Genomic DNA, 121,896 nt, shown 5'->3' on the forward strand with positions numbered 1-121,896 from the left:
ATATTACAGCGTTTTCCCCCACGTGAGCGCCTGCGCGGGAGACTCGTCCGTGAAGACATCTGCACGTGGGTGGCGCGCCCTGTTTTTACCTGCTTAGCAGATAGGGCTATTTAAAACATTTAATTATCTTCAAATGTGTGAGCACCCTTCAGAAAATGAGCTCACGCTGTCTCGGGAAAAAATGTCTTTACCTGCTCGGCGGACCTCTGGAAGGTGAGCAGCGATGTAGGTGGGCGCCCCCTCGTGGTACAAGCGTGAGCTGCATCAGACAAGGCTCGCGAGTTAGTTGAGTTGAGCTGATCAGAAATTAGAACGGTTTAACTCATTTTCTAGGGGAGATGGGTTGAGGATGGCTATGGCAGTGAGTGAATGATTTGTTTGAATCACTCACTGTAAATATAAGCATTTGTTAATCGATCACATTTACACAAGACTAACTACATACACAGGGCCAGCACTAGGCTACTGCAGCCTATGCGGCCGCAGAGACCCTGCACTTTCATAGGCCCCGCGCTAATTCTAAATGTAAATAATTAAATTAAACAATTATAAGAAAATCTACTGGAATTCCAAATATTTAAACAAAAATCCTTCAGAAATTATTAAAATCTAATATCTATGTAGAAAACAGAATGTCGACTTCGTTACTAGCAAGACTCGTAAAGTTAATTTGATCGTGATTTTGTACTTCGTAAAGAAAGAATCAAATTCAAAGAAGAATTTATTTTCTAATACAAAACTTTAATTTTCATTTATTATCCTTATCCCTAACCAGACTGGGTCCCTCTCAATCCGTTTCACACAGGGCCCCGCAATAGTTGGGGCCGGCCCTGTACATACATGCACATCAAGTAACAGAGCTTATATATTGGAATATGTTTCAGGGAATATGTTTCAGAGACTATGTTTCAGGGAACATGTTTCAGGGAACATGTTTCAGGGAATATGTTTCAGGACATATGTTTCAGGGGATATTTTTACAGGATATGCCAAAGGGGATACTTTTCAAGAACTATATTTCAGGGGATATACTTCTGGGCACTGATTCAGGGGACCTGTTTCTGGGATATAATTCAGGGAATCATTTTCTGGAAATCATTTTCAGGAATATGTTTCAGGTGATATACCTTTTTAAGCGATATGTTTCATGTGATTTACTTTAAAGAATATGTATCAGAGGCAGGCGTAAGGGGTGGCAAGGGGGGGGACCCTGCTATAGGAGATTCCCTTGTCACTGTCAGCTTCGGACTTGCTACTCAATATTTCGGAAGCCTTTCCTGAAATCAATATGAAACCAATTTCCATAAATGGTCTTGACATTATCGAAATACCGTATTGCCAGTACCCACGTAAGGTAATATGTTTTGTATCAATAATAAGACCTACATCATTAGAGGCTGACGAGCCTATTAACGTGATATAACAAGATTACAAAGACAGTTTGTGTGGAAACACAAACTCAAAATAGGCCCCCGAAATGGTCCACCCAGGCAGGTAAAAAAGCAGGTATCAATATTTTCAGAAAGAACATCAGAATTAAATTCTATCAAAGATAAATGACAGAAGAATGGAGAAAGAAGGTTGACAGAGCTGGTGTGGTGCCCCAGCGGTCCTGCAGACCAAAGGATAGGTGAAAGTGAATGTGAAGTTAAATGTGAACCTGGCCTAACGGATGTTTTATAATGAATATTAAATTGATCTCATTGTTTTGTAAGTGTCAATCTCTTATTCAAATACTAAAAAAAAAAAAAAAAACATTTCCGTAAAAAAAAAGTTTTTAAAAATTCCTTTAGTTGAGTATTCCATTCTGATAGTCAGATGCTGCAGTTTACGCAATAAAATGGAAAACTACTTATTAATTGCTGTTTTAAATTATGTCCAACATATATGTATACTAAATAGATTTTTTCGCTTAAAAAAAGTAAACATTATTTTTGGGTAAATTTGTAGTTAGTAGGACAGAATGTAAAAAAAAATATTTTTTTTTTTACAGAAAATCTAAAACCATTTGCATAATTGTGTTTAAAATATGACGAGTGTCTGCCTTACCTACTAAGGAGCCTCCCGTGTTTGTTATTATTAATAGTGAATAGTTGTAAAAGTGGTGTATTTATATGAAAAAACTGCTTGCATAAGTGATTTAAAAAATTAGAATTTTCACTTTTAGAAAAGAAAAAGTAGCCGTTGCATCAGAACTTTGAATGGACTAACATATTATGATGTCGGATTTTTAATATCTTTTCTAGTTTACGAAATCTAAAAGGGACGGACGGACAGACTTTTCACACAAAACTAATAGCGTCTTTTTTCCTTTTCGGGGGGCCGCTAAAAAAGGACCCCTTTCAGATCTTGCAATATAATAGCCTGTCTCTATGACCGTCGGTTAACGAGTACGGCATGTGGCCAGCACAACGATCAACTCTTTTCCTTTCTTTGCCCAACTAATGTTGGCAACCCATAAAGAAGTGTTTTAACTAAAGGGCGCCATGAAAAACCCGAAATAAAAAAAATCCTATTCTTCACCGAGATTTGAACCCTGAGACCTCTCGGTTCGGAAGCCAAACACGTTACCACTCAACCACCAAATCCCCTGTTAGCGAGATGTGCTAAGGTGCATATAGTTTACGCTTACGGCTTCCAGCCCGGGCATGATACTTTCCCAGGTCCCCCCGTACTGCTAAGGCTGCCTCTGGTTTCAGATGATTTACTTTAGACGATCTGTTTCAGGTGCTATACTTTAGAGCAGGGGTGGGCAAATTATGGCCCGCGGACCACATGCGGCCCGCTGAAGTGTTTTATGCGGCCCGCGAATACCTATAGAAATCATGTGTACCCACAGTATATACATATAAAAATGCTAATCTATTAAAAATAATTCTAAATTTCCCTACAAATTAACGAAATTCTCTCATTATATAAAGTCAAAGACACAATCTCAGGCCAGTATTTCTTCAATGCTCTGAAGAACTATGTTGAATGTTGGGTATGATTGGAACAAGATGGCAAGTGTAACAACTGATGGAGCTCAATCTTTGACTGAGAAAAACTTTTTTTTTTTAAAGAATATCCCAACCATAAACTTTAAACAGAAAAGTTTGCACAAAGCTGCATGAATTCTCATCATATTATACTGAGGAAACAGAGTTAATAAAAACATCAGACTTACGGTCATAACCAAAGGCAGTATAGAAAAGTACTTGTAGATATATAAACTAAATATTCCGATGCATCCGCTGGCTTAGCATGGGCAAGGTAATGAGAAGAATATAAATTCTCAAAGTAGAAATGTCCATATTCTTAGAAGGATATTGACTGTGACTTTGAAACTAATATTTCTAATGAAGAGTGGAAGATATTTTATGTTTTTCATGGTAGCCATTGCAATGGGCTGCTTGCTTATGTAATACATGTTAAATTTTCAAACAAGGCTTTCTAATTTCTCCAGGCCAGCAGGGGAAAATAGGTTTTGTCATTTTCCTTTGTTGAAAGGTGAAAATATTTCTAGTGAAATGGTTAATATTACCAGATTTATTTGGATTCCTTAATTATGAAATTTATGAAGGCAAATTTTAAGACGTCAAGAACCAGTTTTCAATACCATCAGCTCACCATTTAGCTGATTCAGGTCCAGAGAACATAACGCCATGCAAATTGTAACCTGTAACAAAAGTTCAAGTCAGTACTTCCACGGTAGCTTAATGGGTGCCAGAAGTTGTATTTCCACACTCCAAAAAAACTTTGCAGCTAAGTTTTAACATTATTTTGGTACACATACATATGTGAACAAGTATTTTTCTTGTGGAAAATAAACAAGTGTAATCACAGGTCGATGGTGAATGACTATAATTTGACAGCAGTCACAGTATAACAACTAGAAAGCTAGCTCCACAATTCAGGAACATTACGCACGAGTGTAAATAGTTAAATTCCTCACATTAAGTACAACTATACATTTGTGGTGAAATGTAATATGAAAAGACAATAGCGAATTAAAAAAAAAAATTGTTAAATTGGTTTCAGAAATTGCTAACTCTAGTAATTCCTCAATTTGGAATGTGAAAAAAAGGAAAAGTGAATGTATGATACAGTATAAATATGAATTAAAAGACATTATACAGTTAACTAGCGTATTTTTCTAAGTTGTAAGTACACACACACACACACACACATATCTTTATATAAAATCTTTATTATCCGTAAGGAAATATACATATATGCGGCCCCCCATTCCCTAAATTTTGTTAATGCGGCTCTCGATACAAAAAGGTTGCCCACCCCTGCTTTACACAATCTAAGTTTAGATCAAATCATTAAAAAGCCAACTAGATTAAACAACACATTAGATCTCTTCTTAACCAACAGACCTGGATTAGTAGTTGATTATGAAATTATCCCTGGTCTATCAGACCATGAGATCATAAAAATACACAGTCAGATAAAAGCAGTAGCCAATACAAAACCCAAAAGAAAAATCTTACTCTGGAATAAATGTAACCTAACACAACTACACCAAGCTGCACTAAACTTTCAACAAACATTCTTATTAGAAAAAGACATTATTAACCAACCAGTCGATGACCTCTGGAATTTCATTAAAAACCATCTTAAAAGCATTATAGAAAATCATATACCAACTAAATACATATCAAACAAAATAGATAAATGCTGGTTTAATAATAGACTAAAGAAGCTTTGTAAACAGAAGGTAAACCTATATAAAAAATTTAAAGAAACTAATGCAGAAAGAGTTTACAAAAAGTATATAAAAATTAAACACTTAACCCAAAAAGTAAGCAGACAGCTGCAGGGTGAATACATAAACAATGTAATATCTAAAGATAACAACAAAAACCTATGGTCATACATTAAGTCTAAGAAAATGGAAACAACAGGCATAGCGCCATTAAAAGATGAACATAACATAATACATAATGATAATGAAACTAAAGCAAACATCCTAAACAAATACTTTGCATCAGCATTCTCAGCCCCAGGAGACAAAGACATATTACTGAATTTGAACCAAGTAAACAACATAGAAGATATAGTAGTACAAGAAAATGGAATTCAAAAACTATTAGCCAACACCAAACCAAATAAAGCTTCTGGACCTGATGGTATTCCAGCTAGATTACTCAAAGAACTAAGCAATGAGCTAGCCCCAGTGTTCAAAATACTCTTTCAGGCTTCACTTAACCAGGGCAGAGTACCAAAGGACTGGAAAGAAGCTAATGTCACCCCCCTATTTAAAAAAGGAGAAAAATCTGACCCAGGAAACTACAGACCAGTATCACTTACCAGCATCACATGTAAAATCCTAGAACACATAATATGTAGCAACATCATAAACCACTTAGACAAACATAATGTCCTCACAACATACCAACATGGCTTTAGGAAATATAGATCATGTGAAACACAACTAATAGGACTAATTGATGATTTTTCAAAAGGTTTAGATAATAGTGAACAAATAGATGCTATCTTACTAGATTTTTCTAAGGCTTTTGACAAAGTACACCACCATAGTTTGCTTAAAAAATTAAAATATTTCGGCATTAATGGTTCACTGCATCAGTGGATTAAAGATTTTCTGATAGGGAGAGAACAAACTGTAATAATAAATGGCTCTAAATCAACACCGATAACAGTAAACTCAGGTATACCTCAAGGAACAGTCTTGGGTCCACTACTATTTTTAATTTACATAAATGATTTACCAAATTGCATTACTTCAGGAACAAAAGTCAGATTATTTGCAGACGATTGCATAATACATAGAACAATAAAAACAACACAGGACACAGATATTTTACAAAGAGAATTAGATGAATTACAGAAATGGGAATCAAATTGGAGCATGTCTTTCCACCCAGAAAAATGTCAGTTGTTAAGAGTAACAAAAAAACTAAAACAAATTAATTCCACTTATCTTATTCATGGCAAACCAGTAACACAGACTAAAAACGCAAAATACCTAGGTGTTATAATAAATGAAAAACTGTCATGGAACCCGCATATTGATGAAACTACAAAAAAATCAAACAAAGCATTAGGATTTATTAAAAGAAATTTCTATAAATCAAATAAGAACATAAAACTAAAATGTTATTTAACCTTTGTTAGGCCAATAATAGAATATGCATCCTCCATTTGAGACCCCTCAACTCAAGAAAACATTAAAAAACTGGAACAGACACAAAATAGAGCAGTGAGATTCATAACAAACGAATATTCACATTTAACTATAGTAACACCTTTAGTAAAATCACTAAATTTAGAAAGCCTTCAGGACAGAAGGCTCAAAAGTAAAGTAGCAATCATACATAAAACACTGAACCATAATCTTCAAATACAAAAACAAAATTTAATAAAATACTCTGAAAGATAAAGGCACATTCCTCGTCCCATATGCTAGGACAAATTTGTACAAACACTCCTTCTTCAATAGTGCTATTAGAGCATGGAATGGGTTACCTGATCTAGCCAGGAAAACCAGTGACTTGGCTGAATTTAAGTCATTGGTTAACATGCATGACTAAATGCATGACGCGTAGGACGTAATCATCTTCTTTTTTGAAGTAACGTCTGTATCATATAAGATAAGATAAGATTTAGAGGATATGTTTCAGGTGCTATACTTTAGAGGATATGTTCAGGTTATTTACTTTAAAGCATATGTTTCAGGTGATTTACTTTCGACGATATGTTTCAGGTGATTTACTTTAGACGATCTGTTTCAGGTGCTATACTTTAGAGGATAAGTTCAGGTTATTTACTTTAAAGCATATGTTTCAGGTGATTTACTTTCGACGATATGTTTCAGGTGATTTACTTTCGACGATATGTTTCAGGGGATTTACTTTACACGATATGTTTCAGGTGATTTACTGTAGACGATATGTTTCAAGTGCTTTACTTTAGACGAAATGTTTCAGATGATTTACTTTGGACGATATGTTTAAGGTGACTTAGGGGATATGTTTCAGGTGATTTAGGGGATATGTTTCAGGGGATTTACTTTAGAGGATATGTTTCGGGGATTTACTTTAAAGGATATGTTTCAGGTGATTTACTTTAAAGGATATGTTTCATGTGATTTAGGGGATATGTTTCAGGTGATTTACTTTAAAGGATATGTTTCATGTGATTTAGGGGATATGTTTCAGGTGATTTAGGGGATATGTTTCAGGTGATTTACTTTAAAGGATATGTTTCATGTGATTTAGGGGATATGTTTCAGGTGATTTAGGGGATATGTTTCAGGTGATTTAGGGGATATGTTTCAGGTGATTTAGGGGATATGTTTCAGGTGATTTAGGGGATATGTTTCAGGTGATTTAGGGGATATGTTTCAGGTGATATGTTTCATCAAGATATTAGGTAGAAGCAGACGTATAGAGAGAAACATGTTTACAGACAAGATACTAGCAGAACGTACACAAGCGATGTCATACGGCCATACAAAGACATTGAGAACTTACATATAGGCGCACTTAAGACACAGGTAGACATACAAACATACGCAGATCTATCTTTACTGAAATCGATACATACAGGATACCATATTAAATGGCGCCCTAGTTTCCAGTTATCCTCACGGTACATGTAATCCAATCAGGAACATGAGGTTTTAGTAACTGAAATAAGTCCTTGGATGTTGATCGTCCACGAGTAAAAGTACAGTATTATAGTTTCAGAGGTCAAGTGAATTCCAAGATCGATAATCAAACTCTATGTACAAACTCAGGCTATAGATAATCAGACTCTCTGTAGGAACTCAGGCTATAGAGCAAGTCATGAGCTCCTGTTGGACGTGTAGAACTAGATTGAAGACTATCGATACTTCGCCGTGTCCACTTCCTTAAACTTCTTCTCGCTCGACGCCCAGTATTTACAGAAAGGAAGTTGATACATTTAGACTTTGTCATTCTTATCATGGTAACTGTCTCATCAACTAGCAAGTCATATGATACTAATACATATGTTTTAAACAAAAATAATAATAGGCCTACATATGTTTTTAAGCGAAGTGTTGTGTGTTTTAAAAAAATAAGATACTGAATATTTGTTTTAGAATAAAGATACAGATATTTTCCTTTTGTAAATTAACCGGTCTACAAGAAATAAAAATGTCTGGACATTAGAAGACCAAAATATTTTTTGGTTTTGGATCTTCGGGCAGTTTGAGCTCGTCTACCTGATTTCAAAAGACCGCAGCCTTGCGATGCTAATACTTCAGTAGTCAACCTCAAGAAGAAATAAGCACTGAAGTCCCCTAGGCTTTGAGAATATCAGTATTTTCTTTGACAGCAACTGAGTTGGTACAAAGCATATTGGAAAACATTCATTTAAAATACACCAGATAGGATGGGAGAGGTAATAGGACGCATTGGCAACCCAGATTCATTTACCTAAGACATTACCTATAAAATTACCGCCTGCTAGTGTGGTATGATCTTTGGACTGTCGATCGATGGTCTCTATGGTCCCGTGTTTGAACCCTATTAGCAGCCATTCTCCATCGTCCAGCGGGAGGTGTGGGCTAGGCTATAAGGAACATATGTACATCATTTTACAAACAAGGCCCAAGAATTTGCCGTTGTCTGGGCGCATTTCTTGTCTCTTAAGAAAGAATGGGCTGTAAAGAGGAATATTGTTCTGTTGTTCCATACTGTACAAGTGTTATCGTGTCGAGACGAAAGATTAGTTGTTGTTTTATTTTCTTAATTTAATATTCAAGATAAGTATTCTTAAAAGCATCTAATTAACAAAATTTTTCAACTGATTTGGACGCAAATAAGTAAACAAATAAGCGCAATTTTGGTAAGGTCATTCAAGTTGCCCAGTGAGTCATACCATTTCAAATAGGCTGTTTATTGAGTGATGTCTTTGCTTACTCCAGTCACAAAGGCATTCCTGGAGGTTTACGGTTGCCTCAGTATTCCCAAGCCTCTAAATCGCTCCAGAAAAAAGAATTCCCGACATTTTAAACCAATACACCATCGGAATGCCCAGGCGTGTGAAGATGCTATAAACTGTTAAAACCACCTACACTTGAATGGAGCCACTGACACCTCCACAATTGGGAACGCACAGCTCATGTGACTTGTTAAGTTGGGACCTCTCGTGTTTGGGGGCTACTCTCTCTTTCTTTATGGCACTCAATTCACTCTAGTCCCCCCACCACCATTCTCTCTCTCTTCCTCTTTCTCTCTCAATCTTTCTCACTCCTTTAGTGTTTTTTGTTTGTTTGTTTAACTCATTAGTATAAAGTTTTAAAACTGCACAAGTGTTTCAAGTGAATATTTTGTATTTTCAAAATTCAATGTTAGACATTCAGCGTTTCTCTAAACCTAAACCCTCACACCTAGGAGATGGAGGGGACTGACGTTCTAAAAAAACGAGGGAGAGGGATTCGTTCTTATTTTTTATTTTTCAAGTACTAAAATATAGTGTTAAGAGGCGCGGTGGCTGGGCGATAAAGCACTCGGCTTCCGAACCGGGGGTCCCGGGTTCGAATCCTGGTGAAGACTGGGATTTTGGGATCTTTGGGCGCCTCTGTGTCCAGCCAGCTCTAATGGGTACCTGACATTAGCTGGGGAAAAGTAAAGGCGGTTGGTCGTTGTGCTGGCCACATGACACCCTCGATAACCGTAGGCCATCAGAAACAGATGACCCACAAGGTCTGAAAGGGTAACTTTACTTTTTGATATATATATATAGTGTTATTGCATTGTATTCCATAAATAGGAATTAATTTAGTAAAAACGACACTTTTACCTATGTTTAATTAATTAAATTAGGTGAAGTCTATTCATGTCTTACAAAGATATTTCATTGAGTTTTTGAGTGTGGCTTCCGCAATAACGTTGACTTTACAATCCTTTTGACTCCCAGTGGAGCATAGGACCCGCCACAGTACTTCACAATCGACTCTCTTCTGAGCACATCCCCTCGGGTCCATGTCCTGCCCTCCTAGCCTTTTGGTTTGCTGAACCCAGTGTTTCTCAAAATGTGTTCCGCGGAACCCTAGTGTTCCGTGAGGCCTGAATAGGTGTTCCTCGAACTGCTGGAATAATTTAAACCACCACGTGAATTAATCTCACAAAAAAAAATAATCAAAGTGTTTCGCTAAATACCCAGAATTTACGAAGTGTTGCGTTAAGGAAAAGGTTTGGGAAACACTGGCTTGATCATTTCAAAAAACATCTTCAGGAGTAGACATTGAAGTCAAAACGGTCAAAATTTGTTTCGAAAAACCAACAAACAAAAGGGCCGCTATAAGACGTCTTGATGAAAACTGACGGCATCAAGTCAATTCTAAACGTACACCATGTACTGCCTCGAATGTCTGTGTATCCGGCCCGTTTCATCCTTTCTGAATTCAACTGACTAGAGTAGGAGACGTCCGGAAAATTTCTGAAACTCCAAAGGCAGAAAAACGAAACTATGGGCGCCGGAAAGCAGTTTACTGGCTACGGGGGTCCGCGAATGTGTTGTATTTTTTTATTTTATTTTATTTAGGGAGGCGTCACTCTAAATCAGATGTTCTCAAACTTTTTGACCCGGGGACCACATTTAGTCAAAACAAAATTAATTAATTAGTACTAAATGATTAACTAATTGGTTATTTTTTTGGATTAACCATTGTATTGCTATCGACTATAAATAATTATGCAAAATTTCAACTTGATTCGAGAATGGGAAGTGGGAGAAAAAAAACAACAACGCATCAACATATAATAAGGGGACTAAATTCATATATACATCTGCAGCTTTCATTAAGTAGCATTTATTCTCCTTATTTTGAAATCAAACAAAATAATTATTCAGTAACAATTAATTAACTAATTGTTTTTGTGTTTTTTTTAATCATGTCTTGAATAATGAATAGCTGTGAAACGTTTTAAATTGTTCCGAGAATGGGATATGGGAGAACAAACGTTCAAAAGTTTTACAATACAGACAGACAGATAGACAGACAGATAGACAGACAGATAGACAGACAGATAGACACACAGATAGACACACAGATAGAGTGAGTTGATATAAGCTTTGTAAAAAATAAGCGAGTAAAAAGTTTGATGGATAGATCAATGGAATAAAAAAAATGTGTTTGACGTTGACCAAAGAACTTTTATTATAAGACATACTAGGAGGCGTTTTTTTTTTGTTGAGGGGAAGTGGTCATTAAAAACAATTGAGACAAAAGTCACGAACAGGATTCGAACTGTACACTGACACACCAAAAAAAAAATCTAGCTATTTATAGATGTTTATTCCATTTCTGAAAATCCCCTATTCAGAGATAAGTAACAATGATACATTTTGATAGTTCTGTAAAAAAAAAAAATTTGTAAAACTACACATCACACTAAGACAGATACAAATGAAACAGCAGGCTACTGTATCCCAAACTGTCAAATGACCATAAAATTGATTAGAATGAGACAAATGCACACCGCCATGTTTGTTAAAAAAAAAAAACACGCCACAACAAGAACGTAAAATGACAGGCGAGAATCTACGAGATGTACACACCCACGTCACATGACACCAGTGCCCAGATTACGAATGGGTTGCCCCAGACCCCTGATTCTAGCGTAACATGAGGGAACCATTAGGGACCGGAACTGAAGCGGGCCTTTGTCGTATCATGTTGCCCAGGCAATGGGTAGAGGTTTGACAGCCAGGAGCCGTGATTTACTGTTCCCCCACCCTTCCACTGTTGTTGTTTTTTTGTTTCCTCTTCCTCCCCAATACCCTGGCTGTCTCCTCACTCCTCCCATCTCTCACTCCCAAATCACGTCTTCAAACCCAACCCAACCCACCCCCGTCCTAGAAAGTCATGGCGCGAAACTTTTTTGACAACCCCGAACGTAAACTCTAAAAGTGCCACTACTAACCAGCGGAACTTGGAAATATCTGAGCGAGATTAAGGCGAGAACATTAAACAAACACAACTTTCAACTTTAGACCAAACATTTCATAGGAGTCACCTCCCCCCCCTTTCCACCACCCCAGATCCCTGGCATCTTACGTGTTTGTGCTATTTTTTGTCTTAGTTACTCTGGCAAATTTGTACTTATGTCACAATCTTAATGTCAACATACTAATGAATTGCTATAAGCTGTAGTTGTAATTATAGTTAAACGAAGTAAGCTCTCCCAAAGTAGTACGCTCTCTTACTATGGGGCAGATGATGTAAAGCTCTTATGGCCTATGGTTAACGAGGACGTCATGCGGCCAGCACAACGACCAATCGCTTGTAAAGTATGTTTCCCTTTCAGACCTTGAGATCTATGGGGCAGATGATGTTAATGTCATCTGTTTCTATGGCCAACTGTTAACAAGCAGGGTGTCGTGTGTCCAACTCAACGACCCACCACCTTTACTTTCCTCAACTAAAGTCAGGTACCTATATGTGCTGGCTGGACTCAGGGGTCCTGAAATTCTAAGTTTCAGTCTTCACCGAGATTCGAACCCAGGACCCCCGGTTCGTAAGCCAGGCGCTTAACCACTCAGCCATCGAGCCCCCCCCCCCCCCCCGCTTGTACTCTCTACTAATGTGGAGTGCTCTGACGCTTTATAGAAATCAAGAAAAATCCAAGTTAGAAACCCAAGCGCGTTACCCTCAGACCACCTCGACGTATGTTATTAATCAAAGATAGGGCTTAATTCATAATTAGAGCAGGACTTTTGTGCTATTTCTGGTAGTCTTCTTTTACATGTTTACCGATTCTCCACTACAAAGGAAAGTTCGTCAGAAAACTAAATAGCGAAAAAAAAAACAAAAAAAAACACTCTGCTTTCTCAGACTGAATGCGTTGTTTATGGTTTTCTTAGACTGAATGCGTTGTTTATGGTTTTCTTAGACTGAACGCGTTGTTTATGGTTTTCTTAGACTGAACGCGTTGTTTATGGCCATCAGATTCTGCTCATAGTGTTGATGGCTATTTATTTACTGGTGGAATGATGCGACATTATCAAGTCAAGGTATTTCTTCTTTTGCATCATCGTACCGTCAAGCCCCCCCCCCTCCTTATTTTTTCCCCTATTTTTTTGTTTCGCCCCTCCCTACCCAGGGGATAGTGTTTATAGATACTCTGACTTACAGGAATCTCTAAAGCGCTCAAACACACACAAATGCAGGGACGCACACACATACACTCACACACACAACCACACAAAACCACAAACACACAGGCCAACAAAAATCTGTGAAAAGACGAACAGAATTTTTTCAACAGAAAAGGAAAAAAAAAGGGCGGAGGGGGGGGGGGCTGAGGGAGAAGGAGGAATGTGACGAGAGGGGATGAGTGGGAGGGGGGGGAGGAGAGAGGCCGGGTGGGAGGGTCGACCCGTGTTAAGACATGATTTATGGCCGAGGAAATGGTGAAAACGGTCAAAACTCAACCAGGAAGAAATGGCAGACAGTGACGGGATAGAAGGGAGGGGGGGGGGAGGTAGATGAAATGGAGAGAGAGAGAAAAAAAAATCACGACATTGTAGAGCATGAAATAGAAGACTAGAGAATTACAAATGAATGCATCTTGCAGACGTGGTAATGTTTCCTCAAGAGGCTCACCTTCGACCTACCCCCCCCCCTCCTCCAAGTCTCTATTTAAACAACAAACTTTCCTGCGTTGGACGTGGGACTATTGGAATCTAGGAAGTATATTTAAACACACACAAAAAAAAATTCCTGGGTTGGGCTTCTGGCTATTTTGATGAACCCAAAACTTTTCATTTATTTATTAATTACTTTTTAAAAGTCTGATTTCATTTCAAAAGAATAAATAAAATTCAACTCCGCAATCAACTCACATAAAAATTAAATACCATCAATAAGTAAACAAATCAAGAAAGAAAACTCTACATCTTGTCGGGTCCTGAAGAAAAAATAATATAGTAGATTAGACTACTAGGTGGACTCTTGTGACACAATGATAAATAAAAGTAAACTACACAGCAACATCGACAATAGCTGGAGAATTGAAATGTAAAAAAAAAAATAATCCTTTAAAAAAAAAAGCCTATCTAAGGGAAAGAACTCCTCACTTACAGCTATATTCTCTATCATATAGAAGCTATTGCCCTTATTCAATATCAAACAAAATAATTAATTACTAATAATTAGTTGACTAATATTTTTTTTGTTCATTGATTCATGATTTGTTAGGTACAATAAATAATTGTTTAAATTTTCAACTTGATCTGAGATTGGATGTAGGAAAATTAACGAGTACAAACTTTGTACCAGTGACAGAGTCGATGTAATCTCTGTAATAAAATCAACATGTGAAAGAAACTCAAACGTTATTAAAAATGTTCCATTTTTTTAAAACTATATTCAATTTGATAAGAAAAGAATTAAAGAATCGATTGCCATGCAAAACCAAGGGGGAAAAAATCAAATAAAGCAAGTGTGTTGACCTTAAAGACAAAAAAATTAGCTAAAAATATTATGGAGATCAACTGTAGGTAAACAAAATAAATATTACTAGTCGACCGGCGGCGTAGCATACGCCAATATTTTGCAGAGCCAACCTTAGGCCACTGCAACCTATGCGACCGTAGTAAGCCCAGCACTTTGATAGGACCCGCGCTAATTCTAGGTGTATAAATTATTAAATTAAACCATTTTATAACTTATAACAGATTTCGATTTAACAGGAGGTCCTGGAAATCTCCTGAAACTGCAAAATATACTAAAAAGTCCTGGAAATATCCGGAAATTATTACAATCTTTTGAAAACTCATACCAATCTCCTGAAATATACAGACGAAAATTGTCTTTTTTTTTTCACTCTTAAATTACCTAGGATAACTCCGTCCATCCGAGTTGCAAAAATAAAAGAGTGATCTTTCCATTGTGTCCAAACTCTTGAGCGTACTTTGTTGCTTCGATAGTTACTACAGAGTAGATTACTCCCCCCCCCCCTCCTTTTTTTAACTTGAGGTTGAAATTAAAACAAAGAGTGATATTACAACGGTCCTGCCCCGCTATTTTGTGACTACCTGTTCCCCCCCCCCCTCCCCTTTTGTTTTCTCGTGGACTATCCGCAGAGTGATCTTTCCTTTACTCCTTAGTACTCGTTTAAACTGTTGAGGGAAAAAGAATTATAGACATCACTATTGAAGATTTTCATAATACTATAAATAGCTGGCCTTTTCTGTGTATCCAATTGAAAAGTATACATATATTTATAACCTATTTTGTTGCATAGAATATATGTATATAGTCTTTGATTTTCAACTTAGTTGCCACAGCATAATGGCAAACTATACTGATTGTATGTCTAGGGCTGGAAAAGGGACAAGCTAAGGAAACCGACAACTATGAACAATTCTGAACAAAGTTCCTTATATTTGTTGTTGTGATAATATAAAATTAGTTGATTTATTAATGCAATGTATCTTTTGGAAAGTGAATAAAAAAAAAAAGAGAATAACTGAGTACTGACAACACACCATCAATAAAAATTTCTGTGTGTGTATGTGTCCCAGAAATGTTGGACTTTACTAGTAAATAAAGACATTGACCTTCAAAACTTCGAAGATCATGCATTTCGTGTGAGATGTAAGCCCATGTGGGATGTATGCGGACCTTAACGTGTCTAGAGCTTGAAAATAGGACCAGCAAATAAACGCAATAACTATGAACAATTTCTGAACAAAGTTGTTACATTTGTTTTTGTTGTTTTTGCAATGTAATCTTTTGGAAAATGAAATTTAAAAAATATTCATTAAAAAACAAAACTAAATACAATTGTTACTTAGAAATAAGAAAAGGAAAAGAAGTTAAAAGAATAAAAAAGTTACCAATATGTAACCATTAAACTAGAAAGAAGTGAATGTACATATCGCAATACATTTTACATACTACAATCATAATAACTATATCAGACTCCCGTAAACTTTGATGGTAAACATCGAGGTTTCAAAAGGAAAAAAATTGTTATTAGATGAATTGAAATGTATCTATCTTATGTTAGTTACTAAAGTTATTGGCCTTTGAATATTACCTTGCTTTTTCAACTAGGACTATTTTTAAGGTATTAATTATATTACCTCATAGTTTTAAAAAAAATTGTTTTTCTTATCTAAAAAAAATAACAAAAATTATAATATTAACTAGAAAGGAATACTTAAACTATTAATTACATTAGATATTCATCTCACGGGCTCAAAGTTTATCAACAGACAACTAAGTCCGGAGACTAATCTTCACAAGACAGATCAAGTTTTGTTTGTTTTCATTAATCTTAAATTTTCTACCTACTATTTATGTAGATTCACTATTTTAATTACTAATTAAGTATGGATTAATCATATTTCAAAGTTTAATTTTAATTCTTTATAATATTTGTGAAATGTGAGAACTTATAATAATAAAATAACGCCCACAAAAGAGGCTGAGGGCCCAAAAAGAGGCATATTAAGTCCAAAAAAGAGGCAAAGAAAAGAGGCCTAAGGCCCAAGGATTCCTATGATGACAAAGCTAAAATTGCATTACTATTATGTAAAGTAATGAAGTAGAGGTTAATCATGTTTCAAATTTCCTCTTTAATTCTTTATGATTTTATATTTGTGAAGTGTGAGGACTTACAAATAAAAATTAAATAAAAATAAAAAAATATTAAAAAATAAATAAAAATTTTTAAAAAGCCCACAAAGAGGCTGGAGGGCCCAAAAAAAGAGGCATATAAAGCCCCCCAAAAAAGAGGCAAAGAAAAGAGGCCTAAGGCCCAAGGATTCCAATGATGACAAAGCTAAAAATGAATAACGCAAATTCTGAGGTTTCCTATAAAACAAAAAAAAAAATAACACACTATACTTTCACTCTGCCTGAAGCATTAGACCACGATTAGACTTTCACATTTTGAAAGTGGCTCAACTTTAAAACTGATTTAAGAACAAACATGTGGATGTAAATGTGTATTTTAGAAATATAGGCTAGTGCATTACATACAAATATTGCACTGGATTTTAGCTCTACTCTTTGATCTAGTTGGCAACACTGAATGTAGCGTCCTTGACATTGTTTCGTTGATTGCGGAAAAAAATAAACTCAAATAGATAAAGCGGCAATATTTTAAGAATGTTTTATGTACCTGTTAAACAGGTATCTATGTATCTATGTATCTATGTATCTATCTAGCTATCCGTCTGTCTGTCTGTCTGTCTGTCTATCTATCTATCTATCTATCTATCTATCTATCTATCTATCTATCTATCTATCTATCTATCTATCTATCTATCTATCTATCTATCTATCTATCTATCTATCTGTCTGTATGTATGTCTTTCTATCTATCTATCTATCTATCTATCTATCTATCTATCTATCTATCTATCTATCTATCTATCCATAAAAAAAACTTCCCTCACCCCCCTACGGGTGCCATCTTCTCACCACACACACACACACACACACCACCACCACCACCACCTCAAAGGTCATAAGAGGAGATAGCATGAAGGTCACGAGTTAAAAACTTAATTTTTGTCTCTTATTTATTTTATTAAATTTTTAATTTCCTCCACCTCTCTTAAATGTAGGAGAAATGGGAGGTGGGCAGACGTCGCGCGTGAGCACCTCAGCACGTGTTTTCCCATCATTCCGAATGCACTTGCAGCGACCTGGAACACTACAAACACTGTCGGGGAATCTGTGGGCGGGATGGACACAATCTCATTAGCTCAGATACCTCCGCCATAATATTTGTTTCAGGAAGGAGGGGGGGGGGGAGAGGGGGAGTTAAAGTAATACTAGTCTTACAATTGAAATATTCAAGCTGTTTCTGCTCCTAGAAGTGAAACAAATCAACGGGCGTGTCACTCGTGATAAAATCACTGAGGCTTGTCTGAGCTGGGTGAACGGTGGTTTCCTCCCCTTGAGTCAATGCCTTTAAATAAATAAGTAAATCTGGAAGTACTTCTTCCATCCGCTGCATCCACGGACACTGTTCAGCGCAATGAAATGTCGTTACAGCAATCGTGGCTCTAGAGGAGCACATTGGATCAGACCAATAAAGATTGCTGTCAAGTCTCTTAACGACTTCTGGTGTCATGTGATCAAAAGAGAAGATAGTAGCATTGATCTCGGCGAGGCAAATTATTCGCTTGCTTGACTTTCGCGTAGTACTGACACTGCTTGGAGTAACATTCACTGGAGTCTATTCTAAATGTCAATGGGGTTGAACAATCGTCATTGGTACGAAGCGCACAAGTTATCGGATTAAAACAATGACCCGACCGAGCTCTGACCTATATGGTTAGAGCAAATAATAATTAAAATACAAGAACATTTAAAAAGATAAACGCAAAATTAATAAATAAATACACAAAAAATAAGCGAAACTTTTGATGCTCTGTCTTTAAAGCTCCCACTTTTTAATTTGCTTCAATTATTTCTGTGTTTTTATCATGTGGCCTTTAGTTGACTAAAATTCAACGAACCAAAACGTTCCTGTTATTTGGTTTCCAAGTCTTGACATACGAATTAGGAAAAAGTATATTGATCATTACTGGATAAATAATACAAGCTTTATCGATTACAATTTTAAAAAGTGGTTCAATGAAAAACATTTAAATCTATTTAACAAGAAAATAAAAAAATTCAAAAACAAAATCAATCCCTATTTTAAGAAAACGAAATCATTTCTCATTGTTCTTGTAACTTCTGCAAGGAGTCTTTCCAGCGAGCATTGCATAATCAGGCTCTTCTTCAGCTCAAGGAGATGTGGACTGGAACTTTAAGCCTACATGTATTACTTCACTTCACCTTGACATAACCCTTAGTCTTTTGGACCGTAGGGGCATCACACAAGATTTGTCAGCCGTCTTTCTCCATTCCACTCTGTCTTTTTATTCTTGCCAAGAACCTCTTTCAATGGCAGGCCTGTCCAATCTTTTATGTTGTCTTCCCATCGCTTTCTCTGACTACCTCTTCTTCTTTTTCCTGGTACTGTTCCCTGAAGGAAGATCTTTGCGAGCCTCGAAGACCTTGTAATATTGCCATAGAGTTTGAGTTTGCGTTTTTTTTTTCAACATTAGTGAACAGATCATCAGGACCTACTAACTCCTTGTGTTTTAGTGAGTAGGTCATCAGGACCTACTACCTCCATATGTTTATATACGTCTATTTCTTGGTTCAAGTCTTAACTGTATACAAAGCAATATTTGAGTGGATTGCAGTAATTAGCGCTGTTAAAGAAAAGACCTAAATACAATTTTGTTTTCAAATGACTGTATTTTTAAAAATTATAATGTAATGGTCAAACCAGAGTTTACACTGTGTGACCAATAAACGTCTCCCCCCCCCCCCCCAAAAAAAAAAAAGAACTTCAAGGACAATTGTTAGATTTGTTTTGCAAATATCGGTCCACCCAGTATCCAGCTTTTACCTCTACAGAGAATGTGCAAGCTATTGGTGGGAATGTTAATATATCAATAAGAGATGAAAAACATGCCTTTGTGGTCTCTTGGTGAAAGTCAATAAATAAAGGGAAACAATCCAACAATCATTGGTGTCGGGACATATTTTATTTTTACTTTGTTTTTAGTTTGCTTACATCAACTCACTCTGTCTGTCTGTCTGGTGTACCCATTCTCGGATCATGTTGAAACTTCGCATAATTATTCATTGGCATAGACAAGACTTGAAGCAATAATTTTAAAAAGTAACTAATTAGTCTACTAATTACTGGTACTTAATTATTTTGATTCATAACAACAAGGTAAACTAGTCCTCCAGTATTCACAAATATGTCTAACTTTGTTGGGTTTAGTCCCCTTAAATAATTGTTAACCCTATTGTTCCCTCATGGATTCTCCCATCAAGTTAAGTTGATACTTTAACAATTATTTGTTGTACCAAACAAAATATGAATCAATAAAGTAAAGTAGTTATAAGATGTAAAGTTGTTTTTTTCAAACCTAATCTATATAACATATACTATGCATGATAAATAAAGGCCTATAGTTCTCTGATTAATAATCCATTCTATATTAATTCCGCTAAATGGTATTTTATTATTTATAAACTTTGAAAACTAAATATTATTACTTTTCTGAGACAGAAGAGCGATCTTCAAGATTTCCCTAACAGTTTAAACAAGAGTTACGTACATAAAGATATTATTTAAAATGTGTCTGTTTCCGGTTTAGATATGATGTATAAACCATATATAGATCTAGGTCTGTGACACTAAGTTTGCTATATTAATATGCTTTTCTGAAAGTTCTCAATGTAGTCACCTATGTAGTGTTGATTTTAATACTCATTATAAAACAAACATATTTCTATTCTACACCTGGTTTTCCAGCTCTAAACATACCGCGAACATGTCATTTTCAGTCCCCTTTCAGACATTTCCCAGACATTCAAAAATAAAAATGGACATTTTTAACGGCCACCGAAAGGGGAAAAGACGCGATTAGTTTTGTGTGCAATGACTGTCCGTCCGTCCGTCCGTCCCGTTTAGATCTCGTAAACTAGAAAAGATATTGAAAATCCTACATCATGATATTTTAGACCATTCAAAGTTCTGATGCAACGGCTACTTTTCTCTTCTCTGAAAGTGAAAAATTTGATTTTTAAAATCAACTATGCAAGCAGTTTTTTCATAAAAACACACCTTTTTACAACTAGTCACTATTTATAGTAGCAAACATTGTAGGCTGTTTTGTATGGGACACAACCATTTAACATATTTTTAACACATTTAAGCAAAAGGTTTTAGAATTTTTATTGCTAAGTTATGTAAGTTTAGCCATACAAACTACTACATTTACATAGAACATGGTTACTACTTTTTTCAATTTAATATGCATATAAATGGAACATAATTAAAACAACAATTAGTAAGTAGTTTTTCATATTATCGCTTGAACTGCAGTGTAATTCCATCTTCAATATATACCTAAATGAGGATTTTTAAATTAATTTTTTTTCTTACAAAATGTTTTTTTTAATGAGGCTTTGAATAAGAGCTTGACCAAAAACAATTAGATCAATAAGATAATCATTATAAGACATCAGTTAGGCCAGTTTCACATCTAACTTCACCTTCACTTTCACCTATCCCTTGGTCTGCTGGACCGTTGGGGCACCACACAAGATCTGTCAACCTTCTTTCTACATTCTTCTCTGTCATTTGTCTTTGATAAAATTTCGTTCTGATATTCTTTCTGAATATATTGAAACCTGTCTTTTTACCTGCCAGGGTGGATCACTTCGGGGGCCGATTTTGAGTTTGTGTTTCCACACAAACTGTCTTTGTAACCTTGTAAGAAATTCAACTTATGCTTTTTAACTGAGCTGGAGGCGCATAGACTGATGTATATGACTGATGCAAAAAAAAAAAAAAGTCTCAGATTTTTTAAAATTTCGTTCCACTTTTTTTCCGGTCATTAATTTTCATTTCACACTAGTTATTAAAAAACATTGATAAGGCTTGAAATGAAGACTACCCCCCCCCCTCACAGTTATGGTGTTTTTTCTCTTTCGTTTAGTTATGCCATCAAAATGTGGACAATACTAAGCGGCAATAGGCGGGGGAGAAAGAAAAGCGCCATCTGTCGCTTTGTAGGAATCAGACGTCTAATTATATCCCTTGACATTTCCCGAATCCTTTAAAAAATCATTCTCTAAGTAACAGCTTATCAGTATCTAGATTCTACCTAGTGACAAACACACTAATTGAATGTTTTTAAAAAAAAAAAATTCCAAAAAAAAAAAAAAAAAAAAAGAATCCCCCCCCCCTCCTAACCCGAACCATTCCACTTTCCTTTTTTTCTCCTCGTTAAAAGAAAAACACTTTCACGTCTGCCATTTTGTGTCCATCTACACCGGTGCTGACTAGTTTTTTGTTGTTATTTTTTTTTTTTTTTGACGTTTGGAAATCACTCGCCAATGGAATCACGTTTTCACAACACGAGCCTGACACGAGAAGACGTCTGCAAATTGAGCAGAACGGAGCGAGAAGAGTGCCTCGCAATTACAGAGGCCTTGGGAAACCAAAAATTAGTTCCAAAGAGAAATTTACATCAGCACGCGCACACGCAAACCCGAAAAAGAATTTGCGCGCGCATTATTGCGCGTCCACTCGTCACGCATTCTCACGCCAAAAAAAAAAAAAAAATTGGTATGGTCCGAAGTAACACCATAGCTAAGCTGTATCGTAAGTCAACTTGAGTGACGGCGGCTAAAGTGATTCTGGAATCGACGTCCAACGCAGCTGTACTATTGGTTTGTTAGTTCAGGCCTTTGATTGTGGGTGGGATAGCATTAGAATAGGCCTAGTCTTAGCAAAACTATGTTTGTTTTTGTCAAAATAATAACAATAATGATCGTGACAAATGACCTCGTAAACACATTCCAGAAGATTCTCAATACATTTCAAGGTACGCTACTGCTGCAGACCTGCAAGATCACCAGAATATGGACACTGTTTAGGGGACTACACTGATTTGTTTTCCCAATAACAAATCTCGACTGACAGTGCCAGAGAACAACTACAGTGAACTACTCATTCTTTTCTATAATAATAATAATAGTAATAATAATAATAATAATAATAATAAAGACGAGCGAAAGTTAAAGCAGACGTAGGAATTAGCAGACGTGAACTAACAAGGTTAAGGTGAAAGGTTAGGGTGTTTAATAATTGATTTACTAAAAAAAAGCTACATTTAATTTCATTGTCACTGTCAGATCTCGAATTTTACAAATATATTGTAAGGATGATATTCTGTGTCCAGTGATCTAGATCAGTGGCTCTTCCACAATGAAACGTTTACAGAGAAATAAAATCCGTTGATCTCCAGAGGCTAGAGAGAAATGAAGTGTTTGAAGTAGATCAGAAAAGGTCAGACAAAGTTAAGCTGTTGATTTATAAATCTCATCTTAAACTCATGCCCCCCCCCCCCCGGTAGCCGGTTGTTTACCATCTACTTGTTACAAACAACCCTTGTACAAATAGTATTTTTTTTTTTAACTTCTATGCGAAGCAGCCAGCGGCTGGTTAAGCACTTTGTCAGCAAACCTAAAAATATGTGACGAAGGGGACCTCCTCCAACCTAGTGATGCCCCACCTTAATTCCACTTGCGGGCCATCTTATTTTCCATTACTAGTGTCGCGGGCCACATCAAGAAAAGGTACAAAAATGAAATAAAATTTACTCAAAACTTTTTATTAGAAGCCCATGGGGATCCACTACTTACATTAATTAATTGGATATTTTAAGTTTTTTTTTGTTTTTTTTTTACGCGTCGGAAAATGTCTTCATCTCTTCATTTCAAATGTGATCAACATTGCAGCCAGCATTACCACCGACTAATTTTCTGGTCTTTTTTTGGTAAATATTTTCATGAATCCTTCAATCTCTAAGCATAGTTTAACAATCTTTTCTTCTCGGCTGAAAACAAGAATACCGCCATATTTGTTTCATAATTCTGTTGTTATGTTGTTTTTCAACTAGCTACACTTTCTTTATAAAACGAACATATTGGCTTATCATCATGTTCCACTAAAATATAAAGATCCATTCACCTTTCCTGCTAGATTTTACATTCCCATGTATCGAAAGTACAAATGTTAAAAATCATGGTACCAATCTATCAGATAAAAAGCGAAGCCTCTATCAAAGGTAAAGACACGTTTTTCAATTTATTATTCTTTTTATGAGAGGATTTTCTACACCTTGTGCCGGCGTGTCAACGCGCCGGATGGAACCACGTCGCGGGCCGAATCTGGCCCGAGGGCCGTATTTTGGGCATCACTGCCTAACCTATAAATTAAATCATTTGTAGAGGAGACGGCGAGGGTTCTTCCAGAAAAGGACGACGACACAATACGTTACGCCCCAGGGAGCTGAGCTGTGTAAAATGAGGATGAATTGTGTAAATAGACCAATGGGACATTTTGGTCTTTCAGTAACACGACCATTTCATTTGTGACATTAGTCTGTGAGTGTTTCGGAGAGAGAGAGAGATGCACGTTAGTCATTATTGGTTCATGTTGGACTAACAGAAGAAATTCGTTTTTAAAATGTAGAGACCTTTGTATTCATTTAGCTGAAGGAATTCGAATTAGTTAAAATTTGAAGTGTCCCTATTCATGTACCCAAGTGTCTTCTATTTGTGTCTCTAAGTATGTAATATTAGTGCCTCAAAGTGTCTTCTAGTTATGTCTCTAAGTATGTAATATTAGTACCTCAAAAAGTCTTCTAGTTAAGTCTCTAAGTATGTAATATTAGTGCCTCAAAGTGTCTTCTAGTTAAGTCTCTACGTATGTAATATTAGTGCCTCAAAGTGTCTTCTAGTTAAGTCTCTAAGTATGTAATATTAGTGCCTCAAAGTGTCTTCTATTTGTGTCTCTAAGTATGTAATATTAGTGCCTCAAAGTGTCTACTATTTGTGTCTCAAAGTATGTAATATTAGTGCCTCAAAGTGTCTTCTATTTGTGTCTCTAAGTATGTAATATTAGTGCCTCAAAGTGTCTTCTAGTTAAGTCTCTAAGTATGTAATATTAGTGCCTCAAAGTGTCTTCTAGTTATGTCTCTAAGTATGTAATATTAGTGCCTCAAAGTGTCTTCTAGTTAAGTCTCTACGTATGTAATATTAGTGCCTCAAAGTGTCTTCTAGTTAAGTCTCTAAGTATGTAATATTAGTCTCAAAGTGTCTTCTATTTGTGTCTCTAAGTATGTAATATGAGTGCCTCAAAATGTCTACTATTTGTGTCTCAAAGTATGTAATATTAGTGCCTCAAAGTGTCTTCTATTTGTGTCTCTAAGTATGTAATATTAGTGTCTCAAAGTGTCTTCTAGTTAAGTCTCTAAGTATGTAATATTAGTGCCTCAAAGTGTCTTCTAGTTATGTCTCTAAGTATGTAATATTAGTGCCTCAAAGTGTCTTCTAGTTAAGTCTCTAAGTATGTAATATTAGTGCCTCAAAGTGTCTTCTAGTTAAGTCTCTAAGTATGTAATATTAGTGTCTCAAAGTGTCTTCTAGTTAAGTCTCTAAGTAAGTAATATTAGTGTCTCAAAGTGTCTTCTAGTTAAGTCTCTAAGTAAGTAATATTAGTGTCTCAAAGTGTCTTCTAGTTAAGTCTCTAAGTATGTAATATTAGTGTCTCAAAGTGTCTTCTAGTTATGTCTCTTCGTGTCTTTTCTGTGTGTCTCCTAGTGTGTTAAAAGTTTCCTTGAAGCCTCTTTAAGTTCTATCATTACTACATTGATCAGTGAGAGGATGTATACAACTAGACATGATTGGACTATTTCATTAGATTGTCTTTCAACATAGTCATAGAACGTAATACAAACTAGTTTTAGAATTAGTGTTCTGACTATGCTTCTAATTCCATATGGGAAAAAAATAAAAGAATCTCTTCTTCCAATTCTGCCGTCTGCCATTACGACCGAGTTACGCTTCAAGTTCCAAGTCTATTACCCATGCTCCTTCAGTCAGTGCTCATTTCCTTTACCCCTATAGCCTCCCGCAACCCATAATTCCTAGCGACGTGTGCGGCCGTCGGTATGGTTTGACAATTTCTAACAGGCAGTTGAACATTTCTAATGAGGTGCCAGAAAAAGAGAACTACCCGGGTAATAATGAAAATGAGCCGGAATACATTCCCCTGCTGACAGCTGTTTTAATTGGGAGAGGTCAATGAGACACAGACAAGAAAAAGGACCCGACATAAGCAACCCCCCCCCCTCGTTTGGCGGAACATTGTCCAACGGACAGATTTAAAAAACAGAAAAGTGAAACGATTATGTCAGGAATGGAAAACACATAAAGTAGTGAAAGTACTCCAGTAGTGAAAGTACTCGGTAGTGAAAGTACTCCAGTAGTGAAAGTACTCCAGTAGTGAAAGTACTCCAGTAGTGAAAGTACTCCGAAACACCATTCTTCTTCCCCATTTATTTGTTGGCATTTGGATGAGAGACCTGGGCTTTAAGTGGAGACTTGATCAAGATGTTTAGAGCCTTAAGTCCATCCAACTCAAGTCTTACTTAATAGTTGTTGAAAGGATTGGGGAGTAAAGGTGACTAGCACTAGACAAATGTTTTTAATAGTGAGAGACTTGACTTAGAATTAAAATACTTCCATTGCCTTATTATTGTGTTCCTCAACGAACCACTTGTCCCAATGCATGACCAGCTCCACCGCTAGGGCGTCTTTTCTATCACAGTTCCACCACTTGTTGTTGTTTTTTATGCACAGTTCCACCTTGTTGAGGCGTCTTCCATATCACAGTTTCACCACTTCAGGCGTCTTTCATATCACAGTTTCACCACTTCAGGCGTCTTTCATATCACAGTTCCACCACTTGAAGCTTCTTTCATATCACAGTTCCACTACTTCAGGCTTCTTTCATATCACAGTTCCACCACTTGAGGCTTCTTTCATATCACAGTTCCACCACTTGAGGCTTCTTGCATATCACAGTTCCACTACTTCAGGCTTCTTTCATATCACAGTTCCACTACTTCAGGCTTCTTTCATATCACAGTTCCACCACTTGAGGCTTCTTTCATATCACAGTTCCACCACTTGAGGCTTCTTTCATATCACAGTTCCACCACTTGAGGCTTCTTTCATATCACAGTTTCACCACTTGAGGCTTCTTTCATATCACAGTTCCATCACTTCAGGCTCTTTCATATCACAGTTCCACTACTTCAGGCTTCTTTCATATCACAGTTCCACCACTTGAGGCTTCTTTCATATCACAGTTCCATCACTTCAGGCTCTTTCATATCACAGTTCCACTACTTCAGGCTTCTTTCATATCACAGTTCCACCACTTGAGGCTTCTTTCATATCACAGTTCCATCACTTCAGGCGTCTTTCATATCACAGTTCCACCACTTGAGGCTTCTTTCATATCACAGTTCCATCACTTAAGGCTCTTTCATATTACAGTTCCACCACTTGAGGCTTCTTTCATATCACAGTTCCACCACTTGAGGCTTCTTTCATATCACAGCTCCACCACTTGAGGCTTCTTTCATATCACAGTTCCACTACTTCAGGCGTCTTTCATATCACAGTTACACTACTTCAGGCTTCTTTCATATCACAGTTCCACCACTTGAGGCGTCTTTCATATCACAGTTCCACCTTCAAAAATAGACCTTTTCTCCACACTCTATCATAGGCTTGCTGCAAATCTATAAATACTGCTGTAGTGTGCTTGTTTTCATTAAACCCTCCTACTGTGTCCTGGTTAAAACGAAAGAGGTGGTCTTCTGTTCTACTTGCTTTCCTGAAGCCAGCTTGTGCATTGTGGAGTGAGCAAGTACTTTCTAGCCACCTATAAAGTCGGTTATTGATCATTTTTTCTGCCATTTTGCCAATGTTGAATGTTACAGATATTGGTCTATAACTTTTGGGGTCTCCAGGTGGTTTATTTTTCTTTAAGATGGGTATTATGTTTGCGGTTCTCCATTCCTGTGGTATGTCTCCAGTTTTCCATGTATGGTTGATAAAGTTAAGTATACAGTTTTGGGCCTGTGGTCCTAGTCCCTGAATCATTTCATTTGTTATTTTATCGGGTCCAGGGGATTTTCTTGACTTGAGGTTTTTTAGGGCAGTACTGAGCTCATGTAGAGTGAAGGGAGTGTCAAAGATCTGATAGTTGACTGTTGGAGCTTTTTCTTCTTTCTTTAAGATATTACTGAAGGCCTGGTCCAGTTGTTTTCTTGGCTTTGACTTGTTAATGCTGGCAAAATGTTTATTGAAGGTTTCAGCCTGTTTAATGTTTTCTGTTATTATGTCGTCAGTGCCTTTTATAGGTTGGGGGTTTGTTATTTGTTCCACCACTTGAGGCGTCTTTCTTATCACAGTTCCACAATGGGACCGTAAAGCCTTTTTTTAGCTTGAAATTGGCTTTGATAAATATTTCTTCAGGTTTTTAAAATAATGAAAAGCAGACAACGCATTCAGAGGAGAGTCGGCAGACGGAGGAGACAAATACGGCAGAAAAGACAGAGTAGAGTCAGAATTCTTAGGAGACAGGTCCATTGAAAACAGCATGATGCCTTTACTGCTTGAGGCTATTTAGTAATGTTTTTGTTTTATCACTTATCACTCCTGGAAGAGCTGGTTACAGGGGTTCTTAGACAGTATTACACGATATTACCTAACGGACAGTATTCTCATTGATAAGACTATTGTTATAACTAAATACGTTTAAACGAGAAGATAACAAAGTAAACAAATCATTCAGTTACTTGTTGGACCAAACTGAGACCAGTTCAAAAACATCCCGTGTTCCCTCTTCTTCTTCTAGGCCAGTTCTAAAACATCTAGTGTGCCCTTTTCTTCTGCTAGGCCAGTTCTAAAACATCTAGTGTGCCCTTTTCTTCTGCTAGGCCAGTTCTAAAATATCCCATGTTCCCTTTTCTTCTGCTAGGCCAGTTCTAAAACATCTAGTGTGCCCTTTTCTTCTGCTAGGCCAATTCTAAAACATCTAGTGTGCCCTTTTCTTCTGCTAGGCCAGTTCTAAAACATCTAGTGTGCCCTTTTCTTCTGCTAGGCCAGTTCTAAAACATCTAGTGTGCCCTTTTCTTCTGCTAGGCCAGTTCTAAAACATCCCGTGTTTCCTTTTCTTCTGCTAGGCCAGTTCTAAAATATCCCGTGTTCCCTCTTCTTCTGCTAGGCCAGTTCTAAAACATCTAGTGTGCCCTTTTCTTCTGCTAGGCCAGTTCTAAAATATCCCATGTTCCCTCTTCTTCTGCTAGGCCAGTTCTAAAATATCCCATGTTCCCTTTTCTTCTGCTAGGCCAGTTCTAAAACATCTAGTGTGCCCTTTTCTTCTGCTAGGCCAGTTCTAAAACATCTAGTGTGCCCTTTTCTTCTGCTAGGCCAGTTCTAAAACATCTAGTGTGCCCTTTTCTTCTGCTAGGCCAGTTCTAAAATATCCCATGTTCCCTTTTCTTCTGCTAGGCCAGTTCTAAAATATCCCATGTTCCCTCTTCTTCTGCTAGGCCAGTTCTAAAATATCCCATGTTCCCTTTTCTTCTGCTAGGCCAGTTCTAAAATATCCCATGTTCCCTTTTCTTCTGCTAGGCCAGTTCTAAAATATCCCATGTTCCCTTTTCTTCTGCTTGGCCAGTTCTAAAATATCCCATGTTTCCTTTTCTTCTGCTAGGCCAGTTCTAAAATATCCCATGTTCCCTTTTCTTCTGCTTAGCCAGTTCTAAAATATCCCATGTTCCCTTTTCATCTGCTAGGCCAGTTCTAAAATATCCCGTGTTCCCTGTTCTTCTGCTAGGCCAGTTCTAAAACATCTAGTGTGCCCTTTTCTTCTGCTAGGCCAGTTCTAAAACATCTAGTGTGCCCTTTTCTTCTGCTAGGCCAGTTCTAAAACATCTAGTGTGCCCTTTTCTTCTGCTAGGCCAGTTCTAAAACATCCCGTGTTTCCTTTTCTTCTGCTAGGCCAGTTCTAAAATATCCCGTGTTCCCTCTTCTTCTGCTAGGCCAGTTCTAAAACATCTAGTGTGCCCTCTTCTTCTGCTAGGCCATCGAGAGTTTCTTCTACTTCTGCTCCGCCAATGCCTCTATTTGTGAATATTTTCACTGCCATCGAGAGTTTCTTCTACTTCTGCTCCGCCAATGCCTCTATTTGTGAATATTTTCACTGCAGAGAATTACGTTATGTCTATTGGAGAGGCTGAAGCCAAAGGCTAACTACTCTAAGTACATCAAAATCAAAGTTTTATTTTATGTGTTCACATTGATGAATCAAAGCACCATTGATTAGAGAATATAGATTTGACTGTTTCCTCTTTCGGTATTGCTTATTTCGTCTTTAACCGACGAAAGCGTAGAAGCAGAAATATTTGGTTTAATCTGCGCTGTGCGTATCTCTCTCTCTCTTTTTTTTTTTTTTTTTTTGTTTATACACCATATATCATTCATTGTCCTAGTGACGTCCTCGTGTTCAGTTGTTTCGCCCTCTGTCTCACCAAAACAGAGATTGACATAATGCTTCCCCCCCTTCTCCCCCCCCCTCCCAAATTAGTCATGAAATATTTCAAGAAGTATAACTCTGTCTGCCTCGTAGGTAGTTACAGGCCGGCATCGGGACGAGACGAAGATGATGTGGTCTCCTGGAAGAGGGGGTGGGGGGTCGTGATGAAATACCTGCTGAGGGAGACGATGACAGGGGCGATGACAGGCGCTGACGACGAATGGGATTGTTCCAGATTGTCAGGGGGAGGTTATCTTGGGATGTTTTGAAATTTGAATGAGCTTGTTAGAAGAGGGAGACCACCAAGCTAGGAAATGTGCGAACTTGCTTGACCTGGACTGCTCACCTCCAATGCTTGCAATGGTAACCAGGAGCGACGAAAGGGGCCCATAACGAAAGAGTTTCAAGAGTCATGCCCAATGAAGAGGGCTATAATTTTGTGTTAACTTTTGTGTAGTCGCTTGTGTAAGTCCGTAGAAAAAAAAATTAATTATTTATAAAATCACGTGCGTATAGCGCAACTTTCATAATTATAGCATGTTTAGTGAGCTACGGTCCAATCTCTTTTGTGGACCAGTTGGGAGGGGGGTGGAGGAGGATATCTGGGAGAAGGTTTCCATGCTGTCTTTAGACAGCCAATACAAATCAACTTGTTCTGTACATTTGGTGAAGAAATTATTATGTCAGCAGCAAGGAATCGAACCTTAGGCTTTATCGAAATATCAATATACATTGTTTTGTTCCGATGTTTTTAAATGTTCTTTTTACATCGTCTCAAGAATCAATGGAAACAAAAATGATCTCCCTGAAAACAACTAAACATTGCTATTGTATAGTGATATATAACTATAACTTATAACAATTGTTTCAAATAAAATATGTTGTTATAGCCAGATCTTTTTTTTTTCCGTGAGTCTCAAACAATAGACGCAGTCTTTAGTGTGTCCCCCTCTTGTGCTGCCCACGACTATACACAAACGATCTTTCATTACGGTACTTTGGTAGTTTTTAAATTTAACTATTTAAACTACAAAGTTGCTGCTAAAACTATATCCTTAAACATTTGTCGTATGTCTTTGTCACAACATTTAGATGGTATGACGTGTTGTGATGCCGGGGATTTTACTTGAATTCAATAGTTAACAAAAAATGAAGATCTAGAATCACCAATGACGAATCTTTTGATAAAACAAAACTCTGGAACTTTATTAAATACAACGTAAGTACAGTTTATGTACAAATTACAAATCAATGAGCATGAACCATATTACAAAGGCTTTTCAAACAGAGCTCTTAGAAAACGTGTCTATCTACAAGAACCTTATTTTATCGACTGACTTTTCTTTCTTACTACCGCCAATTCTCTGGCGCTAACCCTTTTCAAAAATGTCTTTGTTTAAATTCAAATCAACCAATATATTTCAAACATACTAATTACGTCCCTTGGGTAAATCCTGACTTGAATGACAAGTGTCTAAATTTGAGGATTAAATCCCGAGACTCATGTCGAGGGCTTATATTTCTTTCAAAAATGAAATGTACAAACAATTCTATAATGTAATCTGTGACATATTACCCCACTCTCCATTTAGCATTTGTATGGTAATAGAAATGCTCATATGTATTAAAATTATTTAAATATACACAAAATACCATACATGAAATTATAGAAGAATGGTTGAGGTAACATATGACAAAATAAAGTCAACTTGGAGATAAAAAATATGTAAATGCAGTGAATAAAATTATTGATGACTTTGAATACCTGTCTCACTATTCAAGTGGTTATGAAAATGAGACAATATCAAAAGTTGTACAAAGCATAATACTTGGATAAATTAAATCTTGAATTGAATAGGTTATGAAGCTTCATGATGATATTAAAATATGACATAACTCATTTGGTTAGTGCTAATGTGAAAATGTGTACATGGAAAAATATATTGCATATGAAAAATTGACATAGAAAAAAAAATGATGTATACATGACAATCTTCTGAAAAATAATACTCAATGTGAAATAAATCTCAATATGTGTGAAGCAATGAAAAATTCCAATTATATGTCATGTATCTGTAGTGTTATAATAGGATATATGCAATAATATTCGACCTGAAATAAAATACCTGAAATAAAATGCTCATGATTTAAAAATTAAAATGTCTGATGCATGTCATATGCAAAGATGCTGAAACATAATAAACAAAGTATCTTGAATGAGTGACTTTCCTCAGTGGGTTGCTTGGTGCTAAAATAAATGCAACGTCAGATATAGAATACCTGTGGAACAAATAAGTAGACAAATTAATTGATTAAGTACAACTGAATACTGTTCTTCCTTGACGAGTATGAATGATAATGGATCAAGTGACACTAAATATGCTATAGTACATATGTAGAGTAGAAATGTAAAGTTCGGAACCCTTCTGAATTGCCGACATGGATGTGCATTTTCTAAACTTGAAGAAAAGGTCTTTCAGTTTATGAAGCTGTTGTCTCCATGTCATAATGATCTCACAGATAATGTCTGATTGAACCGCGTTTGAGTTTGGTGAAAATAAGAACTGTCCGAAACCAAAACTCAATTTTCTGGTTGATGAACTTTGACGCTGTAGAACAATGGTAGCAGAATGCTTTGCATTAGAATGTTCAATAGAGCAATGACTGAACATGTCTGAGTTCAATCGGTCAATACGGCAATGTTGAAGAAGTTCATTTGTTCCTTTCTGAAGAAAAGTTGCCCCTTGAGTGAACGAAGGATGAAACTTGGTCAATGTTATTGCTTTCTGAGTTTCTTTCAAATTGCAGTACTGGAAATGTTTCAGAAACACTGGTAAAGAAATCTGCATGGTCTGGAAACACTTTAATGTTCTTCACTGTTTGTAGTGCTATGTCATTCAGAGTGATGACTTTGGGACTGTCAATTTGATTTGATGCTGCTATGTCATTCAGAGTGATGACCTTTGGAATGTCAATGTTATTTGATGTTGGTAATGAAACATCTATCTCAGGAATGGGTGTTGATGATGTTTCTTCTTCCTCAGGAATAGTTGCTAAGCTTGTAAAATGTTCAACTTCTGCTTTGATGTCTTCATTATCTGTTTCATGGTAATGTTCAAACATATGAACATGAAATACTCTGGTAAACTTGTTGACATTGATTTCATAAAGCAGGTTGGAAATCTTTCTGATGATGTGGAAAGGACCTTGCCATTTGTAGAATAGCTTGTTACTCCAATCTGGTAACAGTAAATTGACTTGATCTCCTTGAGCAAAATATCTTGATTTCATGTGTTCATGTAATATTCTTTGACTTTCAATGTTCTTGGTTGTAATGGCTTCTTTAGTTGACTCACATTCTTTCAGATGAGGAATACTTGTATAAGTGGTAGAGTCAAGTTGCATAGTTTTTCTTTTGTCTGGTATAGCCAAAGTTGATTGTATAAAAATTTCTTTGTTATCTGCTTCTGGTTCTTGAGACTTGTCTTGATTGTAGCAAGAATTTTCAATGAATACCATAGTATTGGTAGATAATGATGCAGATGCAGTCTTATTCAAGTCTTGATGCATGAAGTCATCATGTGTAAAATATGACTTGTCTTGATGGACTTCAGTTTGACCAGTTAGAGTTCTTGTATCATTGCTAGAGACTCTGGGCATGTCGTCTTGTTCTTCAAAGTTCAACAATGGACATTCGGGAATTGGAGGTGGACTTATGACCGGTAGGGATGGGCTTGATGTAACTGGGGGTGTCCATGTTGAATGTTCTTGATTATTGCTGGCTACTGGACTAGTAATTGGTTCTGTTGCATTCTGCATAACTTGAGTAACTGAGGTAGCCATGCGATTATTTTGGCTAACTTGTTCAGGTGCCAAATGTTCTTGTTGTCTGGACATGGATCTTGTCATTACTGCCAAACATTTTTGACCTTGCTGTATGGCATTTGTACATTCAGCAAGTTCTTGAGGAGTGCATTCTTTAACTCCTTCTATGTTTCCAATGATTAGGTCCACTGGTAGATTGGGTGTTACTAATGCTTTTGTTTGACCACTGAAGAATGGTGTAGTAACATAAATGATGGCCTCAGGTAACTTGCTGACAGTTCCGTTGAATGCAGTGACTTGGACGTGGTTGCCTGTGAAACTGTTTGCGTGTACGAAGCGTTCATGTACTAATGTGGACGTGCTTCCGGTGTCACGAAGAACTTCCACCTTCTTGTCTCCTACAAAGCCTGGATAAAATTTGAGACCATTGGACTTTGCAATGACTGTCATAGTTGAGTGCTCATTGTAATAGCTTCTGTTAGGCATATATTGTGGTCTGGAGTCCTGTGAATGACTTCTGTAGCGAGGTTTGTTGTTATCTGGTTTATTATTTCTAGGTGCTTTGTTGAGATTGTATTGCTCTCTATTGCTGTATCTTTGAGTTGGTGATGTGGGTCTATCAAAATTTTGATTTTTGGAGACTGCCTGTTTTTTCCAACATTCATGAGTTTGGTGACCTTTTTTATGGCAATATGAACATTCTGTGGTTCTGCTGCGGCATTGAGACGTGAAATGCCCTAGTGTATGACATTTGTTGCATTTGACTTTGTCATCTGACTTATATCTTGCATTTTTGTCTTGAGCAAAGCAGACAAAATTTTCTTCAACAGATGGTTTGACTGACTTGTTTGGATAGGCTGCTCTATATTGTCTGATGATCTTGGTTAGTGTCTGGATATCAGTAGGATTTCTCTCTATAATGTAGGATTGAATATCTTCTGAGTGAGCATGGGTGATGTTGTCGATAATAATATGTTGACGAAGAGCTTGGTAACTTTCTTCTATTTTGGCCATGGATACCCATCTATCAAACCAGATTGACATATTAGCTACAAAAATTTGAGGATCATCATTTTGCTGTGGCCTTTCATTATAGAATTTCTTTCTATAGTTGGCTGAAGTTGCTCCGTATTGGCGCAGTAGAGCTTCCTTGATATCAGAGTAAGTGCTGCGTTCATTGATTGACAGTTGTGAGCAAATGTTGACAGCTTTGCCAGTCAAGAGGGTAAGGAGTGAGCTCGACCAATGTGCTTTAGGTAGACCGGATGTTGTAGCTATTTCTTCAAATCTTATGAGATACGAGTCTATATTGTCAATGTTTTCGTTGAAAGCCGATATTTTGTTCATTAATCTGTATTTGTCAAACATACTTGAGTGACCTTGAATTGAAATGCTTTCTTTATTTTCTTTATTTTGTCTTTCGAATTCCATTTTTTCTTTTTCATGTTGCCTTTGTTTCTCGGCTTCTTGCCTTTGTTTCTCGGCGTCTTGCAATTTTTTTTCTTCTAATTGCATGCGTTTTTCAGAATCTTGCCTTTGTTTTTCAGCTTCTTGCCTTTGTTTTTCAGCTTCTTGCCTTTGTTTTTCAGCTTCTTGCCTTTGTTTTTCAGCTTCTTGCCTTTGTTTTCAGATTCTTGCTCTTGATATTCTTTCTCTTCTTGTTTCTCTGCCCACTGGTCTGGCTTTGAAATTTGCTTTTCTTTGGCAAATTCTATTAATTCGAAGAATCGTTTTGTTCTAGCACTGGAAGCCATATTTAATTTTCTCGTTAGTTTCTTGTATTGGAGCAGAATGTTCGATATCTGGATTTTGGCTTTATCTCAGATATAATAATAATATAGTGACAAAGTTCATGAAGCCTCAATTTGCTAATAAATTCTTGACAGTAGACTTGTAGTTACAGGAGTCGTATGATTGAATATATAGATCTATTGAGCCGAGTACTTTTTACTGGTTTAACAGTTGGTTAAATCTGGTCTTCTGTTTACTTTGTGCTGCTCAAATGATTATTTACTGGTCTTCTTTATAATGCCAGTTATTTGATTTACTGGTCTTTTATATTGCCAGTTATTTGCTTTACTGGTCTTTTAATAATGCCAGTTATTTGCTTTACTGGTCTTTTAATAATGCCAGTTATTTGCTTTACTGGTCTTTTAATAATGCCAGATATTATGTATATTGGTCTTATTCCTTTTGCCAATTACATATAATAATAGATTTCGTGAGTTAGACGTAACTGTAACGAAAATCTTTATAAAAGAATTATCGATAACCAACTGACCTGTTAAACACAGAAATTCTGTCCTCCGTTAAATAAGAATGAAGTTCCTTTGAAGAGTTTAGAAATTGGTCCCAGATCTAGATCTTGAATAAATTTCGTTAAAAGTTGTCCATGAACTTTTGTCCCGTCGGAGGTGCCAATTATGTCACAACATTTAGATGGTATGACGTGTTGTGATGCCGGGGATTTTACTTGAATTCAATAGTTAACAAAAAATGAAGATCTAGAATCACCAATGACGAATCTTTTGATAAAACAAAACTCTGGAACTTTATTAAATACAACGTAAGACAGTTTATGTACAAATTACAAATCAATGAGCATGAACCATATTACAAAGGCTTTTCAAACAGAGCTCTTAGAAAACGTGTCTATCTACAAGAACCTTATTTTATCGACTGACTTTTCTTTCTTACTACCGCCAATTCTCTGGCGCTAACCCTTTTCAAAAATGTCTTTGTTTAAATTCAAATCAACCAATATATTTCAAACATACTAATTACGTCCCTTGGGTAAATCCTGACTTGAATGACAAGTGTCTAAATTTGAGGATTAAATCCCGAGACTCATGTCGAGGGCTTATATTTCTTTCAAAAATGAAATGTACAAACAATTCTATAATGTAATCTGTGACAGTCTTGTACACAATAAGTGTAGGTCTTTTATTTAGAGTGCTGTGAAAAACAAAAGACAAACTATGACAAACGCCAGTGGGGGACCGAGACTAAGAAGAAAGCCACTCGGGGCTGAGGTGACAGCACGTTACAGGTTTTCCCTTTTCATAAAAGAGCATTAATAAGGCCCCCGGGGAGGCCGTGTGTCCCCCGGGGGAGTAATTCACACTAGCCGTGTTGCATCTCGCTGCGTAGTAACACAAGCGGCCCGCTTCCCTCGGGGAGGAGTCCGTGAGACGAGTGAAGGCGAATGTGATCTCGCGACTTATATGATGAGTAGGATCAACTGTCGGGTCGAACTGATCTCCAGGAGGATCATATCCCTGGGACGAACTGATCTCCAGGAGGATCCTATCCCTGGGACGAACTGATCTTTAACTAGATAGACGAGGGAAGACACCAATGATAACAAAGGAGGAGACCACATGCTCTACATGCTAGAAACTAAGTCCATTATTATTTAGAGTTCTTGTTTTTATTGTGGGCTATAATGACTTAAACTTAAAATCTTTTTCTCGAGATATCTGTTTTCTCCAAATACAAACATTTTTGTGTTTCATTTTTCAAAATATATATGTCAAATTGTATTGCTGCTGTTCATATGTTTATATATATATATATATATATATATATATATATATATATAGATATATATATATATTATGTACTATATTATAACTGTAGTATATGTAGTAATTGTAGTATAATATATATATATATATATATATATATATATATATATATATATACAATATATATTATATTATAACTGCACTAACATAGCAAAATGTTGAAAATAAAATAAGCCATGAAATGGGGATATTAGCAAATAATTAACCAGTTTTTATAAAATTTACCAGCCGCATATATGAAAAAAATAGTTTCAATTTAATTTTTTTTACCCCTAAATCTGGCATTTTTTTCATAAAAATCTTATGTTATCATGTTTAACATATAATTAATTAAATATTCAATTGCAAATTTTGAGCTTTCAGAAATTTCAGAAAAAAAAAAAAAGAAAAAAAAAAGATTTACAAAAAAATCTTAAATTTGTTCAATTTACTCACCCCCCCCCCCCCACCAAAAAAAAATAAATAAAAAGCTGCGGACTTATCAAACAAATTTTGTTTCTTCTCATAATGTCTATCAAGACTTATAAATGTAAAGTTTTAAACCTTTTAATCTCTAGAACAGATGAATGTGATGGTCGTTTCTATCACCGACGGTTAAGCAGGCTGTCAGGTGACCTTTTCCCAGCTAATGTCAGGTTACTCATTAATCCTAAAATTCAAAATCCCCGTCATCACCGAGAATCGAACCAGAGACCCATCGAATCAGAAACCAAACGTTTTACCACTCAGCCACCATGCCAAAAACTCTCCCAAAGTGTAGACTTATGGTTATTCTTTAAAGAATTTTCGTCTAGTTAAAAAATTAGAAATAAAAAAAACAACTTTTTAACGGTCTTTTTTAAATGAACCCCCTAAAATAATTTAAACACAAGAGTTGGTTAGCTTTATACTCGTATATATTGCTAGGGTTAAAACCAAGACCCGTCATAATCGTTTAAGTCTTGGTATTTAAACCTCGCTAATGAAGACCTGAACAACTGCCCCAGTGTTTAGAGTGGAGCTTATGATTACCATGGACTGTTTTTTAATCATTGTTAATGAGCATCTTCATACATGTTTGATCCAAAGTAGTCATCTGATGTTGTGAGTCTTCGCTGTTCTAATACATTCTAATGTTTAATATCCAGGCGATATCACAATCATTATTTAAAGAAAAATACTTTAGAACTAGATTGATCAGGAAACATGGAGCTAGTGGACCTTTATTGATCCTCATTAAAAAGTGGGCGGAGATCAACTTACGGCCCTCACCTTACTCCCTGCCCGCCCAGCCCAAAACACCCCACCAATCTAAATGCTCCGGGGGCCTCTAATGAGACCGTGAGTTCATTTCCACGTCCTCTCTGATTGCTGACACTCGAGAGGAAAATCACGGAGGGGGCTCAATATGTTTGCAAGTCTATCCTATCCCCCCACCCATCGCACCCCTTCCCAAGGGCGCCGCGCACCCGGACACACACCCCACCCGCACGCACCATTAACACAATATGTATATTTTATTTCTGAAGGAAACAAAACACCGGCGACTAGCGTGACGCGTCCCCACTTCACATGTCGATCCACTGCAGCCACGGGGCTGACTTCGTCTTATTTCTCTTCGTGCAATCGACCCGCGAACCAATCGCAGACGTCATGGCTTAAAGTGCAGGCGTTAGGGTTCGATCCCCAAAGTCTGTGTCTCTATGATGTGTTACTAATTGGTAGATCTATTTCCTAATTTGACGTCATGTTTTAGGCTTTTAAACAGCACTGAAGATCTACTGAGCATGGAGTCGTCTCTGTACATGTTATCGGCCCCCCTGCGGGGCAAAGGCTACATTGTTTATGATTTGTCTGTTAGGTTTCGATCTTAAAAAAAAACAACCTGAAATCGCAATTGATCATCTGATTTCATCATTGTTACAATTTACATTCAATTTATTTTAATGATGCAAATAAGATTAAACATTTGTATTTGACATGTTTTGGTTGTTCCTTCAGAAGATTATTATAAGCTTATCTTATCTTAAAAAAAATAATTCAGACGTTACTTCACAAAAGAAGATAATTACGTCCTAGACGTGTTCCTATGTCACTCTAGCCCCGGGATCCTATTGAGTGCACATCATGTGACTAAGCAGCCATCTATTTTATTACAAGTTTTTTTTATTTGAAATAGCCTTACAAATGTATCAAAATAAGATGCCCCATAACCTTGACACCTTGATGGTAGGTTGTTGTAAAGGTCACACAGCGTTACGGTTTCGCTGTGTTGTAATCGTCATGCTAAATTGGAATTCTCAGACTCTAGTTAATCACAGTGATCTGCTCTTTGTTATATGTCGATTATTGCCGGTTGTTAGGATTCGATTAACATTTTATTGAGCAATAAGAAAAGAGTAAACAATGTGGAGAAATATGGAGGCGATATTATGAAACTTAAAAGAAAACCCTACAATGTTTTGAAAAAGACCATGACCAACTAAACAACGTCAAGTTACATGCAGGAACATCCGTAAGTAGTCAACTGTTAGGTGTATCCGGTGTGCAGAATATGTATGTATTGATAAGTAAAGTATTATAATAAGCCAATCAATAACTTTGTTCACTTTGAAACAGATTAGAACCATAGAGCTCGCCTCTGTCACTTGTGACACTGTAAGGACACAATAGCAAGACGCGTAGAAGTGGGGGGGGGGGGGGGGGGGATGGGGGTTAATCGGGTATTTCCTGAGTGACGCGACAGATCATTGAAAAAGTTAGAACGGAAATAAGAAACGATGAACGGACGAAGGAGACTGACTTGTACTAGTTGTAGTATAGAGACGACGTAGACTGTGCCCTTATTTTGTAATAAACTGGTGTTTAAGTTAATAGCTGGGTTTTTAAAGTATATATATATATATATATATATATATATATATATATATATATATATATATATATATATATATTGTTTCTTGTTCTGTTGGAGGTTGTTAATATATATAGAAATTAGAGAGAGCTCACATATAACATAATATTGATCAACCAGCCACATCAATGCATCAACCATCAACGAAACAAAGTAAATTTTGATTCTTTAGTTGGCAACAGTGATCTCTCAGGATGGCGTCCATCGGTCTATGTCTATTTTTGTCTTTTTTTTTGGTCAAAATCTCTCCCCAACCTTCCTCTTTTTATTTCCCTACCTTTTTTCTTCTTTAGCTTCCATTACATCACCTCCACTTTTCTCCAGAAATCTTCCTCTTTTTACAAAGCTTATATCGACTCACTTTGTCTGTCTGTCTCTATAGGTTTGAACATGCTTTTTTTTTTTCCCATTTCCCATTCTCGGATCAAGTTGAAACAGACGCAAGTATTCATTGTACCTGACAAGACACGAATCAGATAACAAATATCCAATTGGTTAATTAATTATTGTAATCGATTATTGTTTTATATATAAGGGGAGTAAATGTTCCTTAATGTGAGATGTTTGTAAATGTATAGATGGATTTAATCCCCTTATTACGTTTTTGACACCTTTTTTCTCCCACCTCTCATTCTCGGATCAAGTTAAAATTTTGCAGAATTATTTATAGTCGATGACAATACACAAATCAATCCAAACATTAACCAATTAATTAATTTTATTTTATATAACAGAGAGGAAGCTAAACCTGAAATTTTCAGATAAATTGCAGTAATAAGTGGTTATTTCCCCTTAGATAAGCTTTGGTTTTTAAAAAGTATTCATTTTTCTATTGCATTTTTTTAAACAGTTCCTAATCTCTTTCTAGAAGGGTGGAAGACAAAACAACGTGGAAACTTGACGGTTACTTCGAAAACTGCTAGTGGTGGTCTTTGACGTTTCTTTCTATTCAGTTTTGATTTGATTGGATTGGATGAGATCGAAGCGGGTTGGAATGGATTTAACTAAATCAGATCGCATTGAACAGCATGCGGACCGAAACTAATCCAATCGAATCGGATGTTTTTTTTTTTTTAATTTATTCATGATTTGTTAGGTATAAAAATACTTGTTTTAAGTTTCAACTTGATCACAGAATGAGTGTTGGTGAAATAACGTGTTCTATTATCGAATGGGACGAAACCCTACATTTTTTAGCCGTATCTATGAATACTGAGGGATTAATTTCCCTTGTTGGTTTCAGGCAATAATAATTAATTACCAGTAATTAGTTGAATAATTGTGCGTTTTTTTTTATTTGTTCATGTCTTTTCTATGCCAATAACAATAATGCAAAAGTTTCAACTTGATCCTTAAATGCTGTTAATAAGATCATTGAACAAATGTTTGCTCTAATCATATATTATATTTTTTATAACACACAATTGTTAAACACATTTCCTCACTGATAATAAAGAATATTTTTGTATAATTTTCATTGGTATTATTATTAAAACGTTCCCAATGAAGCCATACAGATTTGAAACTGAAATGAAACACCTTCTACGTCACGACTTTATAGCATTTTACTGTCACTGAGAAGTTTAAAGACGCAGAACTCTTTTGTTCCCTCGGAAATAAAAACATTAAATCCAATCCAGCTTTCTGATGTCAACTTCACATTTCACGTTTGAGTGAAACTGTGGTAAGAAAGCAGATCTTTATCTCGTCTGTCATCTTTATCTCGCCTGTCATCTTTATCTTATCTATTATCTTTATCTCGTCTGTCATCTTTATCTCGCCTGTCATCTTTATCTCGTCTGTCATCTTTATCTCATCTGCCATCCTTATCTTATCTGTTTTCTTTATCTCATCTGTCAACTTTATTTCCTCTGTTATCTTTATCTCGTCTGTCATCTTTATCGCGTTTGTCATCTTTATCTCATCTGTCATCTTTATCTCGTCTGTTATCTTTATCTCGTCTGTCATCTTTATCTCATCTGCCATCCTTATCACAACTAGTCTCATGTACATTAAAAAAAATGCATAGCTTATCAACACTTCCTTTAGTCCAGTGGTTCCCAAACGTTGTCCTTAACGGAACATTTCGCACATTCTGAGTATTTAGCGGAACACTTATTTTTAAGAGAGATTAAATCACGTGGTGGCCTACTAGTTAATTATTCCAGTATTTGGTTGAACACAGGCCTCGCGGCAGGGCCGGTCCTAGCAATTGCAGGGCCCTATGCGAAACTGATTGCGCGGGGCCTAGTCTAGGTGAGAATAAGGATAGTAAGTGAAAATTAAGATTTTGTATTAGAAAATAAATTCGGCTTTGTATTTTATTCATTCTTTTCTAAGTACAAAATCGCGATCAAGTTAACTTTACTTTACGAATCTTGCAACCAATGGCATATTTTTTCTGCCAGTGACTATAAAAGTAAATACGGTATTAGAACTTGCGGTTTTGGGGAAAAATTGTCCGTTCATTACATTTTATTACATCAAAGCTGACATTGCCTTTTTTTATCGCGAGTAGAAATGGCGTTTTCCATAATGAATGACACACACAAATGATAATTTTGTCTATTTTTCATGAGATTTTTATGAGTTTTCAGGAGATTTTAATTAGTGTAGGACATTTCCAAACATTTTTCGTATATATTTTGCAATTAATAATTACACATAGAATTAGCGCGGGGCCTATGAAAACGAGGGGGCCCACTGCGACCGCATAGATTGCAGTGGCCTAAGACCGGCCCTGCCTCGCGGAACACAGTTTGGGAAACTTTGCTTTAGTTTGGACACGGGATAGCTGTTTGTTGGCCATGTTTGAAAATGTCCAATAATGTTTTGCTATGTGTAATTATAAAATGTCCAGACACGATGCTTATAATGACCCCGCGCCTACTTTCTGAGCTTGTTGGGACTAGGTGGCCAAGTTGAATGGCATCACACTATACGCACATTGGTCATCTCAACTAGTACCATAAGTCAGTACGTGAAGTAGAGGTACTCCTTCTATACATTTCTATCTAGGGGGCTCATCTGTTTCTATAGCCCACGGTTAACGAGGGTGCCATATGGCCAGAACAACGACAAACCGCCCTATCTTCCTCAACGTAAGTCAAGCCCCCAGTGGAGTCACATCCTTCATTTGGGATTCGAACCAGAGACCTCTCGGCCACCACGTTCCTTTTTAACAACAATAAAAAAAAAATACTATATGCGCCACTGTGTTTCGAGGAGCAGGTTATCGCTGGGATCTTTGACACCCACGGGAGTCGGTGGGGTGGCGGTGGCGGTAATGGACACCACTATCCCGACACCTTCTGCCTTCCCCACCTGTAAGGTGAGCCTTGCGTCATTAAGTTAATCCGCCACTGAAATCATTTTTTTTTGTTTCCCAAATTTTACGATCATCCCCTCCATTACTCCCCGAATACCTATTCTCCCCCCCCCCAACCCGCTTAACTACTCCTAAAAATTCAACATCCCCTTGGCAATGAAACACGAGATCCGCTCCCTTGACTCCCGCTACTAAAACCCGGACAGGGGAAATTTACGATTGTTTTTTTTTTTTTAAACGCATGATAAATGAAGGGCATAGTTAAAGGTTTGGGGGGGTAGATGTGAACTATATACAAGATTAATAAGGCGTAATAAATGAGGTGGGGGGGGTCGGAAGTAACAGTTTGACATGTCGAGGGAGGGGGTAAGGTATTAGCAGGCCCTTGTGAATCATGCTGTGTCAATGACAGAAACAAACAAACACTGTGGTATCGGAGAATGTATCCCATTGTTTCAGTATGGTGAGTCTCTACTTTCTGCTCAGTACACTGCGCATGACATAGATACTTGTGTACACCATCAGCGTCATAGAAATAAATCATAACAATAAATCATAAAAATAATAAAAAAAAAATGTCATTGTCGACCAGTTTACATCTATTGCATAAACATGACATTCAGATAGACAAGCAGCACTAGGGTACAGCATTGAGAGACGAAGGGAAAGGGTTCAACATAGATTAGCTCAGGCGAAGACTCAAACCACGGACCTCTGAACGAACCTGAAAATTTCGCGCTATTTTTTTCGGCGCTATTTTTGTCGGCGCTATTTTGTCGGCGCTATTTTGTCGTACTATTTTGTCCGCGCTATTTTGTCGGGTCACCGGCTACATCGCCTAGCAGCGACCAAGTAATAGTTTAACCTCTGACATCTGAGTTACCTGGATGTAAATGCTTTATGTTGGTAGATGCTGATAACGCGAATGTTTACTTATATAGTATTAGGGCCTCTTCTGGCCTGATTAGAATGCTCTTTGTGTGGATACTAAATATGTTTATCCTCAGCAATTTTGTGGTTGAGCAAGGCTACTAGGTCTCCTGAGTGATTGACCACAACACATGTATTTTTAGAAACAAACACTGTCTCAGCAGACGACATATATTTATTGCATAAGAAAATAGGACAATAGCTTGTTGGCAATTCCAGCCATCACAAATTACACATTATGCCTGACATAAATCCAGTGAAATATTCTTAAGTATACTATTAACACCACATCACAGAATCAAATACGGCAGAAGAGAAAACATACACACCCACTCTGCTGGGGCCCTGAGATAACTGAGGTTTTTCCACTCGTGGTCAGTCACAGGCCAACCATTTCCTCGTGAAAAGGGCACGAGATAGTTACAAGACTACTAAGTCATTCCATGTCACAGTGGTTCTCAAAACTAGTATGTGACGCTGGACCCGTATACATTTCTTCCCAACTCGTTCTTGAAAACAATTTTAGATTTAGGGTCCACACAAATTGGAGCCCGAAGCTGCCAAACACATCTAGGCCTGTGTAAGGTTGTGCTTGAATATATGCAACCAGTTAAATAGATAATAAAGAATGTTGGCGGCAGTCGGTCGTAAAACGACTAGAATCTATATCTCAAGGAACATTTCTTCTTGAAGTAGAGAGCCCTATGTCGAGGAAGCCTTCTCACCCGCCTACGTCACGTGTGCCCATCTTTTCCCGTTTGACTCATTTTTCTTTGTCGACTCATTTCCCCCACCCCCATTGTAATTTTTTCCGTGCTCATTGCGCATCATGAATGGACACGTAGGGAGGGGAGGTAACTGGGTGAATGTTTCCGTGAGGCTGTTAGGCGCTCAGCCGAGACCAAGCGTCTTAGAAGGCCTGAACACTGGCCTGCAACGTCACAACCTTTGGGCAATGGAGACCCATCGCTCGTTACCACATCACAGGTCTGTAACACGTCTCAGGTCAAGTGTTAGTGTGGGCCTGAACACTGACCTGTGACCTGTCAACGAGGTCTACACTAACCACAGGTTTCCACGTCAAGGTCAGTGTTCATTCCTCTTGTGGCAATTGCTCTCGGCTCAGCAAACTCAAAGCTGAAGCTTGGATTCGAACTCAAGCCCCCTTGATAGGTAGCCAAGTGGTTCATACTACTCAGCCACACAAACCACTGCCACCATTTCGAAAATAAGTAGACAAAATAAAACATGTCAAGGGTACCATATTGAAAGTACACTGTTGCTAAGTAAAACTACTATAATACTAAACTAAAAAATACTTTCTGTCAATTGGGAAACTGATGAGAATGGGCAAAATGGATTAAATATATTGATGATTACAAGACTTCGCTCATCAATACTTCCGTAGACGGGAGACACCAAAAGCTTGTTATTTATGGATGACAATCTCCCGTACAAAAACACATTTTGAAAAAAACTTTTATATATATATAGATGTGTGTGTGTGTGCGTGTGTTGGTGTGTGTAGGTGTGTGTAGGTGTGTGTAGATGTGTGTAGGTGTGTGTTATGCTCTAAAGACTTGCATCACAAACGAAGAGATTAGAGACAGAGTTATTACAGCGACTGGACCACACGATGACCAGACAACTACTGTAAAAAAAAAAAACAACAACTAAGACTCTATGGCCATATTAAAAGGTCTTCGGGGCTCGCAAAGACCTTCCTTCAGGGAACAGTACCAGGAAAAAGAAGAAGAGGCAGCCATAGAAAGCGATGGGAAGACAACATAAAATAATGGAAGGGCCTGCCATTAATTAAAAGAAGTTCTTTCTAAAGCAAAAGACAGAGAGGAATGGAGAAAGACGGTCGACAAATCTTGCATGGTGCCCCAATGGTGCAACAGACTAAAGGATAGGTAAAGCCCGGTAAAGGTAAAAATTGGTTAACTTAAGGTCACTTGCGAATTGTGTTACACAGACTCACCCGTCAGCGTGCTTATGTATAGTTTCAAATTTCTGCAAATTTGCACAGACTTGGAAATGAATATGTAAGTTAAGAAAACAGACTTTAAAGGAAGACAGTTGATATCGCTCTTGCTGTATCACATCCCACAATCATAATATATAAATAGGAACAAGACTTCCAAACAATTCACTGAAAAGAATGCTCTTGTTGGAAAGTCGCACCCTACTAGGGTGCGCGCACTTCAGTTTGAGAAACGCTGCAGTAAACAATATTTATTATGAAAACGTGTTCCACTGCAGATCAGCGTAGACCTAATGACCATATTATACTACAGAATCTACAGACGTGGACGTATAGAGTGATGGATTGTTTCAAGGTCAAGTAATCAATAATATTAAATTACAAACAAAAAATCCTAATTAATTGACATCTTCCTGATTTGTAATCTGCTAGTCGGGGATTAAGTCCATTTATAAATTCAGTTTCCAGTTGTTGTTTTCTTTCAAGTTTTTCCCGGGTATGTGGGCGTGGCTGATCTAGCCACGAGGAAAGAAGGGCACATATGTTTGGTTGTGTAGACTGGAGAGTTTCTGATGACATCACAGGGGTGGTCTGACGTTATTCAAGGGAATTGAATGGACTAGTGTGAAAGTTGATAAGGGGACGAATCAGAGACGTCAGACAGTAAAGTGAGTTATATTTTGCAGTGGCGTAGCTAGGGGGGGGGGAGGGGGGAATTTCAACCCCCCTAGTCCCATCTTGAGAGGGGGCACCCAAATGTTTTCAATTTTTTACATTAAATATTAAATATTACGCAAAATGCAAGGGCCCCCAAAGAGGTCAAGCCCCCCGGGACCCCAAAATGATGGAAAATTCCTAGCCACGCCACTGAGATTTTGTTTACATTATCATTTCCTTTGGTATCCCTACTTCATCAAGTGGAATGAATGTATCAATAAAAGTTCTATTCAAGTTTGGTTCAAAGAAAGCGTGTTCAAGTTGGTTTCATTCAGAACTGAATAAAGCGTCTACATGGTTTGAGTTGTACTAGCTCCCATGGCTGGACTGGCCTTGTGGTCAAATGCCCGGTGGACCTGAGCCCAAATGACTCTATGTCGAGTAAAAGGTTTGAATTGCAGTAAGGCCCGTAAGACACTAGAATATATTTAAAATATTCTGAAATAAAAGGGTCCAGGGAGCGTCGCGTTTGCCTTGTAATACCATTTTGAAAGGATTTTTTACAAAACACATTTTGTGTAATAATGTATTAGCCAATTAGCCTACATCAGTTAATCGTGCTTCAGCTGTGAGCTTCCATTCCTTTTGATTACTTAACAATTTACAAACAACTTATGGCCCCTTTTTCCTAATTCAAAATAATGTAAACATCAAAATAAAGTTTTAATTCAAAATAATTGAAGACCAACGAAAGAATTGTTTTTTAAATTCACTTTTTGATCTCGTGAGATAATGGCCTGAAGAACTTGTAGCCTACAGAAATACAATAATTGTTGTAATCCCTAACCTGTAGGGTTCAGTTTTTGATACATAATTAAACTTTACACTTTATAAGGACAGGTGTGAAGGGGTGCCCACCATTACGACTGTACGTAATGCCACGGCCAATTTCGACACCCAGTCTGGGTTTTATTTCCCAAGTCCCCAACAAATGAAGTATATACTCTTAAAAGTTAGGTGCCGAAAAAATTATTTTTTTTAAATGTCAATGAAATTTTAATTTGACAAATTCAAACGACTAGCATTTCAGGTCATGTATTCACAGTGTCCACTCATCTATGAGGCACACAGAAATTCCACACCTATGTCCGTCCCAAATCCTATTTGAGAACCTCTGTCCTAGGCTTGTTATCCAGTAAAAGTATGAAGGAGGTGAACGTGGGTTCTGTCCATACTTTAACACGTCTTCCAATGTCATAGGGGCTGAGTATCAACAATAAGTTAATATATTCCTGGGGGAGCCGGCAGCGACTGCCACCCTACGCCCTGGTGATGTACAACAACGCGTTAAGGGACACGAACAGGCAAATAAAACGATACTACAGCACCCCCCCCCCCTCGCCCCTCGTACCCGCTCCGTGCTTTTGAGTAACCAGCTTAATACGTTTAGTCCTTCACCGAGAAAGGGGAGGGAGAGACTGTCCGCCCCCCCCCCCCTACTTTTTTTAGGAGGGGGGAGGTTATGGCAGCATTGGGCTTGTTCGGGGATATCAGGTTCACTTCCAGCGCCCTAACTGTTTGGTCAACTCACGAAACTTATCTCCTTTTTCACAAACCTGGCGGCAGCTAGCTGGGGCAGACGTGGGACAGACGCGCCAAACTCCGTTCACTTGATACGGCCTCCGAGTCGAAGTTCGTGGCCCGGGCCCAGTCTCAGACCTAGATTCACGCATGCGCCGACGGCACAATGAGACCAAAAAACAACCGTAATATCCGCTAACGTCATTAGCGAGCCGGCAATATTTCATAGGCGCGAGTTATTTGCAAGTCAAAGTGCTGAAACAAAAGTTATCCCCCTTATAAAAACAAAAAAATTTTGCGGCCCGGGCCAAAGTCATGTGACAGAGGATGAGCTTCGATACTCTCTAACCCCCCCCCCCTCTCCTCTGTATTACCATCTTCTTGAATCCATTTTCATCATTCTGATCTTCGCGGGGTCATCACATTCTCCCCCATGGCCAGAGGGACACTTATTGCCCCCCAGTTTTGTTTGCTTTCTATAAAAGGCTTTGGTACCAGAGAGCATCCAAAGAAATTGGCAAAATGTCCGGTTCGTATCACGTGACTAAAGACCGTTGCCAGATTTTTGTCAACGGCATGACCAAATCTCATCCGTTACTTTTAACGAAGTAAATATTTTCTAATATCCGTTTTCACTAGAAGTTATTACTTTGAAGTATAATATATGGAAAATTTTACTTTTGTTTTCTCACCATTTCCACAAGTTCATAGAACCCAAATGTTACAACAACAGTAGTTTGACTCATTTTAAGCATTCACAAGCATAAAGAAACTTAGCATAAAAGCATCCCATAATATCATGTATTGGCTTCAAGCAACAAACGTTCAATATGTGGACGACGTCTGCAGGGAGAGGAGAAGAACTAGCTGACTTGGTCAGGCGCATAGACACAACTTACTAAGGTATGCAAATCAATGCTGAAAAAAAAGCCAACAGAGCTTGAAAAGGGACATCAGAATTGGAGGTGAAAAAACTGGTAAGTGTCAGTAGCTTTAAATAACTTGGAGCTATTGTCTCAGATTGAGGAACCAAACCTGAACTACTGGCCAAAATTCTAAACAATCTGGAAGGACAAAGGCATTGCTCTCGACACTAAAATCAGAGTGATGTACTCTCTGGTCACGGCAACATTCTTGTATGCATGCGAATATGGTCACAGGTGTGTATGACGTGGCAAAGAGCTATTGGTCTCCACTGCCCACAGCCTTAGATGTCGCAGGTCAGTGTTGAGGCCTTCTAGAACGATTGGTCTTGGTTTAATGCTTTACTTAGTTGGCAGACGTTCAATTGAGTGACCTTGACATTGTTTAGTTGATCGAAAACATCTCCACTAGACAGAATGTTATGCTCATAAACAAATAAAGACTATTGTATTTGTTCCATTTAAAATTTCGGACCAGACAAATCTTATTATTGTTTTTTTTTTCCTTCCATCATTTAAAATGTTGAAGTGATCTGAAATACGAAACAAAATTAATTTCAAAATTGTTTAACCACGAAACAAAATCTCTAAAGAGTTCATTCCAATTAAGTTCAGCCTTGTATTTTTATTTACAATAGAGCAAAAATAATCGCCATATCAGGTGAACTTATAGGGATAAGATGTAGTCGTCTAAGCTGCTGTTTCTATGTGATATTTCGCCTGCAGGAGTTGTATGCGGTCTATATTGTTTGTTAAATGAAATGAATCGTTCCAAGTTCCCCAAGGCCACACACTGTTGTCCATGAGTCGAGTTTCTCACTGTCTAGAATGTATTGGCAAACGGCTACATTGTAGAATACAGAGCAATAATAGACGTTGTTGAATGTTTGTGTGATGCTAGCGAGACTGTTAACGATTGAAAAGTAATCTTGGCTTCGTTCATCGATTGCTTTCTCCTTCTGTAAATGTCAAAAGTGTGACTATCCAAATTCTATTAGTGAAACAAAAACTAAAACATTCATAGAAAAAAAAATGTTTAAGATAGTTTCTAGTTTTAGATGCTGTTTATTAAGATAACAAACCAATTCACAATAATCTAGACTCTAGACCACCGTGCCCTAGCCAACTCAAGAATCTAGATCATTTATCTTACATAACTCATAACTCAAGAATCTAGATCATTTATCTTACATAACTCATAACTCAAGAATCTAGATCATTTATCTTACGTAACTCATAACTCAAGAATCTAGATCATTTATCTTACATAACTCATAACTCAAGAATCTAGATCATTTATCTTACATAACTCATACCTTAAGAATCTAGATCATTTATCTTAGGTAACTCATGACTCAAGAATCTAGATCATTTATCTTACGTAACTCATACCTCAAGAATCTAGATCATTTATCTTACGTAACTCATAACTCAAGAATCTAGATCATTTTTCTTACATAACTCATAGCTCAAGAATCTAGATCATTTATCTGAGGTAACTCATACCTCAAGAATCTAGATCATTTATCTTACATAACTCATACCTCAAGAATCTAGATCATTTATCTTAGGTAACTCATAACTCAAGAATCTAGATCATTTATCTTACGTAACTCATAACTCAAGAATCTAGATCATTTATCTTACGTAACTCAAGCATCTGGATTTTAGATCATTTATCTTACATAACTTAAGTATCTAGATCTTTTACCTTACATTACTCAACTATCTAGCTCACTTATTGTGAAAATCTCCACTATAAAACAAGGATGCAAAGACAGTTTGTGTGGAAACACAAACTCAAAATCGGCCCCCGAAATGGCCCACCCAGGCAGGTTTCAATATTTTCAGAAAGAACATCAGAATGAAATTTTATCAAAGACTACAGAGAAGAATGGAGAAAGAAAGTTGACAGATCTTGTGTGGTGCCCCAGCGGTCCAGCAGACCAAAGGATAGGTGAAAGTGAGTGTGAAGTTAGATGTGAACCTGACCTAACTGATGTCTTATTATGAATATCATGATATGTAATTGATCTAATTGTTTTGTAACCTCAGGGAGAATACATTTCCGTTAAAAAAAAAATCCTTTAGTTATGTGTATTGTTTTAGCACTACAGCTCACGCGATAATATGAAAACTACTTATTAATTGTTGTTTTAAATTATGTCCAACTTATATGCATACTACATAGATTTTTTCTCTTTAAAAAAAGTAAAGATTTTATTTTGTGTAAATGTAGTAGTTAGTATGACAGAACTTACTTAACTTAGCAATACAAATGTATTATTTTTTCACACAAATCTAAAACCATTTGCATAAATGTGTTAAAAATATGGTATATGGCAATCTCCCCTACTAAAGAGCCTCCCTTGTTTGTTACTATTAATAGTGAATAGCTGTAAAAGTGGTGCATTTTTATGAAAAAACTGCTTGCATAAGTGATTTTAAAAAATTAGATTTTTCGCATTCAGAAAAGAAAAAAGTACTCTTTGCATCAGAACTTTGAATGGTCTAAAATATTATGATGTCAGGTTTTCACTATCTTTTCTAGTTTACGAGATCTAAACGGGACGGACGGACAGACATTCCACACAAAACTAATAACGTCTTTTCCCCTTTCGGGGGCTGCTACAAAGAAATAACACGATTGATTCTAATTAATTTGTTGCAGTTTCACTCAATATAAGCAAAGTTTGATTTTTTTATTTTTTTTTATTTTTGTACTTAAAGTTTTTGAAAGCTTTCTTAAAATTGTTTCTTGAATAGGTGTCCGAATAGTGGTTTCTTTTTAGCCAATGATCCCAATAGCAGCATTTCGGATTTCATTATTTTTTTATTGATGATGTAGTTCAAGATTCTAAATTGACTTTAATGAGAAATTTCATTCAATGACAAAGCTTATTTTTTAAAAATGCAAATCCCAGGAAAATTTAACATTGAACGATGCTGCTTCTTGGAAATATTGTCATAACCAATCGTTATTACATAGTGGTCTCTCTGAAGGACATCCTTGACATTATTCAATTGATCTGTATCAAGATCCCTCTCAAGCTTGCTGTTGATGTTTTTTTTTCCTGACGTTTTACTTCAGGTTATCTTATATCGCCACCACATTTCTAAATATCCCTTTCAGTTTTTGTTTTACAATGTATTTTATTTATTAAAGAATGTAAACCGGATAGTAAACATTAAAACAGAAATAAAGAACCGATAACAATGTTGACAAAAAATGTAGCATGTAAATCCCACAAGGTCTAGACCAGCTACAAAACAAACAAAAATAGGCTTATAGTTGACTTATCTGTCCGATGCTGTTCTCTATCGGGACAGAAAGGAAATAGCTACGCTTTTTATTTGGTCCAGCAGGGTTACCTGTGTATATGTTTACATTTCGTAGCAGTTTTCTAACCTAGACAATCTGGCATAGAGTTTGCAATCTGGCAACACGTCTCTCACGTCTGTGACATCGAGGCTGACCTGTCAAGCGACGCTCCAAAAATGAGCCAAGCCTTACAGAATTAGTGCAACAAAAACGTCAAGGAGCTGGTCCAATGAGGGTGTCACTGTCATATATTAACGTAGGTCCAAACAATAGTGTGGGTAACTCAAGGACTCCAAGAGTATCAATATAATTTAATGCAGTGAATGTTAAAAATCATAATAGTATAGAATTTCTATAATTAAAACACAGCCTACATAAATCACTAACGCCGATTGTCGTAATTGTATGTATTATATAGAAATTATATCACACCAATTTATTAAGTTTTAATTCCTTAAATATTTTCAGTAAACATACTTTTGCATCTATTTTTTTCTATTTTCTGACATTCATTTATTGTCTTCACTACAATCATATCAAGAAGACTTCATGGCCATTTCTTTGTTTGAAGTAGTTGGTTCTACTGTATCTTGACTAACCAACAAATCATGACTTGACTTGACTTGACTTTCATTCAACCCTTTGGGATTAATCCTGCAATGAGAGTTAGTGATGACTTCTTAAAGCTAGAGTCGCTGTAACGACGTACGAAGATAAACTTGAGTTAACAGTTAAGGAACACACTGTGACAGAACTTAGGTTTAGGATTCAGTTTGGTTGATATGTATTAGTTGTCCAGTTTTGGCAACACATATTTTTGATAGGCTATTTGTTCCTACTACAATTGAGTGCTAGTTTTCTCCCTAACTCGTAAATCAAGACGCTTGCTAGATAAACGAAAGGTGCAAACATTCTGAAATATAATTGATAGAAATTTTCTTATAATACAGACGTTACTTCAAAAACAGAAGATGATTACGTCCTACGCGTCATGCGGCTAGTCATGCATGTTAGCCAATGACTTAAATTCTGCTAAGTCATTCCATGCTCTAACATCACTAGGGAAGAAGGAGCACTTGTACAAATTTGTCCTAGCATATGGAACGAGGAATGTGTATGTAGCTAAGAATTAGCCATCTTTTGGGGGCCCGTGGGGCTTGACCTCTTTGTGGGCCCTGCATTTTGCGCAATATTTAATATATTGTAATAACTGAAGGGAGGCAACTCAACAAGATATAGATGTTTATTTACATCCCACCTACATAAGACGTCTGCCTTGAGCCCAGCCTCTTCATACCAGTTCTCTTCTGCCTAAAGTCAACAACCTTCTTAGTCTGGTTTCTAACAGTGCGCACCTTCTGCATTATCTTGGATGGCGGTGTGCATGGCAAGGTTATAACAATATAGTGTAAAAAACAACAACACTCGTTTGGGGGCCCCTATCAAGTGGGGTCCCGGGGGGATTTTCAAATTCACCCCTCTCCCCCACACACAAGCTACGCCTCTGGACATATATACAGATAGGCATTTCTTTGCAGAAAGATTTTGTTTATGACTTCCGTCGGCTCTTACTGTTAGATCTAAATTTAAGTCGAAATCCTGAAGGAAAGGGTTGAAAATGTACTTTCACGTTCTGCGTGGCGCAAGATGAAACATTACAAAGATCAGGTCCAATAGTACACCTGTATGACAATAGTACACCTGTATGACAATAGTACACCTGTATGACAATAGTACACATGTATGGCAATAGTACACCTGTATGACAATAGTACACCTGTATGACAATAGTACACCTGTATGACAATAGTACACCTGTATGACAATAGTACACCTGTATGACAATAGTACACCTGTATGACAATAGTACACCTGTACGACAATAGTACACCTGTATGACAATAGTACACCTGTATGACAATAGTACACATGTATGACAATAGTACACATGTATGACAATAGTACACATGTATGGCAATAGTACACATGTATGACAATAGTACACATGTATGACAATAGTACACATGTATGGCAATAGTACACCTGTATGACAATAGTACACCTGTATGACAATAGTACACATGTATGACAATAGTACACATGTATGACAATAGTACACCTGTATGACAAAAGTACACATGTATGACAATAGTACACATGTATGGCAATAGTACACATGTATGACAATAGTACACATGTATGACAATAGTACACATGTATGACAATAGTACACATGTATGACAATAGTACACATGTATGACAATAGTACACCTGTATGACAATAGTACACATGTATGACAATAGTACACCTGTATGACAATAGTACACCTGTATGACAATAGTACACATGTATGACAATAGTACACCTGTATGACAATAGTACACATGTATGACAATAGTACACCTGTATGACAATAGTACACCTGTATGACAATAGTACACATGTATGACAATAGTACACCTGTATGACAATAGTACACCTGTATGACAATAGTACACCTGTATGACAATAGTACACCTGTATGACAATAGTACACCTGTATGACAATAGTACACATGTATGTTCTAGAACTCTAAATCAAACTAGACACGGAGGTCTAAAAAAAAATACTTTAAAAAAAAAAACGGCTTTATCTGACAAAAAAGTTCTCGTTGCGTAAATGTGCAATAGATAACATAGAAGCCTTTCCAAGTGTCTATGTATAGGTCTATGATTACTAGCTTTTTATAGAAATAGATTATTATAGATCTATGTTTTCATTATTGATATATTTAGTTCAAAACTAAAAACACGCCATTCCTGAATTTAATTCTACTCGAGGCTTTTTTCTTTGTTATTGTCTAATGTTAAATCTGAATGTACAGAAAACAACGAACAACACAAAAAACAACCAGTCAGTTGAAAAACCAAGATCAGGTTTATTTCAATATAGTTCCTGTTATCGACACGACACAAAGTCAAGGACGCTTCATGGAGCTAACAAAAGGAAAAGTTTATACAATTTGATTCTACGGAGCTAAAGAAATAAAAAAAAAATCCTCTAACTTTCCAAAGAAAACTGTATTAAAACTTGTCAACACTTCCTTCATCTTGTACACTGGATAGACCAATTGTCTGCAAGTGTACACATCTCTATAGCATTAGCTAGCTCAGGACAGAATTTAGGGTTTCATTTCAGTGAGAATATCTTGTTTATTTATAGTCAGATAAATTAGAGATACATGGCTGTTCATCAATTCGATTTATCGAGAAAAATATTATAAAATAAAGCCTTGTGATGGGTGATAAGCTGGTTGTGGTAAGTACTAAAAGTTAAAACTATTTGTTTATGGATGCTAAAACTAGATGTGTTAAAATTAAAGTTTATTGGTGCTAAAACTAAATGTTTATTGGTGCTAAAACTAGATCTTTATTCGTATTAAATTAGATGTTTATGAATACTTAAACTAAATATTAATTGGTGCTAAAACTAGATCTTTATTCGTATTAAACTAGATGTTTATGAATACTTAAACTAAATATTAATTGACATTAAAGCTAGATGTTAATGGGTGGCTAGTACTAAATGCCTATAGATGTTTATGAGGGCTAAACTAAATGCTTATGGGTGCTAGAATTATAGAATTAGGCTAAAATTATACACGTGAAAAGGAAATTGTGTTGGGAGCTAAAACAAGAGACATTTCATGCTAGCGTTAGATGATTTTGGCGCTAAAATTAAATTACCACTAAAGCTTGATAACGCTAGATGCTAACATTAAATTACCACAAAAACTTGATAGTGCTGGATGCCCAATCTATGAGATTCTTTTGGTTAGATATTTACATTATATATTTAATATTTTAAATGATATTGAGGATTAATTTTTAAAATGATAAATTACTTCCGGTTCGGTGCTATGTCCTTGTGGTGTTGGTTATCGGTAACATTTTAATTTTATGTAGATACTTATTTCGTCTTTGAATCACTAACAATTCCACAACTTACATTTCGCTGGGACGGTTGACTTCTTCTTTGGTCAGGCCTACAGCTTTTGAAGTACGCCTAGCTCGTCGTCTTTCTCTAACTCGCAGACATTTCCTAGTCCAAAGATAAAGTGAGACATAGGATTTGATTGGAAATACTTGTTAGACATAGGATTTGATTGGAAATACTTGTTAGACATAGGATTTGATTGGAAATACTTGTTAGGCATAGGATTTGATTGGAAATACTTGTGAGACATAGGATTTGATTGGAAATACTTGTTAGACATAGGATTTGATTGGAAATACTTGTGAGACATAGGATTTGATTGGAAATACTTACGAGACATAGGATTTGATTGGAAATACTTGTGAGCATGGGCGTTACCAGGGGGGGAGGGGTTCAACCACCCATTCCCCCGAAATAAAATCCCCCCTTCGGTGGGGGGGGGGGATCGGAATTTAGTGACTGATTTTTTGCTTTGATTTTGATTATTTTAGGTGAGATTTTAAAACTAAACCATCACTTGCCCCAGCACAACCAATGGGGTTTTGAGTTTAAAACCCCCTACCAGGGGTTTTGAGTTTTAAACCCCCTACCAGGGGTTTTGAGTTTTAAACCCCCTACTTGGTGTTTTTGCAGTTAACCCTTCTCTTCTATAAAACAAAACAAAACAAAAATGCAAACGAAAATCCCCTTATTCCAAGAGCACCGTTAAGGGAGATTTTGATTTTAAAACCCCCTCCGAAATTTACGATAAACGCCCTCTTCAATATAAAAAAAGCTAATTACGCACTCAAAATGTTATGAGCGTAGCTAAATGGGTTTTGATTTAGTTTTGAGTTTAAACCCCACTTCAGCGGGTTTGAAGGTAAAAAATACTTCTTTAATAATAAAAACAAAGCAAATTATACACTCAAAATGTTATGAGTGTAGTCAAAGGGGTTTTGAGTTAAAAGCTAAAAAGTACCTCTTCAATATAAATAAAAGCAAATTACTCACTCTAAAATCTATGAGCGTAGCCAAAGGGGATTGGAGTTTAAACCCCCCGCCAGGGGGGTTTGAGGCTAAAATATACATCTTCAGTGTAAGAAAAAAAAATTACGCACTCAAAATGCTATGATGCCAAAATCCCAATAGGGGTTTTGAGTTTAAACCCCCATTCAGAGGGGTTTAATGCTAAAAATACCTCTTCAATATAAAAAAAAAAGCAAATTATTCACTAAAATTATTTGAGCGTAGCCAATCCAATCGGGGTTTTGAGTTTAAACCCCTCTTCTACAGATGGCTTTTTTTTTTAAAGTTTAAAACCCCTCCAGATGGTTTTGAGTTTAAGATCCCCCTACAGAGCATTTTGAGGTGGAAAACTCCCAACAGATGATTTTGACGATTAAACTTCTCTTTTCGATATAAAATCTAAAGCAAACTACAGTCACTTAATTCCAAGAGCGTATTCAAGAGAGGTTACACATTTTTACCAGTGGCAGGGCTCCATTAATAAACTGCAGTGAATAGTCATCTGCGGAAATTGAAAAACACTAAATGTGGCTCAACAAAGATGGCTAAGACAGACTTTAGGAGTCAGTTATAGAGATCGGGTTTAAATCAAGGAAATCCTATGCCGAACTGGGAGTCGACCCCTTAGTAAGATTGTGAGAGAGCGACGCATGAGGTTTGCGGGACATGTTCTCCGATAAAATGAATTACGCATAAGAAGAGTTGCAATGATATCCTAGTACAACTTGACGCCACTCATTCATTGAGGTCCTCATGGCAGGTGGGAAGAGGCTTCAGACATTACCAGTGACAGATTTTTATGGAAACAGCTTGACTTCAAATGCTCCGAACGGCGCGGGAGGGTCTAAGTCAGTAAGAATAGCACATTAGGTTTTTGAAATAAAACTTTTTAATAGCAGGAAAATGCAGTGTAGATACCTCAGAATATGCATTTTTTTGGCTTTCAATATCAGTAGTAGTGCTTGGCGGCGCGCGCTAGGGGAACTCCTAGCGCTCCCCTAGACCCCATTGCTAGTAATGGCGAGGAATCTACAATTTTATGGAAACACCCCCCACCCCGAAAAAAAATCCTTGCTACGCCCATGCTTGTGAGACATAGGATTTGATTGGAAATACTTTTCAGCATCGTTTGACCGTGACCACAATTTAAGTTGAATACAATTGTCAGACACACACACAGACACACACACGCACAAACAAACTTGACATCGAAATGTTGCATGTCAAAAAAAAGGAAACATTGACCAGCCTCGTGTTGACACGCTGAACGAGGAAGACGTCAACTCAGCACAAAGTTCTCTCTGAAACAAAGTTTCTATATTTAGCACTGTGCCATTGACATAAACGAGGCGACTCTACCACATTGAAATAATTATTTAAAAAAAAAAAAAACAGAACTGAAAGTCGAGAAGTTAATTGGAGATCCCACCATGGAGGTCAATATAAACGTTCTGCAGGCCAAGAAACGTTGTGTTGCAAAATGTAAAACTGCACAGGACCTCGCCCATAGACCTACCCATAGCCCTACCCATAGCCCTACCCATAGACCTACCCATAGACCTACCCATAGACCTACCCATAGACCTACCCATAGCCCTACCCATAGACCTACCCATAGACCTACCCATAGACCTACCCATAGACCTACCCATAGACCTACCCATGACCTACCCATAGACCTACCCCAAGTGATACAACAACAATTTGTTTTTCCGCACAGAGCAAGTGCTACAAAGACAGATTTCACCAGTTGCTAATAGATTATCAATATCACTGGCTAATAGACTGTCAATATAAATGGCTATTAGACTGTCAACACCAGTAGCTAATAGATTGTCAATATCACTGGCTACTAGACTGTCAATATCACTGGCTACTAGATTGTCAATATTACTGGCTAGTAGATTGTTAATACCAGTAGGTACTAGATTGTCAATATCACTGGCTACTAGACTCTCAACACCAGTAGCTACTAGTGTAACTAGACTGTCAACACCAGTAGCTACTAGTGTAACTAGACTGTCAACACCAGTAGCTACTAGTGTAACTAGACTGTCAACACCAGTAGCTACTAGTGTAACTAGACTGTCAACACCAGTAGCTACTAGTGTAACTAGACTGTCAACACCAGTAGCTACTAGTGTAACTAGACTCTCAACACCAGTAGCTACTAGTGTAACTAGACTCTCAACACCAGTAACTAATAGATTGCCAATATCACTGGCTACTAGACTGTCAATACCACTGGCTACTAGATTGTCAATATTACTGGCTACTAGGTTGTCATCACCGGTAGCCACTAGATGTTAATATCGCCAATGTTGACATTAACAAAACATATCTAATGATAAAAAATAGTTGTCTATATTACAAAAAGCCAGTCCAATATTGTATTGAAGACATTGGTGTGGATCAACACTCCATGATTGAGACTCAATGTTCCTGTATCAAAGTAATTTCTCTAATTACTTCATTATAAATAGTCTCCAGTTGACCATGAGATGTAGGCCCCTATGTTTATTATGCTGTTCGACTTCAAACTTTTTTTTTTTTGCGTTCACACTTGTAGACTTGACAATCAGAACAATATCAACATCTCGTATTTGTAGCCCGACTTCAATTGTTTAGCATTTCATTTAGTGAGCACAAAGTAATTTGTCTTAACACATGCAGCATATTAAAATGTGTAAGCTTTTAGACCTTCATGCTTTGAAGACTACCTTGTAAGACAATAGTGAGTGTCCAATAAATAAAACTCGCCCTATTCAAGCATGGAAGCGCTCATCTAGATTTGATGTGAGTAAAAACATATATATTTTGTTACCACGTCATAGAAATCCGTGTCTTGTCGAGCTCTGCTGATGGCGTTCCAAAGTTGCGGTTGGCACAGAAAATTGAGCAAGCGTGTGCTTTGGTTGAAGTAATGCCCGAAGATTATTGTTCTGTCCACTTTATGATGAAGACACCTTATAGCCAGGGGCGGACTGGCTATACGGGTAAAAATCCCCCCACACCGAAAATATATGACATGCCATTTGTGGGCCGGTTTATATGGTAATGCCCGGGCCGATTTTGATACCCAGTCCGCCCCTGCTTATAGCTAAGAACTTTTAGTTTATTTCAAGAAAATTAAAGTGTTTTTTTTTTCTAAAAATTTCTTATAGTCTAGTATTAAATACGAAATGTCAGTTATCCCAGACAATTCCAGTAATACTATTTATATAACTTTGAGTATTTCGTCAAGGAGATTAACAAAACAAACACTATCAGATATTCATGCTAATCCAATCCAGCTTTTTAAATGAGTGTAATGTCATCATTTATAGAGAAAAGTTAAATCGGATCTTATTTTTACTCGGTAACAACTAAATTGCCCAAAAGGTTTATGACCTCGTTTCTACGTTTGCACGTCATTGCTTAAGTAGTTCTTCAAACACTAGATTGTGACTAGATGAGATTTGGAATTAGAAATGACAGTTAAGAAAATGTCTTCACCACCCGTCACTAGTGTCACAAAAATAATCTTCACGATGATCATTAAACCATGGAACTATACTAATGGAACACCAGCTTCGAGTTTTTTACAAAGACAAAGAGAATCGAAGTGCCGTCGCGCATCTTTTTAGCGCACCATACCAATTTGAAAAATCGATGAGGATGCCAAAGAAGAAATTTACTCCGAGAGCCACTTGGATTGACCTTCATTGAGAGTAAAACTTCCCCACACTATATTTTATTAGATCTGTAAAAACTTTATCCATTTTCTGACTATCTGATAAAATAGATAGAATTTCCCTGAATAAGAGATCGTCACAAAAGTTATTTTTTTCGATCGCCCTATAAAATGCCACTTATTTTCCAAAAAATAGAATCTAAATTCCGAAAATACAATCTTTCAGTGTTTCTGTGTTTGGTTTATTTACACTAAATCTGGATGAAGACCTGTCTACCGTTCCGCTAAATGCGTATTTGTTACGATATATTAAATTGCACGAAATAAAAATAGGAGGCCTAATACAGTTTTGACACTCCAAGCTACGCACTTCTAATCGTTTTTTTTTATTATCGAAAGGACTAGGCTATAGGCATACACGTCTCGTGGGAAACAAAGAAAAAGTTAATCTTGATAATATTGTAGCCTAAATAAAATGACAAAAAATAAAAACAAAAAAAAAAACTATAGCCTAATCTAAAATGAAATAGATCTAGAGCTAGATTTTCTTGGACGAATGATATAAAATAAGTATAAATAATAAGTCATATGAATCTGATAGATCTAAAACAAATACTGATAGAGTCATTCATTAATTAATTATTAGAATTACTTGACTACCAACTGGGTATTTTTATTGCCAAAATACAATGTATTTTATGTGCATTTATTAAAAACAACAACCAAAAATTAAGCGTTCGACGCAACTAGATCTAATATTAATAATATAGATTATAGTTATAGTTCTAGATCCAGAAAGCTACTTCTCTAATTCAGTTTTCTAGTTTAATTCTAATTAGATCTAGATGTCTAGACCAGTAGATCTAAATCTAGCCAGGGTTTTTGTCATGGAATAGATTTATAAAACTTCAGCCACCTACTGATCACGATATGACAGATGAGATAGTGATAGGCCTACTCTCTCTACTACTAGACTCTACATCTAGTATGATCTAGATCTAGTACTACTACTAGTAGTAGATCACTACATTTGACTAGATGATTACTAGATCACAGTAAAATTCAATGTGTACTTCCGACTTTAGCTCAACAAACAAGTCTACTCCAAAGTATAGATCTACTAGTAAAGTCACAAAGTGTAAAGGATCATTATATATTCACATAAAAAAAATTATAGGCCTAAATGAATCGAATAATCAGTCACTAATTTGACTAATCAGTAATTCTGAGTAATCTAAATTGTTGTTTTTTTTAAAATGGCAAGTGTTATTGATGACTTGTAAACCAGTTGCAGAGATTCTAGTTTTTATTTTGATGACATGTTACGATACATCAATGATATTTAGATAAACGCAAGTACCTAGTGGAACAGACAGATTGACCATTTAATATAAGGCAAAGAAGTAAGATGTTTATAATCCATCAAACTATGATCAAACTCACAGAGGAGTTGTGTCATTTGTGACGGCATCTCATGCATTTAAAGAAGCTACAAACTATTCTACAAAAATGATAGGCTTGTCTTTGATTCCGAAGACTTATGAGGAATGCTATGTTTCCAGTGGCTACTCAGCCCCAGCTGTGACCTACATATTATGCCACACTGAGCACAGGCATAACCATTATCCACCTGTGGTAGAATCAGTTGTTTTTTTCTTTTTGCCGTCTACCCTCGGCAATTAATTTTCATTGGTGTATACCACACCTTTGTAAGTGACCTTCAGCTGTCTCATTCTGAAGCTGTATGCAACCAGGTGCTCTCTTATTCTATGTCAGTTAAAGCAAGTTGGTGCCTAAGCTTGTCTTTAAAGCATTTCTGTGGTACCTCTTTATGTGCATATGACATGTTAGGCAAATAGGTTTTGCCTATCGGAAGGCCATTTCGGAAAGTATAGGTGTTTAAAATGAAACTCCAAACATCTGGACTTCCAGTAACCAAGAAAATAAGCTTAGGATTCAAAGAGACGACACTGGCATTTCAGCTAAGACGATCAGTAAAATTAATAGCAACTTTAATTGCAGTCCACCAAACAAGATAAAAAGAAACAAGTGTGGCTTCAATAGCATTGATGATATTTAGTTTACTTTTATCTCATTTACTAGTATTACTATTTCATTGACTAAGGTTTTTTATTGTCAAATATGCATAAGTACATGTACTAGTTCCTGCAATTTGATGAAAAATAATAGTTAAATTATGTGTAGTCTATATACAAATGTTTATAAGAGATCACAGCTTAGCTTAATTTCAAAACTATGATTTTGTGTTCTGACTCTACTCTAAATAAATTATATTTTATTTTAAGAATGCAAAGTTGGAAATTCTGTTCTGATGAAAAAAAATTATTAAAATAAAGTAGATGTTTATGGTTTCTTTGTATTTATTTTTAAATTATTTATTCATTAAAAATTAATTGTTCATTAACATTCACTTGAAGTAAAGATCAAAAACACAAATTCAATACATGATCAGCTCTCAATTCATGCAGATCACAGCCCATCACTTAAATGTATTAACTGTCAAATCTACACACTATTAATTTCAAAATGTTGCTTTAAATTGTTATATGACACAATCAAAGTACTGGTACCTCACATTGATGTAGGCCTAAAGCAGCTGAAATAATGACAAATTTTCATTCAATAACTTGTACTGTCATTTATTATCAGACGTGTAAAAACTAATGACCTGTATCATCATCATTGGCCTCCTTCAGTCGTAGAAAGACTAAGGTTTCATCTCAGAGCACACTTCCTCATGTGGCTGTGGAGCCCTATTTTGGAGAGACACTCCCGTCCACAGATAGCACAGGTTAAGGTGGCCAATGCTTCGGTGGTAGAGGAGCTGGCCGTTTTTCGGATTGTACATTTTTCTTCCTGAGCTGAGACCCATGTACTTTCACTGTCCATAGCTTTCTTGGTCACTGTCTCTCTCCATCTGTTGCGGTCTAAAGCTATGTCTTCCCAATTGTCAGTATTGATGTTCACTGATTTGAGGTCACGTTTTATTACATCTATGTAATGGAAGTGGGGGCGACCAGTTTTTCTTGTCAGTAGTGTGTTAAAACTAATGACCTGTATATATAATTTATTAAGCAGGAGCATCAACAAATCTTGAACAATAATTGTCTACAGAAAAACTTTATTCTTATCCAAACAATATACATTTACAATGTATTGAAGCAAGTTTATTTATATTTATCCAAATCTATATGGCCTAAAGATTATAGCGTATTTTGATGTGTGAATACCAATTTACATTATTACATGAAAATAGTGTACTCATTTTTAAAATATTCTGGTTAATAAAAATAAAAAACTAATGATACAATAAAATTGAAGCATTAGTCAAAAAAAAGAAAAATTTCACTCAAGATCTATGTGAACTCTGCTTGAAAAAAATCATTTTGAAATTAATAAAAAAAAAATTATGGTTCTTGAGTCAATGGAATGAAAGCAGCAATTATTTAACAATTTCATGATTATCCATTCATTTCAATATACTTATAACTGAAAAATAATTCATAAGGTTTAGATACAACCATTTTAAATAATGATTATAATTTTTTTCTTAATTTGCTTAATTCAAATCTAATTTAAACAAGATTTCCTCTGTCAAGAAACTTATGAGGGAACAACATGCATGTTCTTCTCAGTAAGTTTTGGAAAGGGAATTAAGAATATTTAATTGATGTTGCTTTTTTTTTTGCCAACATTTTAAACCTTTGCACCAGGTTTTAGTTTTAAGGAGAATGCACCATATTTTATATGTTTACTTTTGTTAGATTCTTATTTTAATTTTAAAAAAGTAAAATTTCCCTTACCACTCATCCACTGCACTCCCTCTTGTTTTAATGGGGCTCAGATTAATAGTTTTCAAGTACAATATCAAACAGATTTAAAGAAATACTAAATCCAAACCTGTTGGCTGAATGACAGGATATACATAAATATGTATACAGCTTACAGTGTAATATATATATCTTAAATTAAAATTGGTCCAAGACTTTTATTTTGCAACATGATGGTATTTTCCTTTCTGGTGGTGCTATGCAGGAGTCCAATAATCTCATCTTTTCTCATAACAGAAAGTTATCTAGTTATAAAAATAAATAATTGGATTTAAAAAAAAATAAAAAAAATATGTGTGACATATGTGTTGACCATGCTAAACGTATATATGTTATTAAGTATAGTTATATAATTTTGCCATTCTAAAAATAGTCTGTACCTAAAAAGATCTACTGCGTTAATGTGTAGACATGGCCCTGACCTTAATAGTTATGAATTATTACTATAGGTGAAGGCAGATGTTCAGTTAATTTGATGCACATTGAACTAATCTAAAAGCAACTATAACATATATTATGATTTACATTTTCATGGAAAACTAGTTTTTCAAAAATACAAGTACTTCAGCTTATGAGAAAAGTACACATAGGGAAAAATTGCAGTACCTTACCTTTAAGAGGTGCAACCAATCATTGACTTTTCAGGAATGCATGCCTTTTTCTTGCATTTCCAAACATAACTGTAATTATACAATTAGGCATATTGGTTAATTTCTTTTGAAAACATTAAAATAAAAAAATAATATTATTAAATTGAAAACGTTGTTGTATCAAACATACAAATTATCAGACAATTTTGCCTGTTTTCATCTAATAGTTTATTGTAAAGGAATGGCCTGCACAACAGTCAAGGTATATTAGGCATTCATGAAAGATGAATGTGCTTAAGAGTGTTATAAATAAAAAAAAAAACTAGAGAAAAATGTTAAATTCCATCCCAGATATTTGGATGTTGCTTGACCATGAAAATCACACAAATCATAAAATATCTATTAGATAACTAAAATAAAAATTGTATAGTAGTACTTACATTAAATATTGAATGGATGCCCAGAGAGTAGAAATAGTATAAGTATGATCCTTGAGCCATTCTGGTACATCATCAGAACTGGTTGCCATGGTTCTACTTGTTAATAACTGAAACATTACAAACATTTTTTTTATTTATAATTTATCACAGACTAGAATAGAAATGTTGCCAGGAAAAATACCAATGGTTAGAATACACCTGATGCTACTTTTGTAGCCTTATTACTGGTTAAAATGCACCAAAACTTCATTAATTAAATCTGATTAGAAACATATATGTATCACACAAGTCAAAGTTTATCAGAGTGTCATAGCAAATAATTAACTAGATATGTGAGTTTTATATTAAGTACTGAATTTCAGGGAATAGATCCAACTTGACACCACATCATTTATTATTTCATGAACTCATGGGTCTGGGTATGGCATGGAAACTATTATTTAATATATATGGGGTGTAGGCAAGGCATGGATTATAAATTGTCTTGTATAGATTAGATTGGGTAAAACTGCCAATCGAAGGTAACTTTTACTAATAGATCTGGATCAATTATAAATTTATGGGACCTAGGCCTGCATAAATCTTATCTTTTATTTATATATTTTATGTACATATATAACTAGTCTAGAATCTATAATTATATCTTAATAATAATTTTTGTAGATGTCATATAATATCTAACATATTAAGTATAGATCAGTAGATTTAGAATTTTAGCTAGTGGAATATTTTTATATTCCTAATCTGAACTGGATCTATATATCTAGAATTTAGATCAGTAGATTTAGTATTTTAGGTAGTAAAAACTTTTATATTCTAAATCTAAACTGGATCTAGATCTAATTATTCTAGAAGCTTAGATCTAGAAGACTAGTTGTCAAGATTTGACTACACTATGGCTAATGCACTAGCTTAGTAGGCCTACTAGATAGATCAAGAGACAGAGTACTAATAGACTCGTCTTGCCTCGTTGGGCCTCTCAAATCAGCTACAGACTTTAGAGACAATTTAGGAAGGTGAATATCGATCCAATTCAAAGATCTACAATCTACATGTTAGAGTCTAGCTAGAGATGCTAGATCTAGTCTAGAAGGCTTATCAATAAAAAAATAAAATCAATCATTTCTAAAGTTTGTAAAATTATATGTAGATCTAATCTATCTATTTATAATATAATACAAATCTATGTCTACTTTTTAAATATTTAAAATGATATGGCTGATGATATTAATTATTTTAATTGAGACATTTACATAATGTCACATACAAAGTAACAAAATAATTAGATCTTATACTAACTCATAGACTCATACCATATTGAATTAAACCTTCGAGTTTACGTTCCACTATCTTGACTTGACTATATTGACTAAATAAAGGGCACTATGATTATAGATGTAGATTATTATCTATGATGATGATGTTTATCAACTGGTAGATCTATAAGTAGTATCGTCACTTTAAGTATAATCTGTATGACCACTGCATTCGTTTCATTCACTGTCTGTATCAATAATCGTATGAATGTGATGTGAAAGTGAAGTCTAGATTTAGATAGAATTGATAGATCTACTATTAAAAAGTATTAACTATACTAACTATATACTATAGTGTCTATAGGCTATAGCCTACTATAGGCCTACTATGGTATAGCCAGTATGACTCGTATGAGTAGGCCTATACTCATAAACTGTAAAAGTGTATAAGTATAGCTATACTAGACAGACTAGATGATCGATAGATCTATTCTAGACTAGATCTATAAATATTCATATTGACAATTATTGATCTCATATATGGTCTAGATCTAGGGTTAGATAAAATAGAGTGGATCTCATGACTGTCTATATTAGATCTATTGATTTTTTTAAAACGTTAAATAAATCTAGACCTTAGTCTTTAACTTTAGTCTAGGTGTTGTAGATCTTTTAAAACGTTAAATAAATCTAGACCTTAGTCTTTAACTTTAGTCTAGGTGTTGTAGATCTAGATCTATATTATTCTAGATATTATACATTTTTTACAAGAGATCTAGATCTATATATAAGTTCGGTTTTTAAAAAATTCGCATTCGAAATTTTAAATACCCAGATTTAAGTATTTATATACCCATATTGGTAGGTCCGAGTTAATCATTTATTAGATCTATTAAAGCATGTCTATATAAAAGATTATTATTTTAAAAATATATTATTATATAAAAGATATAGTTATGAATATTTACTTTAAAAAATTAAACAAATGAATTTTTCACTTTTGCCAATTAACACTCTGGCTAGCAAAAAGGATGACTCCTCAATAGTGTGAAAAGACGATAACTGCATGAGTTGGTTTGGAATTGTATTTTGTAAGACTAATTTTCAAAACCTATCCTTCATGAGAGAGAACGAAAAAAGGTTGTCAAAAAAAAAAAGCTGGCTGGACTACGCAAATAATGGACCAGCCTCTCTCTCTTGATATCTTGTTAAGAACATTGGTCACCGGGAAAAGTGGATGGTTTGGTTACGCGGGACAGATGATAAAAATGACATGTACATTTAAAAAATTCCAGATTTTGTGTAAAATACCCAAATGAGGAAGTACTGGAAACACCTATTTTAACGAAGTGGCCTTAAAAAAAAATCTTTTGTGACGATCTCTTATTCAGGGAAATTCTATCTATTTTATCAGATAGTCAAAAAATGGATAAAGTTTTTACAGATCTAATAAAATATAGTGTGGGGAAGTTTTACTCTCAATGAAGGTCAATCCAAGTGGCTCTCGGAGTAAATTTCTTCTTTGGCATCCTCATCGATTTTTCAAATTGGTATGGTGCGCGAAAAAAGATGCGCGACGGCACTCTGATCATAAAATCTCGAAGCTGGTGTTCCATTAGTATAGTTCCATGATTAAACGAAATGTTTTTCGTACTACTAAGATTTACATCCATTTCTTTTTTTTTTCGCATTTTTATATTTATGCCAAAATAATAATATAACACTATGAATGTTAAGTAAAATGTATTCAGTATTTAAAAGTATTTTATTGTCACTGTTACTTTATTTGAATATCAAGGGACCGAGAGACTGAGCAAATGAGCCAAGGCTTAAAAATCATCACGACCCCCCCCCCCTACCAAGACTGTTATAACAAATGATCTAACCAAGGAGCTAAATCTCTAGAAGCCTAGATAGATCTGAGTAATCTTACCTGATAGCCAACCATATGGACGTAATATACCCAATCACAATGAGAGGTGTAAATATAAACAACAATGGAATCCAGATAAAGTCGTAGTATGTCAATTTCATTTAAAAATATCTTAACCATAATTCATAAACCTTATCCATCTACAAGTCAATAGTTTCTAGGTAGTTTTTTTTTTTAAATAAGCATCTAGCTCTATATCTAGATCTAAAAAGTTTATGCTGATTTCAAAATATCTTGTGTCGTATCATATGTACATAAACACTTTCACCTATTTTTTAAACTCTGAATACAAGAGAGCTAAATAAAAAAAAATACACATGAACACAGACCTATATATTTAATAAAGGTCCGAGTGCTTGAATTGATTTAAAAATCAACGCAATGTTTTCTGTGTTTGCGGAGGTGACGTCATAAAAGTTCTCTTTCTTTTTCATAAACCAGTTAGTTAGTGCGGTTTGTGTTGTTAGATGGTTTAATCATTAATGCTGTCAGTATAAATTAGAAATTTTCTACAAATCGCCATAAGCGATTACGTCCTAAAACGATTTGAGGCTAGATAGACTAGAGTCACTAGACTAAAAAATTGTGCCGATTCTCTCCATCTCTCAAGAGCTAGACCAAATAATGCCAAAATATTTTCAGCGGATTGGGGTAGCCTGCATTAATTTCCAACACGCTTGTCAAGGGTCGCTCAAAAAAAAAAAAAGCAGCACCCAATGAAACTGAGCCTCAGTTGCTTTATAAGATAAGATAAGATAAGATCATTTTTATTGATCCAATCAAATGGAAATTCAGTTTGACAACAATTGACAACCTCAGCGTAACTACTGTAACAATAACATTATAGATATACGAACAACATTCACACACGAAACACATACACACTCACAACCAGCGCTTTATGAATTAGACTTCTATGTACTTCTCGATGATGACAGATCATCTTGTAACACTCTGACCGACAGTGGGATGAAAAACAAACTCGGTGACCGCATATAACTTCATCACGCGGCAGATGTGGTCCGCTGGCCACATTTTGTGCATCACTGTCCTAGACTAAAATGTTGACTGGTTGTAAATAGACCAAAATAAAACTTAAGCGAGGTCAAAGACCGAGCGCTCTTGTAGCTACAATCTTGGCTAATCTTATCGTATAACTTATAGACGTCTAGACGTTCCTTCAAAAGAGAAGATAATTACCTCCTACAGGTATCCACGTGTTAGTCTAATGTGCATGTTAATTAGAAGCTAAAAACTCTGTTAGCTGATTCAGGCAACTATTTCCATGCTCTAGTCTAATGGCACCAAGGAAAGGAGCTGATGTACTAATAGGACGACACCTTCAAGGCCCTTAACATTCCTAGGAACATCTTCGTTGCCTGTCAGAGGGCGGTACTGCTGCAGACCTGCCCCATCACCAGAAAATTCCTCAGTGGAAACTGTTAAAGGTACTACGATGAATTTTGTTTCTCTTTAGCGAAACTCGACCCTGGCAGCGCCAGAGAATGACTACTCATTCATTTCTAACATAATAATAATAGTAATAAGGCTTGAGTCCGAAGATTAATGAGGAATGCAGTATTTCTCGTGGCTACGCGCCCTAGTTGTGACCTACATATTTTGCCACTTCCAGGGCAAGCATAACCATTGTCCGCGGGTGGTCAATTAAGATTTTCTTTTCGCCGTCTGCGTATGTCCTAGCATATAGAATAAGAAATGTACCATTCTTGTGTCTGAGTATTTTATTGTGTGCCAGTTTGTTTTACGGTTTGTTCTCCATAGCAGGAAATCCATAACCCGTTGGTAGAATAAACCCTTAGCTTTCTCTCTCTCATATTTCAAGTTTTAAATTAGTTTTTGTATCGCCAACTTCCAATAGCGAAACGTCTCTTAGCTAGGACTGGAGTATATAGATCTAGCATTCTATTGGGTTTTGCAAACCTTCCTATTATCACATAAAGTTTTGGATCTATTGCGGATCTATCCAATTCAACCGCGTTCGTCTTCGAAATAAGCAGCAAACAAGACAAAGGAAAGTAATTATATAACCTAATCCAATCATCTTTTAGTATGAGTTAACTCCTTTGTATTTATTCAGTAGAATGTTAAAGAGGACTTATACTGTCTTATACTAACACAAATATGTGTGTGTATGTATATATATATATAAATACACACACACACAGGGTCATATTTACCACCACCACCACAAGAGTTTTTAGAAATTATCAGTGAGAAACTTTTAAGTTTTGATTTTTTTCTTTAAACCTCAATTTTTCACATTTTTACCGACACGACTGTTAACTCTGTGTCTTATTTACTTTTATTTCAAACTATTGTCTGCATGAACAGCTTCCCTTATTTTTCTTTCTTCTGATCTGGTATGTTAACCATTTTATCATTGAGATATATAATATACAATATTCAGATTTACGGAGCAAAAATGTTCACCAGCAGAAATTAAGCATCGAAATTCTCACACACTTAGTAAAAACAAAACAAAAATCCAAAGAAAATGAGTTCAATTAAAGAAATATATATTTTGAAAATCTTGTACATAGAGCAGCCAACAATGTGTACATGATTTATAGAGCAGTAGCTTCAATTATGCTGCAATGCTATGCATTCCATTTTCACATCACATCATAGAGTCAATAAAAAACCTAGTTTCTAGATAAATATTTAACACATTATTGACATCCAAATGATGTCACTATCCCTTCGACCTACTTAATGTCTTCTGTCTCTCAAAAAAAAACACCATTTATGATTAGCAACTATTACACAAGAGATATAACAAAGAAAAAAAAAAACCCAGATATATATAACAAGTAAAATTAGTTGGTAAACAAGTTTTACTGAAATCACCGATAGGTAAACAAATTGATGTTTAAAATAGAAATGAAAAAAACTTTTTACTTACAAAGCCAAATAAATATTCAGCTTTGAAAACATTTTTAGATCTATGAGTATTAGTATTGTCCACAGGTGATTAAGTTGACCTCCTTAGAACGCAAATAGAATTGAGTGTAACATGCCCAAGGTACGTAGATATATGTGATAAATAATTTTAATTTGAAAAAAAAAAGTAGATATATTATATTTGTTGAATTTAATAGCTCCATATTGAAAGCTTTCTTTAAGTATTCTTTGAAATGAAAAAAAAAAAATAAATATAACATTTCATACACTCTCCCCAAATTTAACATAACAATTCCTTTAACACCCCAATACAAAGACAATACTTCATTCTGCAGGTCTCAATAAATATAAATATAAAAAAGACAGGAAAAAAAAGACAAATTAACCAAAAGTTTTAAATAATCTAAAACTAAGACAGAATGAATACAACTATTTTGATAATAATATTTTAAGAAATGAAGGAAATGCTTAGAGCAAGCAAGTGTATGCATTTGAACATACTTTATGACTAAAATATCTGAGTAAAAAAAATAATTTAAGTTGCACAAAACCGACAAGGAAATAATGCCGATAAAATATACTTCATAACTTCTGCTTTCAGAACTCCACAAAGGAGAGAAAGATATTACTTCCTTCCTTGACTTCAGTTGATATTTATAATGAAATCTTAAGCTTGAATACATTTGAAAAAAAAAAACAACTTAAAAGATTATATGACATTAGCTAGATGTAATAGGGAGACCAGAGTTGAATACATCATTGTATAGTTGAATCCTTATCATTGTCTCCTGAAGTGGTAAAAAAAACAAAATAAAAAAAGAACAAATTCATAATGAATTTTTTAAACAGAAAAAAAAGATGGGCAAGATTGCCTAAGATTAACAAAGGGAGATAATTAGTAAAAATGAAAATAAAAACTATGGCAGGTTGACAAAACAATAGATTGAGCAGAAACATTCCCAGGTGCCCAGCACACACAAACCTTAACTAATCTGATTTCAAGAGAAGTTATTCAGTGTTCAAAAGAAAAAAAAAACGTATAATTATTTCTGTTTCTCCAAACCACAATAGCAGATAGACACTGAAGTACTCTAGAGAGTTGAATGCCTATTGAACATTATCTATCAAATCTCTAGTTCGATGCCAATGATGTTTCTGGTGAGCTAGTTTTATATGACCAATTTACCAATAACAGAAAGTACAAGTAGAAAACACACCATCTCAAATCATGCATAATAGTTTGGAGAAATGAGTAGGTCAGTCAAAGTGACCAGCTGGTCATCAGTGAACATTCTCTTGTGGTCATGCCAGTTGTCATGATGGGTGCGTCGAAAGTTGGACAGTGTCTTGGTTACAGTCATCTGATGAGAGAAATGACACCCTTCAAAATCATGCATATGGTAAAAATATCAACACCATAAGTTTTTTAGAGCCAAACAAGAAAATAAATCTTTATTTGTATCAACACCAAAACTGTTTTAGAAACAAAGCATGATAAAGTATGTTAAGTATTAAGGTTACTGACCCCAATGGGCTGTGGGTCATTGACATGGACGCTAAGATCTACCAGGACTTGTGGAATGAAGTCGGGCACATCATAGGGGTAGGCCTGGACACAAGCACTGAGCCCCAGCACACCCGCATGTCTCTTGATCAGCCCCTGGAGGGAGACTTGCTCTTTGGTTCGGCTCTTTTTCACTTTAGTACTTCGTAGTCTTTCAAAATGCTCCTGAAAAACATCAGAGTTCATGTTTTAACAAGTATGTGTATTAGACTGACAGGATCTTTTGATAGATAGATTTTGTTTACATAAGAAAACAAAAATTGTGAGCTTGGCAACTTTTTAAACCCAGAAACAGGAGGTAATGGAATGAAGCCAAAGCACCCAAGAACTTAGTAGTATTACCCAATCTCATTAGATTCTAAAAAGCTTGAGTTGTGACTCTGCCCACTCTAACTGAAATCAAACCAAATACTGGTAGTCAGACAGACAATAAGCACTAAGTTGATCATTGGTTAAACTGAGTTTTGCTCCTTGGAATAATTGACTTAAACTGAAAACACTCAGAACATATTATAATTTAGGCATTCAATAAACAAAATTAAGTTAAACATGAATTAAGTATTGCTATAAACAGCTCCATGCAAGAGCCTCAAGGAAAGAGTGTTACAATGACACTAGTTTAACAAGAAATCAACCAAATAAAAGCAAAAAGATCAAATACTTAGTTCTGTATTTTGTGGACATTTTGTGCCTAATTCAAAAATAGCTAGAGACATGAAACTTTGTATTCTAAGTTTTCTCTAATGTTTCCTTTAAAGGTGCTGCACAACTCCTTGAGTATTAATGACATAGAAACAAAAAAAAATCATCCTTATTGGACTCCTGATATCTACTCACCAACATATCTTTGTTCAGCTCTAAATAGTTACAGTGTATAAATCCACTCAAAGTGACTGCTGCCATTTCTCTCACCTGTAAACAAATAAAAGAAACTTTAGCGACATTTCAATGGAACATGTATTCATGCTTTCTTTTCATTCTTTAAAGAACACAGATTTTTTGAAAAATTAATTCAAAAAAGAAAAAAAAAACTGAAAAAAAAAAGTCAATTATTAATTATGAACAACTAGACTTAATAATTTTAGACAAAGTTTCAGAAAAGTCCATTTATCTCAAGAACAATTATTTATCTGAAGATAAGTTATTTTTACTGAAGATTGCAACCTATTATCTGATGTGATGTGCCAGGAAGAATAGCAATCCACCAAGTATCTAATTAAAATTGCTGTGTCTCAAGTGGCAAAAAAATATATTTAAAAATACTTTTAAGAAAAAATAAATAATTTTTTTTTTTATTGATTTATGTCTACACCAATGAAAATTGTTCAAAGTTTCAACTTGATCTGAGAATAAATGTGGGAGGAAATAAAGTGTAAAAAATATCAATATCTCTCAAATTCACTTAGGGGTGACACTGAAGGGTCTTCTTTGACAAATCTTTCATGTTTTACTCAGGCCATTCTTCATAAATATTGATTAGCATCAGTATCATCCACCTTTCGACCCCACCACAGGAAGAACTAAACAAATATTTCCCCACCATTTCAACTTCTTACGGGTTACCTCCAAATTATTTCCAGTGGCCTGAACTGAAGAAATTCCTTCTGGCATTTATAGTGCAGACTTAATAACAGTAAAATGATTTTAGTTTATACAAAAATTAAATAAAGATTTTATGATGACTCATGCTTGGACTGTTTCATTGTGAATTTTTACAAAGTCATTCCAAAACACATTGGAGCAGATATTTGCAAAATTACATGATTGGTTTGTTATTTTTAGTTTCTGAATATTTTTTTCATTTGATAAGCACAAATCTTTATAGTGCTATGTATGCTGTTTTGGAAGAGTTAAATCTTTACTGTGGTCTTGTCGTTTTCTCTGCAGATTCAAAGACATTTGATAGTAGGTAGAAAATTGTTTAAATACAATATTTGTGAATAGGCATTAGAAGTGCCAACAACTAAAACAAGAATATGACACCACAAACCTCAAGCTGTTCATCACAAAGTAAATGTAAGAGCATGGCTTGAATTGTCTTTTTATAGTGATCTCCTTGGAGCAGGAAGAAATTACCAAACACCATTGGCTGCATGTAGTTCAGTATATTAGCTCTGGCATGCCAAGACTTTAAACCTGCCACCTGAAACATTTAAAATTTTAGAATGATAGAAGAAGTTGAAAAACAAAAAAAAAAGCAATAAGAGGCTTGTTATCAAATTGAGCCCAAAGGTTAAGCACTGTGTATACCAGTAAAACTGTGACCTGACATGCTGACACTGGATTTTTAAATTGCAAGAGACAATAGCTCACCTCTTTGATTGTGGCCAGGGCAATGTCTACAGACTTCTCTGGAACTAGAATCATTGACAGATTCAACATGACCTGTTTGCAGTCTTCTCTTAAATCTTCATCATTGGCTTCACTTTGAAGGTTCTCAATCTAACAACACAAAGCACTTTAAGTAATGACAATCATAGAAAATGTTCTCAAATCATAGACTGAATAATATTCTTTTATTTTTTTAAGTACAATAGTGGCAACAAAAGAGAGCCATAAAAGTGAAACCAACTAAACATTAGGGAATTGTAAGACATGGCTGTAGATTACAAGAATGCCTTATTTCACAGTAGGATTTCTTCTTTGAAAGTGAATCTTAATCATAACAGCAATTTTAAACAATTAATTTTTTAATGCTTTTTTAATATACATTTAAAAAAAACAATCTCACCCTACTTTAAAATAATGAACATTATATCTTGAGTATAAGTAGATGAAATGTTTTTGAAGTAAATGTAAACTGTTGAAAACAACTTAGAAAGACAAGCTGTTATAAGCAGTAACACGGTTTAGTGAATAATTCAAACAAGAACAACCAAAAGAAATCCAAGTACTCTACTTACAATAGGTAAAAGTTGAAATACTTCATCAAGACATGGACTTAAACTTCTCATGAATGTTGCTGACACCCATTGAACCACTAAGGAAACAAGAACAAGTCAAATTAAATCATACATGGCTGATTCTAGATTTAATAATGATGATTTTCTTTACAAGATATCCAGCTTTACAGGAAGATGATTAACCACATCTAGCTTTACAGGACAATGATTAACCACATTTACATTCCCCAACAAGTTTACATAGAGCTGTGTGAAAAGAGAGCATTATCAAATCATGGGGGAAAAAAAAGTCTAAACACCCAAAGCCTGGAGGGATGGGTCAGGAAGACAAGTATTAAGCCTTCCTGTCTTTAAAGTTTATAGAAACCACACAAAAGGTGGACTGTCATTGTGCTATACCCTTGTTAACCACTTGTTACTGAAGTGTATGAAAACATCTGACCCAAAAATCTCAGGGTTTCTAAGATATCTTTATTTTCATGAAATTTATTCTTTAATATTGGTGATTGTTTACACACTGAGATTATCATAAATCAGTCTAGTTAGGAAGACAATGGATTGAAGAATTCGTCATTGGAAATTGTCCAAAATGTCTATAAAGTAAAACTGTCTGCTGTTCCACTAATCAAATAAAACAATTTCAAAAATATGATTTCAGTCACCTGTTTTACACAATCTTATGGCTATTACTTTTTCTTCTGGCTCTTCAGATCCAATTCTATCAGCATCACTTTCTGAAATACACCAAACAATAGCTAGATACATAACAAACAAGAAAACTATTCGTGTTCCCCCCAAAATAACAACAGTGAATAGAAATGCCAATGCACAACTAGCTTTTACTTCCCAGTTATATCTGAGATAAGAATCTTTCAATAATAACATTCCCCTAGAAAAATCAACAAACATGAAAGTCCTACAATGTAATGAATCACAAAAAGAGGCAATGAATATGAAATAAATATTCTCATATGATATTTTTTTATATTTTTAACGTAGTCCTGCCAGTGTAGACCCATTATTTTCTTACCTTATAAAATACAGACGTTACTTCAAAAAAGAAGCTGATTACACCCTAAGGGTATTCCTAAGTCAATCTAGTCATGCACCTTAGTTAATTAATGACTTAAACTCTGCCAAATCATTGGTTTTCCTGGCTAGCTCAGGCAACCCATTTCATGCTTTAATAGCACTAGGGATGAAGGAGCATTTGTACAAATTTGTCCTAGCATATGGAACAAGGAATGTGCCCTTATCTTTGTGTATTTGTAGGTATTTTATTAGGTTTTGTTTATGTATTTGAAGAATATGGTTCATTTTATGTCTAATTGCTACTTTAATCTTCTATGCTGTAGTGACTGTAAATTTAATAATTTTACTATGGTGTTACTCTAATCAAATAAGAATTTTTGTTTGTTATGAATCTCACTGCTCTATTTTGTTGAAGCCATATAGAGTTTTTAAGTACTCATTTGAGCCAGAAAACTGAGATATGTCGAGTCTCAAAAAAATATACAGCCTACATTTAGAATTAAAATTAGAATTAAAAAAGCTTACAAAATACTGTTTTCTAGATGGGCTTTATAGGTATCAACAGTTTCCTTTAAAAAATGTTCACACAAAAGAAAATTTCTATGAACATCCAGTTTTCACTAAAAAAAAAAGAGTCACCACCATATGTTCTTTTTCTGAACAAGATATGATGAGTTCTTCTTATATGAAAGTTTAAAAATCTGCTTCAAACGTCTTATTAAATCCTACTACATGTAGCACTATTGGGTTAAAAACTGCATAAACGATTGAGGACAACAGAACTGGTTAAAAGATCTTCAACACTCCTTAAACACCTATTGGGCTGGTTTACATAATCTTTGAGGACTGCAATAGCAATTAGCCTAAAGTTAACAAAACTTCCTTACCTCCATTATATGAAGCAACATAATCTTTAAATTGTTCTAGTTCAGGCAAAACAGACAAAATGAAGTCAGCACGTCTGGGGGAGAGAGTTTTACTGTTACTGTCAGCTTGGTAATCATTGTGTAGACAAGAGCTCAGCAATCTGTGGTTCAAAGAAACAAATAATTAGAACAAGCCACAGTTTAATGAAAATAACAACAAAATAGAATTATCCCCAAGTTACTGCTGAACTATAAGTAGAAAGGAAATGAATGAAGAAATAATTACTTCAAATGTTGACTTTTAGTCTATTATTAAGTTCATACTTAGAGTGTTACAAACTCATGATTAAAAAACATACGTTGCTATTCTATCCCTGACATTTTTGTAGGTGTGGGCCAAGTGTGGACGTAAGTAATTGACTATGTCATGGAGGTAGGCTGGAATTCTCCATTCTTGTTGAAGTATTGCTTGCTGAAGCATGTACAATCGCCTGGAGTGACAAATCAATTAAGTGAAGCATTAATGATGAGAGAACTACAGCTACAATTGTACAAAGGTCACCAAATATTATATATTTATATTTTATCAAAAGCAGCTCTCCTTCCACTGTTGTGTTTTTGAAAAGTTTGCTATTAAAATTCTGCCAATAAAACTGACAGAATTCTAAATTCAATATAAAAAAATTAGAGGATTAGTTCATATATATTAATGAATATTTATTATTGTGTATTTGCTTAAATGCATTTTTAAATTTGATAATATTTCTGTGAAATAAAATGTGTTTAATGGCACGTTGGTGATAAATACAAAATGTAACAACAGCTAGAAGAAAAACAGCAAAATAAAAAAGGAAAGTTCTAGAAATTGAGGTTGACAACAGAAAGTGAGACAACAGACTTACGAAGCATCACCAAAAGCTCCTCCTTCTCCACTCAGTGGATTCTTTATTAATAATCTATACAGCCATTGAAGTCTTTGAGGAGCTCGGTTTTCCTGCAGGAGATGATAAATAAAAATGTTTAAAACCCTCATTAAAATAAACCAAGAAATAGAGTATTTAAACATCACAACAACAAGAAAGGAGAACACTCTTTAGAAAGTGGAGATTCTTAGTAGATCTTGTAAACTTTTTGAAAAAATAAGAGGCAAGATGTAACTGCAAAAAGATTTATAGCACAGCTCTAGTAGCTTAGAACACAGAAATATGCCCAAATTGGTTCAATTTTACAAATGAATTAAAAATCAAATCATTAAATAAGAACAATCTGATATAAACATTGTCACATGTAAATTATGAGTGAGTCTGGTGTGAATGTACACTTTGGTTTCTTATAGTTATAATGTTTTTTGTTTGGTGTAATGCACAAATTGTAAGACAAATTTCCATATGGACAATAAAGATTATTATAATTATTAATATTAAACATGTTCTTTTTTTTTAATTCTAATAAATTATAAGATAAACTAATACAGTGAAACTAAAGTTGTCAAGGGCTTGTTTATAAATATATTTAAAAGACGTCTTATTTTATAAATTGCATTGAAAAATTGAAACTATGACCAAATAAAATCAATGATTCAGCTTTTGTTTAATATAATATAATATTATAATATATCATCAAAATAAAACAGTTACCCCTACCCCATAAGAACTTATGTTAAAGGGAAGCAATTCAACAAAAAAATGAAAAAAATGTCACTTACACATATGTTGAGAAAGAAGTTTCCCCAGTCTGATATTGTCTCCACTGTTATGTTGTTAAGTGTGTGTTCCAGCAATGGTGTAATCCACAGCCACAATTTCTCAACCTGATGAAAGAAATACAAACATTCATTAATTTCTCTAATCCAACTAGATTTCAGCAACATGCACATCCTTGTAATGGTAAAAAAATAACACCATAAGACTTCAGATAATATATCTTTACAAAAAAAATTAAAAAATTCAGATAATTATGATACAGATCTATAATATTGTTAATGCTCAGAACACACTGCTTGTGGTCTAAACAAAATACTTCCAGTCCAATCCATAATTAATTGAAATTTAAGCTATTTCTTTCCCTTTTTTCTACTTTAGCTGCTAGCAAAATCTATTTCCCCCCATCCCTCCCTCCTTATGTCTTCTACCCACCTCATGTACTTAATCTCAAGTAAACTTCTACCCACCTCATGCACTTAATCTCAAGTAAACTTCTACCCACCTCATGCACTTAATCTCAAGTAAACTTCTACCCACCTCATGCACTTAATCTCAAGTAAACTTCTACCCACCTCATGCACTTAATCTCAAGTAAACTTCTACCCACCTCATGCACTTAATCTCAAGTAAACTTCTACCCACCTCATGCACTTAATCTCAAGTAAACTTCTACCCACCTCATGCACTTAATCTCAAGTAAACTTCTACCCACCTCATGCACTTAATCTCAAGTAAACTTAAAACTGCTCCTATCTGAACATTGTTACTGTATTATATGATAAAAGTCAAGATTACAACAATTGGCTTGTTGATTTTCATCATTTCTCATTGTTGTGTGAAGGTTTACGGAAACAAAGAAAAGGAGAACATACATTCCTAAATAGTCAAACACAACAAAAACAACACAAAGCTTTTCTTTTTTTTTTTGGCTCTTTTAAATTGAGTGTTCTGAAAAAACAAACTTTTCTTACCTTTGGGTATGGCCAGAGTTTTGAGCCTGTGATGATGCCAGCTAAGACTTCCATGGCACATCGCTGACTACTGGCATGCTTATCATGACTAGTGTCTTTTATCAACCTCTCTATGTGGACTTGAAACTTGGGCAAGAAAGTATCTTCAAAATTGTGGAACAACATCTGTCAATACAGACCAATTTATACTTATTGTTATAACTAGGTCAAAGGTTGCATCAGTAAATATACAGTAGGCTACATTTGTAATGAAATTGTTGAGATTGTTAACTGTGTTAGATCAAGTCTGTTTAATACTGTACTGACTTTATCCAGACCAATCCAAGTGATGTATAAGTAAAATCAATCTCCTTTCAGTCCATAGAACAGATGATCTGAAGCTCATCTGTTTTCATGACTGAAAATTTACAAGGCTGACACATGATCAATTTTTGTAAGGTTCCTGTTAAAGTTGGATGGATCCAGGGACATCCCAAAGATCCTCAAATTTACAAGGCTGTCATATCATCAATTTTTGTAAGGTTCCTGTTAGAGTTGGATGGATCCAGGGACATCCCAAAAATCCTCAAATTTACAAGGCTGTCATATCATCAATTTTTGTAAGGTTCCTATTAGAGTTGGGTGGATCCAGGGACATCCTAATAATCCTCAAATTTACAAGGCTGTCATATCATCAATTTTTGTAAGGTTCCTGTTAGAGTTGGGTGGATCCAGGGACATCCTAAAAATCCTCAAATTTACAAGGCTGTCATACAGGAATCTCTAAACCTAAAAAAGAAACACCAACTTGAAAAAATTACTCTGGAATCCTCGATACACTATAATGAATCTCCACCCTGGGACGAAAGCCCTCTTCCTACTATAAGGGACCATATTGAAAACATAAAAAGAAAATCTGATTACAGACCAACAGAGCTCAAGGAAATAGTGAACTGTTTTCTACATACCAATTACCCTAGCAATCAGTGGATCAGAGTTTACACGGATGGCTCATCCCATAAAGCCACCACAAATGGAGGAGCTGGAATACTTATCGAATGGCCAGATGGAGGAAAACTAGAAAAATCCTTTGCAACTGGAGAGCTCTCTGACAGTCACAGAGCAGAAAGGGAAGCACTAGCACTAGCTGCTACCATGCTAGCAAATCATCCAAGTTCCCCTCACAGTCAGATTGTCTTTCTAACAGACGCAAAAACAACCCTCCAAAGCCTGCAAAACTCTGATTCCCCTTAAATAAAAACCTCAGAACAGCACTCACAAAGCTCAACCACAACAGCAAAAAAACTGTCATTCAATGGATACCAGCTCACATACAACTAGCAGGAAATGAGAAGGCTGACACACTCGCCAAGAGTGGGAGAACAAACTCACAAGTAAACTCTGCTCTCTATCCAGAAGAAATGAAGAAATTAATTGTAGATAAAATAAATGAGAAATGGACGAGCTCCCATCCAAATCACAAGAAAGATGATGCTTACTATAAGCTATCCCGACAAGACCAACGTCTAATCTTTCGACTCAGGACCGGACACAACAGAATGCGACAACCTATGTTCCGGAAGCTCAAAATTGGAACCAGTGAAATCTGTCCATGTGGAGTATCACCAGAAAATGCCGACCACGTCCTCCAAAACTGCTCTCTCTACCAAGAGGCCCGTATAAGACATTGGCCCCAAATCACCCCAATAGAAAGAAAACTATATGGAGAGCTCCCTGATTTGGAAACCACTGCGCAGTTCATCTCATGTATTGGTCTAGTCATATGAACACTCCAACATAACAATGAGAACGATGAAGAAGAAGAAGAACAAGGCTGTCATACCATCAATTTTTGTAAGGTTCCTATTAGAGTTGGGTGGATCCAGGGACATCCTAAAAATCCTCAAATTCAAAATTCCAGTCTTCACCACAATTTCAACTCAATCCCTCTTGGATCAGAAGCAGGTGCCTACTACTTGACCACCATGGATGAAGGTTTAAAAAAACAACAAAAAAAAAACAGTTAACTAATTTTATGGCTATTAATTTTCAAAGCCAACTGTTTCCTTGTTTGCCAGGTACTGCTGGTTAGTTGCACATGGAGGTTTGAAGTACAAGACAAAAAGAAACTAAAAAATGACTAGCAACTTGTTTGACAGAAATGAACCTGCAGTACGAAGCTCTCAAAGTTACATTTTTGTTGTAACCAATAACAACACAACTTTATACACTGACCTTAAAAAACCTCAAGACAGATGTACGGAAGTGATCAGTAGACTTCTCTTCCTCCAGTGCAAGAAAGTTGAACAGTTTCTCCACATATTCCTCATTCATGAAGCAATCATAAATTGGTTGTTCAGCCGCTGGGATCTCATGCCTTTCTCTACAATACTTTGGCTGTTCATGATAAGGAGCATAAGTCTTCAGTTCTCTGTAAATGTAATTAAAATCATTCATTTATAGTTTTCTCAGAGAAACTCAGATCCTTTGTTACAATGGAATACTAAGTCAGTAGGAAGAAAATCAACTGGATTCATTGACATTAATGTTTTTCTATTATTTTTCTTAAGTAACACATGCAACTAAAATGTTTGAGCTCATTTTGATAAGAAATAAACATTTGCAAGACATGCTGAGAAAAGAAAATACTTCAATGTTGATTTTAAATTTTCATAAGGATTTTTAAAAGCCATGCACATTATTGCAATGCTATTTTCAATACAAGACTTGGGAATTTTGAAAAAGTAAATCTTTACCATTGATACTTCATTTTTTTAAAAATATGATAATTGTTACAAAAACAACAAAACACTAAGTGATAAACATTTTGTAAGCGTACAAAACTTTGTAATTAGAACTCTGCCTCTGTCATAATAATTACACTGCAACTTTAACTGCAGCAATGTCAATGATTAATAAAAAAAAGATAATTGAATGAATTTTAAAAAGATTAAATAATTAGAAATTCATTCAATAAGTGTTTGTGTTGTGTTTATTGATTATAAAGAGTTGTACTTGGGCCAGGTATAGTATCCCCAATGTGTTTTCTCTATAAATACAGTCTTGTTCCAGTCTTCCTCATTGGTTATAAACTTCTTTGGGTCGAATTGTAGCCAAGCATTGTCAGGTCTGTCTCCAGGAAGTAGTTTGCTGTTAACTATTGGACCAACACCTGCGGCTTTTTCAATATCAACAAATATCTTCTTAGTCTTCTTCTTCTGAAGCTCCATGATGGTGATCAATGCACCACAAGACAGCTGAAAGATTAGAAACAGTAAGAACATGAGAGACACATGATGGTGATTAATGCATCACAAGACAGCTGAAAGAGAAGATTAGAAGAACAAGAAGGACACATGATGGTGATCAGTGCACCACAAGACAGCTGAAAGATTAGAAACAGTAAGAACAAGAGGGACACATGATGGTGATCAGTGCACCACAAGACAGCTGAAAGAGAAGATTAGAAGAACAAGAGGGACACATGATGGTGATCAATGTATCACAAGACAGCTGAAAGAGAAGATTAGGAACAATAAGAACAAGAGGGACACATGATGGTGATCAGTGCATCACAAGCCAGCTGAAAGAGAAGATTAAGAACAATAAGAACAGGAGGGACACATGATGGTGATCAATGTATCACAAGACAGCTGAAAGAGAAGATTAAGAACAATAAGAACTGGAGGGACACATGATGGTGATCAGTGCACCACAAGACAGCTGAAAGAGAAGATTAGGAACAATAAGAACAGGAGGGACACATTAAGACAGAAATAAAATGTTTAAAAAAAAACAACAAAAAAACATAAATGTACAAGATGTGCCATAGGGATTGGGTCTTAAAAAAAACCAATGGGGAAGTGAGATTCATTTACTAAAACACTTTGATCACAAACAAAGAAGATTTGAAAATCTCTGTGTGTTTGTATTGAGTAGTAGATATACAAAAAAATGTTTTTTTTTATGAGAAAATATAGGATTTACATATTTTATTTTGCAGTAACTAAAAATTAAATGAGAGAAAAATTAAACATGAAATAATCTCACCTTCCGAATGTTCAGAAGGTCATTAACACAGTTCTTAGCATACAGGGACACAATTCTTGTAGATGGTAACATGTCTTCATGAAGCAATAAGCTCAAGAATTCAAAGCCAATTTGAGTAAATTTCCAAGTTCTTAAAAATAGAAAAACCAAAACTAATGGAATAACTAAGTCATTCTTTTATTGTCATTGAAGTGAAATAAAAGTTTCATTACTTCTAAAGAAAACAACTTACAGTTTGCCATTTTCTATTAGATCCAGGAGATCTTCTGCAAGTTTACTAAAGTTTCTGAGAACAAAAAAAAACATTTGTGACTCTTATTGTAGAATAAAGACTCAAACAAAGCTAGCTAAGACATAAAGAATCAAACGGTTAGCTAAGACATAAAGGACTAAACAAAGTTAGCTATGACATAAAGAATCAAACAGTTAGCAAAGACATGAAGAATTAAACAAAGTTAGCTAAGACATAAAGAATCAAACAGAATCAAGCAGTAAGTTAAGACATAAAGAACTAAACAAAGTTAGCTAAGACATAAAGACCTAAACAAAGACATTTAAAATCAAATTGTTAGCTAAGGCATAGAGAACTAAACAAAGTTAGCTAAGACAAAGAATCAAACAGCTAAGACATAAAGAATCAAACACTTAAGCTAAGACGTAAAGAATCAAACAGCTAAGTGCTAAGACGTAAAGAATCAAATAGTTAACTAAGACGTAAAGAATCAAACAGCTAAGGCGTAAAGAATCAAACAGCTATGACATAAAGAATCAAATAGCTAAGACATAAAGAATCAAATAGCTAAGACATAAAGAATCAAACAGTTAGCTAGTTAAGACATAAAGAATCAAACAGTTAGCTAGTTAAGACATAAAGAATTAAACAGTTAGCTAGTTAAGACATAAAGAATCAAACAGCTAAGACGTAAAGTATCAAATAGCTAAAACATAAAGAATCAAACAGCTAAAACATAAAGAATCAAACAGCTAAGACGTAAAGTATCAAATAGCTAAAACATAAAGAATCAAACAGCTAAGACGTAAAGTATCAAATAGCTAAAACATAAAGAATCAAACAGCTAAGACATAAAGAATCAAACAGCTAAGACATAAAGAATCAAACAGCTAAGACATAAAGAATCAAACAGCTAAGACATAAAGAATCAAATAGTTAGCTAAGACGTAAAGAATCAAACAGCTAAGATGTAAAGAATCAAACAGCTAAGTGCTAAGACGTAAAGAATCAAACAGCTAAGTGCTAAGACGTAAAGAATCAAACAGCTAAGTGCTAAGACGTAAAGAATCAAATAGTTAGCTAAGACGTAAAGAATCAAACAGCTAAGGCGTAAAGAATCAAACAGCTATGACATAAAGAATCAAATAGCTAAGACATAAAGAATCAAATAGCTAAGACATAAAGAATCAAACAGCTAAGACATAAAGAATCAAATAGCTAAGACATAAAGAATCAAATAGCTAAGACATAAAGAATCAAACAGTTAGCTAGTTAAGACATAAAGAATCAAACAGTTAGCTAGTTAAGACATAAAGAATTAAACAGTTAGCTAGTTAAGACATAAAGAATCAAACAGCTAAGACGTAAAGTATCAAATAGCTAAAACATAAAGAATCAAACAGCTAAAACATAAAGAATCAAACAGCTAAGACGTAAAGTATCAAATAGCTAAAACATAAAGAATCAAACAGCAAAGACATAAAGAATCAAATAGCTAAAACATAAAGAATCAAACAGCTAAGACATAAAGAATCAAACAGTTAAGACATAAAGAATCAAACAGCTAAGACATAAAGAATCAAACAGCTAAGACATAAAGAATCAAATAGTTAGCTAAGACGTAAAGAATCAAACAGCTAAGACGTAAAGAATCAAACAGCTAAGACATAAAGAATCAAATAGCCAATACATAAAGAATCAAACAGCTTGGATGTAAAGAATCAAACAGCTAAGACGTAAAGTATCAAATAGCTAAAACATAAAGAATCAAACAGCTAAAACATAAAGAATCAAATAGCCAATACATAAAGAATCAAACAGCTTGGATGTAAAGAATCAAACAGCTAAGATGTAAAGTATCAAATAGCTAAAACATACAAAGAATCAAACAGCTAAGATGTAAAGTATCAAATAGCTAAAACATAAAGAATCAAATAGCCAATACATAAAGAATCAGCTTGGATGTAAAGAATCAAACAGCTAAGACGTAAAGTATTGTAATAACTGAAGGGAGGCAACTCAACGAGAGATATAGACGTTTATTTACATAGAGACATGACAAACACAAAGGGCATCTGCCTTGAGCACAGCAACTCCATATTGGCTCTATACTGGGGCGGAAATCGTTCGTCTCTTATGTCAACATCCGACCAGTCTGGTCACTGATAGTGCGCACCTTCTTTCTGCACTATCTTGGATGGCGGTGCGCATGGCAAAGTCATAACAGTATCAAATAGCTAAGACACAAAGAATCAAATAGCCAATACATAAAGAATCAAACAGCTTGGATGTAAAGAATCAAATAGCTAAGACAAAGAATCAAACAAAGTTAGTAGGTATGTACACAAAAGAGGAACACAAGTCAAAAGGTTATGGATTTTAAATATATCGTTGTTTTTTTGTGTGTGTCTAAGATGATCAGGTAATAGAAATAATGTTACAATTTGATGGTAATGTCTCCTTCAAAGACTACGAACATAACACAGTGTCAGGGTGAAATACAGGTATTTGTTTTTACCGTTTTAAAAACAAAAATCAAGGCTTACTGTTGAGCTAACTCATTGTAGTACTTTTCAAACTCCACACCAGATTGTAGCTCCTCAGGTGTGGCAGATTTTAAAACAGGAAGTGGAACTGATCCTTCAGTCAATAGCTTGGTGGCTGAGTTGATCACATCATCGGATGTCTGATAAGAAATAAATAGATTACAAAGTCACACAAGTTCTTAAAAGATTTTACTATAACAAAATATATACATAATACTTACTGTTATCGTAATGGCAAACGTCTCCATGCTTTTAAAAACTTTGTTTAATATATCTTCTATCACTTTCAAGATGCTGGGTTTCTCAAACTGGTCAGCTTGGACCAAAGCTGGCCATAAAATGGCCAATGTTGACCAGTCTCTCTTACTGGCCATGCAGGCCTTGTTCCCTCCTCCCTGAATTGTATATAGACTGCCCTGGAAAAACAAAGCAAAAAATTTGTTACAGTTGGAAGTGTACTGCTCATATGTTAAGTTAACCAACGACTTATTAAAGAATCAGTAGTAAAATGGATTCTACATTTAAAATGATAATATATTGTGAAATTATTGTATTTGTTTGAATCTCACACCAAAACACAAGAGCAGAAATAAAACAAACCCATTCAGTTTTGACATAATACAATAATTTGTTTCTCTTCCTATAAATCTCATTTAATTTTTGTTCTGTTTTTCTAGGTTTTGTAGTTCTATTGAAAATGATACCTCTCTTCACTTAAAATCAAGAAAAACATAATTTTTTTTTTTTAAAAAGCAAAGCTTAAGTAAATTATATCAGTTACTTTGGATCAGTGATGTGTGATTGACCTAGACATATAAATCTGTAAAATATTTTTACCAATTGTTTTTGGTTAGCTTTTAGTTTTCGGGACCAGTTGGGAAAGGGGGAGGGAAGAAGGGAGTATCTTGGTGAATGTTTACATGATCATTTTTTAAATGCATTAAAAAAATGGTTAATCAGGGCTCAAGATTCCTCAAAGACAGTAATTCAACTTATACGACCACCACATCTATCAAGCACAATTTCTTTCCCTTGTTCAAGACACCAAACAAAAAAAAATTAATTATTAATAGTTAATTAACTAATTAGTTAATTTTTTTTTTTTAAATTGATTCTTGTGTTATCTGGTAAAAGAAATAATTGTTTGAAATTTCAGTTTAATCTGAGATTGGGTGTGGGAGAAATGTGTACAAACTTTTTACCCTACAGACAGAGTGAGTTGTAAAAAAGTTTAACATGAGAGAGAACCCAACCAGATGAAATGCAAACTATCTAGTCTTTACAAATACCTTGAAAATGTGTGACTCTATCTCTTTGTTCATTAAATTCTTGGCTAATGCTGGAACAGAAGTGATGTAAGAGTGTGTGAAAGATCTGAAGGCCTGATGCAGACAAGCTTGAGCTTTCTTCCTCACCTACAAGACAAACATAGAGTCAGAGGAGAAATACCAAACAGAAACTATAAACTAGACTCTGCAACAATATGTAAACAAGCATGAATTCACGTATCTCATCAATAGTTCATTTCCCTAGCAATCTTAGTTTTTTAAACAGTAAGTTACCCCACCAATGCTACTCAGCCTCAGCGAGGTGGTCTGGTGGAAATGGTCATTAGAAATAATTAGAATAACAGGGAAGCAAAAAAGAACTGCTGTTGGGTGCCTAAGGGCCCAATCCATTGCACTGGCGGGGATGGAAGAACATGTCACTATCAACACAGCATTCCTCAAAAGGCCATTTTTATTGCAAACACCTGCACGGCTCATGTGGTACATAGAAGGAATATGGGGAGTTTCCCTGGTGTGCTCAGCCTTCTAATCCGAGCTTCTTGGGATACAAGCCATCAGTAATAGGGATGTAAAACTGTACATAAGCTTGGATCTATTCCAGACCCAACAGTTTGTTCAGACAGGCTGAAGCTTTCTGGTGCCTAGAGTTCCAAGAGACTTTGACTCAACTCTGGGACAATCACAATGAAAAAGTAAGTGACTGGAATAATAAGACAAAAATAGGTATACAATTTACGCCTTAGTCCCTTAAGATAACAAAACAATTATATAATTCAAAATTCATGGCACAGGGTAACCATTTTTTAAAAATTATGCCATCAAAATACATTGTATTTATCTATTATGTATTATTTTACTTATCCCACACAAAAAGTTAACAAATAGTAACATTTTATAAAATAATCATCTCTGCATACTTTTATTAATCACTATGAACTATGGTATGCAATAACAAATTGCTCAAAGTTTTCTTATCATATTCAGACATATGAACACCCTATTTGTCAGTATATTCATACATAGATATTGTGTAATTTTATTGAATGTGACTTACTGTATGGACGACCCTTCAATGTTTTAATTATTGATAATGACCAGAGTGTAGTTGAATGTGTAGGTCAAGCAGCACTGTACTGCAATGGGTGGCTGATGTTGTTTGTTGGTCTTATTTATGATCTTAGATGTTTCTAACCTTTGTTAATTGGTTTTCTATCTACTTTTAGTGTGCAAGTTAACTGTCATTTGCTTTAAGAAGATCTTGTCCATGATATTTTATAAGCTATAGCTAATTAAGTAGAAAATGACTATATAGTTTGTGTACTGTTTATAATCTTTACAGCCAGCGCCTGTGTAACTTGAGAACTACTGTATTTGTACCAATGAAATGAGATGCATGAGGGTGTGGCTGGATGAGAAAGAATCTACAACTAGTAACTTTTCAAGAGTGGGAAACTGTTGATGTAGTGGTACCTTACTACCTATAGATTTATTGACTTTGTACATCACCAAGTCTTGAAGAATGTCAATGTGAAGTGATCAAGCTGAAGTATATGACATTTTAGTTACTACTATGCTATAAATACTTTATATTTTATTTCTTGTATTTTTTTTATATTTCATTTCATGTAAAATGCTATGTACATAAAAACACTGCAAGGTGTCAGTTTGTTATTGTATCAGTTTTTTATGCGCCTGACACCATTGGAATGGCTTATAAGCTGTGGATTTCCTGAGACCAAATAGAACAGATTTGTCAGCAGTAGTGCTGGTCTGGGTAGTTAATGTTAGTTTAACAATTCAATGACTTATGTTGGTATATGAGAATGAGTTAGTGCAATTTTTGTGTCAAGGCAACAGCTCCTTACCTCCCTGTATCTGTTGACTGACAGGTCCAGTAAATCATTTAAAATATCCAGATGTCTTGCAGTTAACTCTTTATCACAGCAGTTTAACGTCCGTAGCTAGCAGCAGTAAAAGAGATACACTGATCACATTGGTCATTTTAAACAAGATAGAAAATATAAGATGTGGAAACTTTATAACTTTTTAGTAAATATTATTTCCAATATTATTTTTTACTCTAACCAAAATAAATGAATAAAAAGAGACATTAACCTTAACATCTTTTTCTTATTACAGAAGTTCAAGAATATTATATTGATTTTTTTTTTTTTTGCTGCTGAATTAAACGTGTAAAAAAAAAAATCTGCATTAAATTAAAACAAAGGAAGCATCAGTCAGAGGGTTATCAAAAGGTGTAGAATATAAGCTAAATAATAAGCTTAAAGTAAGTTAAATAATAAGCAAAACTTAATCTGATAGTGACACACAATTAAAACCATTTATTTCCATTTATAGCCATCTTCTAACAACTGGAATTTTTTTTTAAATAAAAAACAAACAAAAGGATTATTATGTCAATGCTAATCTATATGTTAATTCAGTGAGTCCTTTTAATTGGATATACTCTTAACCAAGTCATATTTTTTCCTGGCTGATTTAAGTTATCCATTCCTTGCTCAAATGGCACTTGAAAAAACAAAAGGTTTTATATGCATGTACAGGGTGTATTTCAAAATGTTATGTATTGCTGCTGTTGTTTTTTGTAATTTACATTTCCATGATATTTTTATCTAAATCCCATTACAGAAAAATCTAAAAGGTTATTTCAAGCGATTGAAGTATTGTATATACCAGCAAGAAAGTTTTCAGTCACAAACACTATCACACACTAGTAGAGTACAAACCTCATGTTGCAGTTGTATCCTGTCAATCAGAAGTGCTCGCAGGTGTCTTTTCTTAGTCAACAACTAAACGGGTGAACAAATATCAATTAGTGAAATTGATGCAGAGAAGAAAATTATTTCAATGACAAGATAATGAAGATCTACATTACATTACTATCCATAGATTAAAACAATTGAATAAAAACATACATAAAGTAAAAAAATTAAAGAGACCAGTGAAAGTAATTATATTGTCTGATTCTTAGGCAGGTATGTACAAGGGAATAATTTGTTGAAAAATCATAAATAATTTAAATATATACCAAAAACTTCTACTGGGTCTATGGGTTACACAAAGCAAAGGCTTGTGACTAGATGTCTAGTACTGAACACAAGACATAAAAGTAATTGTTTTAAATCAGTAAATACCTGGTTTTCTAAAGCAACTTTCACAATGTGAAAACTTTTCCATCGGCTTTCAAATTCTGACTTGAGTGTTCCATAATGTTGCATTATTATTTCATAGATCTATAGGTACATACATAAAGAACAAGGTTAGACTATAAATGTACATAATGTTTCAAGCATTTACTGTATTAGTGGATATACATTCTTTACATATCTTTTTTAAACTTTTTTGTTTTTAAATCCATAAGAAAGTCGAGAGAAAGTTCAAGTGACTGCCTTCAATCAATGTTTATATGATAACTAGATTATCCAAAGTGAAATTAAAAAGTTACTTAAAAACTTACTTTAATTATATGAAACAAACTCTTGGTATCATCCTCTCTAGACACATTTATGTACTCTGTGTTGACCAGGAAATAAAAAGGTAATATATTAATAATGAAAAATAAGGTAAGAAAAAAACAACAATATTAAGACAACAAACAATTGTTTGATAAAAAAAGAGTTGATACAGCCAATGAATAAATAATAAAATCTTCACTTTTGAGACACACAAAACAATAGAAAAAGGATGTCAAGAATATTATAACTTCATCACTAGGGTCTTACCAGTGCTAGACTGAAGCTATTACCATTAACCAAGAAGAGAGTAAAAACCTAACTTTCTGTGATATGAAAAGACAGAAAAGTAAAATAGAACAAAGCCTGCAGAGAACCAGAACCCCACAATAATAGGAGATACCATAAAAAAAACAGTCAATAAAAAACACTTGAAATGATTGTCTTTCAGCAAAAGTCAGCCAGTTGATGCCTTGAATAGCATTGAAGCTCAAGAAAAAGTTAACTTACACTTCATTACATTGTTTCATAATATCCCTGTCTTTGGACCAAAGGAAGAGACTACAGTTGCGATGGATTAAGGGAGTAAATTCACCATGTTACTAGTGAATGCTCATTAGGACAATGACGAGGCACTACTTATCAGCTGAGCTAGTTAGGGCATCTATAACGTATGGGGGATGACCTTAAGCCAAAAGCAATCGTTTTTGCCTATTGAAGGAGGGTGTAACAGAGGTGTCTCTCTCTTCCACAAACATCTGGAAGCAAATTGTTTCCCAATGAGACACTTACAAAGATCATAGGACACACATTAGAAACCAAAAGAGCTATCATCAAAGATAGGCGAAGATGGCAAAAAAATGGAAGTTTAACTGAACCCTAACATTGTCTGCATAGGATGTAACAAAATATGAAAGTCAAAGTAGAATCTGAATAGCCAAATAAAAGACTGCACTCTTCTTCAATCTTCAGAACCAAAGAAAAGCCTTATTGTTATATGTGCAGAAATGTATAGCATTTATATGCTTAAACACATAAATACATAACAAATTATAACAAAAATATATAAGATGAAATTAAAAAAAACAAACTTACTCAATAAATGACGCATTGTGTCATGTACAAGGGCTCGTACATTTTTACCACCAGCTGTTAGCACTGTGAGAGATCAATAACACATGATTTTAAGAGTGATAGAAAAATTTGGGGGGTGTATGAATTCTTAATGTAAATGTTTTTTTTTATGAAACTGAAGATTACCTCTTTTATCAGGTTTGGCCAAACAACTGAATCTTGATAGAGGGACTTGGTTTTGGATTCTGAAAGAGGTCATGTTTTGATTCAAAATTAATTAAAAAATTACAATTTTTAAATAAACACAATTTAAGTTAGTAGAAAATGTTTTAGAATTCAATGTAAATTTAGTTTTGTTCCAAAATGACAAATGTTAATAGGTGTTTCAAAACTCTATTCCCTCTGCTGTCACAGACCACAGTTTAGTATGTATTGACATTTTTTTTTGTTCCAAGTATATCATCTTTTATTTATAAATAAGTTTGTTTTCTTTAAGTGCTGTCAGAGTGTAGAATACTTTATTGAGCCTGGTGTTTATGCTTAATGTGTGATATTAATTATACAGTGGCAAACTTACAGATTGACTTTCTGACTTTCCCAGGCAGGAAAATGACTGCCAGCACCAATCAACACTTCAAGAACTATGTTCAATCTGCGCAATAAGTCCTCTCTGAGGAAAGCAATGAATTTTCAAACTATTATTGCACAAATAGTGTCATTTTAAAGCATTCATCTAATTGAAACTTGTTATATTTATATTAACTTTATAAAAACACTTCTGTGTATCCAGTAAGTACATTTGGATCTTGTGGTGTAGTTCTGGGTATCCAGTAAGTGCATTTTGATTTTGTGGTGTATTTCTGGGTGTCAAGTATCAGTTTAAATAAACCTAATCTAGGGTTAAATAAACTCCCAGGATTTAGTTCACATGCTGGAATAACCCACGAGTTGGAGAAACCCATGACGCCACACATCCGGTGATAGCATGACATCTGGCAGGGAATGATGGGATTGGTTAAAACAAGCGTTTGGGAGGAGTTAAGGAAATGATTTGGAATAGAGCGGGATTTATTTTATTTAGTTGTGGAGGAAATTTCATTGAGATAGGACGTAGTTGGAGAAGATTTCAAAGTGATAAGTCATATATTTTATTTGTTGTGAGATTAGATCTTGTATTACTTGAATCTACTTTATTATTGAGCTTTGGAAGAAGATATTCATTTGATACAGTTTTATTTTGTAAATACTGTACATTGTTGTGATTCCAAGTTATTGAATTAAACTTCTGGATCTTTGTTTATTGAATCTCTAAGACATATTTAGACCTAGAGATATATGTACTGAGTACCCGACACATCACAGTTACAACATATCAGCACCTTCGACAAATAAGCAATAAGAAGAGAAACAAACTGTCACTACAGGCACTTTAACTGTGATAATGGGTATCCAGTAAGTACATTTTGATCTTTTTGTGTGTCCCACTTGGTATCCACTAGGTACATTTTGATCTTGTGGTGTGTCCCACTTGGTATCCACTAGGTACATTTTGATCTTGTGGTGTGTCCCACTTGGTATCCACTAGGTACATTTTGATCTTGTGGTGTGTCCCACTTGGTATCCACTAGGTACATTTTGATCTTGTGGTGTGTCCCACTTGGTATCCACTAGGTACATTTTGATCTTGTGGTGTGTCTCACTGAGTATCCAGTAAGTGCATTTTGATCTTCTGGTGTGTCCCACTGAGTACCCGGCAAGACCAATTGTTATAGTAGACCTCAACACTGACCTGCAACCTCACAACCCGTGGTCAGTTTAAACCAATAGCTTGTTGCCATATCACAGGTAGTGATGTCAGACTTGTGATGTGGAAATGAGTTAATGGTCTAAGCTGTCCAAGGCTGTGATGTGGAAATGAGTTAATGGTCTAAGCTGTCCCAAGGCTGTGATGTGGAGTTAATGGTCTAAGCTGTCCAAAGGCTGTGATGTGGAAATGAGTTAATGGTCTAAGCTGTCCAAGGCTGCGATGTGGAAATGAGTTAATGGTCTAAGCTGTCCCAAGGCTGTGATGTGGAGTTAATGGTCTAAGCTGTCCAAGGCTGCGATGTGGAAATGAGTTAATGGTCTAAGCTGTCCAAAGGCTGTGATGTGGAAATGAGTTAATGGTCTAAGCTGTCCAAAGGCTGCGATGTGGAAATGAGTTAATGGTCTAAGCTGTCCAAAGGCTGTGATGTGGAAATGAGTTAATGGTCTAAGCTGTCCCAAGGCTGCGATGTGGAAATGAGTTAATGGTCTAAGCTGTCCAAAGGCTGTGATGTGGAAATGAGTTAATGGTCTAAGCTGTCCCAAGGCTGTGATGTGGAAATGAGTTAATGGTCTAAGCTGTCCAAAGGCTGTGATGTGGAAATGAGTTAATGGTCTAAGCTGTCCAAAGGCTGCGATGTGGAAATGAGTTAATGGTCTAAGCTGTCCAAAGGCTGTGATGTGGAAATGAGTTAATGGTCTAAGCTGTCCAAGGCTGTGATGTGGAAATGAGTTAATGGTCTAAGCTGTCCAAGGCTGTGATGTGGAAATGAGTTAATGGTCTAAGCTGTCCAAAGGCTGTGATGTGGAAATGAGTTAATGGTCTAAGCTGTCCAAAGGCTGTGATGTGGAAATGAGTTAATGGTCTAAGCTGTCCAAGGCTGTGATGTGGAAATGAGTTAATGGTCTAAGCTGTCCAAGGCTGTGATGTGGAAATGAGTTAATGGTCTAAGCTGTCCAAGGCTGTGATGTGGAAATGAGTTAATGGTCTAAGCTGTCCAAGGCTGTGATGTGGAAATGAGTTACTGGTCTAAGCTGTCCAAGGCTGTGATGTGGAAATGAGTTAATGGTCTAAGCTGTCCAAAGGCTGTGATGTGGAAATGAGTTAATGGTCTAAGCTGTCCAAAGGCTGTGATGTGGAAATGAGTTAATGGTCTAAGCTGTCCAAGGCTGTGATGTGGAAATGAGTTAATGGTCTAAGCTGTCCAAGGCTGTGATGTGGAAATGAGTTAATGGTCTAAGCTGTCCAAGGCTGTGATGTGGAAATGAGTTAATGGTCTAAGCTGTCCAAGGCTGTGATGTGGAAATGAGTTAATGGTCTAAGCTGTCCAAAGGCTGCGATGTGGAAATGAGTTAATGGTCTAAGCTGTCCAAAGGCTGTGATGTGGAAATGAGTTAATGGTCTAAGCTGTCCAAGGCTGTGATGTGGAAATGAGTTAATGGTCTAAGCTGTCCAAAGGCTGTGATGTGGAAATGAGTTAATGGTCTAAGCTGTCCAAGGCTGTGATGTGGAAATGAGTTAATGGTCTAAGCTGTCCAAAGGCTGTGATGTGGAAATGAGTTAATGGTCTAAGCTGTCCAAGGCTGTGATGTGGAAATGAGTTAATGGTCTAAGCTGTCCAAGGCTGTGATGTGGAAATGAGTTAATGGTCTAAGCTGTCCAAGGCTGTGATGTGGAAATGAGTTAATGGTCTAAGCTGTCCAAGGCTGTGATGTGGAAATGAGTTAATGGTCTAAGCTGTCCAAGGCTGTGATGTGGAAATGAGTTAATGGTCTAAGCTGTCCAAGGCTGTGATGTGGAAATGAGTTAATGGTCTAAGCTGTCCAAGGCTGTGATGTGGAAATGAGTTAATGGTCTAAGCTGTCCAAAGGCTGTGATGTGGAAATGAGTTAATGGTCTAAGCTGTCCAAGGCTGTGATGTGGAAATGAGTTAATGGTCTAAGCTGTCCAAGGCTGTGATGTGGAAATGAGTTAATGGTCTAAGCTGTCCAAAGGCTGTGATGTGGAAATGAGTTAATGGTCTAAGCTGTCCAAGGCTGTGATTTGGAAATGAGTTAATGGTCTAAGCTGTCCAAGGCTGTGATGTGGAAATGAGTTAATGGTCTAAGCTGTCCAAAGGCTGTGATGTGGAAATGAGTTAATGGTCTAAGCTGTCCAAAGGCTGTGATGTGGAAATGAGTTAATGGTCTAAGCTGTCCAAGGCTGTGATGTGGAAATGAGTTAATGGTCTAAGCTGTCCAAAGGCTGTGATGTGGAAATGAGTTAATGGTCTAAGCTGTCCCAAGGCTGTGATGTGGAGTTAATGGTCTAAGCTGTCCAAGGCTGTGATGCGGAAATGAGTTAATGGTCTAAGCTGTCCAAGGCTGTGACGTGGAAATGAGTTAATGGTCTAAGCTGTCCAAGGCTGTGATGTGGAAATGAGTTAATGGTCTAAGCTGTCCCAAGGCTGTGATGTGGAAATGAGTTAATGGTCTAAGCTGTCCAAAGGCTGTGATGTGGAAATGAGTTAATGGTCTAAGCTGTCCCAAGGCTGTGATGTGGAAATGAGTTAATGGTCTAAGCTGTCCAAGGCTGTGATGTGGAAATGAGTTAATGGTCTAAGCTGTCCAAGGCTGTGATGTGGAAATGAGTTAATGGTCTAAGCTGTCCAAGGCTGTGATGTGGAAATGAGTTAATGGTCTAAGCTTTCCAAGGCTGTGATGTGGAAATGAGTTAATGGTCTAAGCTGTCCAAGGCTGTGATGTGGAAATGAGTTAATGGTCTAAGCTGTCCAAGGCTGTGATGTGGAAATGAGTTAATGGTCTAAGCTGTCCAAAGGCTGTGATGTGGAAATGAGTTAATGGTCTAAGCTGTCCCAAGGCTGTGATCCCACAATGAAGTGTTGAGCCCTACTATAATGAATGGTCACCATCCAGCAGACGTCTAAGTTCATTTCTTATACAATACTCTCAGCATTGTGGCAGTTAACAACAATTGACACTTTCCAGTAGATTGACTCTTATGGTGATCTAGGGGCAGTTTGTTGCCTTTTGCTTGTCTGTATTAAGGTTTTTTCTTCTTCTTCTTCTAGCCAGCTTTATTGCTGCTGAACTCTGAGCTCTTTTGCAAACTGTTCCAAGGAAAAAAAGTGTGCTGTCTGTTCTGAAGGTTTTGAATTGAGGGATGTATTCTTGCTGCAGCACAACATGTCCTCAAATCTAGAGTTTGATATAACTCTGTACATATACAAACAGTTGGTAGATGCCCATAAATTGAACCAGATGTAAAAAAAAATAAAAAATAGAAAGCCACCAAGAAACAACCAAACGACTTGGAAATCTCAAACAATAGAAGATCAGTGTACTGACAAAAAACAAAAGGCAGGCAACCCAAATGCAGATCATGAAAAAAATTGCTGGATGATGTAGAGACAGATTTACAAGAACTCTTGAGTTAAGGCATGGATTCAAAATCCTGTTCAGAAGAAATCTGAAAGATGTTTTGAAGCAGGCCATGACCCTCCAAGGGTTGTAGTGTCACCCACCGAAGGGTTGTAGTGTCACCCACCAAGGCTTGTAGTGTCACCCACCAAGGGTTGTAGTGCCAATGAGATGGTGGGTAACTAATTGAAAATAAATTATTTAACTTACATTTTTATTCTTTTAATAGGGAAATGAATTATACAATTTCAGAAACAATTTTTGAATTTTAATGTGATATCAGAAGAAATATTTTACTTTTTGGGAATATTTACTTCATAAATTTAATCTTACCTTGGTATCTCATTTTCAGAGGAAATACTTTGGAAGAAATGAAGTTGTGGTACAAAAAACTCATTGACCAAAACTTCAGCAAAGTCCAGCTCTTCATCAGTAGCAAGGTGCCAGCCTGCGTTTAATGTCTTCAGGTCACCTGGTACAGCCCAGTCCTAAATGAAAAAAACATTATTTCTAGTATTGCCATTAACTCTTTGGCTCCGGAATTAATTCGGAATTATTTGCCACTTTTGGACGGAATTAATTTTTCCGCCATTTCAGAGTGCACTACTTTGCTTCGATATAACTTGTATAACTTTTTTATTTATTATTGGAAAATAATAAACTTGATATAGAATTAAAGAGAAATGGATGCTCTTTCCATTTCTTGTGTTTTCTAGTTTGCAAATTATGTTGTTTTTGTAATTTTGGGTTTTGAATATAAAAATTAAAAATGAAAAACTCACCAACTGACATGGAAAATATCCATCCAAGTGCATGTTTAAAGAAATTTATTGTTCAAATTGAATCCAAATAGCTTTTTTCTCATTTTTATCCATTTGTTTACAGAACACCACAGAAGAAACAGCAATAGATGCAAAAAATAATAAACTGGAACTAATAATCCAATGTCACTACTTTAACGAAAAAGCCCATAAAAAAAGCAACACTCTTGGAACAAAACACTTTTACCCTAAAACTAGTCCAACTGTACAGCATATATATATTTATAGTATTTTCTTCTAAAGTTCTTCATGTACTTAGTATATAAATATTCCTTCTAGTTTTGATATTCATGGAAGCAGTCAATATGAATGTGTGGGTTCGACTCCCATCCAGCGCAAACATAAACCGTTCTCCCTGACCCAAAGTGTTTACATACTCTGTCATTCTTTATAGTTATAGGTCTCCATTCTCTGAAAATGGATCTTATTCTAGCAGGGGTGTTCCATTTAATCCTATGGTCAGCATAGCTATTTATTTTGCTAACAAGAATATCAACAATGTGATTGTCAATGAAAAAAACATTCCATCTCAATAGATGCAGTGCTGACTAAGTCTAGGTTGACAACCCAATTTCTTGGTGGAATAAATCTGAAATTGTTCTGTTTCAGTGCCTAGATGATAAATCTAGAGATCTACATCTATCTGATTAGATTTAGATCTAGATAATGTAGAGACAGCTAAACTAGTTCTAGATCTACATTGAACATTAGCTGGGGGTGGAGCTGCTTCATCAGCTGATAAACTTCATCATTACTAGACCTAGGCAGGCCTAGGTCTAGGTCTAGACCTATAAATTAATTTACTAGATCTAGATCTATATAATTAGATTTATCAATATCACCATCAGATAAAACAAAACCACTGTCATCTGAATTCTTATACTTCTTTATCAAAGAAATATTTAGATCTACAAAGTTTATATGGCCTTGGTTGAAGCTCCATCTTAAAAAAACACGCACACAGAAAAAATAAATGTCATCTCTTTACAAACTTCGTACAAAATAAAAACACGTTAAATGAAGGAAATTCCGGATGTTTAGCAAAGGGAAACTATTCTAGATAAACAATTAAGCAATAAAAAACAAGAATTGGAGAAATGGAAACGAAAAAAATAAATTTGAAATAGCCGATGCCCCCAGCGTTGGTCCGACTTTTTACCCCTTTTTTAAAATCAACTCCCTGTGCGTTGGTGCGGAGCCAAAGAGTTAATGCATTCTACTTTTTGTCTTGAATGCATTGAACTTAAAGTTTATCTTAGAGATGGGAAACTAACTGAATGCTAACCGAATCTGAACTTTAAAACTGATTGGTGTGAAATGAGCCTGAACTTTAAAACTGATTGGTGTGAACTGAGCCTGAACTTTAAAACTGATTGGTGTGAACTGAGCCTAAACTTAAAAACTGATTGGTGTGAACTGAGCCTGAACTTTAAAACTGATTGGTGCGAACTGAGCCTGAACTTTAAAACTGATTGGTGCGAACTGAGCCTGAACTTTAAAACTGATTGGTGCGAACTGAGCCTAAACTTAAAAACTGATTGGTGCGAACTGAGCCTGAACTTTAAAACTGATTGGTGCAAACCAAACAAAATGAAGAGGATTGACCAGAATATTTACCAAGAAGGGACAAGAAAAATAAGTAGGCGGTAAAGGCATGCTGGGAAGGTGCTATGGCTGAGTGGTTCAGCACTTGGCTTCCAAACCTGGGATCCTGGGTTCAAATCTCAATGCAGACTGGGATTTTGAATTTCTGGATTTTAAGGGCGTCTCTGAGTCCACCCAACTCTAGTGGATACATGACTTAAGTTGAGGAAAGTAAAGGCAGTTGGTGGTTGTGCTGGCCACATGACACCCTTGTTAACTGTTGGCTAAAGAAACATCATCTGGCCTATAGATAGCAAGGTCTGAAAGGGGAACTTTACTTTTCTTAATGAATCTGTTTTTCAAAGGCAAATACGTAAAAAGGACACTACTATCAGTGATGGAGGAAATGTGTCATGAAAATAAGAATGCAGTTGAAGCTGCTAGCCTTTTTCACATGACAATTAAAAATCTCAATTTAAAACTAAGAAATAGAGCAGCAAATATCAAAATGTTTTTTATTGACACCAACATATCTGATACTGTTCCACTCTTGGAATTTATCTGTGGTAAGAAAACCAATTTTAAACTCACAAAAGAGCAGCTATGAGGAGACTGCATGGGAGGGACCACAACTGACAAAGACCTGTTCAAAGAAATTTCCGACATCATGAAGGATGTTTCTCATCTTTGGGTAGAAATTAATTGGGTCTAACTACTGATACCAGCAGAAGTATGCCTGGATGTCATAGCATACTGGCAGAAAGAGTTATTAAAAAAAATGTCAAGTGAAACGAAACCTCTGTAGCAAGGCATTGAATCAGAACCATGTGATGATGTGTTTAGCACTGCAATATTTACATTTCAAGCGTTGAACCACAAAACTTCTAATAACTTTCTGACAGAAATAGAGTCCCAATATGAAGATGTTTTATTTTAAAATAAGTGCGTGATTATTTAAAAATGAAAGCAAGTGCCTCAACTTAAGACCCCTTATGGTTGTGGGATTTGGCTTTTTAAAGTGACATTACATCATATATAAATGAGCTCAACAACAAACTACAAGAAAAACAAGTAAATTTTGTATGTATTAGCTGACATAAGCGCCTTCTAAACAAAATTGCAGCTCTTCATTTAGCAGGCGGAAAAGGGCGAAACCAATGCTGATTTAGTGATTTGACTTGGTGTCACATCAATGCAGAAGTTGGTTTTGGATAACCTTCTACATCCTAGAGTAAGAATTGTATCCACAGGTTTCTACTAAAAGTGCATTATTGTTTATTAAATGATTTAGTATCTTTTCAGTTATGTGGCCTGCGACATGTTTGTCAGAAAATAAAATGGCCCACAGTTTCTATAAGATCAGACATCACTGTTTGAAATAATAAATTTAACATTATTACATGTACGTAGTTTTTGCTATTACCTATTTTAATAATATCGAATCGAACCTGAACTTTAGATGTGGCCGAACTGAGCCTGAACTAATTGGTCATTGAACTGAACTGAACTCGAACTTAAATCTGACTAAAACAAACCCGAACTTTAAAAGTTGGGTCCGATTCCCATCACTAGTTTAACTTTCAAAATTAAATTTAGTATTGGGGAAACCAATGTAACAATGCCAGTCAAGGTGACAATGTACTTACATTGAGAGGCAGATACTCATTCAGAGGCCTGTCAAAGTCTTTATCAACACTGCGGAACTCCAGAGGGTAAATCTGTGTCAAGCTACGGAGAACATACTTGAGCAACTGCCCAGCTATCTCATAGCCCTGAATACTTTTAAACTTCAATGTGTGTCTCAAGACCTCAACAAGTTCTGATTGGTAAGGAAGTAGACTAGAGCCTTCACACCTGACAACCTTAACAAACAATAAGAGTTCATATCACTTATCAAAGACAGTGTAGAATGTCTAAACTGATTATAATGTTTAAAATACTATAAATTCATCTTTCTCTAGTATAAAGATTTTATTTTCCAAAATACATTCTAAAGCTTGAAAATGACAAAAAGACATTTTCAATAACATCATAAACAACATACTTACATGTGATAAAATCAAAAAGTTCCATAAAAATGTGTTATCTAAAATTTCTTCATCTTTGGCACCAGGATCTAAAAGTAGATTATCAATAGAAACATAATGATGAGTCATTCCATCAAAGCATAATAGTTTTGGCTGGGTATAATTAGTGCTAGAATTAGTGTCCAAATCTGACATTCAAGGTCATTTTAGTTGATTTTTTTAAAAATTAATGACAGTGTTTGATTTAAGAGTAATAAAAGTATCATTATGTATCAGTAGTATCTGTAATAAGCTTCTATAAAATCTATAAACATTTATATTCATATATCTTAAATAGAAATAGAAACTTACGGTCATGGATAAAACCAAGAATACTTGAGCAGAGATGTGGAACAAAAGTTTTTAGTCCTAATACTGGATTGACCTGAAAATGAAATGTTCATACACAACTTCAGACTGCTAATCATTAGGTAGCGTCGTCTTGATTAAATAGCTTCAATCTAGACAAGTCATAGTACAAAACATGCTCTATCAAGTTGATTTCTATTGAAACTTTATCATTAGTGGAACAGAGGTAGTGATAATTAGGTTTTCAAGAAATGGAAACCTACAAAGGTAGCACTTAAAATATTTGTGAAGTTGTCACAACCCAAAAGGATGTGAGTTTCAGAATTAGGGTTAGGGTTAGAAACTCCATAAAAAAAAAAATTAACCTAAAATTAATATTTTAAAAAGTATGTCAAGGTACTAAAAATAACCAGAAGAGCAGAGTATCATTTAGAATTTAGTTTTGTTTATTATGACAAAGACTAGAAACCTTTACCATTGGGCCGGAAGATGATAAGATTGAGAAATCTTTTCTTCTTATAACATAGCCTGTTCGTTTGTTTTAGGTGATCATACAATAGCTATCAAAGCTGAATTCAATGGTCATATTAGTCTATTAGAAAGAGCTTCATAAAAGCCTAACAATAAAATATTCACATAAGCTTTTCCTATGAGCAGACAGTCAAGTGTGAGGATAAGTTTCAACAGTTTTCATTGTACTTTATTCTGGATGTATGCTAATAAAATAGCAACCTTTTAGTAAAAGTAGAATTGTTTTTAAAAAAATGTGTTTCTTACTGGAAACCTTTTAGTATATGGAACTACCAGATAATCAAACTATTTTTAACAAAGAACAACTGTACCAACCCTGACAGCAGCTCTACACAGATTAGCTGCTAGCTTGCCACTGACCTTCACCTCAAACACATTGGAAGTGATGAAGTTGTTAATTTTTCTTAAGGCACTCTGTAAAAGTAAATAACTACAACAATTAAATGATTAATGCTGATTGAAATCTTATTTATCAGATGCAACAATTTTAATATTTCTAAAAATAAATTTAAAAAAAAAACCCACACACTTTCTTATGCAATGTTTGTATTTGTTTGTTTGGGAACAACTTGTTCTCACTTTCACTCTATAATGTACAATGATATATCTCTGAAAGTAAAATTACTGAACTGTAATAATACAAAATTTTACAATTTCTCATTATTTTTAGAAAAACTTCTAGAGACCTGAGAAAAAACACCCTAGACCTATCACTAGTTTGTTTGAGGTCATGGGGGCTATCTGCACATTGTGTATTCACTGTTAGTTTCCTAAGATCCATTTATTTATCACACCTGATCACCAGTACTTCGCTGGCTTTGGTCAGATGTGTCTGCCAGTTATGAACAGCTTTGCCTACCTGCACACTCTGTTCATTTATAACAATACTTAGAGGTCAAGAAAAAAGCCTAGATGAATCTGAAGTTATTTATGCATTCCAGGCTTTTACGTGGTGACAGTACAACTATGAAATATCTTCTTATTGTAGCACTATTCATACACTCTGTGAACTGTTAACTATAGAAACTCTTTGACATATTACATTAAGTATTAGATTTCAAACTGACAGTGTTTGGTTTATTTGCAACAAGACCATAATAACTGTACTTAGTTGAACACAGATATATAACTGCACACAAATTTATCAAAACTTACTGTATATATTGGAGATGAACATTGTTGTAACATAGCTGATACAGTTGAGGCCAAGCCAATCTCCATGACTGTCTGCTCTGGAGTCAACTTCTCCATTGAACCAAAAGTGGCCACTTGACTACTATTCTCTATCACATTAAACACTCTTTAAATAAAAAAAAAGTTTACATACATTAGACTTCATAAAAAAAAAATGACAATAATGTCTACATAAAAATCTCTCCCCCCCTCCCCCATTCCCAATACCTTATTGTTTTTTAAATAAACAATTTTTTCAACATAATATAAAAAAGTCCCTTTCAGACCTTGTGATCTATAGGGCAGAAGATGTTAAGGTCATCTCTTTCTTTGGCCAACGTGCAGGGTGTCAAGTGGCCAACAAAATGACCACTGCCTTTATTTTCCCCAACTAAAGACAGGTACTCATTAGAGTTGGGTGGACTTGGGGCAGCCTAAAAATCTAGAAATTCAAAGTCCCTCTCTTCAACGAGATTCAAACCCAGGATCCCAAGTTCGAAAGCCAACCACTTAACCACTCAGCCACCTCACCCCTCAACATAATATTCAAAGAAAGGATACACCCTGGGAGCACATTTTAAATAAAAATTCTATTACCTGTCTAGAAAAGCTAAAACAAAGTCTTCAAATTGTGCTGTAGCAGAGCAAATTTCTCTTTGGTGCTTGAAATGGAAAGAAAATAATGACAGAAAAATCAATTTATTTGGTCATTCATGTATTTAATTCACATAACCAGTACAGCCATAAGCTAAACATTTCAGATTTTTAACAGTTTGATATCAGTTTCCTTCAATTTTTCTACACCACTCAAGTCATTTTCATACATAGCATATATCATATTTTACATCAACAGCTAAATGAGCAAAAGGTAAGTTGATACATTAAACAAATTGAAAAAAAACCCAACTCTAAACAGTTTTGTCTTGATATAACCATGAATATACTAACACGAGTTAAGTCTTAAGTTAAATTTTAATTTCATTGATTTAAATTATTGAAAAAAAAACAATTCTCTAGAGACAACTCACCTCTGTCAAATCAGGGCACTGATGGACAGCATCTGATGAATCTACTATGGGTATGAGTGCAACAAAGTTTGAGATCATCTGTAGAGTGACCTTTAGAAATAGACATTCAACAGATTGAGTTCTAGCAAGCTCAAGAGCTTTAGTGTTTTTTTTGTTTCTTCATAAATATGTTTCAAAACTTATCAGTTTGTTTCCATAGTGATCCACTGGAGTGGTTCATGAGAAGAAGATTATGCAAAATATGGTCTTTGTTTCTCTGAAACATAGTTAACAATGGTGTGTGCTACAACACCCTTAACTCTTCACTAATTGTCATGTATTCTCAAAGTAAGGCAAACACCAATTGTCAAACAGGGTTGAAACTTGACAAACTCTGTTTGGATGTCAAGTGAACAGATGTAACATTTCACATTTGGAATAGATTAAAATAGTCACTAGGCTCTCATCTACAATAATATTCTACTGTGCTTTACAACTACATGCATAAAATAATTTTTATGAAATTACAAGTAACAAAAAAATAATAAAAGAGAAGTTACCAAAGTTTTCTTAAAGTCATTTGGGTCAATGCCAGGCAAAGAAAGATTCAGAAGAGGAAGCACATGAGACTGACCCTCTGGATAATATTTGGTGGAAGTCAGCATAGGCCTGACTACAGACACAATGCAAATCATGCAAGCTATCAGGCGATGAGGCTCTATTAAAGTCTCCATGGCTGGATACATCCTGAAAAGAAATGTAAACATAGGTCAAAGGACTATTAGACTAAAACTAAACAAAAGAGATAAACCCAAGTAATCTATTTAAGTAAAGCTCTAAGGGAAATTACAAGATACTGAATTTTTATTATTGCCTACATGGACACACTATCAGAAAAGTTTCCTTGGTTAAGATTGTTCTCCAAGATACCAAGGTAAGAGATTAATGATGGAAGTAAAACCTAGAGTTTACATGATTGATTCAAACTAATTGATACAATTAAACTTCGTATAAGCCTTTTTTTTTTTTAAAGTATTGTATTTTTCTGGTTTTATTTCTGTTCCTGAAGAATTTTAAATACAATTAAAATAATCCCCACCAAACTACATTTGAATAAAATTAAATGAAAAATAAATCAATCTATAATTAAATTGTTTTCTTCTTGTTCCTAACAGTCCTGTGTTATTTATTATGTCTTATTTCTCTTACTTTTCCAGTAAAGGTGGTATAACAATCTCTGGCCTCAAGGTGGCCAAACTGCGCAAGGCCATGGAGGCATCATGACTTCCAAATTTGCTGAACATGGCCACAAACACAGCTGATTTTAAACTCTCTACAAAGCCTGTGACTTGAGCTTCTGTCAGTTTGTAGGCCTCTGGTACAGGTGTCAGCCACTTCATATCTTTGTATCTTTCTCTGTGGAGTTGTAAAAAAATGCACAAGTCCTGCTTGATTTTATACTTCTAAAAAAAAATTTCATTTGTAAAATATATTTCTTGTAAAACATAATTTGAAGATTGAAAAAAATACCTTCGCAAACGCTTGACAAACATTTTTGGAAGATTTTGAAGGAATGAGCCTAGTCGCATCTGTGAAATGTAATGGTCTGTTAACAATGTTTAAGAGACAGTGATAATGATGAGAAATAATTGCAGTAACTCAGTAACTATGAAAATTGTTTTATTTTTAATAAACAGAATCCTAGTAATAAATATAAACCTGTTTCAAAGTTATAATGTGGTTCCGGCTGACTTACTCTCAAATGTATTAACATGATACTATATATTAAATTCAATATAACATACAACTATGTATAACAAAGAAAAAGTGAGACAAATGGTATTTTCAGAGAAAACATATTATACAATAATTTACCGTCCATCGCCCCACATTAGACGGATGGTAGAAAGAATGTAAAGCTTTAAACAGTTTGGTGACATGTTCTTGAACCACGCTGTGATTGCTGCCTCCCTGTTGATAGCATCAAACATTTACTTTAATACAACATATTAATTATGATCTGGGAATTTATTTTTTTAAAATCTGTTAAATGGGACCTGAGTAAAACATTATAATGGGCATAGGACAAGGATTATAACAAATCAATGCCAAACCCAGACTATGGACTTTATTTTCTATTTACTTAAACACAACACTAAAGGAGTATTAGTGCAGTCATTACATTGTAACACTCAAACTAAATAGGACAACTAGTTCTTATGTTTTTAAACTAGTGTTGAAAGTTAAGCCCAATACCATCATGCTGACTATCCAAGTTGAGACTTGAGCTATTTCATAAGTAGTGTGATTACGGCTTGGCACTAGCTGTCTTGTACCAACTGGAAGACAAAAACTCCTTAATAGGCGATTGAAGATCTGAAAAATATTTATACAAGAAAAAGAAATTTAAATAACAGGCAAATTTAGTGCCACATAAGCCATATATCAGAATTTATAAATTAAAAAAAATGAACTAAAGCAATGAAAAGAAATAAGCTATAAACTTTAATCTCAACTCATGTGGCAAGTCTAAATTTAGTCATGGAGAGATACAAATAAGACAAGATATCGATTTACCATAGGAACATAAGGTGTCCAATCAATGTAGCCAATGTTATCATGAGCAACCTTGGAAAACAAACTGACTAAGTTCTGGGGAAAAAATGGCAACAATTATAATCATGCCATGAAGCAGAAGATACTTAAAAATATGTTCAACTTTAATTAATGTTCTCACATCTAAGAAAACTGTAATAAAATGTACATTGGTACTCAGGGGTGCCACCCATGAGACCAAGTAAACCATGAAACCTGAATTTCCAAATTTTACAAACCCTGAAATCATAAACCCCAAACTTTACCAACCCTGAAACGTACCACATATACAATTTAAGCACCAAAATTTGACGAAAGAAGAACAGTAGTAAATTACTACCTAGATCTATATCATAATATGCCCCCCATATTTTAAATATGTAATTAGTAAGCCTATCATTATAATAAATAGAGTTTGTGTGTATTTATTGATAAAGCTTGTAATACAAGTTAAGAGGATTATAGTACAATTTTATATTAACAATGTTTGTACCCCCCCCCCCCCAAACACACAGTTATTTTAAATGATGTTTCTCTCTTAACATTTATTCCCTCATTATTACTTTGAAGCAGCCTACTTTAATCAACATTAAACAAACTGATTCCATCAATGTACATGTATGGACAAGAAAATCTCTTGCAACAAGATAAAATTGATTTGAGATTTAGTCCAGATCTACTCCAAAATGAACATTTAGATTTAGTTCTAATATTTAAATGTAGACCTAGATGGCTAAAATGTGCTGGACTGCTTGTACATAATTTGTATAGATCTATTACTGATCTAATCATTAATGACCAATCAATCAAGCCTTTAGGCTAGGTCTCCAGGCGAACGCGAACTTATTAATTTAATTAATTCTTCAATCATTGATTCTAGTTCTGATCTAAAATGATGTAAATATGGTTATCTATTCCATCCTAAATCAAGATCCTACCTCTAGACCAATATAGCTCTAGACATAGATGCTCTATGGAATCTATACAAATATAAAACACTGAAAGAAAAAAAAAATCTAATTTCGCACTCGTGAATTTTTTTTTCTTTTTATTTCAAGGTACGCAAGTAGATCTAGACAAGACTAGATCTATACTAAATACAAGACTTTACAGTCTACATCAGATCTAGATTGATTATAGAAATAGATCTAGACTCTAAATCGAACCGAATCGAGGCGCGTTCTGTAGATCTAGATTCTAGATTTTGGCCTATAGAATGTTTACACTCTAAAAAAAAAAACTGTAAATAAAGCTTAGTGCGTATGCAAAGTGAAAGTCTCGCGAGATATGAAACTGGTGGTTTTTGTATAAAAATGACGGCTCGCTCGATCAGAACTAGCAAACTTAAACTAACAGGGAAAATGAAAAGTAATTTCGAAAAATTCTAAATCTACTAAAAACCCGGATTTTAACAAAATTGTAGAAGGCAAACCCAGAGGGGGGAAAAATCGTACCCCTCAAAACCTCGATTTCCGGGTAATTCCGGAAAAGTGGCACCCCTGTTGGTACTTTTAAACTTGGAACTTTTTAATAATAATTTTGCATTATATTTGTAAAAAAAAAAAAATAGAATTTAATAAAATCATGTTTGTCTTTTTTTTTCTCTACTTTAAATCATAAGTAAAACCAATGAACAACAAAGACCTTTTTTTTTTTGCCTGTCTCTATTACACAACTATTCTAATTATAGAGGGAAGAAAATGTATGCTTTGAACTTCTAACTTGGATTTCAGTCAAATTTTTATATCTAATGCAAAGTCTAACTTCATTTTTTTCCAAGGCAATGTTGAACTGGCCAAGAAGCAAAGCATTACGTCCGGGACTTTCAGGTTCAAATAGCATTTCTTGATGGAACTTTGCTACAGGCTACAGAATTAGGCTAACTCACATTACATGCTTTGCAGACCTCTAGGTTTTGAAAGATCAGTTCAATATTAATAATCTGTATCAAACATGATGAATTTCATTTACAGACTGACACAGATTAGCAAAGTTTCTGAATTCATGATGAATTAGTTTTTGTAATACTTTAAAAAAAAACAAACTGGGAGATAAAAAAAAGAATGTGACTAAACAAATTAAAATTACAATTAAACAAATGTACTTACAGCCTCCCATGATGGCATATTTTGAAATGACAACCACAGCTGCAAAAGTTCATCTAGCCACAGTCTATGCACACACACAAATAAAAATACATAAAACACTTAGAAACTTCAACTTCATTATTACACTATAGTAAAATTATTTAGAAATATTTGAAAAAGTTTAAACTAAACACATACTTAAATCCTTTATGATGCAGTTCTGGAGGTAGACTGGTAGGAAGAAAGTAGTCTAGACACTGGAGCCCACCAATAACATACATGTCAAAGGGACACAACCATGGTCGCCATTCATCAAGCATTTCTTGGGTGGCATCTTCATGAAAGTATCTGAAGGACAACAAACTTTTCAACTGACACAAACATTCAAACACAATATTTGAATAAAACTGACCTCTACAAAACATACCACATCCTTCAACTACATCACAACTTATAACATGTTTAAAAAAAAAATCAAGAGTATGCTCTACAATAAATACCTAGAAACTAAAAGTACAAATGTAAACAAAAGTCAAGAAATATTTTTAAGTACGACATTAATATCTTTCAACTGAACTAAAACACCATTAAATATGTCAACATGGTAAAAGTACCCACTAAAATTGACTAATTTCAACAATGTTTAAATAAATAACTTACGGTGTGCACGATACTACAGTATTCTTTAAATTCTGTTGAAATTTACTGCAATAAAAAGAAAAATGCTCATTACTTGTTAATAATTTTATTCTTCTGTTATAAATTAAATGTAATAAATAAATAACTTAAAAAACTAAAGCTGTCAAAGTAGAAACAATTTACCAAGTGCATAATATTTTCTAAACAAAACTAAACATTTTAGATAAATGGGGCAGACAATGTAAAGTTTATCTGTTTCTGTGCTAAGGCAGGTGTCGTGAAGACAGCTCAATGAGAACTGTTATTACTTTTTAAAGCCTCTATAAAACTAGACATGTCCCAAAAGCCATAATAGAAAATTCCAGCCATCAAGATCAAGATCAATAATGATAAAAATGGATTTTCAAAGCTGCTCAATAAGCTACAAATAAGAACAGTCTGATTTGAAAATAAAAGGTCCATTCAAATAGTTTATTTCATAAATACTTACGCAGGAAAAACAGGAAAACCCCTCTTTTCATTGCTGCATGCTTTGACAATTTTATACAGTGGTTGCCAGGATATTGTCAAATCTTCTCTGGATAAAAGGCTCCTCTTTCTAAATAGAATGAAATAGTTCAGATTTCAATGAATTGAATATTTCAAACATTAACAAAATATTTTGGACACATAAATGTAATATATCAAAAGACTTAAAGAAGCATGACATTCTCCATTTATTAGATCAAAGTAAAACACAAACTATAATAAAATTTTGTTATATCTAACTTGTATCTATTTCATATTGTTATAAGTCGATTGGGACTGATAGGGTTAATGTGTATGCAGTACAAGAAAGCATTTGAAGTTAGTGTCTCCAATTGTGTTGTATTGGCTGTTGATGTATTTGTAATTAAACTGCCACATTGTTATTTAGAACTCTTGTTGTCAAGTTCTTGTATTAGCTGCGCTGTGTTGAGCAGTGTGTACAGAAAGTCTGATAGAGAAGATCCTAACAATATTAACTCTGAATTTTTTTTAGATTCTGATATGAACTGAAGTGCAGAAAAACAAATAATAAAAGTGTGAACCTGGAAAGTAAGTTAGCATTGCAGTGTTGAATCAATGTTTCATATAACTTTGTCAAACTAGGACAAAAAAACTGAACATAAGGATTTGTTACAACAATGCCATTATCTGTATCTTTTGTTTACAGATTTAGTCATACACTCTTACTTACCTCAACAGCAATGTCAGCATTGTGGCTGCTTTTTCAACCAGGGCATACTCTTGGGTGCTCATTGTGAGAATTTCTAGCATGAGCTTGACAAGAAGAATATGGTCTGTCTTTGAAAACTTGTATCCATACAGGGTGATAAATCTGGGGGAAAGGATCATGCTCAATTAAAATTGATGATGACCTTTGTTTTTTTTTTAACTAAATTCATTCTAAAATTTAAGGTCAATTAGATAAAATATTCTGAATGGCACCAGGTAATGGCGAATTATATACCCTATATCATAATGTTAACAGTCATATCTTGTAAAATGTTTTACACATTTAATCTGATGTTCCTTTATGTTCTGAAGATAATTACATCTTATCCTTACCTCCCACCAGGCAACGGCAACTAGCAGGATTTAAACCTGGGACCTTCAAGACAACATACGACAGTTCAGAGCATATACCACAATGACCAGGCATACATATATAAATATCTAATTAAGCTATAATAATTTGTTCTATGGATTGGATGTAAAAATAAGAAAAGGGGATTTTTTTTTACATAGGACTATAGTTTTAATCTTCAATGGTATTTATAACCAGATAATAATATGCCAGAAAAAAATAGTCAGGAGGCAATTGTTATAATTACTGAAAAAGCACTCTGCTCCAAGGGTTGACAATCATGCTAATGTTAAAAAAAAACAATGATATTCAGATCATAAATAGTACCTTGGATTTGACTATTCACACTAATCACTCTATTTATATTAATGCTAAAGATGTTTTATGTATAAAAAAAAAAAAAAGAGAGAGAGAAACTGACAAACACAACAAATTTAAGAACATGAGACACAGTAGCATGCAGAAAACATCTTCTTTTTCTTTTTCATGGATGTACTAAAAACTTGGTATTTCCTAATTTTCTATTAGATAGTATTGAATTACAAGCATAAAGAAAAAAAAATCAAGTGATTTTACAGAGCAGGAATTAGTATTTTAAATTCTTAAACCATTTTTATAACTTATCATTTTTCTTAAAACTTTCAAACCTGTTTCTGAATCTCAATCTGTTCATAAATATAAAATACATGGAAAAAAAATTTTTAAGCATGAATCTATGATTTGACCTAGCTACACTGCAAGTCTCATTTAATTTTTCATGGTGCTTCAAGACTTGAAAAACTTTAAAACAACCAAGACATTAGAATGTAGAGATCTAAATCTAGTATTTATTTATCAGATTCTCTAAATCTAAGATATAAATGGGTTGGAGTTTCACTTGTAATTTTAGTAGGCACTTTGAAATTGGCTAGTATTATAGCCAGAAGTGGTATTATTTTACTACCAAAACAATGTGATCCACTGTATCATTGGCCCAAAACTATCCTGTTTTGTGTCTCATAATAAAATCAAAATTTTGTTTTTAATAATTGTATTTAATCAAAATGTGAAATTACAATATCGTTAGATGGAATTCCTTAATTAATATAGATCAAATGGCTACCATTAATACAGTTTGTTTTTATGTTTGAATCAATCACGTGATGACCTTTTGAATTGCACATTATAAGCAAACACATTAAATTTATCCAAAAACAATTGATTTACAGTACACACATATGAACGTCTTGTGTGGTTACAAAATGAGGATGTTTGGCAATGCACTTAATATAAACTGCCAGAAAGCCTTGATCCAGAAAAAGTCAATGAGATCCCAACCGTCCATAGAATATATGAAAATCTAATAGCCTAAAAATTGTTTAGCATCATCATCATAAAATTCTGACTAATAATATAGATCTAGAGTAAAGCTGCCTTATTCAAACATGTTAAGCCAAATTCCAGCAACTTAGTGCCTTAAAATTTTTATATCTCTATTCTCTATAATACTCTATATTCATTAGCCCGAAGTGTTGGTCTAGTATAAAGTCTACCATACTGAAAGTACTAGACTGACTAGAGTCTAGATATAGATCTACTATAATTATACTCAAATTATAGTTAATAGACTAGCTAGATAGAATCTACTCAGTCTACCTTTCTAATTGTACCATCCAATGTCGAACTCCTACTTTTAAATCTCTTAGCTGAGCTGCCCTGCCAAGGTTGGCTTTGATTTCCGCAAAGTTTAGATTGGATTCTATATCTACATCTTTGGCATATGGCAATAAGCTGTTGTACACTAATTCTTTTTGCGGTACAAATCCAAGTACGGCAGATCTTTCAAGTCTTTCCAAATCTTCAGCGGCTGTGTCATCGTTTTCAGTCTGAGTCTGTGTTGTGTCAGACGAATCATCTTCTTCCATTATCTACTGTCAATAGATCTAGATCTAGACCTAGATCTATATAATTACGGTTCGGGTTATCTTCTGTATTAGTGAGTAAAGAAAAACAAAGTAACGAATAACAACAGTATGTTGATGTAAGATAAAGTCAGCAGCATAACTTGTATTATATGACTAATGTGTTTACGATTGCGGACATTTTCTTAGATCTTTTCTAAAATTTTAATAAAAAGATTGAACAAAACGCAATCAAGCCAATCATATCTACTGTAACAAAATAAGGGGAAGTAAGTAAAACAAATGTTTATCACTGACCCATACATTTGCAATCAAATTCAATAAAATACAATCATAGACTGTGACCTGTATAACACTAGATTACTAGATAATGCTAGTCTAGTTTAGATCTAGATATACCGGTACTATGACATAGATCTAGAATCTAATCTAGACATGATACATCATGGTATGCTTATGAAGTTTGATAGTATAAGTAGTACGTACAACAGTGTTACACACACCCAGACAGACAACACAACAGTAACTAAACTAACAGTAACAGTGCTGATTAAACTAATAACTAGTCTAGTTTTAAGTTTACATTTACAATCAGATTCAGATCTACACTACACTACTACACTGTCTACAGTCCTGGCCCAGTCAGGTATCACTATGTCACAGTAGGTCTAGATCTATAATGACTATATCTAGGTACTTCGATAAAAATTTCAAAATGATCACAATGCAATGGAACCTATTTAGTTAGATAGAGCTTGAGAAATGCTTTCCAATGATACCAATTTTATATTGCTGAGTTAATTGTGAGGGAAGTTATTAAATTTTTAGTGGCCAAAAATCAGCCTTCTTTAGCCTTTGTAAAAAAAAATAAAATCTGTGACCGAAACAACTGACGGTTGAACTTAAATTAACTGTATTATAAAAAGTCTTAAAGATATGGGATTGAAACTTCACACTCTTTTACATTAACCAGTATTCTGTTAAAATAAATTTAAAAAATGAGACCAAGCAATAAAATCTTTGAAAAAAGTTAATTAATATATAAAAAAGCCTTCGACAAAAAATAAAAATATATGTGATTTTGTCATCATATGAGCCCAAAAATCACAAATAAAACAAATCAGAGATCTGTATTGTGTTTTATTTTGTTTAATTATAATTCTAATGTATTTAAATAGCTATTTATATGCATCAGATAGATAATTCTTATAAATTATAAATGAAAATAGCACTGCGCAGAAAAATATTTCCTAAAATTAAATGACTATAAGTTTCATAAACTTCATAAAAAAACAGTTTTAACCTTTTGTAGAGCACTAAAATCATTTTAAAATGCCTTAATTTAAATGCTTTAAAAATTAGATTGTAAATGAAAAATTTCTTGCTTCGAACAATAAAATTAAAAAGAAACCTTGCGACTTCTTTAGAAGTTATTAAAAGATTTTTTACTTGAATTTTTGTGCAATAATAGCTCATCATTTTAAAAATATAATGTACTCATTTATTAACTATTAATTTACATGTATATTAATAGAAAAAAAACAACACACAGAAAAAAAATTAATTATTAGTTCGCTGAGCTAAAAATATGAAAAAAAAATTGTAATATTTAATATTATTTTTTAAAATAATTAAACTTTTACTTTAAAATTTGCAGATTACAAAGATTAATAAAGACACATTCCCTCTCCATAATCTAGCATTCAAACACTATAAAAGTTAATCTAAATGAAAAATTCCTATGTGTGCTTCTAAAAATAGCTTGTGATAGACAGAAATTGACCATTTCCAGTAAATCACAGTGTTGGTTGTTACTAAAAATAGATTTTAACCATCAACTTTGAAAATTAATATCTAAAGAGTGCGCCAAGCTACAAAGTTCAAACTTAGCACACATATATATATTAACATGCTAAATTCAATAGAATTAGTGAGATTGTTGTAACCATAAACACTTTTATTTTATTAAAAAAAGAAAATTGTACCCTTCTTTGTCTTTGTTAATTTTAATATCAAATATCTTTAAAGTGCGCCAAGAGAATTTAATGAAATTTGAAATATACACATTTCATAATATGCTAAATTATTGTAGCAAACAGCATTGTTGTAACTTTTATAGGAAAAAAGTTGTAAAAATGTCAACTTTCACATAAACTTTTGTTAAGAAAAATTTAACAGATTGGCTTCAAAAGCAAATAAAAATGATCTCTGATATCTTATGTTTACAAAAAGTAATTATAATTAGTCCTCAAATCAAATACAATATGCTAAAACTTTGATGGAAATGACCACCCCTAAAAAAAGGGTAAAATGTGCTGACACACTTTTCAGCCATTTTTTGGGAGAAAAAAAAATGGATCTAGGTCAGTTTATCGAAGTACCTACTATATCAGTCATTACAAGAGACTCACTGTTACTATAATATAGTATAATATAGGCTACTAGATCTAGATTGTAACTTGATCTATAAAAAGAAATTCTATATAGTATAGAATAGAAGTCAGTATAGATCAAGTCTATGTTTGTAAAATGTTTTACATGTTTTGGATGTTCCTTCAGAGTTGAAGATAGTTTTATAAGTTTACTTCCTAGTCCAAACCTCCCACAGGACAACAGGGAATGGGAGCAGGCAGGGTTTGAACCCGGGACCATCGATAAATCCAAACAACAGTTCAGTGTGCAAACTCAACTGCACGACCATACAGCCATTTAAATCTAGATATTGACTCTATGTCTCTATGCCCTCTAGATTTATTTGACTATAGTTTCTATAGACTCTTAAAAGTATTCTAGGTAGGTGTTCTAGGCTTCTAGGTCTTACTTTTTTATTTGTAGAGAATCTACATCTAGATTCGATTTATACATCCTACTAGGCTAGATAGATTAGAAAATAGGGTAGAATCACTACACTCTAGTCACTACTACAGTAATTACAGTTTACAGGTCTTCACTTTAAATAAAAAACAGGTGTAGGTGCATGATTAAAGGATGTATAAAAAAAAAATATTTGTAGAATTAAGAATTCAAAGCTGAAAAGTGTAAAGTGAAGAGTCATTCATCGGTGGATGCTACAAAAAAAAAAAGTTTGGGGTTGTCATAGTAATAAAAAAAAGGGCAGAAAGTGTGAAAGCAGGGTGTGTAGGGGTGGAGTTATGGTTGAAAAGCAACATTAGGTATATAAAATATATTGAATAGAGAAGCCAAAGTAAATTCTGAGGTTTTATGACAGACTTACTTTTTTGTTGTGGGCAGGGAAACAGACTGGTGAAAATTCTAGAATTCATTGGCCATAAGCAGGGGGAAAGGGGGGGGGTATGAAGTGGGTCATTCCAAATCAAGTATTTTAGGGTGTTCATTAAAATGTGGCCTGTTTATTGAAATTTCAAAAAAAGAAAAAGAGGGGATGTTCCAGCCATAATAAACCCTTTGAAGCCTGGGCGTAGCTGGTCTGTAATGCTAGTATAATATATATAGGTATACTGCATGGGGATGAAAAATCTTTTAAACTTTCAACCTAGATATGTGCTTTAAAAATTTGATATGGACACTCACCATTGAAAAAAGATCCTACAGCTAGAGTAATGATAATGATGAATAAGCTGTGCAATGCTGGTGACGATGTAAAAAAGAAGATAAGATGAATGCCAAAAGTGCATAACTCCTTTTTTTCAAAGCAAAACAACAAAAATGCAATAATGAAATTTTACACTAATATTTTTTTATAACCTTCAAAACAGTGAGTCACCAAAAAAAGCAATGTAAAGTTGAGAGGGTACACTGCACATACTATTATTAGTCATCTCTTTTTTTGTTTATTGCAATGTATCCATATATTTTGGAACTACAATTTATTTTTTTTTAGTTTAAATAAAATGAAATAAACAGTACATCATTAAAATTTATAATTATTTTCTTCTTCAGCAACTGAAATCGAAGTCCAAATATTTCATAAAGAATTATTTATTTGCTTCGATGACATTTTAAGGAATGTCTCTTAGAAGTATTACTGATTTAGCGGATGGTGTAATGATTGATGGAGACCAGCAGGAAACTTTATTGCCACCCGATGAGTTCGATTTTGAAAAATTTAATCGTGGGAGACAGTTTTTTGTACAAAATGTTTTCAGCTGTACTGTTGCTATGTATTTTTCTCTAATTGCTGGTTTGAGCATCCCTAATCTTTTAAATGCATTGGTTTTTACGAATGAATCTAGCACTCCGCAAAAGTCTTTTCACAGGTACCTAAAGACTTTTCACCATGTAGCTAGTTGGCATTATAATGATGTCTGGGACCTAAACTCTGCAGCTTATAAGTCTATACAGTATGTCAGGAAGAAGCACATGGATGTGCGAAACCAAATGCACTTGCAAAGTCATAATAACAAGATAAGGTTTCTGTCTCAATATGATATGGGTATTGTTCAAAGTGGTTTTGTGGGTTTAATAATATTGTATGCAGAGAATTTTGGAATCAAATGCAAAGAATCAGATTTAGATGATTATGTTTACTTTTGGTATGGGATCGGCCATTTATTAGGTATACAGAAGAAATATAACATCTGTGCACATGGCTTCCATCAGGCCAAAAGATTTTGTAGAGATGTGGAGTTTGATGTAAAACACAGATATTTACATGATCCGCCCATAGAGTTTTTTACTTTGATGCATGCCTTGATAAGGGCCTTTAACCCGATCCAGTGGGTGTACATCTTTACTTTTCCAGTTGTTCTCAAATTATTTCATTGTTTAGACAATTACAAATGGCTACATATTAGTTTCTTTGATTATTTACGTTTCTACATGTTAAAATTATTTTTCTTTATCATGAGACACAGTGATAAATTTAAACGCCTGTTAAACCACAAATTTGAACAAGATTTCCATTTGCAGCCTCAACCCACAAAAACTTTGGAGATTGAAAAGTCCAGTTGAAATATATTTTTTTTTTAGTTTTGTATTAGTTAACTTATTAACAGCTTTAACTGTTAATTCCATATAATTGTATGGGCAGCCAGCAATAAACTGGAAGGCTGAAAAAGTTATTTACTATTCATATTTTAAGTTATAAGAGCTGTGATATTACTTTGACCACCTATGTACATTGTAATTCCATGTTACAGTGCAGAACTTTATTTAAAGAGTGTTTCTGATATTCTAGTTTTTATTGTGCATTATTTTCACTTAATTGGCAAATTATTTTTTTTACATTAGAAAAACAAGTGTCTTCATTATAATATCTGAGAGGTAAAGTTGGTTAAATCCAAGAAATTTTCAGTGATCATCAAGTGCACAGTGTAGTGATTAAGATTTACTATTTAAAATGATTTCTTTTTGTGTCCTACATTTTTTCCTTATGAACTTTTAGCTTAATATATTAGTGCTAATTCTACTTATGAACTTTTTATTTTTGTTAGTGTTAGTGAATGTTAAAAGATTCATCATTTTTTTTACAAAAGGCAAATGGTTTGTTGGTTTTTAATTTTATTATGCTTAATTATATACTGCTGAATACGTTTGTGTATGGAGTATCTTTTGTTCACTAAAATTAAACTGAACTGTGTACATTTTGATACCCTATTATGTTTAATCAAAATTAAAATTTTTAAAATGAAAATGATTTTTTTTAAGTTATGAGAATTTATTTCTTTAATATTTTTTAATTCATATTTTATTATTTCAAAATTTCTTTTTTTTAATACAGTTGTAATAAATGGTTGGTCCTGGCAAACTACATTATAAGTAAATGGCAAAATAATTTACAAACATATTCATATAAAGAGCCAATAATTTTGAAGTTTTAAATTAATAGAACTTTGTTTCCTTTAAAATCTTCACAAGGTCAAAAAGTGTTAACACCATCTTGCAGACCTTCAGATAAACATCAAGAATGAAGATTCAGTCAAGGAATGCAAATATTTAATTAAAATGTTAAACATAGTTACATGCCGCTATTTAGCAGGGCCAGTCTTAGGCCACTGCAACCTATGTGACCA

General features: G+C 34.9%; 3 protein-coding genes and 1 long non-coding RNA gene across 8 annotated transcripts; 1 reads left to right on the plus strand and 3 right to left on the minus strand.

The window, feature by feature from the left end:
• Nucleotides 1-53,208: 53,208 nt before the first annotated feature.
• LOC106071214 (uncharacterized) lies at nt 53,209-70,015 on the minus strand. Its single transcript, XM_013231260.2, has 3 exons — nt 69,755-70,015; nt 57,016-57,108; nt 53,209-53,680 (listed from the first exon to the last, which is right to left on the minus strand). Exons 1-3 carry the CDS (start codon nt 69,853-69,855, stop codon nt 53,563-53,565), a joined length of 312 nt encoding a protein of 103 aa, XP_013086714.2. The 5' UTR covers nt 69,856-70,015; the 3' UTR covers nt 53,209-53,562.
• LOC129925326 (uncharacterized) lies at nt 64,810-69,025 on the minus strand. Of its 3 annotated transcripts, none has more exons than XR_008777128.1 (4): nt 68,790-69,025; nt 66,566-66,672; nt 66,147-66,215; nt 64,810-65,780 (listed from the first exon to the last, which is right to left on the minus strand). It is a non-coding gene; the product is annotated as an uncharacterized LOC129925326 (long non-coding RNA). The 3 variants fall into 3 exon arrangements; XR_008777127.1 differs by lacking the exon at nt 68,790-69,025 and adding an exon at nt 67,879-68,163; XR_008777126.1 differs by lacking the exon at nt 68,790-69,025 and having other exon boundaries at nt 66,566-66,820.
• A 2,259-nt stretch (nt 70,016-72,274) lies between the features above and the next one.
• Nucleotides 72,275-116,116, minus strand: LOC106071215 (proteasome activator complex subunit 4-like). Its single transcript, XM_013231261.2, has 46 exons — nt 115,638-116,116; nt 113,613-113,753; nt 112,884-112,991; nt 112,415-112,459; nt 111,953-112,102; nt 111,776-111,839; nt 109,650-109,724; nt 109,329-109,448; nt 108,948-109,043; nt 108,603-108,661; nt 108,282-108,488; nt 107,633-107,819; nt 107,094-107,183; nt 106,663-106,727; nt 106,048-106,192; nt 105,208-105,306; nt 104,365-104,437; nt 104,035-104,102; nt 103,633-103,848; nt 99,915-100,069; nt 94,936-95,028; nt 94,545-94,603; nt 94,380-94,442; nt 93,290-93,345; nt 92,967-93,065; nt 92,559-92,621; nt 91,677-91,772; nt 89,812-89,937; nt 88,744-88,938; nt 88,523-88,662; nt 85,977-86,030; nt 85,745-85,874; nt 84,710-84,951; nt 83,930-84,125; nt 81,716-81,880; nt 80,747-80,851; nt 79,944-80,035; nt 79,401-79,532; nt 79,063-79,202; nt 77,806-77,877; nt 77,144-77,220; nt 76,554-76,682; nt 76,231-76,383; nt 75,078-75,152; nt 74,202-74,405; nt 72,275-74,037 (listed from the first exon to the last, which is right to left on the minus strand). The coding sequence occupies exons 1-46, from the start codon at nt 115,904-115,906 to the stop codon at nt 73,903-73,905; spliced, it is 5,523 nt and encodes a 1,840-aa protein (XP_013086715.2). The 5' UTR covers nt 115,907-116,116; the 3' UTR covers nt 72,275-73,902.
• A 95-nt stretch (nt 116,117-116,211) lies between these two features.
• On the plus strand, nt 116,212-121,517 carry LOC106071216 (uncharacterized). Of its 3 annotated transcripts, none has more exons than XM_013231262.2 (2): nt 116,212-116,351; nt 119,825-121,517. In XM_013231262.2, exon 2 carries the CDS (start codon nt 119,891-119,893, stop codon nt 120,833-120,835), a length of 945 nt encoding a protein of 314 aa, XP_013086716.2. In that variant the 5' UTR covers nt 116,212-116,351; nt 119,825-119,890; the 3' UTR covers nt 120,836-121,517. The 3 variants fall into 3 exon arrangements, with proteins under 3 accessions (XP_013086716.2, XP_013086718.2, XP_013086717.2); XM_013231264.2 differs by having other exon boundaries at nt 116,218-116,381; XM_013231263.2 differs by lacking the exon at nt 116,212-116,351 and adding an exon at nt 116,395-116,549.
• Nucleotides 121,518-121,896: the final 379 nt, after the last annotated feature.

This window comes from Biomphalaria glabrata, chromosome 3 (genome assembly GCF_947242115.1).
Source record: "Biomphalaria glabrata chromosome 3, xgBioGlab47.1, whole genome shotgun sequence".
NCBI classification, from domain to species: domain Eukaryota; kingdom Metazoa; phylum Mollusca; class Gastropoda; family Planorbidae; genus Biomphalaria; species Biomphalaria glabrata.

Excerpts from the sequence above, each read along its gene's own strand:
- LOC106071214 (XM_013231260.2), bottom strand. The coding sequence starts at position 69,855 with ATGAAATTGACATACTACGACTTTATCTGGATTCCATTGTTGTTTATA. Across the intron at positions 57,109-69,754 it reads TCCATATGGTTGGCTATCAG|GAAATGTCTGCGAGTTAGAG; the intron begins GTAAGATTACTC and ends TCTTTGGACTAG. Across the intron at positions 53,681-57,015 it reads GTCAACCGTCCCAGCGAAAT|GATTAATCCCAAAGGGTTGA; the intron begins GTAAGTTGTGGA and ends CTCTCATTGCAG.
- LOC106071215 (XM_013231261.2), bottom strand. The coding sequence starts at position 115,906 with ATGGAAGAAGATGATTCGTCTGACACAACACAGACTCAGACTGAAAAC. Across the intron at positions 109,449-109,649 it reads GGACACCTTATGTTCCTATG|ATCTTCAATCGCCTATTAAG; the intron begins GTAAATCGATAT and ends AATATTTTTCAG. Across the intron at positions 79,203-79,400 it reads GTCAGGGATAGAATAGCAAC|ATTGCTGAGCTCTTGTCTAC; the intron begins GTATGTTTTTTA and ends TTTGAACCACAG.
- LOC106071216 (XM_013231262.2), top strand. The coding sequence starts at position 119,891 with ATGTCTCTTAGAAGTATTACTGATTTAGCGGATGGTGTAATGATTGAT.